We start from the raw sequence: 104,692 nt of genomic DNA on the forward strand, positions 1-104,692 counted from the left end.
TGTCCATGTAGCTGTCCAAGAATCTTTTAAATCATATTATAGTATCAGCCTCAACTACCTCCTCGGCCTCTTGTTCCATAGACCCACTACCCCTTGAGTGCCTTGGCCATTCTAACCCACATCAGTGATATTCTTTTATTCTGCAACATTGTTTCTTTCTCCTCTGTTCTCCCTCTATTTATCAGACAGATTAGCTGGCATTAACAAGCCTTTTACATCTTCTCCCATCTACCACTAGTGCCTATCAAGCCCTTTGTCACATTCTGAAAAGCCGCTGATTAGTTTTCTCATGGTAGGATGTAAACAAAATCAAGCAGAAGTTACTTCCATGTCTTTATTCTGGTTCAGGGTCAAAAGTTGTTTCTTTGCTGCTTACCTCCAAATGCGTAACAACATTTGTAGGAAGGAACTGTAGATGCTGGTTATACACCGAAGATAGACACAAAATGCTGGAGTAACTCAGCGGGACAGCCAGGCAGCATCTCTGGAGAGAAGGAATGGATGACGTTTCGGTCGTGATCCTTCTTCAGAAGAAACATCACCCATTCCTTCTCTCCAGAGATGTTGCTTGTCCCGCTGAGTTACTCCAGCATTTTGTGTCTATCTTCTGTGAAACTTTACTACCCTGGAGACACAAGAGAGTGCAGATGTTGGAATCTTGAGCAAAAGACAAAATACTGGAAGAACTCAGCATCTCTGAAGGGCAATGGGCAAACAGCATTGCAGGTTGGGTTCCTTCTCCGATGAAGCAGATGAGAGAGAGAGGAAAGGGTACGGAAAAAACTGGAAAGTGATAGGTGGATTCAGGTGAGGAGGGTTGATTAGCAGATGGGTGGAGATAATAACAAAAGCTAGAGGTGAAACAGAGACAAAAGGGTGCAGATGTAGAAGGGATCAAATAAGGAAGAGTGGGAGTTAAGTGCATAACTGGAAGGAATGTTGGTGGAAGGGAAGCGTGGAGATGGCGATGGTGAGGAGAGAAGTGGCAAAAGGAGGAATAAAAAGAAAAGGGGAATTTCAAGTAGCGAAGAGTAGCAGATGAAGAGAAGGAGGAAGGGAACGGAATGGGATACGGGAGCAGTGGGAGAAAGAGGGGGGAGGGTAGTGTGGGGGGGGGGGGGGTGAGGTGAGATAAAAATGGTGGAGTAGGCGAGAAGGGGATGGGGTTTTCCTGAATCAATACATTTAAGGTGGCCTACAATGCAGCGGTATGAAAATCGGATTCTCCAAATTCAGGCATTTTCTCTCTCCCCTTCTCATCAGAATAGATTTCTATTTCCATTGACCACCATGAGTGTACACTTTTCTCCTGCTGTGCCCATCTCCCTGTTTATTTCCACTTCTCGTTCCATTCATTCCTACTCTTCCCAACTACTGCTCGTCCCTTTTTTCTTTCTACATCCTATTTCCCCCTGCCCCCTGCCCCCATTCACCCTACCCACCTCCCCGTTTTGCTCCTCATTTGCCCCCCTTATATAGGTATGTTGCAAAACGTACCTGAAGCGTCGCTGAAAATCTGTCCCAGCCCGTGTGCGCGATTTTGGCGCCGTTTAGAGGGGGACGGGTTTAAAACGCGATTTTCCCTAGACTGTTCAAATCGAGGTTTTTCAGCCTAGTTAATTATTAACGAAAAATCGCTGGAAGATTCCCTCGCTTGAGCTATTATTAGTTTTAAGGGCGTTATTTAATTGTTATAGTAGGTTAAAAATTAACCTCTAAACCCGCGACCGCCGACAACGGGCCAGATTTCATACAGGGGAAAACGGAAGGTAGGCTGTTTATTTTTACGTTAAAAAGGGCTTCTTAAGATCCCTTTATACAAAGTTTAAGGTTGCGAGTAGCTAATTTTGGGCCCATTATATCCCGCAGTATTTTTCTGGGCATTTGAGGCACACATCTACCGCAATGTGAACGTTCTAAACCAGCGCGTTCACAGGAACCCACTAGAAAGCTGATTTAAATGGACTTTAATTTACAGCAATTGAACACTAAATTCCTTCCATTGGCCTATAAATTAATGTAAATGAGATTTAAAAATCATGTTTTATTGTGAATTATTTGTGAATATTATTTGGACACTTAGGCTATTTAAAAATGTTAATCATTTATTAAGAAATGGATAGATGTTTAGATCTAGTAATTGAAGTTTGGAATTAGATACAATTGGGTAACTAACTAATTATATGCTTTAATTTCAGGTCATCCAAGTAAGATTATTTTATATTTGTTTCAGAATGCTTCAATCTATGATAACTGAAAATTTCATTCAGTTCTCTTAATTTTTAAAAAAGTTATGGGCTTTTGACTGTCCACGATCACAGCTTTTTTGTTATGTCCATAGAAAATCAATAGGGAACAAGATGCTAATTTCCGAGTATGAAAATGGCCATAAATTTTTTAATAATTGAGATATGAAAGTGAATTAGGTGTCAAATTAAACTTATTTTTATGCTTTATTTGATGGGATAAATTGCAGACTTGATTTTTAAAATCTCAAAATTTTGTAACATTGCTACCTTATATCAATTCACCTCTTCACCCGTTTGCCTAAATTTTACCTCTAGCCTTTATCACTGTCTCCACACACACATCTGCCACTCATCTACATCCTCCTGTCACTTGTGTAGGAAGGAACTGCAGATGCTGGTTTAAAGAATGAAGTCCGCAGAAGGGTCTCGACCAGAAACCTCACCTATTCCTTTTCTCCTGAGATGCTGTCCGACCCACTGAGTTACTCCAGCTTTTTGTGTCTATCTTCCCACCTATCACTTGCCGGTTATTGTTGCATCCCTTCCCGTGGCCTCTCGTTCCCAGCTTTCTACCCTCTACTCCATCAGTCTACAGATGGGTCCCTAACCGAAACGGCATCTGTTTATTTCCCTCCACAGATGCTACCTGAGTTTCCCCTATATCTTTGCTCCATTTAGCTACCGTGTTTGTTATTTTGAACTTGCTGCATTTCAAGCATGGCCAGAATTATTTTTAATACATTGCTCCTTGTTTTGACATTTAATATGGAAACTAATTTTCAAAATTCAACTAAACATAATTGTAAATGCAATTCCATTGCGATCCCGGGATGTGGGGAAAAAATGTTTTATTTTCAGATGCTGGATTCGTTTATTTTTTTCAAATTGCCATTCTTTGTGGCAAAATCCGGATTGGCCGTAATTGTTAAGAAATTGCGATGTGGATTCTCGCCAGCCCCATCTTCCTCGTCCAGCTCCATATTCCGCACCTTCAGCTCCCACAAAATATGACCTATACTCGCAGGAATTCAGAGGAGTAACCGCGGCGGCAGCGAGGTGGGAAGCTAGGTTCAATACCGTTACTCATTTTAAGGTTCAGTCAAGTCTGCATGAAGTGGCCCGTGGAAGCACAGGAAGGGAAAGAGCGCGCAGAGGAAGCGAGAGACAGCGCGGGACGGTGTATTTCACGGCCGGGGTGCTTGTCTATTTCACTCGGAGACCTCTCCCGCAGCTTTGCGTAACTATGGAGTTAAATGGAAACAAATAAACATCTTGCTTCCTGGATCTGGCTGTGCAGTAAGCCTCTCTGAATTGTTCAATGTTGCTGTCGTGATTTAAAACTCTGTTATTGCACAGTACTATGTATTTGTCGAATCTTGGCACGCCAGCGGCACCTATTTTTGTATATGATACATAGGCAGTATTGTTGTATCGTGTCCAGGAGCTGGAGGTGCGTTCGGATCTTTGCTGGGATTTATATGGTCGCTTTGTTTGGGTGTTTTACAGTTTAAAAGAAACAACCTTACTTCACGCAATATTCACGGACAGATATTAGTTGTGGACTAAAACCTCGTACCTGTAAATAGATTAGTGGCAGAACATAAAGTCGCCTAATGCGGATTATGAGTTCTCGTCAAGAAAAAGGCTACATATCCCCGAGACATGCGGCAGAGGGCAATATCGGGATATTGGTTAAATGTAAGTGGTTCTCTTTCACATTGAGCTAACCCTTGATCATTCCAGAAATAAGATTTATATTTTGTTTGCGAAAGAGTATGCTTTAAAACCGGTTAAAGTTCAGGAATAAAATATGAATATATTTATATATTTTATATAGCTCCTTTCACTAACAATTTCAAACCACGTTACTACCAATAAGGTTTTCGTTTGAAGGCAAAAAGGTAGCAAGATACTAAGTATGTAGGAAGGAACTGTAGATGCTGGTTCATACCGAAGATAGACACAAAGTGCTGGAGTAACTCAGCGGATCAGGCAGCATCTCTGGAGAACATGGATTTGTGACGTTTCGGGTGGGACCCTTCTTCAGACATTAATATCCTTGTTATTAAGAATCTTGTGATAAAACATTAAATACCTCGCCATAACACAAGGTAGTTTACAATCCAACAATATGAACATCAAATTCTCCCACCCCACATCCCCTCTCCCCTCTTTCCACCTATACACATTCCCCTAACTTTTCATTTCACTCCACTTCTCTCCTTATTGTCTTCAACTTATCTCTAACTTTTATCTTCAGCCTTTCTCTGGCCTTTGTCCAACCATCTGCCAATCACAACATGGTCACCTGCATCCATTTGTCACTTGTCTGGATTTGTACCGCCCCCAAATCCATTCCAGCGTTCTCCTTCCAACCACAATCAGTCTGAAGAAGAGTCCCGACCTGAAGCATGTCCTCACCATGTCCTCCACTCTGTATCTTTGTTTCATAACACAAGGTAATCTGTTATAGAGATGTTTTTAATTTATTAATTTAGTGGGATTTATTGCCCTTGAGAAAGTGGTGGTGAATCACTGCCATCTGCCCTTGCAGTCCTTCTGATGAAGGTTTAGTTTAGTTTTATTTATTGTCATGTGCACCGAGGTACAGGGAAAAGTTTTTGTTGCATGCTATCTGGTCTGTGGACGGACAATACATGAATGCAATCAAGCCGTTTACAGTTTATAGATACATGATAAAGGAATAACGTTTAGTGGAAGGTAAAGCTAGCAAAGTCCGAACAAGGATAGTCTGAGGGTCACCAATGAGGTAGATAGTAGTTCAAGACTGCTCTTTGGTTGTGGTAGGATGATTCAGTTGCTTGATAACAGTTGGGAAGAAACTGCCCCTGAATCTGGAGGTGTGCATTTTCAAACTTTTATACCTTTTGCCTGATGAGAGAGGGAAGAGGAGGGAGTTGCCAAGTGCGACTGGTCATTGATTATGTAGCTGGCCTTGTTAAGGCAACGTGAGGTATAAATGGAGTCAATGGAAGGGAGGTTGGTTTGTGTGATGATCTGGGCTGCGTCCACAATTCACTGCAATTTCTTGCAGTCTTGGATGGAGCTGTTCCCAAACCATGCTGTGATGCATCCCGATAAAATGCTTTCTATGGTGCATCTGTTGAGTTGGTGAGAGTTGTTGGGGACATGCCAAACTTCCTTAGCCTTCTAAGGAAGTAGAAGCATTGCTGTGCTTTCTTGGTTTTTGCTTCAATATGTAGGTATGTTACAAAACTTATCTTCTAAAGCTGTTAACGCCGACAACGGGACGAATCTCACATAGGGGACAAGGCAAGGTACGCCGTTTATTTTTACATTAAAAAGTGCTTCTTAAGATGCCTTCTTAAGATGCCATTAATCAAAATTTTAAGTTGCGAGAAGGTGAATTGGGACCCATCCGAACCGGCAGTATTTTTCCTGCCGACATGGGGTTCCAAACTATCGCGTTCCACAAAATCCCACTCACAAGATGATTTAAATGGCCATTCATTTACAGCAATTAAACACTAAATTCCTTCCATTTGGCCTATAAATTCATGACAATGAGATAAAAATATCATGTTATATTGTGAATTCTAGTGAGAATGTTATTTGGACACTTAGGCTATTTAAAAATGTTAACCTTTTCGTAAGAAATTGATAGATGTTTAGATCTAATAATTGAATTTTGTAATTAGCTACAATTAGGTAACTAACTAATTATATGCTTTAATTTCAGGTCATCCAAGTAAGATTGTTTCATATTTGTTTCAGAATGCTTCAATCTATAAAAACTGAAAATTGCATTCAGTTCTCTTAATTTTTAAGAAAGTTATGGGTTTTTGACTGTCCTTGATCACAGCTTTTGAGTTAAGTCAATGGAAAAGCAATAGGGAACAAGATGCTCATTTCCGAGTATGTAAATGGTCATAACTCTTTTTATACTGAAGATATGAAAGTGAATTAGGTGTCAAATTAAACTTCTTTTTATGCTTTATCTGATGGTATAAATTGCAAACTTGATTTTTTAAATCTCAAAATTTTGTAACATTGCTACAATATGGGTGGTCCAGCAGACATTGTTGGTGATATTGACGCCTAAGAATTTAAGATTTCAACCTCTACTTTGGCACCGTCAATGCAAACTGGGGTATGTGTACTTCGCTACCTGAAGTCGATCATTATCTTCTTTGTCTTGCTGACATTGACAGAAAAGTTGTTGGCATGACACGAGTACACAAGGTTCTTGATCTCCTTCCTGTACTATGTTGCATCATAATTTAATATCTGGTCCATAATGGTGGTGTTGTTAAAATGCTGTTGAGGATTTAGACCTATTGATGAAGAAGAAATGGTGATGTATTTCCAATTCATGGTAGGAAGCCTTGATGATGTGCCCACAAGTGTAAATGTTCCCCAGTTGCAGACTTAGGAGGTATGAAGTCAAGATAAGAAACTTAAGTGTATTTTGTCGATGTTACATGCTGAAGTCATGATGGAGCAGTGGTGGAATGAATGAATGCTTAGCGTGGTGAACTTGGTACAAGTGGATTGTTTTGTCCGAGTTTATATTAAACTTTTTAAAATGTTGCAGGAGCAGCTTTCTTCCAGGCAAATGTGATATTGGTATAGACAATAGGTGCAGGAGTAGGCCATTTGGCCTTCAAGCCAATACATGCCATTCAATGTGACCATGGCTGATCATTCCCAATCAGTACCCCGTTCCTGCCTTCTCCCCATATCCCCTGACTCCTCTATCTTTAAGAGCCCTACCTAGCTCTCTCTTGAAAGTATCCAGAGAACCAGCCTCCACCTCCCTCTGAGGCAGAGAATTCCACAGACTCACAACTCTCTGTGTGAAAAAGTGTTTCCTCGTCTCTGTTCTAAATGGCTTACCCCTTATTCGTAAACTGTGGCTCCTGGTTCTGGACTCCCCCAACATTGGGAACATGTTTCCTGCCTCGAGCGTGTCCATATTTGCACGACGTTCCATATTTGTGTCAAGGCTTTGGGCTTGAAGTGGTGCATGACTCATGAAATTTACAAAATCTCTGGAATGCTCTTGTAGCTGTGGAATTTATATTGTTCAGTTTCCATTCAATTATGTAAATATTAGGTAGGAGACAAGTCAGTGGGTATGGAAACATATCTCTTGTTGGAGATAGACATACTGTTTTGTGGGTTTAATATTGACCATGGCTGGTGGTATAAACTTATCCACTCCTCTCTGAGTTGTGATTTTATCCTTTTAGATAGCATTCAATTCCATGTTTAACATCCCAACTCAGTAACAGCCTCGCTGGCAACGCAGCACATTTTCAGTAGTCATTGAATCATATAGGGTGAAAACCACTCCATCAGCCGAACTTATCCATGCCGCCGAACATGCCCCATCTGCACTAGTCCCACCTGGCTGCATTTTGTCCATATCTGCCTAAACTTATCCTGTCCATGTACCTATCCATGCACCTGTCAAAATGTTTTGATAATGTTGTTATAGTGCCTGCCTCAACTGCGTTCCCTGGCAGCTTGTTCCATATAACTGCCACCCCTTTGTGTGAAAAAAAAGGTTGCAGTTAAATCTTTCCCTCCTCACCTTAAACCTATGTCTTCTAATTCTTGATTCCCCAACACTGGGAAAACACCTCTGTGTATTTACACTATCTATTCCTTTCATGATCTTATCTGCCTCTATAAGACCACCCCTCAGCTACCAATGCTCCTAGCCTGCTCAACCTCTCCATATAGCTCAGGCCCTTGAATTTGGCAACACCCTTGTGAATCTTCACTGCACCATTTCCAGCTTAACATCATTTTCTATAACAGGGTGACCAGAACTGAACACAATACTCCAAATGTGGTCTCACCAATGTCTTCAAGTGTCTTCAATGTCCCAGTACCGGGAGGTAAAATCAGCAGTTTAGCTTATGAGCCCATTCCAACATTCGGGTCAAATTATGGGTGATCTGTGTCCTAAGACCATGTGCCTCAATATCACTGTTAAACAAAAGTCTGTCTGTCACCACATTAAAATTACTGATTAATATATAATCTGTACAATGATCAGGCGGCGCAGTGGTAGAGTTGCTGCCTTACAGCGCAGGTTCGATCTTGACCATGGGTGGTGTCCGCACAGAGTTTGTACGTTCTCCCGGTGACCACATGAGTTTTCACCGGGTGCTTCAGGTGCTTCAGTTTCCTTCCACATTCCAAAGACGTGCAGGTTTGTAGGTTAATTGGCTTCAGTAAAGATTGTAAATTGGCCCTAGTGTGTGATAGTGCTAGTGTACGAGAATTGCAGATAAGGGCCTGTTTCCGTGTCGTATCTCTAAAGTTAACTCTGGTCAATTACAGAAGAAAATTCCCGAGTTTTATCACCTTTGGGTGTGGTTACGTTCCTTAATAATTTCCTGAAAGATCTAACTCAAATTGTTAGACAACGTTCTCTTCCCATTCAGAAGAATTGTTTTTGTTTTCCTGAATCTACAAATTATCCTATTCTTGTCATCAAAACTTTAATCAAAGCTAACCAATAGCTTTCTAAATTCGTAGAAGGGTCTCGATCTGAAATGTCACCTATTCCTTTTCTCCAGAGATGCTGTCGGACCTGCTGCGTTACTCCAGCTTTTTGTGTCAGCCTTCTAAATTCCCTATTTCTCCTTTTGGAGTCTTAGTATCCTGTAAATTCCTTCCAAATCCAATATATTGTTCTGCACCAGAGTATCATCTCAGTAGTTTAATGTATTTTTGAGTTCTGATAAATGGTTCTGTCCCAAAACGCCAGTCTTTTTTCCTCCACTGATATTGTGTTCCTCCTGCAGTTCACTTTCTCTTACACCAGATTCCAGCATCTGACACTTCTTGTGCCTGCCTTTATTTTTAAATGAACTTGGTTTGGAACATATGAATATCTTTCTAAATTGCAAGTGAGACCACCAACACTGAAGAAAATAAAAAGAAAAGAGACTTAAAATACAGTAATTGAAAGAAAAAGATGAGGAAAATTATTTTAAAAAAACAGTATTTCCTTTTAAAGATGCCCAACGGTAATTTGTTGTCTGCAGTAATGAAATTGGCCATTCAACTTATTTGTTTTCTAAATTGAACGGGTTAATTTGTATTGTAATAACATCAGCACCATCATTAAATTATTTCACTGATAATTTACTGAGCGATTACATTGCAAATGCAGTCATCTCTTAAAACTTTCGACACTTGCAGTCTATGCGGAAAAGTTGGCCTACAAACTTGTGGTATTTTGCAATTCATTGTGCAACAAAGCTGGGAAATGCATACATTAATAGAAGCAAGCGTCACAAAACAATGATATTTGAGCTGGATTCTGGTTAACCTGGATCAATTCATTTTAAACCGTCAGAACTAGCAATTTCCATAACAGGGTCTGAGTTCATATTATTTGTCTCTAGTGTTTCCGTGAAGCCAACCAGGAAGGTTTCAGTTGAGTGAAATGGATCCTTGACTGAATGTTTTTCTGCTATCCTTCCTGACTTGTTCTATTGGCTTTAATTTCCCTGTAGTGGTTGAAAGAGTAATTTGGGGTCTGCAGCTGTAGGTGCAACATTTTTATTGAACACAAGCAAACATACAGAGGAAACTCAAAATGAAGTTGTATGTCCTTTGTTAATTATATTTTGTAGTTTAAAGGCTGGTTCTTGCTTGTATTAATGATTAATGATTACCCCAATATGTAACCTAACAACCCATACGGAAGAAAGAGATGATCTTTTTCTGCCCCATTCAAGACGAAATAAGAGACAAGAGGCAAGATACAAGTTAATTATTTTAAACATTTGAATGAAATAACCCTCAATCTGTTATCTCTTGAAATCCCGCCATCTCCCAAATGATCAGTGAGGACCTGAAAGCTACATTGCCTCTATGAGTATAAATGCCAGTTGGTCAGCAACATAACAGGATGCTATGAATTTTTTTTTAAATTTCCATATGACAGATTAATAATTAAAAATCCAATCAATACTTTTTGCATTGGTTTCAGTTTGTTCTAAATACACATTCACCACTTTTTTTCCAGATAAATTATCACGGAAACATTAATTGGGCAATCCTTAATAGTCAATTTTTAAGAAAGTTACTGACTAGGAAAGTTCTGGTTTTCTCAAAATAAAAAGCCAAAGATGCAAAAGATCAAAAATATAAACAATGTATATGAGGCATGTTGTCCGGAGATGCTGCCTGACCTGCTGAGTTAATCCAGTACTGTGGGTCTTTTTGTGTATTAAACACCATCTGCAGTTCTTTATTTCTAAATAATCGGATTAAAACAATTGGGCACTTTGAGGAAAGTTCCCACTTGAAAAGAAGTGACAAAGTAACCCTTTTTAATTAGATTGATATCTGACCTTTTAAAATAAAATCTAGTATGTGCAGGGTTCCTCATTGATAGATGCCAAATCAAATATTCCACATCAATATGCACTTGTGAATACATTCTGTGTATTGAAGCTGACACCAATAATGAAGTGAATATCCATAATAGTTTTCCTCCTCCTCTATAACGTTAGATATGTCCCGGAAAACTGTGATAATAGTATATACACATTTATTTCCAAGTTTTCCACTGTTCAACTGCTGATTTTATCTTGGGTGGTTAATGAAGAGAACTATCTGGAATTACCTATTGCCTGGATAGTTTAAACAATGTTAATGAAACTTAAGTTTATTTGTTTGAGCAAGTATGTTTGTTTCAAATGGGAATAATTTCCAAATAGCTTTCATAGATATGAAACACTTGGGTGTTCCACTCATGAACTTTAAAGATAATTATGAAAATTGAATTAAAGAGATGATTAAGCATCACCACCCTAAATTCTTGAATACAATATATCTGAAATAATGTTGAATGAGAGGCGGAGGTAACAACAGATGACTTTGTAGGAGACTATACTTTAAATAGTTTGAAGATAGACAAAATGCTGGAATAACTCAGCGGGACATGCAGAATCTGGAGAGAAGGAATATGTGATGTTTCGGGTCAAGACCCTTCTTCAGACTGAGAGTCAAGGAAGAGGGAAACTAGAGATATGGAAGGGCAAGCTGTGAAAGCGACAGATCAAAGCAACGCTGATCAAGGAAATGTAGATTGGTTCATTGTTAGCTGAGGGGAAGTTGACCACGAGGCACACAAACAGTAAAATGAATCAGGGGCACAGTGAAACTAGTCGGAGAACTAGGGAGGGGAAGGGACGGAGTGAGAGGGAAAGCAAGGGTTACTTGAAGTTAGAGAAATCAAATTTCATACCACTGGGTTGTAAGCTGCTCAAGCAAAACATTAGGTGCTGTTCCTCCACTTTGCGTTGGACAGTAAAGGAGGAGCAGGACAGAAACGGTCAGTATAGGAATGGGAGGGGGAGTTAAAATGTTTAGCAACTGGGCGATCACATAAGCCTTGGCGGAATGAGCGAAGGGGAGATGATCGCCAAGTCTGTGCTAGATTTTGCTGATATAGAGGAGTCTGATATAGAAGAGCGGACGGATACTGTAGACGTGGCTGGAGGAGGTGCAAGTGGGGGTGGTTTGGGTAGGAAGGGATGAGTTAACCAGAGATTTGTGGATGGAACAGTCTCTGCAGAAAGTGGAAAGTGGTAGAGATGGGAAGATGTGCTAGTGGTGGGATCCCGTTGGAGTTTGCGAAAATGTCAGAGGATTATGTGCTGTAGGCGATGGCTGATGGGGTGAAAGGTGATAGATTATTGTTTTGTGTAATGCTACTTCTTTTAACTTGCTCCCTATTTACCGTCACTGTTTATTCATTCTTGAAAAGCGTGCACCTGAAAATGGTCAGTCTTTGATTTTATTCAGTAAAAAGATGGGATCTTCATAGCTATCTGGATGGGAACTTCATAGCTACAGTGCATCACTGTAAGACTGCATATTACTCTCTCAAAGTTAGAAGCAATGAGAGACAGACAGGAATGTAAACAACAGAAGGATTTGCTGGAGTAACATGGATAGGTGATGTTTTGGAACGGTCCCGATCTGACAACATCACCCATCCATTTTCTTCAGAGATGCTGCCTGGCTCGCTGATTTACTCCAGTACTTTGTGTGAATTAAGAATAAGGGGTAAACCATTTAGAACGGAGACGAGGAAACGCTTTTTCTCACAGAGAGTTGTAAGTCTGTGGAATTCTCTGCCTCAGAGGGCGGTGGAGGCCGGTTCTCTGGATACTTTCAAGAGAAAGCTAGATAGGGCTCTTAAAGATAGTGGAGTCAGGGGAAATGAGGAGAAGACAGGAACGGGGTACTGATTGGGGATGATCAGCCATGATCACATTGAATGGCAGTATTGGCTCGAAGGGCCGAATGGCCTACCCCTGCACCTAGTGACCATTGTGTCTTTTTGTGGAAACTATCATCAGCATTACCTTGGTTCCAAATGTTTCCACAAACAGGTCCTGACATTAAAACATTCTGGTGCAAGTTCAAGTTTCAATGCCATTGTTTTTATTAAAAAGTCAATATAATTGTTAAAATCATTTTATTTTATGTAACCCCACCTATTGTCTATTGTCTATTGTCTATGGTGTCTTTTTCTGGAAACACCTGTACATTCTCATTTTTATAGTTGTTTTGATTGACACAGGTAAATTATTCAAACAGGTCTCAAACAGGTTTCAGATCCTTATTCTTCTTCAGAAATAGGACTAAACAACTTGGCTATTTCCACACATTTATTGGTGGTGGTTTTCTGAATCTTCCGTTTCTTTTCCTTTATATTTCTAATTTCCCTCTTCTATTAGTTTTGTTTAGAGATACAGCACGGAAACAGACCCTTCTGCCCAGTGAGTCCACGCCGGCCAGCATTACACTAGCAAATGACTCGCAAATGACGCCCAATTGGGACAGGCCCTTTACACTCAATGCCCCAACTGCTGGTGGCAAGTTTACCATATGCCTTCTTTACCACTCTATCTACTTGTGTTGCCACTTTCAGTGAGTTATTGACCTGGACCCATAGAACAAGTGACATAAAGTAGTATTGGGTGGCACAAGTTGCGGGGTTTGGATTTGGATCAGCCCCTTCTATATTCTCAACGTTAATTAGTGAAGGAAACTGGTGTGGTATCACATCTCTGCACAGAGATGCCACCCAGATAACTGCAGCTAACCTGCGCCAAGCAGTTGAGTCTAATCAGCAACCATTTCTTCAACTGCAACTGGGTTCTCTGGAATATGTGTCGCAATGTTTTAAATTTGTTCTTGGGACTGGCAAGGTTTTATTTCAGAAGCAATAAATAATAACTTCCTTGAACCAAGATCCATGCACCACCCAACGGTGACAGGAGATACAAAGAACTACAGGTGCCAGTTTACAACCAAAAAAAGACACAAAATGCTGGAGTAACTCGGCAGGTCCGGCAGCATCTCTGGAGTACATGGATAAGTAACGTTTCGTGTTGGGACCTTTCTTCAGACAGGTTGTTCACCTGTGAAAAAATGAGGGAGGACAGAGAGTGGTGAATCTCTGGAATTCTCTGCCACAGAATGTAGTTGAGGCCAAATAAGGGGGGGTATGTTAGCTTTCTAAGCAAAAGGATTTGAGTACAGGAGCAGGGAGGTTCTACTGCAGTTGTACAAGGTCTTGGTGAGACCACACCTGGAGTATTGCGTACAGTTTTGGTCTCCAAATCTGAGGAAGGACATTATTGCCATAGAGGGAGTGCAGAGAAGGTTCACCAGTCTGATTCCTGGGATGTCAGGACTGTCTTATGAAGAAAGACTGGATAGACTTGGTTTATACTCTCTAGAATTTAGGAGATTGAGAGGGGATCTTATAGAAACTTACAAAATTCTTAAGGGGTTGGACAGGCTAGATGCAGGAAGATTGCTCCCGATGTTGGGGAAGTCCAGGGCAAGGGGTCACAGCTTAAGGATAAGGGGGAAATCCTTTAAAACCGAGATGAGAAGAACTTTTTTCACACAGAGAGTGGTGAATCTCTGGAACTCCCTGCCACAGAGGGTAGTCGAGGCCAGTTCATTGGCTATATTTAAGAGGGAGTTAGATGTGGCCCTTGTGGCTAAGGGGATCAGAGGGTATGGAGAGAAGGCAGGTACGGGATACTGAGTTGGATGATCAGCCATGATCATATTGAATGGCGGTGCAGGCTCGAAGGGCCGAATGGCCTACTCCTGCACCTAATTTCTATGTTTCTATGTTTCTATTGACTGTTTCTATGGCAGCACGGTCAGCGTTAGCCATTTGAGATCTATCCAATGATAATGATACAATTAAATGGAAATCACAGATAATGTCTGGTTGCAAAACAGGAGTTGACATGATTTAAAAATGAAGAACCACAGCATACAAATTTTCGCGAACAATATAAGTAAACAGAACTAAAGTATGGAACTAAGTTTTTGGTATTTTGACTTTGGTTATACTTGGATGTTTGTTAAAATCTTTTTCACAAAGGCTTTTCCCTGTGCTTGTGGCATTTGCCAAAACTGCCAAATAGCCAATCCAAGGCCCAAGAATGTGCACTGAACCAATCACTGGGGTAACAAGTTAAATCCCACAATTCTCTTCCTATCTCGTTTATGCCATTCCACCTATGCTACATTTGCATTTAGTTTCCAGCTATTTCTACCTTGTGCTTGTGTGTTGGCAAACATTTAAACATTTTCTGTTTATCTTCCACAGCTTGTCTCTTCATAGTAGAATAATTTGCTAATCATGAAACTATCCATCCCGCTTGTGGGAGATCCTCTTTCTTTTTGGGGGAAAGCCCAAGTTCTCCAAACATTTAATAATCAAGTATGGTAGCTTTGCTGCCTTATCCTTTAACTCTCCATTTACTTAACACATTGCCCAAACTACCATAATCTTCAGAATTATCTTCCCATCCAAGGTTCAAAAGGTCTCTGGTTCTGCATCATCAGCCCTCTTTCTCCTCATTTTCACTGAATCCTGCCGACTGTACCAAAATGTAATGAAATATATGCAGGGTCCAAGGATTCGCATCAATGAACGGAGGAAGTGCATGGTGAAGAGTACAAATAACTATTTATTCAAGCAAAATACGTCAAACACAAACAAATATCAACTATCAATAAAGAAACAATACAAACTAACATCTCTCTCTCTCTCTCTCTCTCTCTCCCTCTCTCCCCTCTCTCTCCCTCTCCCCTCTCTCCCTCTCTCCCTCTCTCCCTATCTCCCTCTCTCCGCCTCTCCCTCTCTCCCCTCTCTACCCTCTCTCCCATCTCTCCCCTCTCTCCCCTCTCTCCCCTCTCTCCCCTCTCTCCCCTCGTTAATGAAACTTAAGTTTATTTGTTTGAGCAAGTATGTTTGTTTCAAATGGGAATAATTTCCAAATAGCTTTCATAGATATGAAACACTTGGGTGCTCCACTCATGAACTTTAAAGATAATTATGAAAATTGAATTAAAGAGATGATTAAGCATCACCACCCTAAATTCTTGAATACAATATATCTGAAATAATGTTGAATGAGAGGCGGAGGTAACAACAGATGACTTTGTAGGAGACTATACTTTAAATAGTTTGAAGATAGACAAAATGCTGGAATAACTCAGCGGGACATGCAGAATCTGGAGAGAAGGAATATGTGATGTTTCGGGTCAAGACCCTTCTTCAGACTGAGAGTCAAGGAAGAGGGAAACTAGAGATATGGAAGGGCAAGCTGTGAAAGCGACAGATCAAAGCAACGCTGATTAAGGAAATGTAGATTGGTTCATTGTTAGCTGAGGGGAAGTTGACCACGAGGCACACAAACAGTAAAATGAATCAGGGGCACAGTGAAACTAGTCGGAGAACTAGGGAGGGGAAGGGACGGAGTGAGAGGGAAAGCAAGGGTTACTTGAAGTTAGAGAAATCAAATTTCATACCACTGGGTTGTAAGCTGCTCAAGCAAAACATTAGGTGCTGTTCCTCCACTTTGCGTTGGACAGTAAAGGAGGAGCAGGACAGAAACGGTCAGTATAGGAATGGGAGGGGGAGTTAAAATGTTTAGCAACTGGGCGATCACATAAGCCTTGCCGGAATGAGCGAAGGGGAGCAAATTCATAGCAAAAGGATTTGAGTATAGGAGCAGGGAGGTTCTACTGCAGTTGTACAGGGTCTTGGTGAGACCACACCTGGAGTATTGCGTACAGTTTTGGTCTCCTAATCTGAGGAAAGACATTCTTGCCATAGAGGGAGTACAGAGAAGGTTCACCAGACTAATTACTGGGATGTCAGGACTTTCATATGAAGAAAGACTGGATAGACTCGGTTTGTACTCGCTAGAATTTAGAAGATTGAGGGGAAATCTTATAGAAACTTACAAAATTCTTAAGGGGTTGGACAGGCTAGATGCAGGAAGATTGTTTCCGATGTTGGGGAAGTCCAGAACAAGGGGTCACAGTTTAAGGATAAGGGGGAAATCTTTTAGGACCGAGATGAGGAAAACATTTTTCACACAGAGAGTGGTGAATCTCTGGAATTCTCTGCCACAGAAGGTAGTTGAGGCCAGTTCGTTGGCTATATTTAAGAGGGAGTTAGATGTGGCCCTTGTGGCTAAAGGGATCAGGGGGTATGGAGAGAAGGCAGGTACAGGATACTGAGTTGGATGATCAGCCATGATCATATTGAATGGCGGTGCAGGCTCGAAGGGCCGAATGGCCTACTCCTGCACCTAGTGACCATTGTGTCTTTTTGTGGAAACTATCATCAGCATTACCTTGGTTCCAAATGTTTCCACAAACAGGTCCTGACATTAAAGCATTCTGGTGCAAGTTCAAGTTTCAATGCCATTGTTTTTATTAAAAAACAATATAATTGTTTAAATCATTTTATTTTATATAACCCCACCTGCCCCACCTATATCAACGGGTCGATGGTTGAAAGGGTCAAGAACTTTAAATTCCTGGGCGTGCACATCTCTGAAAATCTTTCCTGGTCCGAGAACACTAACGCAATTATCAAAAAAGCTCATCAGCGCCTCTACTTCCTGAGAAGATTACGGAGAGTCGGATTGTCAAGGAAGACTCTCTCTAACTTCTACAGGTGCACAGTCGAGAGCATACTGACCGGTTGCATCGTGGCTTGGTTCGGCAATTTGAGCGCCCTGGAGAGGAAAAGACTACAAAAAGTAGTAAACACTGCCCAGTCCATCATCGGCTCTGACCTTCCTTCCATCGAGGGGATTTATCGCAGTCGCTGCCTCAAAAAGGCTGGCAGTATCATCAAAGACCCACACCATCCTGGCCACACACTCATCTCCCTGCTACCTTCAGGTAGAAGGTACAGGAGCCTGAAGACTGCAACAACCAGGTTCAGGAATAGCTACTTTCCCTCAGCCATCAGGCTATTAAACCTGGCTCGGATAAAACTCTGATTATTAGCAACCACTTTCTGTTATTTGCACTACCAGTTTATTTATTCATGTGTGTATATATTTATATCATGGTATATGGACACATTTATCTGTTTTGTAGTAAATGCCTACTATTTTCTGTGTGCTTAAACAAAGCAAGAATTTCATTGTCCTATACAGGGACACATGACAATAAACTCACTTGAACTTGAACTTGGTGTCTTTTTGTGGAAAAACCTGTACATTCTCATTTTTATAGTTGTTTTGATTGAGACAGGTAAATTATTCAAACAGGTTTCCCAACATGTTTCTTTGTGTTCTAGCTTGTTTTCTTCAATGTTTATTCTTTGAGTCATATTTCAGAGCCTTATTCTTCTTCAGAAATAGGACTAAACAACTTGGCTATTTCCACACATTTATTGGCGGTGGTTTTCTGAATCTTCCGTTTCTTTTCCTTTATATTTCTAATTTCCCTCTTCTATTAGTTTTGTTTAGAGATACAGCACGGAAACAGACCCTTCTGCCCAGTGAGTCCACGCCGGCCAGCATTACACTAGCAAATGACTCGCAAATGACGCCCAATTGGGACAGGCCCTTTACACTCAATGCCCCAACTGCTGGTGGCAAGTTTACCATATGCCTTCTTTACCACTCTATCTACTTGTGTTGCCACTTTCAGTGAGTTATTGACCTGGACCCATAGAACAAGTGACATAAAGTAGTATTGGGTGGCACAAGTTGCGGGGTTTGGATTTGGATCAGCCCCTTCTATATTCTCAACGTTAATTAGTGAAGGAAACTGGTGTGGTATCACATCTCTGCACAGAGATGCCACCCAGATAACTGCAGCTAACCTGCGCCAAGCAGTTGAGTCTAATCAGCAACCATTTCTTCAACTGCAACTGGGTTCTCTGGAATACGTGTCGCAATGTTTTAAATTTGTTCTTGGGACTGGCAAGGTTTTATTTCAGAAGCAATAAATAATAACTTCCTTGAACCAAGATCCATGCACCACCCAACGGTGACAGGAGATACAAAGAACTGCAGGTGCCAGTTTACAACCAAAAAAAGACACAAAATGCTGGAGTAACTCGGCAGGTCCGGCAGCATCTCTGGAGTACATGGATAAGTAACGTTTCGTGTTGGGACCTTTCTTCAGACAGGTTGTTCACCTGTGAAAAAATGAGGGAGGACAGAGAGTGGTGAATCTCTGGAATTCTCTGCCACAGAATGTAGTTGAGGCCAGTTCATTGGCTATATTTAAGAGGGAGTTAGATGTGGCCCTTGTGGCTAAAAGGATCAGGGGGTATGGAGAGAAGGCAGGTACAGGACACTGAGTTGGATGATCAGCCATGATCATATTGAATGGCGGTGCAGGCTCGAAGGGCCGAATGGCCTACTCCTGCACCTATTTTCTATGCTTCTATTATCCTATATACTGGGGACAATTTACAATCTTTACCGAAGCCAATTAACATACCACACCTGTACGTCTTTGGAGTGTGGGACCTGGGTAAAACCCACAGGGAGAACTTACAAACTCTGAACAGACAGCACCTGCAGTCAGTATCGAACCCGGGTCTCTGGCGCTGTAAGGCAGCAACACTACTGCTGAGACACTGTGCCGCCCCAAATAAGGGGAGCTTATTGACTGTTTTTATGGCAGCACGGTCAGCATTAGCCATTTGAGATCTATCCAATGATAATGATACAATTAAATGGAAATCACAGATAATGTCTGGTTGCAAAACAGGAGTTGACATGATTTAAAAATGAAGAACCACAGCATACAAATTTTCGCGAACAATATAAGTAAACAGAACTAAAGTATGGAACTAAGTTTTTGGTATTTTGACTTTGGTTATACTTGGATGTTTGTTAAAATCTTTTTCACAAAGGCTTTTCCCTGTGCTTGTGGCATTTGCCAAAACTGCCAAATAGCCAATCCAAAGCCCAAGAATGTGCACTGAACCAATCACTGGGGTAACAAGTTAAATCCCACAATTCTCTTCCTATCTCGTTTATGCCATTCCACCTATGCTACATTTGCATTTAGTTTCCAGCTATTTCTACCTTGTGCTTGTGTGTTGGCAAACATTTAAACATTTTCTGTTTATCTTCCACAGCTTGTCTCTTCATAGTAGAATAATTTGCTAATCATGAAACTATCCATCCCGCTTGTGGGAGATCCAAACATTTAATAATCAAGTATGGTAGCTTTGCTGCCTTATCCTTTAACTCTCCATTTACTTAACACATTGCCCAAACTACCATAATCTTCAGAATTAGCTTCCCATCCAAGGTTCAAAAGGTCTCTGGTTCTGCATCATCAGCCCTCTTTCTCCTCATTTTCACTGAATCCTGCCGACTGTACCAAAATGTAATGAAATATATGCAGGGTCCAAGGATTCGCATCAATGAACGGAGGAAGTGCATGGTGAAGAGTACAAATAACTATTTATTCAAGCAAAATACGTCAAACACAAACAAATATCAACTATCAATAAAGAAACAATACAAAATAACATCTCTCTCTCTCTCTCTCTCTCTCTCTCTCTCTCCCTCTCCCTCTCCCTCTCCCTCTCCCTCTCCCTCTCCCTCTCCCTCTCCCTCTCCCTCTCCCTCTCCCTCTCCCTCTCCCTCTCCCTCTCTCTCTCTCTCTCCCTCTCCCTCTCCCTCTCCCTCTCTCTCTCCCCCTCTCTCTCTCCCTCTCTCTCTCCCTCTCCCTCTCTCTCTCCCTCACTCCCTCACTCTCCCTCTCCCTCTCACTACTCCCTCTCCATCTCTCACTCCCTCTCTCTCTTCCCCTCTCTCTCCCCCTCTCTCTCCCCCTCTCTCCACCTCTCTTTCTCTCTGCCCCCTCTCTCTCTCCCTCTCTCGCTCTCTCTCGCTCTCTCTCTCTCTCTCCCTCTCTCTCTCTCTCTCTCTCTCTCCCTCCCCCATCCCTCTCTCTCTACCCCTCTCTCTCTCTCCCCCTCTCTCTCTCTCCCCTCTCTCCCTCTCCCCCTCTCTCTCTCTCCCTCTCTCTCCCCCCCTCTCTCTCTCTCCTCTCTCCTAGGCCCCTCTCTCTCTCCCCCTCTCTCTCCCCCTCTCTCTCTCTCCCCCTCTCTTTCCCTCTCCCCTCTCTCTCCTCCCCCCCTCTCTCTCCCACTCTCTCTCTCCCCGTTCCTCTCCTCCCCCCCCATACTGCTGCTCCTCCCCCTCTCTCTCTCCCCCTCTATCTCTCCCCCTCTCTCTCCCCCCCCCCTCTCCCCCTCCCGTCTCCCCCTCCCCTTCTCTCCCCCCCTTCTCCCCCTCTCTCCCCCCTCTCCCTCCTCCTCCTCCCCCTCCTCTCCGCCCTCTCCCCCCTCTCCTCTGCCCCCTCTCTCCCCCTCTCATCTCTCTCCCGTCCCCCCCCCTCTCGTCGTCTCTCTCTCCCCTCCCTCTCTCCCCCCTCTCTCTCTCCTCCCCCCTCCCTCTCCCCCCCCTCTCTCCCCTCCCTCTCCCCCCCCCTCCCCTCTCCCCCCCCTCCCTTCTCCCCCCCCCCCTCTCTCCCCGTCTCCCCCCCTCTCTCTCTCCCCTCTCATGGTAGAAGCGTATTCATATAATATTTTTTATCTCGAAGAACAACAAGTGATTATGTGTCATGCTAGCTATCCTCATTGGTTCCATAATGGTGTGGGTTATGTGTCCTATCTGACACCGAGCTAGTCTCGGATGTCTCTGGGAAAGCAAAGCTTATCTTAATGACCTCGCAGGTGTCCTCATGGTGTCCCTTTGAATTAGCCCAAGCATTCTTCTAATACATCTACTTGTTGTCCTAAACAGGGTTTGAAATGCAGTGCTGCTAATTTAAATTTCAACTCTATTTTCGCTCACATAGTCTGTATAAACCCTCACAAAAAGATCATCTAATAATGCAGCTTTCATGTAACTCTTTCCAACCTACCTATGCACGTGTTTTGTCCTGCTGCCAACTGCTTTGCAAAACTGTAAAACTACCTATCAACAGAATGCTCTAATCTGTATGAACACAATGGTATTAATCTGAAAGGATGAATGTTGATTGGGAAGAATTGGAACAAGTCAGGCAAGATTTTTTTTGAAGTATCTCATTCCACTAACTGTAAAAGTGTAATGGACCAAAATAGTGATGTTAATTTATGACGACTCATTTTTGAAGAATTGCTCCTTTCTTTCTGTTGAAGGTACAATGAAATCTGGGCATCAAACTGACTTAAACCAGTTATGTTGGTTTGTTAAAGGTTAGGGTGATACACCAGGTGCAAGTAAATTCCCTTCTTCACACGAAGCTCTCACAGTTAGCGTTATATATACAATAATGAAAAATACGGCAATAAATACAACTACAAAACAACAGCATGTTGCAAGATTGTAGTGCAAAATCTGAGCAGTGTGATGGAACATTAAAGTTGAATAACAGAACCAGGGCATGAGGTGGAATTAAGAGTACATGGCACTTGGGTAGCTTACAACCCCATGTTATGATCATTGAATTATCCAATTGTAGGTACAACCCCCTTTCCCCCTCTTCTTTCTTCACCCACCTTCCATTGTGCCCCACATGGACTCACTTATTTCATAATTTGCAACTGTTAAATCCCGCACCCCCCCCCCCCGTTAGAATCGGCCGCGTGATCTTCCATCGCCCCGCGGTCAAATTGCTGCGTCGAGGCGATCGAGGCTCCCGATGTTGAAGCCCCCGCCGGGCGATAGAAGATCCTGCGACCGGTTTTAAGCCGCGCGGGGCGATGAAAGGCCCCACGTACGGGCCGATTGAAGCCCCACATTTTGGGGCGGACGAAGCTGCTGTTGTTGGAGTTCGGAGTCGGTCACGAACCAGGTCAGCTCCCGATGTTACCGTCCACAGGGTCCACGACCGAAGTCTTGTGTGTGTGTGTGTGTGTGTGTGTGTGCACGCGCATGAGCGTGCGGATGCCTAGAGAGTATGTCCCCCCCACGTTTTGATAGCTATTTCCGCCCCTGCCAGGGTAGTAAAAATCGTTGATGATACTTGTACCCTTTCTTATGCATCCTTGTGGGCATGTGAAATCTTCTCAGACATGTAAGAAAATTAACATAGAAACATAGAAAATAGGTGCAGGAGTAGGCCATTCGGCCCTTCGAGGCTGCACCGCCAATCAATATGAACATGGCTGATCATCCAACTCAGTATCCTGTACCTGCCTTCTCCCCATACCCCCTGATCCCTTTAGCCACAAGGGCCGCATCTAACTCCCTCTTAAATATAGCCAATGAACTGGCCTCAACTACCTTCTGCGGCAGAGAATTCCAGAGATTCACCACTCTGTGTGAAAAAAGTTTTCCTCATCTCGGTCCTAAAAGATTTCCCCCTTATCCTTAAACTGTGACCCCTTGTTCTGGACTTCCCCAACATCGGGAACAATCTTCCTGCATCTAGCCTGTCCAACCCCTTAAGAATTTTGTAAGTTTCTATAAGATTACCTCTCAATCTTCTAAATTCTAGCGAGTACAAACCGAGTCTATCCAGTCTTTCTTCATATGAAAGTCCTGACATCCCAGGAATCAGTCTGGTGAACCTTCTCTGTACTCCCTCTATGGCAAGAATGTATTTCCTCAGATTAGGAGACCAAAACTGTATGCAATACTCCAGGTGTGGTCTCACCAAGACCCTGTACAACTGCAGTAGAACCTCCCTGCTCCTATACTCAAATCCTTTTGCTATGAATGCTAACATACCATTCGCCTTCTTCACTGCCTGCTGCACCTGCATGCCTACTTTTAATGACTGGTGTACCATGACACCCAGGTCTCGTTGCATCTCCCCCTTTCCTAATCGGCCACCATTCAGATAATAATCTACTTTCCTGTTTTTGCCACCAAAGTGGATAACCTCACATTTATCCACATTATACTGCATCTGCCATGCATTTGCCCACTCACCCAGCCTATCCAAGTCACCTTGCAGCCTCCTAGCATCCTCCTCACAGCTAACACTGCCCCCCAGCTTCGTGTCATCCGCAAACTTGGAGATGTTGCATTCAATTCCCTCGTCCAAATCATTAATATATATTGTAAATAGCTGGGGTCTCAGAACTGAGCCTTGCGGTACCCCACTAGTCACTGCCTGCCATTGTGAAAAGGACCCGTTTACTCCTACTCTTTGTTTCCTGTCTGCCAACCAGTTCTCTATCCACATCAATACTGAACCCCCAATACCGTGTGCTTTAAGTTTGTATACTAATCTCTTATGTGGGACCTTGTCGAAAGCCTTCTGAAAGTCCAGATATAACACATCCACTGGTTCTCCCTTATCCACTCTACTAGTTACATCCTCGGAAAATTCTATAAGATTCGTCAGACATGATTTACCCTTCATAAATCCATGCTGACTTTGTCCAATGATTTCACCACTTTCCAAATGTGCTGCTATCCCATCTTTAATAACTGATTCTAGCAGTTTCCCCACTACCGACCTTGAATGGAGTCGAGGGGGGAGGTGAAGGGACAGGTGTTGCATTTCTTGCGGTTCCAAGGTCCCAAGCAGTCGTTCCAGGTGCGACAAAGGTTCACCTGTATCTCCTCCAACCTCATCTACTGCATCCGCTGCTCTAGATGTCAGCTGATTTACATCGGTGAGACCAAGCGTAGGTTGGGCGACCGTTTCGCCGAACACCTCCGCTCAGTCCGCAATAACCTACCTGACCTCCCGGTGGCTCAGCACTTCAACTCCCCCTCCCATTCCCAATCCGACCTCTCTGTCCTGGGTCTCCTCCATTGCCAGAGTGAGCAACAGCTGAAATTGGAGGAACAGCACCTCATATTCCGTCTGGGGTCCTTGCGTCCTTATGGCATCAACATTGAATTCTCCCAATTTGGCTAGCCCGTGCTGTCTCCTCCCTTCCTTCACCCTCTAGCTGTCTCCTCCCACCCTCCCATCCGCCCGCCCTCGGGCTCCTCCTCCGCCTCCCCTTTTTCCTTCTTTCTTTCCCCACCCCCCATCAGTCTGAAGAAGGGTTTCGGCCCGAAACGTCGCCTATTTCCTTCGCTCCATAGATGCTGCTGTACCCGCTGAGTTTCCCCAGCAATTTTGTGTACCTTCGATATTCCAGCATCTGCAGTTCCCTTTTGAATGCTTGTTGTCCTAAACAGGGTTTGAAATGCAGTGCTGCTAATTTAAATTACAACTCTATTTTCGCTCACATAGTCTGTTTAAACCCTCACAAAAAGATCATCTAATAATGCAGCTTTCATGTAACCCTTTCCAACCTACCTATGCACGTATTTTGTCCTGCTGCCAACTGCTTTGCAAAACTGTAAAACTACCTATCAACAGAATGCTCTAATCTGTATGAACACAATGGTATGAATCTGAAAGGATGAATGTTGATTGGGAAGAATTGGAACAAGTCAGGAAAGATTTTTTTTGAAGTATCTCATTCCACTAACTGTAAAAGTGTTTTTCCACAAAAAGACACCAAGTTCAAGTTCAAGTGAGTTTATTGTCGTGTGTCCCTGTATAGGACAATGAAATTCTTGCTTTGCTTAAGCACAGAAAATAGTAGGCATTTACTACAAAACAGATAAATGTGTCCATATACCATGATATAAATATATACACACATGAATAAATAAACTGGTAGTGCAAATAACAGAAAGTGGTTGCTAATAATCAGAGTTTTATCCGAGCCAGGTTTAATAGCCTGATGGCTGAGGGGAAGTAGATATTCCTGAACCTGGTTGTTGCAGTCTTCAGGCTCCTGTACCTTCTACCTGAAGGTAGCAGGGAGATGAGTGTGTGGCCAGGATGGTGTGGGTCTTTGATGATACTGCCAGCCTTTTTGAGGCAGCGACTGCGATAAATCCCCTCGATGGAAGGAAGGTCAGAGCCGATGATGGACTGGGCAGTGTTTACTACTTTTTGTAGTCTTTTCCTCTCCAGGGCGCTCAAATTGCCGAACCAAGCCACGATGCAACCGGTCAGCATGCTCTCGACTGTGCACCTGTAGAAGTTAGAGAGAGTCTTCCTTGACAATCTGACTCTCCGTAATCTTCTCAGGAAGTAGAGGCGCTGATGAGCTTTTTTGATAATTGCGTTAGTGTTCTCGGGCCAGGAAAGATCTTCAGAGATGTGCATGCCCAGGAATTTGAAGTTCTTGACCCTTTCAACCATCGACCCGTTGATATAAATGGGGCTGTGGGTCCCCCTCCTACTCCTTCCAAAGTCCACAATCAGTTCCTTGGTTTTGCTGGTGTTGAGGGCCAGCTTATTGCGCTGGCACCATATGGACAGTTGCTCGATCTCTCTTCTGTACTCTGACTCAACCCCATCAGTGATACGCCCCACAATAGTGGTGTCGTCAGCGAACTTGATGATGGAGTTCACACTGTGGTTCGCTACGCAGTCATGGGTATAGAGTGAGTACAGCAGGGGGCTGAGCACGCAGCCTTGAGGTGCTCCCGTGCTGATTGTTATTGAGGCTGACACATTTCCACCAATACGAACAGACTGTGGTCTGTGGATGAGGAAGTCGAGGATCCAGTTGCAGAGGGATGCGCAGAGAACCAGTTCTGCCAGTTTGGTAACCAGTTTGGAGGGGATGATTGTGTTAAATGCCGAGCTGTAATCAATGAATAACATGTTGTTCAAAAGGGAACTGCAGATGCTGGAATATCGAAGGTACACACAATTGCTGGGGAAACTCAGCGGGTGCAGCAGCATCTATGGAGCGAAGGAAATAGGCGACGTTTCGGGCCGAAACCCTTCTTCAGACTGACATATGAGTTTTTGTTGTCCAAGTTGTCCAGCGTTCTTCACACGAAGCTCTCACAGTTAGCGTTATATATACAATAATACGGCAATAAATACAAGTGCAAAACAACAGCATGTTACAAGATTGTAGTGCAAAATCTGAGCAGTGTGATGGAACATTAAAGTTGAATAACAGAACCAGGGCATGAGGTGTAATTAAGAGTACATGGCACTTGGGTAGCTTACAACCCCATGTTATGATCATTGAATTATCCAATTGTAGGTACAACCCCCTTTCCCCCTCTTCTTTCTTCACCCACCTTCCATTGTGCCCCACATGGACTCACTTATTTCACAATTTGCAACTGTTAAATCCCGCCCCCCCCCCCCCCCTTAGAATCGGCCGCGGGATCTTCCATCGCCCCACGGTCAAATTGCTGCGTCGAGGCGATCGAGGCTCCCGATGTTGAAGCCCCCGCCGGGCGATAGAAGATCCTGCGACCGGTTTTAAGCCGCGCGGGGCGATGAAAGGCCCCGCGTACGGGCCGATTGAAGCCCCACATTTTGGGGCGGACGAAGCTGCTGTTGTTGGAGTTCGGAGTCGGTCACGAACCAGGTCAGCTCCCGATGTTACCGTCCACAGGGTCCACGGCCGAAGACTTGTGTGTGTGTGTGTGTGCGCATGAGCGTGCGGATGCCGAGAGATTATGTCCCCCCCCACGTTTTGATAGCTATTTCCGCCCCTGCCAGGGTAGTAAAAATCGTTGATGATACTTGTAACCTTTCTTATGCATCCTTGTGGGCATGTGAAATCTTCTCAGACATGTAAGAAAATTAACATAGAAATATAGAAACATAGAAAATAGGTGCAGGAGTAGGCCATTCGGCCCTTCGAGGCTGCACCGCCAATCAATATGAACATGGCTGATCATCCAACTCAGTATCCTGTACCTGCCTTCTCCCCATACCCCCTGATCCCTTTAGCCACAAGGGCCACATCTAACTCCCTCTTAAATATAGCCAATGAACTGGCCTCAACTACCTTCTGCGGCAGAGAATTCCAGAGATTCACCACTCTGTGAAAAAAGTTTTCCTCATCTCGGTCCTAAAAGATTTCCCCCTTATCCTTAAACTGTGACCCCTTGTTCTGGACTTCCCCAACATCGGGAACAATCTTCCTGCATCTAGCCTGTCCAACCCCTTAAGAATTTTGTAAGTTTCTATAAGATTACCTCTCAATCTTCTAAATTCTAGCGAGTACAAACCGAGTCTATCCAGTCTTTCTTCATATGAAAGTCCTGACATCCCAGGAATCAGTCTGGTGAACCTTCTCTGTACTCCCTCTATGGCAAGAATGTATTTCCTCAGATTAGGAGACCAAAACTGTATGCAATACTCCAGGTGTGGTCTCACCAAGACCCTGTACAACTGCAGTAGAACCTCCCTGCTCCTATACTCAAATCCTTTTGCTATGAATGCTAACATACCATTCGCCTTCTTCACTGCCTGCTGCACCTGCATGCCTACTTTTAATGACTGGTGTACCATGACACCCAGGTCTCGTTGCATCTCCCCCTTTCCTAATCGGCCACCATTCAGATAATAACTTACTTTCCTGTTTTTGCCACCAAAGTGGATAACCTCACATTTATCCACATTATACTGCATCTGCCATGCATTTGCCCACTCACCCAGCCTATCCAAGTCACCTTGCAGCCTCCTAGCATCCTCCTCACAGCTGTCTGCCAACCAGTTCTCTATCCACATCAATACTGAACCCCCAATACCGTGTGCTTTAAGTTTGTATACTAATCTCTTATGTGGGACCTTGTCGAAAGCCTTCTGAAAGTCCAGATATAACACATCCACTGGTTCTCCCTTATCCACTCTACTAGTTACATCCTCGGAAAATTCTATAAGATTCGTCAGACATGATTTACCCTTCATAAATCCATGCTGACTTTGTCCAATGATTTCACCACTTTCCAAATGTGCTGCTATCCCATCTTTAATAACTGATTCTAGCAGTTTCCCCACTACCGACGTTAGACTAACTGGTCTGTAATTCCCCGTTTTCTCTCTCCCTCCCTTTTTAAAAAGTGGTGTTACATTAGCTACCCTCCAATCCTCAGGAACTACTCCAGATTCTAAAGAGTTTTGAAAAATTATCACTAATGCATCCACTATTTCTGGGGCTACTTCCTTAAGTACTCTGGGATGCAGCCTATCTGGCCCTGGGGATTTATCGGCCTTTAATCCATTCAATTTACCTAACACCACTTCCCGGCTAACCTGGATTTCACTCAGTTCCTCCATCTCATTTGACCCCCGGTCCCCTGCTATTTCCGGCAGATTTTTTATGTCTTCCTTAGTGAAGACAGAACCAAAGTAGTTATTCAATTGGTCTGCCATGTCCTTGTTCCCCATGATCAATTCACCCGTTTCTGACTGCAAGGGACCTACATTTGTTTTAACTAATCTTTTTCTCTTCACATATCTATAAAAGCTTTTGCAGTCAGTTTTTATGTTCCCTGCCAGTTTTCTTTCATAATCTATTTTCCCTTTCCTAATTAAGCCCTTTGTCCTCCTCTGCTGGTCTCTGAATTACTCCCAGTCCTCTGGTAGGCTGCTTTTTCTGGCTAATTTGTGCGCTTCATCTTTTGTTTTGATACTATCCCTGATTTTCCTTGTTATCCACGGATGCCATGGTCCGTGGATAACAAGGAAAATCAGGGATAGTATCAAAACATAAGATGAAGCGCACAAATTAGCCAGAAAAAGCAGCCTACCAGAGGACTGGGAGTAATTCAGAGACCAGCAGAGGAGGACAAAGGGCTTAATTAGGAAAGGGAAAATAGATTATGAAAGAAAACTGGCAGGGAACATAAAAACTGACTGCAAAAGCTTTTATAGATATGTGAAGAGAAAAAGATTAGTTAAAACAAATGTAGGTCCCTTGCAGTCAGAAACGGGTGAATTGATCATGGGGAACAAGGACATGGCAGACCAATGATTTATTTTTTTGCCAAACTGGGATGCACAAATGTTGTAGTTCATCCATGCAGTCTTTAAATGCCTTCCATTGCATATCCACCGTCAACCTATTAAGAATCAATCGCCAGTCTATCTTGGCCAATTCACGTCTCATACCCTCAAAGTTACCTTTCTTTAAGTTCAGGACCCTTGTTTCCGAATTAACGATGTCACTCTCCATCCTAATGAAGAACTCAACCATATTATGGTCACTCTTGCCCAAGGGGCCACGCACAACAAGACTGCTAACTAACCTTTCCTCATTACTCAATACCCAGTCTAGAATAGCCTGCTCTCTCGTTGGTTCCTCTACATGTTGGTTTAGAAAACTATCCCGCATACATTCCAAGAAATCTTCTTCCTCAGCACCCTTGCCAATTTGATTCACCCAATCTATATGTAGATTGAAGTCACCCATTATAACTGTTTTACCTTTTTTGCACGCATTTCTAATTTCCTGTTTGATGCCATCCCCAACTCCACTACTACTGTTAGGTGGCCTGTACACAACTCCCACTAGCGTTTTCTGCCCCTTAGTGTTTCGCAGCTCTACCCATATCGATTCCACATCCTCAAAGCTAATGTCCTTCCTTTCTATTGCGTTAATCTGCTCTCTAACCAGCAACGCTACCCCACCTCCTTTCCCTTTCTGTCTATCCCTCCTGAATATTGAACATCCCTGGATGTTCAGCTCCCAGCCTTGGTCACCCTGGATCCCAACTATATCATAGTCATTAATAGCTATCTGCACATTCAACTCATCCACCTTATTACGAATGCTCCTTGCATTGAGACACAAAGCCTTCAGGCTTGTTTTTACAACACTCTTACCCCTTATACTATTATGCTGAAAAGTGGCCCTTTTTGATTTTTGCCCTGGATTTGCCGGCCTGCCACTTTTACTTTTCACCTTGCTACCTATTGCTTCTACCCTCATTTTACACCCCTCTGTCTCTACGCTCACACATTTAAGAAACCCTTTCCCTTTAACTCCATCCTCCACTATCCCATTTGACATCCCACCCCCCTTATTCAGTTTAAAACCACCCGTGTAGCAGTGGCAAACCTGCCTGCCAGAATGCTGGTCCCACACCTGTTAAGATGCAATCCGTCCCTTTTGTACAGTTCCCCCTTACCCCAAAACAGATCCCAGTGATCTAAGAATCTAAATCCCTGCCCCGTGCACCAGTTCCTCAGCCACACGTTCAGGTCCCGTATCTCCCTGTTCCTGCTCTCGCCAGCATGAGGAACTGGAAGCAAACCGGAGATAACAACCTTGGAGGTCCTGCTTTTCAGCATTTTTCCGAGCTCTCTAATGTCACGCTGCAGAATATTCATCCCCTTCTTTCCGACATCGTTTGTGCCGACATGCACTACCAGTGTAGTGTAGAAGATGTTCACCTTCGCCCTTGAGGATTTTCTGCACTCTGTCCGTGACATCCTGGATCCTGGCACCAGGAAGGCAGCACACCATCCTCGCATCCCGTCTGTTGCCGCGGAAACCCCTGTCCGTACCTCTCACAATGGAGTCTCCCACTACAATGGCGTTGCCTGCCTTAGGCCTTTTTGGTTTTGGCTCAACAGCCCTATTCGCATCGCAAGCCAGTCCGCCGCTCAGTGTAAACACATCTTCTGTCCCGACAGCTTCTAAGTGGGTGCACCTGTTCACAAGAGGTACAACACCCGGGGACGTTGGCATTCCATGCTTCCCTCCCTTTCTCACTGTCTCCCACCTTCTCTCTTCCAGTACCTTAGGTGTAACAATCGTACTATAGGACTTGTCGAGGAACGACTCAGTTTCTCGGACGAACCGGAGGTCATCCACTTGCTTCTCCAGTTCCCCAACACGGCCCTTCAGGAGCTCTACCTGGATGCACTTCTCGCATTTGTAGCAGCCAGAGGCACCAGCTGTGTCCTTGACCTCCCACATACTGCAAGCATCGCACTGAATCAGCTTGCCTGACATCTCCTTCTTTCGTCTCTACCTCTCAAGCGTATTGCGTGGTCTCCTCTCCTCAGCCTCCTCGCCGAAGACTCTCGAGCCAAAGACTCACACTTGTGCTTTCTGCTGAGCTGCTGCAAGCTGAACTTGTGCAAGCTGATGTGCTTTCTTAATCACCATGTGAAGGGACCAGGTTCGGTTGCTGGTGATGTGGATGCCTAGGAACCTGAAGCAGTCAACCATCTCCACAGCAACACCATTGATGAGGACAGGGTTTTGTTCACCCCTTTGCATCCTTGGGTCGATGACCAACTCCTTCGTCCTATTAATGTTAAGAGCTAGGATATTATCCTGACACCATGACACTGTGTTCTCTGTTCCTTCAAGTTCTTTTGTTTAATCAAACACTACTTTAACTTGCCAGCTCTTCTGCAGAATGAGATGAACTAGTCAATAAAATGACTTTGTGAGTGAAAATTCACATAATAGCAAATTCTTCATATGTTGTAAAACATACTTGGTTAATAAAGTATAATTATGATTATGACATGCACTGAGTTACAGCAACCCATATCATTCAAGTGAAATGCTACAAATAAAAATGCCTGAGCGTGTCCCTGGATTTACAGGCATGTCACCTGTCTCAAAAACGTAGCAATACATATTTAGCTGGTGTACAAAATAACTCCGAATATACAGAGGTAAATATGCTATTATATGTCATTGGCAAATGGTAGAAAATGAAAATGAAAGCCAGAAGACTATTTTGGACTCATTACACGCACACTGCCACCCCTCAAGAAATGAAACTGGCATCTATTATTGGTTCTTCTCTTACAAGCATGAGCACTGAGAGACCTTTGATGCTAAATGGAGCTGTTAATAGGTACAGTAACTGCAGTTTTGCAAATTTAAAGGGCTTGCTCATCACAGATCAGTCAGTTTGTGGCATTTGGGTGATTGATTCCGGAAAAGTGCATCCAATAGACAGTAGACAATAGGTGCAGGAGTAGGTCATTCGGCCCTTCAAGCCAGCACCACTATTCATTGTGATCATGGCTGATCATCCCCAATCAGTACTCCATTCCTGCCTTCTCCCCATATGCTCTGACTCCACTATCTTCAAGAGCCCTGTCTATCTCTTTTGAAAGTATCCAGAGAACCGGCCTCCACCGCCCTCTGAGGCAGAGAATTCCACACTCACAACTCTCTGAGTGAACAAGTGTTTCCTCATCTCTGTTCTAAATGGCTTACCCCTTATTCTTAAACTATGCCCCCCTGGTTCTGGATTCCCCCAACATCTGGACTCCTCCAACATTCTGGACTCCCCCAACTCTCCATTCATGCAGAGCTGGCGAGCCATCCAAAACTAACAAGTAACGAAAGTAAATTTTCCCTGACTCATCATAGGATTTAATGATCAATGAAAGGAAGTATTTTGGGTGTGTGTGAGACAAAAGACAGAAAAGACAAACGCAAAGATTGTTTAGATGTTGCAAGTATTGTGCCTGACAGAAAAATTATATGTGCGCGGTTGAGATGTCACTTTTACTAAGTGAAAATCAAGAGGACAGAAGATTTGTTGTTGTTTAGTTTAGTTTATCACATGTACCGAGGTCCAGTGAAAAGCTTTTGTTGAGTGCAAGCCAGTCAGCAGAAAGACAAACGATTAAAATCGAGCTATTTACAATGTATAGATACATGATACTGGAATAACATTCAGTGCAAGGTAAAGCCAGCAAAGTCTGATTAAGGATAGTCCGAGGGTCATCAATGAGGTATATAGCAGTTGCGCACTGCTCTCTGGTTGTGGTACGATGATTCAGTTACCTGATTACAGTTGGGAAGAAACTGTCCCTGAATCTGGAGGCGTGCATTTTCACAGTTCTATACCTTTTGCCTGAAGGAAGAGGGGAGAAGAGGGGAGAAGAGGGAGTGGCCAGGGTGCGACTCGTCCTTGATTATGTTGCCGAGGCAGCGAGAGGTATAAATGGAGCCAATAGATTGATTTTGAATTGAAATGAATTGAATTGAATACTTTATTGTGACATGTGACAAATCACAGTGAAATTCTTTGCTTGCATAACCAAGGTTTGCAAATCCTCGCCGCATAAAAGGCGCTTACAAAGTATCCCGCTCCCAATCCTCCTCCCCCCTCCCCCCTCCCCCAAGCCGGGTCCTCCTTTGTTCCCAGTGGCGCAATCTGGGCTGCATCCACAAATCACTGCAATTACTTGCAGTCTTGGATAGAGCTGTTCGTAAACCAAGCTGTGATGCATCCCGATAAAATGATTTTTATGGTGTATCTGTAAAAGTTGGTGAGAGTTGTAGGGGACATTCCAAACATCCTAAGCCTACTAAGGAAGTAGAGGCATTGGTGTGCTTTCATGGTCATTGTTTCGATACAGGGGGTCCAGGAGAAGTTGTTGGTGATATCGACTCCGAGGAATTTGAAGTTTGCAACCACGTTTACTTTGGCGCCGTAGAGATGGTTGAAGACTTCAAATTCCTAGGAGTCAATATCACTAACAACTTATCTTGGACTACCCATATTGAAAGAAATGATCAAGAAAGCACACCAACACCTTTTTTTCCTTAGAAGGTTGAGGATGTTTGGCATGTCCCCTGTGATTAATGAAACAAATGAAATGGGCTGTGGGAATAGTACTCGGTAACCAGTTGAACACAATGTACAATGAATACAAGATCAATTAACAAGTACAAAGTGGAAGGAACACTATTAGATGTACGTATGTCCAAAGAAAATATGCATTAAGCGTGATTCCAAAGTGAGAATGTAGCAAGCCATCAAACACAAGGCTGTGCAATCAAAGTCAGGAGAAGGTGTTTGAAGATGGCAAAGATAAAAAATGGAGAGCTAAAAGTGGATTTTATCAAGGTAGACCAGGAAAATATCACAACAAATATTTGAATTAGTGCAGTATAGCTAATGGGACAGATGGTTCAAAAGTGCTCTATTTGTCACATATGCAGCTGCACAGTGACATTCATTGTTCATATATTACACATGTGGGTGGCTCCATTTTTGGCACCATTATTCAAAGTCCGGTTGACTTGCATGCTCGATGTACTGGAGCAGTTCCCATGAACCAACGTCAACTCTTCTCTCCTCGCCCGGCCATCTGGAGGCATTAACCCGGTTCACCTTCCCAACGGTCCTTGCTCTTTGTGTATGACTTCTCCAGATCCCTCCCGGTCCTGCCGTCCGACGAGCCTTCGGGCAGGTTCCCGGTTCCGCAATCCGACAAGCCTTCCGGACTGGCGCTGTGGCAGCTCTGGAAGGCCTCCGCAGTGAGATAAAGACACACAGTGAGAAAATGAACTCAATGTCAGCTGTATAACTAGGGTCTGAAGAAGGGTTTCGGTCCGAAACGTTGCTTATTTCCTTCGCTCCATAGATGCTGTTGCACCCGCTGAGTTTCTCCAGCATTTTTGTGTACCTTCGATTTTCCAGCATCTGCAGTTCCTTCTTAAACACATCAGCTGTATAAATCTCAGATGCACAGGAAGATGTTTTCTTCAAAAGATGGAAACGATTAGGCAAGTACAGTCAAGTCCTAGATGTGAAATAACAGCCAGTTGCAATCTCACATGGGTGTGTTCCAATAATTGTTGAATAGTCACTAGCAAAGTGAAGAGAAATGGCAATTCAAATGGAGATTAGTCTGCCCTGGCACCTAGCTTGATATAATTCAAGAACTTAATTGGCAAGTGCAAATTAACCTAGATTCGGGAAGTCAATATAATTCTTTAGGGATTTCTCCAACACATAGAGTTTGATGACGAGAGTTATATTTAAATATACCCATGGTAGCGCAGTGGTCGAGTTGTTGCCTCACAGTGCCACAGATCCAGTTTTGATCCTGATTACGGGTGTTGTCTGTATGGACACTGTATGTTCTCTCTGTGACCGGGTGGGTTTTCTCTGAATGCTCCGGTTTCCACCCAATTTCCAAAGACGTGCAGGTTTATAGTTTAATTGGCTTCTGGAAATTGTCCCTAATGTGTAGGATAGAACCAACACACAGGATATGGTGGGTCAACACGGACTCGATGGTCCCACCGGCCTTTTTCCACCCTGTATCTCTAAATGAAACTAAAAAACACGTGTAATGCCATTTGGAATGAAGGCAGCAAAAGAGCAACAGATTTTGGAGAGTCGGAGTGGAGGCTATGCTTCAGTAGAAGAATCTTGCAGTGATGGATGTTGCAGGTGGGCTGCCAATAGCATCTGCACACATGAGAAGGAGCTACCTGCTGTGATATGTGATTTGGAGAAGCTTCACCAGTAAAGATATGGAGAACTACATATGTACATAGTGATCATAGACCATGCAAGGTCATTGTTTTAAAAAATCTCCATGAGGCTGCTGAAAATGCTTGAAGTTGCATCATTCTGAAGTGTCCTGACAAAAGCGCATGCAGCTGATGCACTTAGCCATATATGGATGTTTTAGAATTTGAGCTTGGGACAAAAACGTATCTACAGTAGGGCAGTACAATGGCGCAGCAGTAGAGTAGCTGTCTCACACCACCAGAGACTCGGGTTCGATCCTAACTACCGGTACTGTGGAATTTGCACATTCTCCTTGGATCATGTGGGCTTTCTTCAGGTGCTCCGATTTCCCCTCACATCCCAGGCATGCAGGTTTATAGGTTAATTGGCTTTGGTAAAATTGATCCTAGTGTGTCGGATAGTGTTACTGTGCAGGGTGATCACTGGTCGGCATGGACTCGACGGGCCGAAGGGCCTGTTTCCACGCTGTACCTTTAAACTAAACGGAACTTAATGAGACACATGCCATTCTCTTGGCTGTTGTTGCAGGAGTTTGGTAAAATGCAGCAGCCTCATACCATTGCTGGAAATGAATGATTTAGAAAAATGGTATATTAAAAACATATTTCCACATGAGAGAACTGGGCAGTCATAGTAACCTGGTTATTGGAGCAATAACAGCAATTGTTCCTAAACCACAATGCTGAAACGTGATAAAAGCAAGTTAATTCATCACATCTGCGTTCATTGAACAAGTCTCAGCTGGTCATGGATGAATGGTGAGATTGTAATTCCAGTTCCTAAACTTACCCCCATTAGTCTGGTTCGGTCAAACACCGAATACGAGCGCTGGAAATCCAACTCCCTTTTATTACACAATACCAATACAATACCTAATTCAATACCGCGGGTCCGATCTTGTCTCTACTTACTTGAGCCCAACAGCCTCGCGCAAATAGAACAAACCACAGAAGATTGACACACCCCAATGTGCTCTCCCCTCTTTTATGCCTTTACAGACCCTGCTTAAATGTAGACCGTTTTACCTGCCTCGGGAGTTTACTGTGGTTATCATCATGGCCATATACATCCCACCACAGGCTAATGCTAACCTAGCACTAGCACAGCTGCACTCGGCCATCAGTAAGCAGCAGGATGCTCACCCCGACGGTGCCTTCATTGTTGCAGGGGACTTTAACCAGGTCGACCTACGTGCCACACTCCGCAAATTCCATCAGCATGTGCAGTGCCCTACCAGGGGCTCAAACACGTTGGATAAAGTGTACACCAACATCAAGGACGCATACAGAGCTCTCCCCCGCCCATCCCTGGGACAATCCGATCACCTCTCACTGTTTCTACTGCCTGCATACAGACCCCTCATCCGCAAGACCAAACCTGCAATAAGGACGGTCAAAATATGGCCCGAGGACGCCACCCTACAACTCCAGGACTGCTTTGATCGCACCGACTGGGACCTGTTTGCACAACAGGCTACCAGTGGTACAGAGATAGACTTGGAGGAGTACACATCCACTGTGCTCTCCTACATCAACTGCTGTGTGGAGACTGTCACAGTGGACAAGAAAATAGAGATGTTCCCAAACCGGAAACCCTAGATGAACAAGGAGGTTCAGGATCTTCTAAGGGCACGCAACAACGCCTTTAAATCCAGGGACACTTCTGCTTACAGTGCGGCCAGGTCGAACCTGAACAGGCATAAAAAAGGCCAAAGTCATCCACAGGCAAAGGGTAGAAGACCACTTCAATACCGCGGACACCAGAAGCATGTGGCAGGGTGTCAGGGACATCACTGACTACAAGAGCAGCCCCGCCTGCCCCCACGGTGATATCACACTGGCCAACAAACTAAACACCTTCTTTGCCCGGTTCAAAACTGGCAACACCACCAGGTGTGGAATAACCCCGGCCATAGCGGAGGGACAGGCCTTAACACTGAGCACTCAGGAGGTACAGTGCGCTCTGCGTAGGATCAATCCACGCAAGGCTGCAGGCCCGGATGGAGTCCAGGGAAGAGTATTAAAGGACTGTGCTGGACAGCTGGCGGAGGTATTCACGAGAATCTTCAATCTATCTCTATCTCTGGCAATGGTCCCCAAGTGCCTGAAAACAGCCACCATAGTGCCGGTGCCGAAAAAGTCCAAAATCACCAACCTCAACGACTACTGGCCGGTTGCCCTGACTCCAATCCCTATGAAGTGCTTCGAAAGGCTGGTCCTCTCCCATATTAAATCCAGCATCCCTGCCTCACTGGACTCCCATCAATTTGCATACAGGGCAAATAGATCGACAGAGGATGCCATCTCTCTGGCCCTTCACACTGTCCTGACTCACCTGGACAGACAGGGCACGTATGTGAGGATGCTCTTCATTGACTATAGCTCTGCATTCAATACGGTCATCCCCACCAAGCTCACCACCAAACTCCACCAGCTAGGCCTCAGCTCGGATCCTGCGCTTCGATCCTGAACTTTCTCACGGAGCGACCGCAGGCAGTGAGACTGGGCCCGCACCTGTCCTCCACCATCACCCTGAGCACCGGCACACCACAGGGCTGTGTACTAAGCCCCATGCTCTACTCCCTCTTCACTAACAACTTGGCACTAAACACCTCCAAGACCAAGGAGCTGATTATTGAATTCAGGAGGTCCCATTCTGGAGAATGCGCCCCAATCTCCATTTACGGGGAAAGTCTGGAGAGAGTGTCCAGCTTTAAGTTTCTGAGCACTCACATTTCAGAAGACCTCACATGGTCCACAAACACCGCTGCGCTGGTCAAGAAGGCACAGCAACGACTGTTCTTCCTGAGGACATTAAAAAAGACTGGTCTGCCCCAACAGCTGCTGACAACATTCTACCGCTACACCACAGAGAGCATACTAACGTATGGCATCTCTGTGTGGTATCTCAGCTGCACGGAGGCGGAGAGGAGAGCTCTTCAGCGCGTCGTCAACAGAGCGCAGCGGATCATCGGGACAGAGCTACCAGCCTTGGAGGGCATCTACCACACGCGGTGCCTCAGGAAGGCCCTCAGCATCCATAAGGACTCATCACATCCCTGCCACGGTCTGTTTCAACTACTTCCCTCCGGCAGATGTTACAAGGCCTTCTACGCCCGAACCTCCAGACTCAGGAACAGTTTTATCCCAAGAGCTATAGCGGCTCTGAACTGGCCCTAATGAGTGCCCCCCCACCCACCCCCTTTGGACAGTCTCCCTCAGATGGTCACGTCAATCAATTCAGCTTGCTTATTTATGTATTGTATTTATTTACCTTTCTTGTACATCAGTGGAGCTGCACACTAAATCTCGTTGCACTGACGTGCAATGACAATAAAAGATATATTATTATTATTATTATTGGAGCGAAAATACATTGGGAGGAGGGAGGGGGGGGGGGACGATAAGGGTTGCGAAATACATTGAATGACAGTTCCTTAACACAATCATTAAATATCACATAACATAGTTTCAACATAGAAACATAGAAAATAGGTGCAAGAGTAGGCCATTCAGCCCTTCGAGCCTGCACCGCCATTCGATATGATCATGGCTGACCATCCAACTCAGTATCCTGTACTTGCCTTCTCTCCATACCCCCTGATCCCTTTAGCCACAAGGGCCACATCTAACACCCTCTTAAATATAGCAGAAATCCTCCATTATGTCAAGCACCCAAAAAATGCCTGATATTATCAAGATCATGGACCTTGGCTAAAATATGAGACGTGTAAGTTTCTAAACAAGAACCAAGTAAAGGAAAGACAGTTGGTTATTTTTTATTTGGCCACTCTAAATTGCCTCTAATGGGTAGTTGAGTTCTGGGATATGAGGGAGCTGATATGAATGCGGGGAGAAGAAAGAATGAGGTTAATAAAACAAATGGTGTAAATGGTTACTTAGTGTTCAAGGTTCACACAGTGTTTCTGTGCTATACAAATCTGAGAACAACTGCAAAAAATAGAGGAGCAAAACAAATCGTATACAAGTCTGATCCAGTGAGGAGAAAAACTAAGTAGCTATGAGGAACTCAGGGGAGGAAATGGGAGGAAATTGCTGAGGCGTTTCTCTGAAATTTCCACACAGCTGCAGATTCAAGGGTGGAGCCTGACGTCCGGAAAGTTGGAAATGTTGCATTCTTGCTGAACAAGGGTGCAGAGACTGACTGAATTACAGACCATTGACACAAAAAACTGGAGAAACTCAGCGGGTCAGACAGCATCTCTGGAGAAAAGGGAATAGGTGATGCTTTGGGTCGACCCAAAATGTCACCTATTCCTTTTCTCCAGAGATGCTGTCTGACCCGCTGAGTGACTCCAGCTTTTTGTGTCTATCTTCAGTTTAAATCAATGTCTGCAGTTCCTTCCAACACATTAATTACAGACCACTCAGTTTCATCTTGGCGAGGTGAAGAGGCAGTGATGAATTAAGTTGCAGGCAATAGACCCTGATGTATAGGCTGTGGGACGAGCATCACAAATGTGTCTAGAAATCAATTTCCGTGACCCACGTCTCGGAACTACATGAAATTTTGCACAGATTTAGATGAAATATAATTGAGAAGGAAGTCATAACTCATCACTGCCAATAGTTGCACATTAATTAATTAATCTAATTAGAAAATGAGATTGGAAAAATAAGTGCCTTCTAGTGTCCAATGCCCATATTACACCATGGGGAGCCTATTTCCGTGTTGCAGTCTATTTAAACCATATATATATGACTTGCGAATATGACTGTAATCATATATAATTAAGTAAAATTATATTATATAAAAATAATATAATGAATATAATTGTGAGTGTGTTTATTGAATGAGACTGCTGCAGATGTCGCTCCTGAACCAGCCTAATTAATGGGTGAGGGCAGTTCTTGTGGGTTGCTCCCTTTACTGAACCCCACTGACTGCCAGTGTGCAGAGTGGGGGTCACGGTCATTGTGGGACTGGGTCAGTGCCAGGCTGGGGGTCAGACCTGCAAGGCATCTTCCAGTCACTTTAATAGGAAAATGAATGAGACTGCCACAGCGGCCCCGGGTTTTAAGGACTCATGAACCTGCCTAATTGAAGGGTCAGGACAGATCCTGTGTGTTCCCCCGTTTACTGAACCCCACTGACTGCCATAGTGGGGAGAGTGGGAGGAACGGCCATAGTGGTACTGGGTCAGTGCCAGGCTGGGTGACAGACCTGTAAGAGTAAAAAGTCTTATTTCTGATGTAAATGTCACATCCTGACAAAGAATCGAATGCTCTGATGTTTACTCAATGAGTATTCATTTTAAGCTACAATGAGCCTATCTTTATGTTAGAGATCCCCCCATGGTGCCTTTGCAAATGAGGGCTATTACCTTTAACCTAAATGAACACCAAAAGTGTTGCATTGTTTGAGTATCTGTAGTTTGTGTGTGTCTATGTGTATACCTGTCAAACGTGTATCCGTAGACATGTGGATGTAAGTGTGTATGTATGTGTGGATGGATGTATGTGTGAATGGATGGATGTGTGTATGTATGTGTGGATGGATGTATGTGTGAATGGATGGATGTGTGTATGTATGTGTGGATGCGTGTGTGGATGTATGTGTGTGTGTGGATGGATGTATGTGTGGATGGATGTATGTGTGAATGGATGGATGTATGTGTGGATGTGTGTGTGGATGTATGTGTGTGGATGTGTGTCGATGTGTGGATGTATGTGTGCATGTATGTGTACGTGCGGATGGATGTGTGTGTGTGTGTGGATGTATGTGTGTGCAGATGGATGGGTGCATGCAGATGGATGTGTGGATGTATGTGTGCATACGGATGGATGTGTGTGTGGCTGTATGTATGTATGTGTGGATGGGTGGGTGGACTGACGCACTGTCATTCACCAGCACGTCATTATCATAAGTAGTTCACTCATTGTTTAAATAATTTGACCAAATAAAGAATGAAACGATTGACATTAAAATAAAACCTTATAAAATCATTTATTTACGCAATTTATTTGTTTACATTACATCTAATCTTCATCTGAATATCCTTCATCAGATTCCAAGTCTTTTGCAGTAATAGAGTTTCACCAGTCAACACACTCACATAAATCTGTACATAGCACACCATGATGTTGACATGAGCATCTTCCATTCCCTGTACTTAACTTCTCACAGCTTGTTTTCTTGCATGAACAGTATGTTAATTAACCATAATTTGCAGTTCTTTGTTTCACATACATACAATGATATTATCCATTTGGTTATAGCAGACAATCACCCATTTCAGCTGAAATTATGCCAAAGCCAATCAAGTATTTTCAGGTTTTTTTCTAAAAGGTTTGCATTGGCTAGATCCCAACATTAAATGATTTATTATAGGCAGATCGATGGAAAAAGGCCAGGGATGGTTTCACTTCTCCTTCCACCACAGTGAGGAATGTGGAAGTCACTTTTGTGGATGTTCACATTAAAATGTATTCAATGTTTCAGATCACGAACCCTTAGGTTTTGTTTTAATTTTTTGGATAGTTAACATGTTTGCTTCCCACTTTCATTTGGGTTAAGAATCTATAAGCTCATGCAGTACTGAACGTAGAAATAATTTTCACATAATAAATAGGCACCCAGTTCTACAATGATATCATCCAAATACTACTTTTAAGAGGATAACAATATTATTGAAAAGAAGCAAAACAATGCAGGTGCCAGGAATTTAAATTAAAAATGGAAAATGTTGGCAACTTTAAGATGGCAACATCGATGAAAAGGGAAACAGAATAGAAAGATTAAACGAAAACTTACCGTTTGAAGTTTGATCTTTATTTTATGAGAAGTTGAAGTGAGGGATTACGTGAAGAGCCCGCCAGCCCGCATGCGCGTCAATCTTCAGAGCAACTGTATAAAACCACAGACCAGTTGCAGAACTTAATCTATGGAAAGATTAACGACCCTAGACTTACCGGATGATCTTTATGAGAATCAGGGTTGGGAGTGGAGGGCACGTAATCCCTCACTTCTCATAAAATAAAGATCAATCTTCAAACGGTAAGTTTTCGTTTAATCTTTCTATTTTGTTTCGAAGTAAAGTGAGTGACTGCGTGAAGCCTTCAAAGCTATGTGGTTTCATGCAGTAACCCAATCTGTGTGTGAAACACTTAAACAGATACAACCATAAATGGTAGAAAGACATGGGTTATTAACACCATGATGCTAACTTGCATACATGGCCATTGCTCTTAATCGGACCATAGTCCCAATTGGCTTTGAGTTAGACAATAACTCATGCAACACTGTACAGAATTCTATCTGCAATCATCCAGGCATATTCAACCAAAATTGTATAACTTCTGAAAGTGCACTAGGTAAACCTCCTGCTTTGCAAGAAGATGGACAAATGGGAATATCCATTCTATTGGCTGCTAATGAGGCACCAACAATCTCTTGAAAAACTATTAATTAACAATGAAGAAAGTATCCTTCATCGCATAGGTACCAGCAAGCTCAGTGTACCTGTACACAATCTCTGATCTGGTGGGTATGCTGTCAACTCCAACTTGTACGCAACCATGCCCGTTTAGCTTTATGAGATCATTTCCATAACAAGCTACCCTCATGTCAGTTATGGCCCAGAGACCGAGCCAGAGATTGAGTAAAGGGCTGTCAATTGTACTATAACATAATCGCTTCTCTGAGCGCAAACTGAAAGAAACACAAAGCTCTGCTACTTCTGTTTAAAAGTAGCTCACATGTCTTCTCCACAAATTCCCATACAATCGTGCAAGAGTTAGCTGCACGAGAAATAGGCTGAACTAGCCATCACTCATGACTTTGAGTAAATAGGAGCTTCTTTCAGTCGCCTTTACCATGGATACTCTGAATGAGTAGGCACTATTAAATTTCATGTTGCCTCATCTTTAATATCGTAAGAGGCATCTACTGATAAACCCCTGAGTCTTATCAGCTACAAAATTTGCGTGCCGTCTATAAACTCCATGACACAATGCCCTTTTGATCTGAGTGGCGCAGCATTAGCTTTCGAATCTTTGTAAATAGCCTAGGCCTGAAGACAACCCCTAGGTAGAGCCTAACATCGCACCACTTGCTTTGTTATCAAAACACCAGATATATCTGTGCCCTTCATGTAGAGATATGGCAAAGTATCTTCAAGATCGATTGAGGCCCTCATCCTCTTAATCAGCTAAATTGCTGAAAAACAATTATCCATCTTAAGGTGGGTAAGGAGGCACATGATCAGACTAGCCAAATCCTAACCTGATTTGGCATGCTCCACTTTGCTACAATCTTGAGAAATATCAGAAATATACCCCTCTTGTTCTTGGGCAGACTACTCATCCTTTGTGAGACGTCTCTGTTTACACTTGGATAACCATAATTTCCTTTATTGACCTTACGGGGGAAACTTTTGGCTTCTCTTGCCGCGGAAGATGCATTTATCTATTTATTTATTTATTTATTTTGCTCATAACATATAATCAGATCTTGATGACTAGAGCTGAAACACAACATCCAGTTGATGTGGGAATACACGTTCCCTGTCAACTCTTGACTGTCAGAGTCACCACGAAACCTCAGCCTTCTTCCTCAGAATGGAAAATAGCATAATGCAATCCTGAACCAGGAGTTGCTCCGCAGCCCTCTGACTGAAACCACCTCAGTCGCCAGTGTGCGCAAGATTCTGTCTTCGACCAGCCACTCAATCCGGAATACTGGTATTGAGAGCCTACAGATTATTATATATATATATATTTTATTCACAACATGAACCTGCAGGTCAGATAAAAAAAATGCCACATACCAGACCGGCTTTCTGCTGGTAGCTACCTATCCCAGAGAGGATGGCAATGAAGTTTCCAGCGAACTGGCGACTCTACTAACTGAGCTGAAAGAATTAAACATGTGTTGAGGGAAACCTCAAACTACCTCACTCTACTGAGCAGCCTTATGACCTCAATCACAGATGTTGAGGCAGAGCTTCCCTGGTCAATATGATCCATATGACCAGCCAGTTCCAACTTAGAGATTACAGAGGTTGCCATGCAAGGCACCCTACCAATGTCTCTGCATCAACCTGATCTCTCCAGAGACAGTGAAAAGTACTAGACAGCCCATGCTGCCAGTGAATCCAAACCTGGGGCGACAGACTGCTCCATTTCGGAGTTTTACGGCGGTTAGTAAAGAGACCTTACCTGCCAGCGTCTCTGAGCCCAGGTCGACCTGCTGGTTGGAGCTTCAGTGAAGTTCCATTGCAGACCCTGTCTGACCACATCTTCAACCCCAAGTTTGCCAAACAGCCCGTTTCCAGAGCTCAAAGGCGATATTGCCGTGTAAGACACGCCTGCCAACATTCCCTAGCCCAATGGGACAGACTACTTCTTCGGCCTACAGCCTCTTTAGAGCCTTGCTAGAGCTTTACTGTGCAGGTCACGCTACCAGTTATTCCCAGCCTGGTTTGACACGCCACTCCTTCGAATCCTTCTGCTCCATTGGAGCCTTAGCGGAGCTCACTGAACAGGCCACGCCTGCCATAACTCCGAGCCTGCCTCGACAGGTTACTCCTGTGGCCTTCTGCCTTTATTGGAGCCTTTGCTGGAGTTGACTGTGCAGATCGCGCTGCCAGTTTCTCCCAGCCTGGATTAACAGGCTGTTCATTTGACCAGCTGCTCCTTCGGAGCCTCAGCGGGCTCACTGGACAGGTCACGCCTGCCAGACTGCAAGCTTGGTTCAACAAGCTGTTCTTGCGAGGCCAGCTAGTGACTCCCGACTGCTCCTTTCCAGGGCTTCAACGGCGCTTCCTGCTCCTTGAATACAGGGAGAAAACCCGCCGGAATACTGGAGCTTTACCCACATAGAATGGTACTCCACCCCCGCAGTCGCCTAACCCCTGCAAGTCTTCACTTGCTACATAAGTCCTCTCTGAAGAGATACTATGCAGGCTGCACATTACTGGCCCTATAAAAAAATGAGCCATTTTGGGAATTATCTCATGCCTTATAGCATTTTTCGAAGGCAACAGCCCCAACTGTGTATTACAGAGAAGTGTTAATACAGCTTTCTGCACTTCCGAGAGATGAGACCCATCTTCTGACTTGCAAAAGTCTGTAATGACTCCAGAGCGGAATTTGAACTTGCTGACATAATTCTTTGCCTACATATCATCACTGGGATATCTAAACTGATAGAATTGACGTATGGAACATCCAAAAAGTCTGGCAGTTTATGTGGAATGGCATATATCCCAGATACTTTTAGCCAGATCTTCCTCCAGTGAATCTTCTATCCCCAAAGGGATGGAAAATATGTGACAAGAGCCGGTAGCTCCCGCATATCATCGATAAATCATGGGATTCAGATATCCTGTTAATATTCCCATAATCGGAGTCACCTCTGTAAAATTCTCCAATACTCCCCTCATCAGAGTGGGAGGAATACTGCGACCCTGAGCCAGGTGTTGCCACAGGCATTTGGCTGGAGCCGCCTGTTAATGCCTTCGGTGCACGGAGCATATTTTATTTATATGATTAAAATGAAGCATATCCTCCATTAGTTCAGGGATTCAATTTCCTTATCGATATCCACATAGTTGGAGTCACCTATGTAAGAATCTCCAACACTCCTCTCTTCTGAGCGGAAAATATCATGATGCAAACCTGGAGCAGCGGCCCGTTCCTGAAATAAATTTTCCCCTTACCTGTCGGAGCAGTTTCGAATTGCTCCGATTCTCGCGCCATGCGTCGACGAATTTGACGCACATGTGGGCTGGCGGGCTCTTCATGTAGTCACTTACGTGACTTTGAAATAAAATTAATGTTTCAGGTCAATGGCCTGTACCAACATTGTGGAGTTCAATCTCATAACATACAGACCGAGGTGTAGGAAGTTCCAAAACTATGGCAGGCTTTTACTCACACCTTGAATTGGAACCTGTATGTTGACTGAGGTTAAGCAGCAGGTGATGTCAAAACTCTTTAGTGTGCATAAGATGATGTAAAACTGAGGCTCGATTGCTATTTATATTTTACCTAATTCGGATTTATTTGGTCCTTAAACTTTGTGGTAGGAGATGAACAGAATGTTACATGTTACTACAGCAATTACTGGAGGTCTTCAGAAAGCTGGTTTTAAGCTGTGAACAAGGTAGGTTTTTAATCTTTTAAGCTCCGCCTCTGAGTAGAAGGCTACTATATTTTTAGTTATTCAGCAATGGATTTTTTTTCTCAGAATTGGGAGGAGTAGAATTAATAATTCCTATGATGAAGAATTTTTACTGCCGATCCCAGCATTTTTGTAAAATGAATGTTTTGTGTTTTTTTTCAATTCACTTTTGGCAAGACTAGTTCTTCTGTAGATCATATCAAATACTGCTTTACTTTATATAATCAGTGCATAATTTGAAATAATAAACATAGCCAATATCTTTTATTTTTTATTTTATTTTTATTAGTACAGTAAATTACATTAATACACATCACATATATCTTATTACATTTTGTTGTATCACTTCGTTTTTCGAGCTTTAAAAAAGGTAGAAATAAAAGAAGTAAGGAAAGTGAGCAAGAATCGTGAAGGTGCAGGAAAGTGTTGGGAGAAGAAAGCCCCTTAGGGAAGAAATTAGAGAAGGAAGTAAAGAAAGGAAATAAGACCCTAGAAAGAAAAGAAAAAAAAAAAGTAAAAACAATCGCTCTATTGTAACACAAAACTCCGCAAAAAAGGATATACCAACCGTGTTTTAATTTTAATTTTTATTTTATATCCCCCTGTTACCAGATCCTGGTACCATTTATATTTTAAATTACTATTGCACCTTATGCTTGTAATAGTTCCGTAAATGCAGACCACGTCTTTTGGAAGTGGTCTGCTTTGCCTGCTAGGAGGAGTCTCATCTCTTCCAAGTGTAGTGTTTCGAACATGTTTGAAATCCGCATTTTTATTGTTGGTATTGGAGCATTTTTCCAAAATTTGAGTATAAGCTTTTTTCCCATTATTAGCCCGTAATTAAGTAAGTTCTTTTGAAACACATTTAATTCGGGGTTACCTTCCGATATTCCAAAAATGATCCATTCTGCTTTAGCGCATAGCGCACTCTTTTGTTTTCTGTATAAAAATTCAAAAATTCTGGAACTAAATATTTGAAATCTTCACAAAATTATTTAACATAGCCAATATCTTAAATAGAAAGTTTAAAGGCTGTATCAAAAAATGTAATTGTTAATTTTTGATTCAGAATGAATCTAGCCTAAAATTGTAGTTACAGGTTCACAGAAGTAGACTTCCTTTCATAGGTAGCTGGGTTAAATCTGTACATATTAAAAAAAAGAAAGTGGGACAAGAGATATAAAGCATGCTGCTAAATGTACAAAACAGGTCTTGCAGGTAATATATGGGTTATGGGTGAGGAGGGTTTTTTCCAATAATTAGATATTTGGATAAAGGTCGGAGATGAAAAGCAAGAAGGTGTGAGACAAAAGGATCGAAGAATTGTTCAAGTTCAAGTTCAAGTGAGTTTATTGTCATGTGTCCCTGTATAGGACAATGAAATTCTTGCTTTGCTTAAGCACACAGAAAAATAGTAAGGCATTTACTACAGTACAGATAAATGTGTCCATACACCATGATATAAATATATACACACATGAATAAATAAACTGGTAAAGTGCAAATAACAGAAAGTGGTTGTTAATAATCAGAGTTTTGTCCGAGCCAGGTTTAATAGCCTGATGGCTGAGGGGAAGTAGCTATTCCTGAACCTGGTTGTTGCAGTCTTCAGGCTCCTGTACCTTCTACCTGAAGGTAGCAGGGAGATGAGTGTGTGGCCAGGGTGGTGTGGGTCTTTGATGATACTGCCAGCCTTTTTGAGGCAGCGACTGCGATAAATCCCCTCGATGGAAGGAAGGTCAGAGCCGATGATGGACTGGGCAGTGTTTACTACTTTTTGTAGTCTTTTCCTCTCCAGGGCGCTCAAATTGCTGAACCAAGCCACGATGCAACCGGTCAGCATGCTCTCGACTGTGCACCTGTAGAAGTTAGAGAGAGTCTTCCTTGACAATCCGACTCTCCGTAATCTTCTCAGGAACTAGAGGCGCTGATGTGCTTTTTTGATAATTGCATTAGTGTTCTCGGACCAGGAAAGATCTTCAGAGATGTGCACGCCCAGGAATTTGAAGTTCTTGACCCTTTCAACCATCGACCCGTTGATATAAATGGGGCTGTGGGTCCCCCTCCTACTTCTTCCAAAGTCCACAATCAGTTCCTTGGTTTTGCTGGTGTTGAGGGCCAGGTTATTGCGCTGGCACCATATGGACAGTTGCTCGATCTCTCTTCTATATTCTGACTCATCCCCATCAGTGATACGCCCCACGATAGTGGTGTCGTCAGCGAACTTGATGATGGAGTTCGCACTGTGGTTCGCTACGCAGTCATGGGTATAGAGTGAGTACAGCAGGGGGCTGAGCACGCAGCCTTGAGGTGCTCCCGTGCTGATTGTTATCGAGGCTGACACATTTCCACCAATACGAACAGACTGGTCTGTGGACGAGAAAGTCGAGGATCCAGTTGCAGAGGGATGCGCAGAGACCCAGTTCTGCGAGTTTGGTAACCAGTTTTGAGGGCATGATTGTGTTAAATGCCGAGCTGTAATCAATGAATAACAGCCTGACATATGAGTTTTTGTTGTCCAAGTGGTCCAGTGCGGAGTGGAGGGCCAGCGAGATTGCATCCACCATTGATCTGTTGTGGCGGTACGTGAACTGCAGTGGGTCCAGGTTTTTGTCGATGTAGGAGTTGATTTGCTCCATAATCAACCTCTCAAAGCACTTAATCACCACCGGCGTTAGTGCCACTGGTCGATAGTCATTGAGGCACGTCACCTTACTCTTCTTGGGCACCGGTATAATTGATCTAGAGGAAGGAATGCATGTGGAGAGGAGGGGCGAAATATTTGCAAATCCATGTGGGGCCCAGGAGAGACAGGTTGGGGTTATGTGAGGAAAGAAGGGGGAGGGGAAAGACTTTATAGTTACCTAAAATTGGAGAATTCAATGTTCATACCGTTGCGTTGTAAGCTTACCTGTGAAGCATTGTTCCTCTAGTTTGTGTGTGGCCTCACTCTGGCAATGGAGGAGACACAGGACAAAAAGGCCAGTATGGGAAGAGGAGTTAAAATGGTTAGCAACCAGGATATTCAGCAGGTCTCACTTACTTTATCGTAAATGTTTGAAGAAGAGTCACCTATCAATGTTCTCCAGAGATGCTGCCTGACCCGCTGAGTTACTCCAGCATTTTGTGTATTTTTATGATAAGGTCCCACATAGGAGATTAGTGGGCAAAATTAGGGCACATGGTATTGGGGGTAGAGTGCTGGCATGGATAGAGAATTGGTTGGCAGACAGGAAACAGAGAGTAGGGATTAACGGGTCCCTTTCAGAATGGCAGACAGTGACTAGTAGGGTACGGCAAGGCTCGGTGCTGGGACCGCAGCTATTTACAATATACATCAATGATTTGGATGAAGGGATTCAAAGTAACATTAGCAAATTTGCAGGTGACACAAAGCTGGGTGGCAGTGTGATCAGTGAGGAAGATGCTATGAGAATGCAGGGCGACTTGGACAGGTTGGGTGAGTGGGCAGATGCATGGCAGATGAAGTTTAATGCGGATACATGTGAGGTTATCCACTTTGGTATCAAAATCAGGAAGGCAGATAACTATCTAAATGGTGTCAAGTTGTGCAATGGGATCTGGGGGTCCTTGTTCATCAGTCTATGAAAGTAAGCATGCAGGTACAGCACGCAGTGAAGAAAGCAAATGGCATGTTGGCCTTTATAACAAGAGGAGTCGAATATAGGAGCAAAGAGGTCCATCTGCAGTTGTACAGAGCCCTAGTGAGACCACACAATTAAATTCTTGCTTGCTGCAGCACAACAGAATATGTGACTATGTAAACATGGTACAAAACGGGGGAAGAGAAAAAAAGTTCAATAAATAACAAAGATAGTGCAGTAATAATAATGTCTTTTGCAGTTCAGAGCTCAGAGCTTATTCGTTGTTGTGTTTAATAGCCTGATGGCTGTAGGGAAGAAGCTGTTCCGAACCTGGACGTTACAGTTTTTAGGCTCCTGTACCTTCTTCCCGATGGCAATGGTGAAATGACTGTGTGGCCACGATGGTGTGGGTCTTTGATGATTTTGGCTGCCGTTTTGAGGCAGCGACTACGATAGATCCCTTTGACGGTGGGGAGGTCAAAGCCGATGATGGACTGGGCAGTGGTCACAACTTTTTCAAGTCTATTCCGCTCCAAGTTGCCGAACCAGACCACGATGCAACCAGTCAGAATGCTCTCTACCGTGCATCTGTAGAAGTTTAGGAGAATGCTTGTAACTCAGCAGCCCATTGTGATTTTTAATTTCACATTATTTTTAATTTATTGTTGCTGGAAGCTACATCTGTTGGGACAGTAAATTTTCTGAGACTTAAATTGCTCAGCTGTGTTAAGTCTCAAAGACAGAAAAAAATATTTTCTCTGCCCAATCTCATCCCACTGAGATAGCAATTTGCAAGCATTTTAGGCTAGAAATATCTATACACAACTAAAGGTCTGATCTTGTTATCTTCCGGTTTGCGCGGTCATTATATTTGCGCAAAAACGGTATGTGATAATCCTGTGCTGCGATTGCGCCAAGTTTCCGCTCGGTGGTCTAATGTTAAAATTAGCGAGGTTTAAAAAATCTTAAAAACCACGCGTGCACCCTGGTGCACGATTCACATAAGGTTAGTGAATGTGTTGGAATTATTTTAGAAATATTTACAAAGACTTATACCTGATTCAATGGAGTTTAGAAATAGAGAAAGATGACTTGATTGTAAGATATAAGACCCTGAGGGATTTTGCTTCGCTGGATATGGCGAAGAGTCCTAATGGGAGAACTCAGAGCTTGAGGATATCGTTTAAAAACGAGGCACTGCCTGTATAAATCATAGCTATCTAGGCTAAATTTCTAGTTGTGAAGGATTATGAAACTTTGAAACTCTTCCCCCAAGAGCTGTGGCAGAAAAGTCTTTGAATATTTCACAGGCAGAAGCGAATAGATACTTAATAAATAAAGGAACTGCATGTGACTGAGGGTAGTGAGGAATGGATTACAATTCATCAACCACAAAATTATTGAATAACAGATCAACCTGAGTTACCAAGAGACTGGATCCCAATCCTAATTCTTCTGTTTCCCTGATTGTATATATTTACATAGGGCTTTTCACAATCCAATTTGCTTAATAGCTAAGTAAACAACTTAGAATCGTAGTCCCTGTGATAATATAGCAACAATGGCCAATTTACTCAAAGAAAGCTTATACAAAGAGCATTTGCTTGTTCTGATAATGTTGTTTAGAAATTGTTGATTGAAGAATAAATATTGACTAGGATTGTGTGTAACTTCCCGGTTTAGTTTTAGAGATACAGCATGTAAACAGACCCTCCGCCTCACCGAGTCCACACCGGCCATTGATCACCCGTATACTAGTTCCATGTTATCCCATTTTCACATCCTACACACTAGAGGCAATTTACAGAAGCCTAATAACCTACAAACCTGCACATCTTTGGAATGTGGGAAGAAACCGGAGCACTCGGTGAAATCATACGTGGTCACAGGGAGGACATACTAACTCTGTAGGCAGGATCGAACCCGGGGCCTCCGGCACTGTGAGGCAGCAACTCTATCACTGCACCACCATGTTGTCCTTCCTCAATGTCCTTCCTCAAATTAGGGGACCAAAACTGCACACAATATTCCAGGTGTGCTCTCACTGTGGTCTCACTGGCTTTAAGTTCCTCAACTTAAGTGACTCAATGGAGAGTCACTGGTTTTAAGTTCCTGGGAATAAACATCTCCCAGGACCTCAAATGGCAAATGAACACCGTCACTCTCGTGAAGAAGTCACATCAGCGGCTGTATTTCCTGAGGTCTCTGCGGAGAGCAAACGTCTCACAGCCGCTGCTGTTGTCCTTCTACCGATGCGCCGTGGAGAGTATCCTCTCCTATGGAATCCTGGTGTGGTTTGCTAGCTGTACTGTGGCTGAGAGGAGGGCGTTGCAGGGAATTATAAAAACTGCGCAGAACATTACAAACGCCCAACTGCCCTCCTTGGATGACATATATAGGGCCCGATGCTTGCGCCGGGCCACAAATATCAAGCAGGACACATCCCACCCTGCCAACCACCTTTTTACTCTGCTACCCTCTGGGAGGCGATTCAGGACTCTGAAGGCTCGCACCAGTAGACTAAAAAATTGTTTCTACCCATGTGCGATAAAAGAGCTAAATTCCAACAGAGAATGCTGGGGAAGCAAAATGTAATTCCAAGAAATGCCGCCAAATTCTTTTAAATTCTTTTAAATTCTTTTAAAATACCTATTTATTTTTTACTAATAAGTGTACATATGTGTTAATGGTTGTCGTGTTTGTATTTTTTTTTAACCGGAGGAGATGTAATGGAATTTCGTTGCACAGTATTGTGCAATGATAATAAACGTATTCATTCATTCATTCATTCACTAGGGCCCTGTACAACTGCAGAAGGACCTCTTTGCTCCTATACTCGACTCCTCTTGTTATAAAGGCCAACATGCCATTCGCTTTATTCACTGCCTGCTGTACCTGCATGCTTACTTTCATAGACTGATGAACAAGGACCCCCAAGATCCCATTGTACTTCCCCTTTTCCCAACATGACGCCATTTAGATAGTAATCTGCCTTCCTGTTTTTGATACCAAAGTGGATAACCTCACATTTATCCACAATAAAATTCATCTGCCATGCATCTGCCCACTCCCCCAACCTGTCCAAGTCACCCTGCATTCTCATAGCATCCTCCTCACAGTTCACACTGCCACCCAGCTTTGTGTCATCTGCAAATTTGCTAATGTTACTTTGAATCCCTTTATCCAAATTATTGATGTATATTGTAAATAGCTGCGGTCCCAGCACCGATCCTTGCGGTACCCCACTAGTCACTGCCTGCCATTCTAAAAGGGACCCGTTAATCCCAACTCGTTGTTTCCTGCCAACCAATTTTCTATCCATGTCAGCACTCTACCCCCAATACCATGTGCCCTAATTTTGCCCACTAATCTCCTATGTGGGATCTTATCAAATGCGTTCTGAAAGTCTAGGTACACTACATCCACTGGCTCTCCCTTGTCCATTTTCATAGAAACATAGAAAATAGGTGCAGGAGTAGGCCATTCGGCCGTTCGAGCCTGCACCGCCATTCAATATTGTAATGTATATAATATAATTAGCATATGTTATGTCTTGTGTGAGGGGACGCATGCGCCAAGAGAGACTCAAGGTGGCGTCCTACAATAAAGAAGCTTGTGAGTTTACTCCTGTATCTGAGAGTTCTTTTGAGTCAGTTCCAAGTACCCAAAATACACTACAATTGGCGACGAGGATGGGATAGAGTTTGTGAACTCACCCACAGGACTGTTTTGCAACACGCAGGATTGTTTAACAGTTTAAACTGTAGATACTGAGTTGTGTCGATGTTGTTTGCGAGCTGGACAAGAGAGGCCTGCAGATCCCTCTATGCCGGGGACTGCATTTAAAACATCAGCTGTACAAGTCGGCGAGTTTTGTCAGGCTATCTCTATGTTGTGTCTACGTGGCAAGATGTCGTCCTTCGGATTGTTACTCATTTTAGACTGAGTTGTTTTCTTTTTGTCAAATTCCTCAAGCTGAATAGTCTTTGTATAAGTTTTAGGTGAATTGTTACACCAAAACACACAACAGCACGAAGAGGATAAAAGAACAGAAAAGGAAAGAAGAAGGACTGTCAGAAAAAAAATAAGGTTGTGTTTGGAAACAAAGTGGAACGGCACCAAGCCAAAAGATTTGGCGCCAAACGGTTTTGGATTGGCGCCAAAGAAAAGCAAGGTCGTAACAGGAAGCAAGGAAAACAAGTGGGGCAGTAAGTAAGTGTCACCGAAGAACGCAGCCGAAAGCTGGAAGCCTAACCAGCAGGACAGCGACGGTGTCAACTTACCTGGAGCATTTTCCAGGGCTGTGCAGCCAAGGCAAAGGGGCAGAAGAGGCCCAGCAGCTGCCACCGACTTCGGACGTTTTCCAGGGCTGTGTAGCCCACAGCCAGGCCCAGGAGCCGCCAACGACGTCGAGTGAGGGCCTAGTACCGGGTAGGTCACGGACAGGTCCAGTGAAGCCACCGACGAAACGGAGTCAGCCCGGCTGGCAGAAGAGTCAACCCAGTCGAGGGAGAAAGCCGGCTGCGTGAGAAGCGGACCAGCAGCGAGAAAAAAAAAGCCCAGTCACGCGTGAGAAGCGGACCGGCAGAGTAAAAGAAAACTGGCCACGAGAGAAGCGGACCGGTCGTGAAAGAAAGCCCGGTCGGGAGTAGAGTCAGCCCGACCGTGAGCAGAAAAGAGGGTCCGGCCGCACAAGAGAAGCGGACTGGCCGAGGGGGAAAGCCCGGACGTGAGAGGAAGTCCAGCCCCGAGCAAAGAGTGGGTCTGCACGAGAGAAGCAGGACAGCACTCAAGCACTTCAGCCCGGTCGGGAGTAGAGTCAGCCCGGTCGTGAGGGCTGTGGAGACAGCGGGCAGGCAAGTCAGCAGAGCAGCAGTAGTCGACTTGGCAGCGAGCCAGCGGCAGCAAAAGTAACGGTGAAGCCCGGAGGAGCCAGCAAAAGCAGCAAAAGTGGAGGTCTGGCGAGGCCAGCAGCAAAAGTACCGGTGGGGACAGCTCGAGAGGTCGAGAAAGCACCGGAGTCCATAGGCCGATGAGCTGGACCAGTGAAATCCTTCAAAGTAAATGCGGGACTGTTGAATGTAATGCATTGTTCACTATTCCTTCACAGTAAAAGCAGGACTGTTTGGAATAGATAGATAGATAGATAGATAGATGGATGGATGGATGGATGGATGGATGGATGGATGGATGGATGGATGGATGGATGGATGGATGGATGGATGGATGGATGGATAGAGAGATAGACGGACAGACGGACAGACGGACAGATAGATAGATAGATAGCCTGCCTTTATTGTCATTCAGACCGAAGTCTGAACGAAATTGGTCACTCTTATTAATAGTTAATCTGTGTGCATAGCAGGAATATGGTTAAAATGTTCTAAATGTCTATTAACATGAAATGTTGGTTAATAGTATAAATCTATTATTATAAGAATTAGTAATAGTCAGTGGGCTGGATCACTTCTTAGTGTGTAGAAGGATTAAGTCTAGTGCAGAATATGGTTATATGGTTATAGAATACACAGTGAGAGAAAAGAAGATAGTGCACCTGAATAGCAACAGGTAGCATGGCTTTTCAAATTGTAGGAAACGTAGAAAACGTGCCCCAGTTAGATTATGGGTGTAATTTTGAGAAATGGACCAAAGTCTTGGAGGCTTGTTTCATTTCCAATGATATTGCTGCAGAGGAGAAGAAGAGAGCATGGTTCATATTAGGCTTAGGAAGAGAGGGTTATCAGACCTTACGTATGTTACTGCTGCCAGCAAAACCCACAGATAAAATGTATGAGGAGTGTAAGGAGGCTTTAATGGCTCATTTCTCGCCAAAACCTCCAAGGGTGTCCAGAGGCAAGGAGCCTGAACTAAAGAGGGCAGAGAGTCTCTCAAAGGACCAAGGTCAAGTGCAAAAGGACAAAGGTCAAGTGCAAAAGGACAAAGGTCAAGTGCAAAAGGACAAAGGTCAAGTGCAAAAGGACAAAGGTCAAGTGCAAAGGGACACAAGTCAAGTGCAAAGGGACACAGGTCAAGTGCTAAGGGACAAAGGGCAAATGCAAAGTGGCAGAAGTCAAATGCAAAGAGAAATTGCCATCCAAAGGGCAACCCTAGCTATTCAAGCTGCATTCAATGGTATGAATGTATGGAGAGAAATCCGGAACAAACAGAAGGCAGCAACGGTAATACAAGCAGCATTTAGAAGGCACAGAGTATACCGTCAATACAAGGCAATGAGATTGGTATTAAGTCATTCATAAGAATGTGCATTACAATAAAGCATTTCTTGATGCAAAAGGCGGCTGTAGTCACTCTGCAAGCTGCATACCGTGGTTACCGATTAAGGGTACGGTACAGAGCTATGCGTCAAGCAGTCATTTCGATCCAGAGATGGTATAAAGCATGTAAAATAGGGCATTCCCAGTTTGTGCAATATCAGTCAATGAGGGATGCAACTATTACCATTCAAACTGCCTACAAGAGTATGGTGGTTAAGCAAAAGAGAGCTACTGTAAAAGTGCAGTCAGTACTCCGTATGAGTTGGTATAGGAAAGACCTAAGGAGACAAATAGACGCACAACAGAAAAGGCTGAAACGATACAAAAGGCTTAAACGATATAGGAAAGACTTCCTCAAACCGATTTATACAGCAGTTGTAGTGCAGTATCACTACCGTGCTTATGTAGTAAGAGAAATATACAGAGCGCAAATCAAAGCCACTGCTGTATTGCAAGGACAGTCTGGATCCTACTTCTTGATGAATAGCCAGAAAGGTGATTTAAGAAGACAAATAGACGAACAGCAGAAAAGGCTTAAACGTTGCAAAGAACGGTTAAATAAATGTGTGACGATGAGCAAAAAGCTGTTAACAGAAAAGTCTAAAGAAGAGAGGCTTGTCGGTCGAGACAAAAGTATGCAGGACCGATTGCGATTAGGACACTTCAGTATAGTCCAGCATGGAGCTTCCTTCACTGAGCAATGGACAAATGTTTATGCATTGCAGAATGTCATTAAACAACAAGAGCAGTTAAATACGTAGCGCCAAGAAATTGAGCGACAGAGAGCGACTGAAAAACGAAAACCTGCAGTCATGTGTCAGATCCCACCTACAAATAAGGAACAGAAACAGAGGAAATGTTAACTTTAGCAGAATTTCAAGAACAGGAAGAAATCTGCAAATTAGATTAGGATATTTAAAAAGGGAAGAGGCAGAGATACAGGTAGACCTAGAGTGATTAGAAAGATGAGTGGAATGAACCATTATAAGTGCTAAGTTTTAGTACGATTATTACAGTTATGAGGATGTAATGTAAGATGACTGTAATAAAATAATTGTGCAACAGTATGTTAATCAATTATATTTAACGTACTAGAAATGGTGTTATTCACCTCCAAGCTAAAGGGGGAGCAGTGTAATGTATATAATGTAAATGGTGTAACCTGCCTCCAAGTTAAAGGGGGAGCAGTGTAATGTATATAATGTAATTAGCATATGTTATGTCTGGTGCGAGGGGACACATGCGCTGGAGGAGACTCGTGGTGGCGACCTGGAATAAAGAAGCTTGTTAGTTTACTCCTGTATCTGAGAGGTCTTTTGAGTCAGTTCCAAGTACCCAAAATACGTTACAGATGGGAACAATCCTCAGCACCTAATGGACGGAGGGGGATTCTGAGTAAGATGGTCAAAAATCACAGCCGTACGTGGTAGCGTTTTTTTCTAAAATCAATATAAAGAGCAAACAGGAAGTGGTCAAGATTAGACTTTTAATTATATAAAGGCAAGGCAACTTTAATTTGGCAAGGCAACTTTAATTAGGCAAGGCAACTTTAATTAGACTTTAATCCAGCATTAGACGAATAATAAAAAGCAAAAATAAACTGGCAATGATGGAAATCTGAAATAAAAATAGATATTTAAGCTACTAAGAGGTAATGGAGTTTTTAAAGAGAGTGGGAAGGAGGTGTTGAGACCAAGAATAGATCAACCATGATCTTATTGAATGATGGTTTAGGTTTGTGGGGCTGATTGGTCTATCCTACTCCTATTTCATCTGTTCTTATGGAAGAAAAACTCTCTACAGATGCTGTTTGACCTCCTGATAATTTCCAACATTTTCTCCAGAGATGCTTCCCAACCCGCTGAGTTACAACGGCACTTTGTGTCCTTTTGTATATTAACCATAATTTGCAGTACTTTGTATCACCTATATACAATGATATCCATTTGGTTATAGCAGACAATCACCCATTTCAGCTGAAATTATGCCAAAGGCAATCAAGTGTTTTCAGTTTTTTTTCTAAAAGTTTTGCATTGGGTAGATCCCACCATTAAATGATTTATTATAGGCAGATTGATGGAAAAAGGCCAGGGATGGTTTCACTTCTCCTTCCATCACAGTGAGGAATGTGGAGGAGTCACTGTGGTGGATGTTCACATTAAAATGTATTCAATGTTTCAAGTCGCGAACCCTTAGGTTTTGTTTTAATTTTTTGGATAGTTATCGTTTGCTTCCCGCTTTCATTTGGGTTAAGAATCTATAAGCTCATGCAGTACTGAACCTAGAAATAATGTTCACATAATAAATACGCACCCAGTTCTACGATGATATCATCGAAATACAACTTTTAAGAGGATTAAGAAATGGGGAGGTCAAGGCCGGTGATGGACTGGGCAGTGGTCACAACTTTTTGTAGTCTTTTCCGCTCCTGGACGTTCAAGTTGCCGAACCAGGCCACGATGCAACCAGTCAGAATGCTCTCTACCGTGCACCTGTAGAAGTTTAGGAGACTGCTTGTAACTCAGCAGCCCTTTGTGATTTTTAATTTCACATTATTTTTAATTTATTGTTGCTGGAAGCTACAACTGTTGGGACAGTAATTTTTTTGAGACTTAAATTGCTCAGCTGTGTTAAGTCTCAAAGACAGAAAAAAGATATTTTCTCTGTCCAATCTCATCCCACTGAGATAGCAATTTGCAAGCATTGTAGGCTAGAAATATCTATACACAACCAAAGCTCTGATCTTGTTATCTTCCGGTTTGCGCGGTCATTCTATTTGCGTAAAAACGGTACTTGATAGGGCTACGATTTGTTGCCAGCTTACTCACTGTTCTCCTGTGCTGCGGTTGCGCCAAGTTTCGTTCCGATTGGTGGTCTAATGTACAAGTTTGTGAGGTTTAAAACATCTTTAAAACCCCGTGTGTACCATGGTGCACGATTCACATAAGTTTAGCCGAGTTAGCTCTGGTTTATACAGGCAGTGCCTCATTTTTAAACTATATCCCCAAGCTCTGAGTTCTCCCATTAGGATTCTTCGCCATATCTAGCCAAGCAAAATCCCTCAGGTTCTTATGTTTCAATCAAGTCATCTTTCTCCATTTCTAAACTCCATTGAATTAGGTATTAGTCTTTGTAAACCTTTTCTAAAATGATTCCAACACATTTACTAAACATATGTGAATCGTGTACCATGGTACACACGGGGTTTTAAAGATTTTTTAAACCTCACTAACTTGTACATTAGACCACCAATCGGAACGAAACTTGGCGCAATCGCAGCACAGGAGAATGTTGGCGGTGCGACTCACGTTGCAGCGGCCCCTACAGCCTGTCTGTCTTTTTTTAAATTTTTTGTCTTGTTAAATGTAGTTGTTCGTTTTTTTAAATACTGTTTTTAACTGTGTATATGTGGGGGGCGGGGGGGAAACTTTAAAAAATCTCTTCCCTGCACGGGAGACCCGACCTTTTCCCTGTCGGGTCTCCATTGTCGTTGGGGCCTAGCACCGTGGAGCGGCCTCCAACCGGAACGACCTGGGGGCTCCAGTCGCGGAGTCTGCGGACTACTCACCATAGTGGGGCTGGCCGGCCTCGGAGTGTGGAGAGCTGTGGTGGCTCGCTGCTGCGCCCAAACTCCGGAGCTCGGAGGCTCCAGCTGCAGACCTGTGGGCTGTGATATCGGGAGCTCGCGGGTCTGGGTGGGAGACCACTTTTCGGAGCTCCCGTAACGCAACTTCTCCCGCCCGTGTCGCGGGGTTGGAACGACCTGGAGCGGGGCTGTACATCGCCCGGCGTGGCTTTAATGGCCGCGGGACATTCCAACTCCTGCCGGGGGCTCCAACTTTGTGACTTTTGGGCCAGGAGGGGGGCCGTACATCGCCGTGGGACTTACCATCGCCCGCCTGGGGCTTCAACATCGGGAGAGAAATGGTGCAGGGGAGAGAAAATACTTTGCCTTCCATCACAGTGAGGAGATTCACTGTGATGGATGTTTGTGTAAATTGAATTGTATGTCTTGTAGGAATTGTTTTGTTTGTATGGCTGTGGAAACGGAGTTTCGTTTGAGCCTCACTGAGGTTCAAATGACATGGAATAAATATTGTTATGTATTGTATTAAATGTCTAGTTGTGAAGGATTATGAAACTTTGAAAATCTTCCCCCAAGGGCTGTGGCAGAAAAGTCTTTGAATATTTCACAGGCAAAGATACTGAAGTGAATAGATACTTAATAAATAAAAGAACTGCATGTTACCGAGGGTAGTGAGGAATGGATTACAATTCATCAACCATGAAATTATTGAATAACAGATCAACCTGAGTTACCAAGAGACCGGATCCAAATCCTATTTCTTCTGTTTCCCTGATTGTATATATTTACACAGGGCTTTTCACAATCCAATTTGCTTCATCTCTAAGTAAATCGTAGTCACTGTGATAATATAGCAACAATGGCCAATTTACACAAAGAAAGCTGATATAAACAGCATTTGCTTGTTCAGATAATGTTTGGAAATTGTTGATTGAAGAATAAATATTGACTAGGATTGTGTATAACTTCCCTGTTTAGTTTTAGAGATACAGCATGTAAACAGACCCTCCGCCTCACCGAGTCCACACCGGCCATTGATCACCCGTATACTAGTTCCATGTTATCCCATTTTCACATCCTACACACTAGAGGCAATTTACAGAAGCCTAATAACCTACAAACCTGCACGTCTTTGGAATGTGGGAAGAAACCGGAGCACTCGGAGAAATCATACGTGGTCACGTGGAGGACATACAAAATCTGTAGGCAGGATCGAACTTGGGGCTCCGGCACTGTGAGCCGCAGCTCTACCACTTCACCACCATGCGGCCGCATTGTTCTTCACATCAGCAGTAGGGACCTTCGGAGCATATGGGATCTCAATTTGTCTAATCCAAAGCCTATTCCTGTGACATTTAAGTACTCTTTCCCTACTTTTGTGCGGGACCTCCAAAAAATGGGATTTATGTATGAGTCAGAAAGTTTGAGTGACTAAGAGTTATGTCTGCCACAGAGAACTGAGACATGCAGAGAGTAGACTGGGCCAGGAAGGCTTGATTTGGGAAGTGCAAAGAAATTCCAAGGCCAACAATGGGGGGACATAGCTATTGATTTTATCTGGAAATAAAAGATGGCCTAATCTTGGAATCAAGAGGCAAAAATTAGCAATAAGCTGATTTGTATGTGACAATCGTATCTGAATACTAGATGATGGATTACTGCTATAGTCTCTGATAGAGAACAAAGTTTAATGGTTCTTTTAATTCATACACCTTTATTGTTGCAACCTATAGCTGTCAGTTGTACATTTAAGCAATTAAGGCATTCATGCACATTAAAAATAAATCAGTAATTATTAGAAAACGGGTTCAGTGTTTTCCTGGATTTCTGATGTGCGCCACTGAATGACCAGAACGATGTGGTCACAGGCTAAGCAGCAGTGCACAGATGCAAGTCTGTAAGTCATGAAGCATTGCGTAAATTAACAAGTAATTGAATTTCCTTCTGAAGGACAGTCAATCATGGCGGGATAATGCTACAATTTCATAGAGGTCCATGATTATCAACAATCCATGAGTTGTTACACAATGTGGTGGTCTATTGCAGTTGTGCTCACAATGTGACCTCTTCTATATTGACAAGAAAGAACGTGTGCCACAATGCTGAGAACTGTATTCTGCACTCTGTGTCTTCCCACCTTTGCTCTACCTATTGCACTTGAGCAGCAACTTGCTGCCCGGACGACTGTTGTTGAGAGTCTTTCCTGAGGCTGCCGCTGTACCTAGAATAGAGATGGATATGATTTAAATGGAGGAGATTGTAAAGAATGTGGAAAAACCCATTTACTCCTCTTGCAGGATTGTTTTTCTGTGAGAAGAAACATCTCAGTTGGTGGGTCTGCTGCCAAACCAGTCTCTCAGCTGTTGTTGGGTCAGGTGGCATCTGCCATGGAGATGCCATTCAGCAGTATTCAGACAATGTTCAAGCAGAATACAGGGCAATGCCACACAGAAGTAGATAGCTACTCTTCAGAAACTCCCCAGCAGCTTGGTGTCATAAAGCTGAATGATGCCATCTAAGAACAGATTGTCCAGCAGTGAACACTCATACATAAGACCCTCTGTGCAGAAACAAAAATGAGCCATTGATTATTCTATCTTTCTTGCCCGGGAGCAGATTGATGCCGCCCAGCTTTAGACACTTCAATATCACGAGCACTGGCTGTTTAGATTTAGCTGAGAGCCACAAGAGAAGTCTAAAATAAGACACCTGAAAGCTGGGATCTGCCAGCCACCTCTGAGCTGAGCGTGAAGACTCCAACATGGTTAGATGGCCCAGTTAAGAGCAAATCACATGAGTATTGTCTACCCAGTCCCTTTGAGGTGCATCTGCATAGAGACAATCAGCATTGCCAACTCACCTTAGGAAATCAGCATTTGCCTCTCTTTGCCATCTCTTGGTGGAGTAAACACCCACCATTGCCCCATAGCTCTCCCAGATTGGGGGCCTCATTTATCTGGTGTTGATCAATTATGGGTTACAGCTTCTGGTGGGCATCAATGGCAGAATTTTGCAAAGCTTCCTAATGATAAGGAAATACTTAGTTGAGCTTGGTTGTGGCTACAGTGGGCGTAATATTATCATGGCGCTAGATTGACCCTCAGCTCATTTGTCAGCAGCGTCCATCACTGCTTCCTGGCTTGGAAAATGTAACCCAATTTCTTATCTTTTCCAGACCATTTATATGAACAAATCCATTAATCTCACTTACAGCAGTCCACCATAAAGTCACCTTTTAGAGATGATAGACCAGTAAATTGACCAGTGCTTTTAACAGTTTAGTTTAATTCAGTTTTGTTTAGTTTAGAGATACAACGTGAAAACAGGATCAGCGGCCCACCGAGGACGGGCGGAGGAGTGATCCCCGTACACTAACACTATCTCACACACACTAGGGACAATTTACAATTATACAAAGTCAATTAACCTACAAACCTGTACGTCTTTGGAGTGTGGGAGGATATCGGAGATCCCGGAGAAAACCCACACAGGTCAAGGGGAGAACATACAAACTCTGTACAGACAAGCACCCGTAGTCAGGATTGAACCCGGGTCTCTGGCGCTGGAAGGCAGCTACTCTACCGCTGTGCCACCATGCCACCCATCTGACAGATCTGGCAGTGAACATTAGGGTCCTCTCTTTGACCAGAATCAGTTTGATGGCCCCTCTCTTTCCCCTTTTATACTTTGCATTAAGTACCTTATTCTGAGTGGTTGGTGTGTGCACCCCGCCCATTATTATTCTAGTTATTTCACCCAATCACTGAAGCAATTGCTAACATACAGGAGCCCCTTGTGTATTGTTTTACCTGTGTTTTCTTCGTGATTGATTAAAATACTGGTGATCAGAAGTTAGTAGTCTAGATTCCTATTCGGACCCATAAAACCGTCTTCAATATTCATAGGACCATCTGCCATACTGAAGCCTACTCAGTACTTGTAGAAACAAGGAACTGCTCATGCTGATTTACAAAAAAAAGACAAAGTGCTGGAGTAACTCAGCAGGTCAGGTACGATCCCTGGAAAGCATGGATAGTTTGCGTTTCCAGTTGGGAACCTTCTTCAGACATTATGGGGGGTGAAGGAGGGGGGGGGAAGAAGGCTGGCAGAGAGGAGGGGCAAGATAATGCGTGGTAATGGGTGGACAACCGACAAAGGACATTTATTGTCACATACACCATTTGGTGCAGTGAAATTTGAGTTACCATGCGGCACATGGTACGGGTGAGGGGGGGAGGTTGATAAGCGGATGGTTAGATAAAGGCTAGAGATGAAAATACAGGTGTGTGACAAGTGTGAAGCCAGAGGAAGGAAGTAGGGGGAGGGGGAAATAGGTGCGACTTCAGGTGGAGCACAGGGAGGGGAGGGGGAAGAAAGAGGGGCATAATCAAGTGGGAAGGGGCTGTTAGAGGTTTCCTAATATTGGAGAATTTAATGTTTGTACCATTAGGTTGGAAGCTACCCAAGCAGATTTTGAGATGCTGTTCCTCCAGGTTGTATATTTCTGTGCTGTATGACTCTGCCCAAGTAGACAGTCTGTGAACTACAATGCATTTGTAGCACTTAAAATATGACATTGCATGAGAAACATTTTATTTACTTTTTCAGTTTTCCTACAATTATCATTGTTTTCTCATGCAATAATACTTTGGGTGAAGTATATTAGTTTTTCAATCTCCACCACTTTGTCATCTGTACATTGGAAAATACTTTGGGCATATTGAATGGCGGTGCAGGCTCGAAGGGCCGAATGGCCTACTCCTGCACCTAATTTCTATGTTTCTATGTTTCTATATCCTGAGATTGTATTGCACTGTAAATGAATGCTCAAGAGTCAAGACTGTTTTAATTGTCATATGTCCCGGATGGGACAATTAAATTCTTGCTTGCTGCAGCACAACAGAATATGTGACTATGTAAACATGGTACATAACGGGGGAAGGGAAAAAAAGTTATAAATAAATAACAAATATAGTGCAGTAATAATAATGTCTTTTGCAGTTCAGAGCTCAGAGCTTATTTGTTGTTGTGTTTAATAGCCTGGTGGTTGTAGGGAAGAAGCTGTTCCTGAACCTGGATGTTACAGTTTTCAGGCTCCTGTACCTTCTTCCTTATGGCAATGGTGAAATGAGTGTATGGCCAGGATGGTGTGGGTCTGATGATTTTGGCTGCCTTTTTGAGGCAGCGACTACGATAGATCCCTTCGACGGTGGGGAGGTCAAATCCGGTGATGGACTGGGCAGTGGTCACAACATTTCCTAGTCTTTTCCGCTCCTGGACGTTCAAGTTGCCGAACCAGGCCACGATGCAACCAGTCAGAATGCTCTCTACCGTGCACCTGTAGAAGTTTAAAGGAATGCTTGTAACTCAGCAGCCCATTGTGATTTTTAATTTCACATTATTTTTCATTTATTGTTGTTGGAAGCTACATCTGGTGGGACAGTAAATTTTCTGAGACTTAAATTGCTCAGCTGTGTTAAGTCTCAAAGACAAAAAATATATATTTCCTCTGCCCAATCTCATCCCACTGAGATAGCAATTTGCAAGCATTGTAGGCTAGAAATATTGGTATCGAAATTAAGGGCACAAGGGAAGGTTAGAGAAACCAAATATCTGGGCTTGGATGGAAGGAAAATAGCACAATAACATAGAATTTAAAACCTGTTTCTAAATTCAGAATTGGATATGTGGGTTGGAGTATCACACCTGGACACCGTTATAACTTCTCAGCCTCTCCAACCCCCACCCAACATGCTCTCTCTTTTACAAAGAATAGTAATATATTGGATTGCAGTAAAACAAAGGCATCATGTAATCCATCAGGGAATTGAGTACTGATATAAGTGAGATGTTTTGTTTAGAGATACAGGTACATTGTGGAAACAGGCACTTCGGCCTACTGAGTCTAAGCCGACATTCGATCACATACATAGAATTGAATTCAATTCAACTTTATTGTCATTGCACAGATACAAGTTTGGGTACAACGAAATGCAGTTTAGCGTCAGTCCGTATAGTGCAATATAGAAATAAAAATACCGAATAAGCAAACAATGTGGACGGAGAGACTGGACAAATCTATCGGCGGGACTCCGAGTTCAGCAATGTGATAGTGTTGTTGTAGAAGCTGTTCCTCATCCTACTAGTACGAGACCTGAGGCTCCTGTACTGCCTCCCTGATGGGAGGAGGGCAAACAGCCCATGGTTAGGGTGGGAGGGGTCTTTGATGATCTTCCCGGCCCGTCTCAGACACCGTTTTCGGTGGAGGGCATCCATGGCAGGGAGCGGGGCACCGATGATGTACTGTGCGGTTTTCACCACCCGTTGTAGTGCCTTCCTGTCCGCTACGGTGCAACTGCTGTACCATACCGTGAAGCAGGTGGTCAGGATGCTTTCGATGGTACAGCGGTAAAAGTTGGTCAGGATCTGGGGGGACAGGTGAGCTTTCTTGAGCCTCCTCAGGAAGTAAAGGCGCTGCTGCGCCTTTTTGATCAGCTTGGAGGTGTTGAGGGACCAGGACAGATCCTCCGAGATGTGTACCCCGAGGAATTTGTAGTTGGAGACGCGCTCCACCTCAGTCCCGTTTATATGGATGGGGGTATGTCTGCCCCCTCTGTTCTTCCTGAAGTCAACAATAATTTCCTTCGTTGTTGGAGTTGAGGACGAGGTTATTGTTGGCACACCAGGTTGTCAGGTGCTGGACCTCCTCCTTGTAGGCTGACTCGTCGTTGTCACTGATCAGTCCTTCCACCATGGTGTCGTCGGCAAATTTAATGATGGCGTGGAGCCATTCTTAGGGGAGCAGTCATGGGTGAAGAGGGAGTAGAGGAGAGGGCTGAGCACACAGCCCTGTGTTCAGTGTTATAGTGGAGGAGGTGAGGTTGTTGACCCTAACAGACTGTGGTCTGTTGGTGAGGAAATCCAGTGTCCAATTGCAGAGGGAGGTGGAGATGCCAAGCCCGCTGAGTTTGGTGATCAAGCTAGCGGGGATGACAGTGTTGAAGGCAGAGCTGAAATCAATGAACAGCAACCTGATGTAGGTGTTATTGCTGTCCAGGTGGGTCAGGGCAGAGTGTAGGGCCGCCGATATGGCATCCTCTGTAGACCTGTTAGTCCGGTAGGCAAACTGATGGGGGTCCAGTGTGGGGGGGGAGGCTGGCTTTGAGGTGAGCCAAGATCAGCCGCTCAAAGCACTTTGCAATGACAGGGGTGAGTGCCACTGGGCGGAAGTCGTTGAGACTCCCTGTAGCTGATTGTTTGGGCACTGGCACGATGGTTGATGTCTTGAGGCAAGTGGGGACAACACCCTGGGCCAGTGACAGATTGAAAATGTCAGTGAAGACCAGGGATAGTTGTCCAGCACATGCCCTGAGAACCCGCCCGGGGATACATAGAAACATAGAAACATAATAATTAGGTGCAGGAGTAGGCCATTCGGCCCTTCGAGCCTGCACCGCCATTCAATATGATCATGGCTGATCATCCAACTCAGTATCCCGTACCTGCCTTCTCTCCATACCCACTGATCCCCTTAGCCACAAGGGCCACATCTAACTCCCCCTTAAATATAGCCAATGAACTGGCCTCAACTACCCTCTGTGGCAGAGAGTTCCAGAGATTCACCACTCTCTGTGTGAAAAAAGTTTTTCTCATCTCGGTTTTAAAGGATTTCCCCCTTATCCTTAAGCTGTGACCCCTTGTCCTGGACTTCCCCAACATCGGGAACAATCTTCCTGCATCTAGCCTGTCCAACCCCTTAAGAATTTTGTAAGCTTCTATAAGATCCCCTCTCAATCTCCTAAATTCTAGAGAGTATAAACCAAGTCTATCCAGTCTTTCTTCATAAGACAGTCCTGACATCCCAGGAATCAGTCTGGTGAACCTTCTCTGCACTCCCTCTATGGCAATAATGTCCTTCCTCAGATTTGGAGACCAAAACTGTGCGCAATACTCCAGGTGTGGTCTCACCAAGACCCTGTACAACTGCAGTAGAACCTCCCTGCTCCTATACTCAAATCCTTTTGCTATGAAAGCTAACATACCATTCGCTTTCTTCACTGCCTGCTGCACCTGCATGCCTACTTTCACTCATTTTTGTTGTTGTTTTTTTTGTTGTTTATTTTATTAGAAGTTAATACAATACAAAACAGTACAGTGGAACCTAATTTTAGGTGCCAACTATGTCATACCGTAATCCATTCTATGTACAACCTCTAGATTTATGTTTTGAGAAGGAAGTAAGCAAGACAAGAAAAAGAAAACAATAGAAAGGGGAAAAAGAGGAAAAATAGATGGTAGAGAATAGAAAAACATGAAGTGTGTATATAAAAAAAAGAAAAAGTGGAAAGTAGAAATAGGAGAGAAGGCCCCTTAGAAGAGACATTTTCAAATCTGTATTCGGAGATGTAGATCTATCCGCGGCATGAACTGAAATCAGCAATCTTTACGGTACCGCTGCATCACATGATTCCAAAAAGTCGATGAAAGGAGACCAACTCCTTAAGAATTGGTCATATTTATCTATTAGTCGGAGTCTCATTTCTTCAAGGCGTGCTATGTCCATCATATTCCTAATCCACATTTTAACAGTTGGTATGGTTGTATTTTTCCAAAATTTAAGTATCAATTTCTTTCCAATTATTAACCCATAATTTAAAAAAACGTTTTGGTCTTTATTTAAATTGATATCTTCTACTATTATTCCAAATATAATCCATTCCGTTTTAGGTTCTATTCTGGACTTGAAAAGCTTTGTAAATATATCAAATATATCGCTCCAAAATTTATTCAACTTTGTACATCCTACAAATGAATGTGTTATATTAGCGTTTTGAAACAAACATTTATCGCATCTGGGAGAGACGTTTGGATAAAATTTATTCAACCTCATTTTTGAATAATATAGTCTATGTAATAATTTGAATTGAATTAAATTATGTCTTGCATTAATAGAACAATTATGTGTGTTCATCAGATACTTTTCCCATCTATCCTTCGAGATCTTTATCATTAGCTCATGTTCCCAATCTTCTCTTAGTGCTTCTGTTGAGGGTAATTCTCTACTTAATATATTATTATAAAGTATGATATTAGTTTTTGTGAATCAGCCTTAATATTCATTGCTTCTTCTAAAGGGTCTAAAAATATAGTTTGAAATCAGTGGCACTAACGCCTGGGGTGATGAAGTGCTTTGAGAGGTTGATCATGGCGCAAATCAACTCCTACCTCGACAAAAACCTGGACCCACTGCAGTTCGCTTACCGCCACAACAGATCAACGGTGGATGCGATCTCGCTGGCCCTCCACTCCGCCCTGGACCACTTGGACAACAAAAACTCATATGTCAGGCTGTTATTCATTGATTACAGCTCAGCATTTAATTCAATCATCCCCTCCAAGCTGGTTAGCAAACTCGCAGAATTGGGTCTCTGCGCATCCCTCTTAAAATTGGATCCTCGACTTCCTCATTCACAGACCACAGTCTGTTCGTATTGGCGAAAATGTGTCAGACTCGATAACAATCAGCACGGGAGCACCTCAAGGCTGCATGCTCAGCCCCCTGCTGTACTCACTCTATACTCATGACTGCGTAGCCGGTCATAGTGTGAACTCCATCATCAAGTTCACTGACGACACCACTGTCGTGGGACGTATCACTGATGGGGATGAGTCCGAGTATAGAAGAGAGATTGAGCAACTGTCCATATGGTGCCAGCACAATAACCTGGCCCTCAACACCAGCAAAACCAAGGAACTAATTGTGGACTTTGGAAGGAGTAGGATGGGGACCCAGTCCCGTTGATATCAACGGGTCGATGGTTTAAAGGGTCAAGAGCTTCAAATTCCTGGGCGTGCACATCTCTGAAGATCTTTCCTGGTCTGAGGACACTGATGTAATTAATAAGAAAGCACATCAGCGCCTCTACTTCCTGAGAAGATTACGGAGAGTCGGTTTGCCAAGGAGGACTCTCTCTAACTTCTACAGATGCACAGTAGAGAGCATGCTGACCGGTTGCATCGTGGCTTGGTTCGGCAACTTGAGCGCCCTGGAGAGGAAAAGACTACAAAAAGTAGTAAACACTGCCCAGTCCATCATTGGCTCTGACCTTCCTTCCATCGAGGGGATCTCTCGCAGTCGCTGCCTCAAAAAGGCTGGCAGTATCATCAAGGACCCACACCATCCTGGCCACACACTCATCTCCCTGCTACCTTCAGGTCGAAGGTACAGGAGCCTGAAGACTGCAACGGCCAGGTTCAGGAATAGCTACTTCCCCACAGCCATCAGGCTATTAAACTTGGCTCGGACAAAACTCTGAACATTAATAGCCCATTATCTGTTATTTGCACTTTAACAGTTTATTTATTCATGTGTGTATATATTTATACAATGGTATATGGACACACTGATCTGTTCTGTAATCATGCCTACTATGTTCTGTTGTGCTGAAGCAAAGCAAGAATTTCTTGGTCCTATCAGGGACACATGACAATAAACTCTCTTGAATCTTGAACATTCTACAGACGTGCAGGGCGGCAAGGTGGTGCAGCGGTAGAGGTGCTGCCTTACAGCGCCAGAAACTCAGTTTCGATCCTGACTATCGGTACCGTTTTGTTTGTTAGATTGAGCTCTAGGGGCTAGTGGAATCAAGGGATATGGGGAGAAGGCAGGCACGGGTTATTGATTGGGGACGATCAGCCATGATCGCAATGAATGGCGGTGCTGGCTCGAAGGGCCGAATGGCCTCCTCCTGCACCTATTTTCTATGTTTCTATGTTACCGTCTGTTTGTATGTTCCCCCTGTGGCAGCGTGGGTTTTCTCCGGGTTCTCCGGTTTCCTCCCACGCTCCAAAGACGTACAGGTTTGTTGGTTAATTGGCTTCTGTTAATTGTAAAATTGTCCCTAGTGTGTAGGGTGGTGCTGATGTACACGGTTATTGCTGATGGACACAGACTCGGTGGGCTAAAGCGTCTGTTTCCACGCTGTATCTCTAAAGTCTAAAATAAAGTTTAAAGAGATTGACTAGGGTGTTATTGGTCATTGATTATGGATGGCTGCTTTCCCAAAGCAGAGTGAAGTGTAGATGGAGTTGATTGGGGAAAGAGGCTGGTTTGTGTGATTGGGCAGCGTTTACAACTCTGTAATTTCTTTCATTCTTAAGCAGAACTGTTCCCAAACCATGCTGAGATACAACCGATAGTATGCTTCCTATGGTGCATCTGCAGATGACAGAAAGAGTCTTCGGAGACGTCAAACTGCCTTAGTCTTCTGAGGAAGTAGAGACTTGTGGGGTTTTTTACCGGAGCTTTAATGTGGTTGTTTCAGTACAAATTATTGGTGACATTTACTCTTGGGAACCTAAGGATTTTGACTATTTCCACTTCAGCACCAATGATGCTGATTGGGACATGTACACCATCTCATTTCCTGAAGTCAATAACAAGCTCCTTTGTCTTGCTGACATTGAGGGAGAGGTTGACATAAAAAGCTGGAGTAGCTCAGTGGGTCAGGCAGCATCTCTGGAGAAAAGGAATATGTGACGTTTTAAGTAGAGATCCTTTTGCAGTGATATCTTGCCACCAGATAAGAAAGTTCTCTATGTTCTTCTTGTATTCAGTCTTGTCATTGTTCGAGATCCAGCCCATTAGAATGACTGCTGTTCCAAAAGTTTGGAGATGAGTTTGGTTGGGATTATAGTATTGAAAGCAGAGCTATAGCCAATAAATAGGAGTATGGTGTTATCTAGAAAGATGTTCCAAATGTGTGTAGGGCCAGAAAGATGGCATATATTATGGACCTGATGTGGCATAGGCAGGGCTGTCTGGGAGGCTGCATTAATGTGTGCCATGACCGGCCTCTCAAAGCACTTCATGATGTTAGAGGTCAGAGCCAATGGACAATGATCATTGAGGAACATGATCTTGCTTTCTTTGGCACTGGGATGATAGTGGTCGTCTTAACTGGAATTCTACATCGAAACCTATAATCTAGAAATGTGAATTGTTTTAAGAGTAGATTTTCGATTTCCTCTGTACCTTTTGTTTTATGAAGTTAATCTGAAATATTGTTGTTCATTATAATGCTGTTAATAATTGGATACATTGTTAAAAATTATTCTGTTGGAAGAGTAATCATTCCTTTGTAGGCGTTTTAGGCCATAAATGCATCCTTTCTATTAGTGAAATTAATCATTGTGAAAATGTGACTGAAGTGAGACTAACGTTGATAAATGATAATTAATTTTAAATTGAATGATAATTCCTAAGAAATGATTACATTGATACATATGCAGGAAGAAACTGCAGTTGCTGGTTTAAACCGAAAATGGACATAAAAAGATAGAGAAACTCAGCGGATCAGATAGCATCTCTGGAGAAAAGGAGTAGGTGATGTTTCAGGGTCTGAAGAAGGGTCTCGACCCGAAACGTCACCCATTCCTTTTCTCCAGAGATGCTGTCTAACCCGCTGAATTACTCAATTTTTTGTGTGTCTAACATTGATACATGATTCTGCTTACTGATGAAATATTATTTATGCTATGTAAGTCCCGCTTGAGTAAATGCAAGCAAAAGCTATTTTTGAATTGACCTTTTAAATAAAAGCTACTGGGTACAAACCTGCATTTCCTCTTGGATGCCAAATATAGGGTGAATTGACGTTGTGTAATTACGGTCTATTTTATGCCGGATGGCGTGCTGCTAAAGATATTGGTGCATTTACACTGAATAGCCACAGTGATCTGGTGCTAATAATGCCATCTTAGTGTTTAATGCTTTCATTTAACATTACATAATATAACAACCATTCAGCAACAAATAAGAACCACTGCAAGCAATATTATATATGAGCATATGAATTAGAAGCAGCAGTAGGTCCATTGTTTAATATGATCATGGATGATTTTGATCATAACCTCAACTCCGCATTCTGCCACCTCACCCATTAGTAACTATTTACCCTCTTGCTTATTAAGAATCCATCTGAATCTATTTCCACTGTCCAATGAGTCTGATGACACTTTGAGAGGAATAAAACATTTTTATATTAAATGCGGAACCTCGAATTTTTAAACAATTACCCTAATTCTAGGATCTGAAACACTTTTGACATGTCAAGACCCCTCTGAATCTTATATTTTAGTTATATTGAGTATAACTATCCTGAGTATAGAAGTTGGGATGTAATGTTAAAATTGTACAAGGCATTGGTGAGGCCAATTCTGGAGTATGGTGTACAATTTTGGTCGCCTAATTATAGGAAGGATGTCAACAAAATAGAGAGAGTACAGAGGAGATTTACTAGAATGTTGCCTGGGTTTCAGCAACTGAGTTACAGAGAAAGGTTGAACAAGTTAGGGCTTTATTCTTTGGAGCGCAGAAGGTTAAGGGGGGACTTGATAGAGGTTTTTAAAATGATGAGAGGGATAGACAGAGTTGACGTGGAAAAGCTTTTCCCACTGAGAGTAGGGAAGATTCAAACAAGGGGACATGACTTGAGAATTAAGGGACTGAAGTTTAGGGGTAACATGAGGGGGAACTTCTTTACTCAGAGAGTGGTAGCTGTGTGGAATGAGCTTCCAGTGAAGGTGGTGGAGGCAGGTTCGTTTTTATCATTTAAAAATAAATTGGATAGTTATATGGATGGGAAAGGAATGGAGGGTTATGGTCTGAGCGCAGGTATATGGGACTAGGGGAGATTATGTGTTCGGCACGGACTAGAGGGGTCGAGATGGCCTGTTTCCGTGCTGTAAATTGTTATATGGTTATATTTCTTATTCTTCTAAACACCATTGGATACAAGACTGGTTTGTCCAACAATTCTTATTATGACAATCTGTCTCTTCTATACGAAGAGTGTTTGTTTCGCTGAACACCTTTGCTCACCTACTTGATCTCCCTGTTGCTAAACACTTTAATTCTCCTTTCCATTCCCACACAGACCTTTCTGTCCAAGGTCTCCTCCATTGTCAAAGTGAGGTTAAACGCAAATTGGAGGAACGGCATCTCATATTTCACTTGGGCAGCTTACAGCCCAGTGGTATGAACATTGATTTCACTAACTTCAAGTAATCCCGGCATTCCCCCTCCCTCTATCCCCACCCAAGTCACACCAGTTTCTAATTTTCACCCAACAAACAGCCAAAGGGGCTATCCCACTTGGGCGACCTAATCCTCGAGTTAAGAAGAGTGTCTTCGACCTTCAAGCTCGAGGGCACTCGCCTGGAAACCCTCGAGCTGGATCGACCGTCCGCGTTGAAACCGCGAGCTGGATCGACTGACCGCGCGCACACACACACACACACACACACAGACACACAAACACGTCGCAAAGGCGGGGGGCAGGGAAAGCGGGGGAACGCTGTCTGAAATTCACACCCGCGATGAAGAGGAAGATAAAATGGCTGCACAGTAACAGTAAGTCCTTTAGAGAGCGCGGAGGGGGGGGGGGGGGGAGAGAAGGGCAGAGGAGGGGAGAAGGGGGAGAAGGAGTGGAGATACTTTTAAGAATAATAATAAAGTTTAGCGGGCATTTTACCTACCGGTAAGTTTTCCTTGGTCCTGAAAACTCCAATGAGCCAATCAAAATGCCCGGTCAGCGAAGGAGATTGCCTATGGCTACCCTCGACTGCCTGTAACTAAATAGCGACCCCACTCCACTGCACTACAAGTCAAAATGAACCACGCTGACCAAATCTTACTCGCGGAAAGATTTTCAACATGCTGAAAAATCTTCCGCGACCTAGCTGAGGCCACGAGTATTCGGGAATGTCCCTCGAGCTTGAAGGAGAGTTCCAGTGACCTCATAGGACTTCCTAGGACCACGTGTCGACCATGCTGTGAGTTTGAAGGTCGAAGCCACTCTTCTAAACTCGCAGATTAGGTCGCCCAAGTGGGACAGCCCCTTAACAATGGTCTGTTTCCTTTATCATCATTACTTTTTTGCAAATCTTTTATTCATTGTTCTTTATCTCTCTACATCAAGTTATATATCTCTTGTTTCCCTTTCCCATGACTTCAGTCTGAAGAAGGGCCGCTACCCGAAACGTCACCCATTCCTCCTCTCCAGATATGCTGCCTGTCCCCCTGAGTTACTCCAGTTTTTTGTGTCTATCTTCTATATGACCATTATATAAAGCTTCCCTCAACTCTTTCCAATATACTATCAGTCTTCTCTCAATAAGGACATCAATATTGTACATAGTGCTCCTGATGTTGTTTCAGCAAATGTTTATATAAGTGAAAAATATCCTCCATTCACACCCATTCACTTCCCTTGGCAATAAACTGTAACATTCTGTTTCCTTTCCTAATTACCTGCCTTTCACATAACTTATGTTGACTTTGCATGTTTACTTTGTTTTGTTTTCTGTGCCTTAGAATAAATGTTTTAATAATAATTGATTATATTTTTACCATGATAAATACTGCAGTAACTAGCTATTTGAAATGTAAACCTTGTTCAGAACTTGTTTGCAGGGTGTCATTTATGTTTATGTTTTCAATAGCTTATTATATTACTTTGTTTCCATTAATTTTTCATTATAATATTAGTAATCTTTTGGAGAACGATGCATTTAACATCCAAATAAGGGAAAATGCCTATCTTGTGTATTACAAAATGGCGCAGCTGGTAGAGCTGCTGCTCATAGCGCCTGGGACCCAGGTTTGATGCTGACCTCGGGTGATATCTGTGCGGAGTTTTTATGTGATAGAGCAGGTGCCTGGTCTTGATATCATTGGCACTTGGTTAGGGTAATATTAATTGTCTACCTGGCTATATGGAGAATGGCAGCCAGCCAATAATGTTTCCATAGATTATGGCCCCAGCTGGCAGGCTTAAGGGCTTGTCCCACGAGCATGCGACTGCATGTGGCAAGCGCGACCTAACGTGGTCGCTTGAGCTGTACGGCCTCGCGGGGCCGGTCCCACTTCGATCGCCGGAGCCGTTTGGAGTTGTGCGGAGCTGGTCCCAACATCGCGCGGTGTTCAAAAATTCCGCACGGCAACGGCCTGCCGGCCCGCAGCCGCATTGAGGCCGTACGCACCGCCTCGACGGGCATACGCAATGTCTTGACGCCGTATGCAGCGTCTTGACGCCGTACGTCTGCGCGAACTTCCCGCGAACTTCACTCAAACTTCAGGTCACTCACTCGACCTCCACGCGGGTCCCGCTTCAGGTTTGGTCGCCCTCGCCCCATGCAGTTGGTGGGACAAGCCCTGTACGGGGATCACTCGATCACCGCGTGACCCCCGCTTCCGGTTTGGTCGCGCTTGCTCGCATGCTCGTGGGACAGGCTCTTTACCGATTACTACAAGTGAAGGAGCCCATGCCAAGGTGCTTGGTTGCAGTTATCCAGCATCTTGAAAGCTCTTAAATTTGGCAAGCGCATATAGAACAATAAAGCACACAACAGGTCCTTCATGCAACAATGTCGAATGGGCTAGTGGAGGATGGAGTTAAAGGGAAAGGGTTTCTTAAATGTGTGAGCGTAGAGACAGAGGGGTGTAAAATGAGGGTAGAAGCAATAGGTAGCAAGGTGAAAAGTAAACGTGGCAGGCCGGAAAATCCAGGGCAAAAATCAAAAAGGGCCACTTTTCAACAAAATTGTATAAGGGGTAAGAGTGTTGTAAAAACAAGCCTGAAGGCTTTGTGTCTCAATGCAAGGAGCATTCGTAATAAGGTGGATGAGTTGAATGTGCAGATAGCTATTAATGACTATGATATAGTTGGGATCACGGAGACATGGCTCCAGGGTGACCAAGGCTGGGAGCTGAACATCCAGGGATATTCAATATTCAGGAGGGATAGAGAGAAAGGAAAAGGAGGTGGGGTAGCGTTGCTGATTAGAGAGGAGATTAACGCAATGGAAAGGAAGGACATTAGTTTGCAGGATGTGGAATCGGTATGGGTAGAGCTGCAAAACACTAAGGGGCAGAAAACGCTGGTGGGTGTTGTGTACAGGCCACCTAACAGTAGTAGTGAAGTTGGAGATGGTATCAAACAGGAAATTAGAAATGCGTGCGACAAAGGCAAAACCGTTATAATGGGTGACTTCAATCTACATATAGATTGGGTGAATCAAATTGGCAGGGGTGCTGAGGAAGAGGATTTTTTGGAATGTATGCGGGATAGTTATCTAAATCAACATGTAGAGGAACCAACGAGAGAGCAGGCTATTTTAGACTGGGTATTGAGTAATGAGGAAGGGTTAGTTAGCAGTCTTGTTGTACGTGCCCCCTTGGGCAAGAGTGACCATAATATGGTTGAGTTCTTCATTAGGATGGAGAGTGACATTGTTAATTCAGAAACAATGGTTCTGAACTTAAAGAAAGGTAACTTTGAGGGTATGAGACGTGAATTGGCCAAGATTGACTGGCAATTAATTCTAAAAGGGTTGACGGTGGATATGCAATGGAAGACATTTAAAGACTGCATGGATGAACTACAAAAATTGTTCATCCCAGTTTGGCAAAAGAATAAATCAGGGAAGGTAGTGCATCCGTGGATAACAAGGGAAATCAGGGATAGTATCAAAGCGAAGGATGATGCGTACAAATTAGCCAGAAAAAGCAGCATACCGGAGGACTGGGAGAAATTCAGAGACCAGCAGAGGAGGACAAAGGGCTTAATTAGGAAAGGAAAAATAGATTATGAAATAAAACTGGCAGGGAACATAAAAACTGACTGCAAAAGTTTTTATAGATATGTGAAAAGAAAGAGATTAGTTAAAACAAATGTAGGTCCCTTGCAGTCAGAAACGGGTGAGTTGATCATGGGGAACAAGGATATGGCGGACCAATTGAATAACTACTTTGGTTCCGTCTTCACTAAGGAAGACATAAATAATCTGCCGGAAATAGCAGGGGACTGCGGGTCAAAGGAGTTGGAGGAATTGAGTGAAATCCAGGTTAGCCGGGAAGTGGTGTTGGGTAAATTAAATGGATTAAAGGCCGATAAATCCCCAGGGCCAGATAGGCTGCATCCCAGAGTACTTAAGGAAGTAGCTCCAGAAATAGTGGATGCATTAGTAATAATCTTTCAAAACTCTTTAGATTCTGGAGTAGTTCCTGAGGATTGGTGGGTAGCAAACGTAACCCCACTTTTTAAGAAGGGAGGGAGAGAGAAAACGTGGAATTACAGACCAGTTAGTCTAACATCGGTAGTGGGGAAACTGCTAGAGTCAGTTATTAAAGATGGGATAGCAGCACATTTGGAAAGTGGTGAAATCATTGGACAAAGTCAGCATGGATTTACAAAAGGTAAATCATGTCTGACGAATCTTATAGAATTTTTCGAGGATGTAACTAGTAGCGTGGATAGGGGAGAACCAGTGGATGTGGTGTATCTGGACTTCCAGAAGGCTTTCGACAAGGTCCCACATAAGAGATTAGTTTACAAACTTAAAGCACACGGCATTGGGGGTTCAGTATTGATGTGGATAGAGAACTGGCTGGCAAACAGGAAGCAAAGAGTAGGAGTAAACGGGTCCTTTTCACAATGGCAGGCAGTGACTAGTGGGGTACCGCAGGCTCAGTGCTGGGACCCCAGCTATTTACAATATATATTAATGATCTGGATGAGGGAATTGAAGGCAATATCTCCAAGTTTGCGGATGACACTAAGCTGGGGGGCAGTGTTAGCTGTGAGGAGGATGCTAGGAGACTGCAAGGTGACTTGGATAGGCTGGGTGAGTGGGCAAATGTTTGGCAGATGCAGTATAATGTGGATAAATGTGAGGTTATCCATTTTGGTGGCAAAAACAGGAAAGCAGACTATTATCTAAATGGTGGCCGACTAGGAAAAGGGGAGATGCAGCGAGACCTGGGTGTCATGGTACACCAGTCATTGAAAGTGGGCATGCAGGTGCAGCAGGCAGTGAAGAAAGCGAATGGTATGTTAGCTTTCATAGCAAAAGGATTTGAGTATAGGAGCAGGGAGGTTCTACTGCAGTTGTACAGGGTCTTGGTGAGACCACACCTGGAGTATTGCGTACAGTTTTGGTCTCCAAATCTGAGGAAGGACATTATTGCCATAGAGGGAGTGCAGAGAAGGTTCACCAGACTGATTCCTGGGATGTCAGGACTGTCTTATGAAGAAAGACTGGATAGACTTGGTTTATACTCTCTAGAATTTAGGAGATTGAGAGGGGATCTTATAGAAACTTACAAAATTCTTAAGGGGTTGGACAGGCTAGATGCAGGAAGATTGCTCCCGATGTTGGGGAAGTCCAGGACAAGGGGTCACAGCTTAAGGATAAGGGGGAAATCCTTTAAAACCGAGATGAGAAGAACTTTTTTCACACAGAGAGTGATGAATCTCTGGAACTCCCTGCCACAGAGGGTAGTCGAGGCCAGTTCATTGGCTATATTTAAGAGGGAGTTAGATGTGGCCCTTGTGGCTAAGGGGATCAGAGGGTATGGAGAGAAGGCAGGTACGGGATACTGAGTTGGATGATCAGCCATGATCATATTGAATGGCGGTGCAGGCTCGAAGGGCCGAATGGCCTACTCCTGCACCTAATTTCTATGTTTCTATGTCTGTTTCTATCTGTGCCAACATGATGTCAAATTAAATTAATCTCCTCTGCCAACACATGATCTAAACCTCCACATCCTTCCTATCACAGGGTGATCAGAACTGCACACAGAAGAACCAACAGGATTGGTCTGCCCATGATTGGATGGAATTTCAGAGTTGTGGATGCAGCCAAATACATCATGCAAACTAGTCTCTCCTTCCCCCCCCCCCCCCCCCCCCCCCCTCTCCCCCCCCCCCCTAACTATCTTAAAGGGCCTGACCCACTTGGGCGACATTTGGGCGACTGCAGAGCGTCAGTGACTGAAGCCCGTAAAACCGTCAAGTTGCACGACATACACGCTGACGTATGCTGCCACGCGGGTGATGCCCGGTTAGGGTTGAGGCTGTAAAATATTCTTTCTTCAATGCATGAATTTTAAACATTAATAAATTAAAATGAATACAATAAAATCAATTGTGCAAATGAACTGAGTCGTTCCATTTTATTTCCAGATCCGATCACCGTCTCCAGATCCGATCACTGACTGAACCTCTCTCCCCTCTTCCCCCTCTCACCCCATCCCTCCTTCTCCACTCCCCCCTACCCTTCTCCACTGCTCTCTCCCCTCCCCTCCCTTCTTCCCTTCCCCCTTCTTCCTGCCTTCTCCCCGCTCCACTCATCTCCCCCTTATCCACTATCCCCTTCCCCTCACATCCCCTTCTTTCCTTCTCCCTCCCTTCTACCATTCTCCACCCCCCCCCCCTTTCCCCAATGCCCCCCATTTGTGGACCAGCGATCCCCCGCACATTATCCCCCGCACACTAGGGATAATTTAGACAAACCTGTGCGTCTTTGGAGTGGGGGAGGAAACCCAAACACTAACCCTAAGCCTAGCCTCATTGTAACTAAACTGTAGACCACGAGTGGTTAGTGGGATCTAGCTGTCGCAGGCTGGGTCCACAAATGGGGGGCGTCCCCCTCTCCTCCCTTCTCCTCGCTCCATTCTTCACTGATAGTGCCGCACAAAGGCCACATCATCTGTTTTAGTTACATTGACTATGGGATAAATACAGACTTTGGGAACAACACCCTCCACCTCACCCCCCCCCCCCCCCCCCCCCCCCCCCCCCCCGCACCATCGCCTTGCTTCAAAATGGGTGGTGGGTATTTAGACAGTGGCCAGAGCAGGTGGGTGGCACTGACAACATTGCATGTACCCAGTTGAAAAGCCGCTATCTCTGGGGGTTTGGAGAGACCATTGGAAGAGTGATCTGCCTCTGGGCCAACTCGTGGCCAAGTGTTTAGTTCCCATGAGGAGCAGGCAGAACAGTGGGAGTTCAGATCCAACTACTGGGGCCCCTGTGTCACATTTAGTTCAGAGATACAGTGCCCTTCGACCCACCGATTCCGCACCGACCAGCGACCCCCCGCACACTGTCCCACACACGCTAGGGACAATTTATACTTATACCAAGCCTATCAACTTAGAGTTAGGGTTATGGTTACGGTTAATGTTAGGGTCAGGGTTAAGGTTAGGGTCAGGGTTAGGGTTAGGGTCAGGGCTAGGGTTAGGGTTGGGATTTGGGTTTACTCCCGCACTCCAAAGGCGCACAGGTTTGTATAAATTGTCCCGAGCGTGTGTGGGATAGTGTGTGGGGGATCGCTGGTTGCAGGCTGGGTCTACCTGGGGGGGGCGTCGGGGAAAGTGGGGGTGGGGGTGGAGAATGGGAGAAGGGAGGGAGAGGGGGAGAAGGGGATGTGAGGGGAGGGGGTAGTGGATAAGGGGGAGAAGAGTGGAGCGGTGAGAAGGGAGGAAGAGGGGGGAAGGGAAGAGGGGAGGGGAGAAGGGTAGGGGGGAGGGGAGAAGGGTGGGGTTAGTGGAGAAGGAGGGATGGGGGTGGGAAGGGGGAAGAGGGCAGAGGAGAGTTCAGTCTACACTCACTGAATACATCCCTGTGAAAAATTATAGAGACAGTGATCGGATCTGGAAGCGGACCAATACATTTATAAATAAAACTGAATGACTCAGACATCTTTTCATTTGCACAATTGATTTTATTGTATTAATTTTAATGTATTAATGTTTAAAATCCATGCATTGAAGAAAGAATATTTTACACCCCATCTGTCGTCCCTAACCCCAACCCTAACTGGACGTCACTCACAGGACAGCATACGTCAGCGTGTGACAGGGCGCACGACAAGATGAGACACCCAAATGTCGCCCCAGGATTTTGAATATTCCAAAGTCTTGAGGCGACAATGAAGCACCGCGCGTTACCGTGCGTCACCACGCCTCACCATGCATCACGCCCGCATCACGACCCGACCACGACGCGACAACCTCTTTTTCGGCTGTCGCCTAAATGTCCCCCAAATTTCGCCCAAGTGGGACAGGCTCCATCTACATTTGAAACTATCTCAGGAAAACCAGCCAACATAATCAACGACCACTCACACCCCGGGTATTCCTTTTTCTCCCATCTCTTACAGGGCAGAAGAACAGCTTCTTCCTCACTGTTCGCTGATACTTGATCATTAGCTAAGAATGTATTCTCGATCACCCAATCTACTTTGTTGCAACCCATGCACTTTTTTACCTGCACTTTTTCTGTAGCTGTAACACTATATTCTGCCCTCTGTTTCTTTTCTCTTTTTGCACTGTTGTATTCATCTGATTGTACGGTGTGATTTAACTGGACTGCACAAAAAATTGAATTTCTCCTATTTTCTCAGTGCACGTGATGCTAATAAAAACTGGCTTAATTTTGAGCAGGGAATATCACCTCGTGATATTGTATTGTGATCTCAGTTATATTATGACATTTTTATTTATTCTATCCATGATACTTCCGTTTTGCAATTGCATATTTTTTTAATATACGACAGATGGCACAATGGGCTAAGTGTTCGGCTGGCAACCGGAAGGTAGCTGGTTCGAATCCTGCTTGGAGTGCATACTGTCGTTGTGTCCTTGGGCAAGACACTTCACCCTCCTATGCCTGTGTGTGTCCTTGGGCAAGACACTTCACCCACCTTTGCCTGTGTGTGTGAATGTAATTATGTGAAGCACTTTGGGGTCAATGCAAGTTGACTAAAAATGTGCTATATAAATAAAGAAATTTAATTTAATTTAATTTAATACAAAACTGTGGTTTGGATCGTGATGGTGAGAACAGGTTCAGTACGGAAGCACATTTTAATCCTATTCTTTTTATGCAAAGAGGCCTCAAATTTTGGAGGCAGCCTTGAGATTATGATAGGATGAAGTGTCAATTATTTCACAACTTTGCCTTTTTTTCCATTGCTGATCCAAATGCAAATAATAATTTAAGGAATGCAATTGGCTGCTACCGAACCTGCACTGAGATTGTTGACATCTATCCTTTTTCATTTGCTTTCTAATTTGGAATCACAAGATACATAGAACTCAAAGAGGTTTCATTTGGTTTCAAAAATAAATTTGATATGGCTGCATAGAAATAGGAACTGTGCTTGTTTACCTGGAAATGTGATCTATTATTTACAATGTGCAATGAATGGACCTCAGTTTAAATGTCACTCCCTATTAAACTTTTAGTGCTAGAAACTTTATTTTTTTAAACAGATCTACAACTGTGCCAAGTCATACAATGTATCTGCTCCAGGCTCTATAATGCCAGTATTTGTTTGGTAGACACTGCATTGTGTAGTCAGTCAGAAACCCATAATACACATGGGTTTAGTGTTTTATGGGTTTCTGACTGACTACAGTATGCAGTGTCTAGAAGATAAATACTGGCATCATAGAGAGTGGGCCAGATACATTGTACGATTTGGCACAAAGTTTTTAATCTGCTTACACAAAAAAAGGTGCGCCAGCGTCTCTAATTTCGTAGAAGTTTAAAGTGGTTCGGCATGTCACTGAATACTCCAACAGACGTTTACAGGTGTGCGGTTGAAAGTCTCCTGATTAGTTGATCATGGCCTGGTGCAGCAATTCTGATGCACAGGAAGACACGAGGATACAGAGAGTGGTGGACTGAGCCTGGTCCATCATGGGTACAGTCCAGGCAGTGCCTACCCTGACTAAATTTATAAAATGGTCATTATTAAATATAAATAGTAAAGGCACGGGAGAATTATGCCTACCTAAGAGATCGATTTCTTAGGTAGGCATAGTTCTCCCGTGCCTTTCATCCGCAGTACATGTAACACGCGAAAGTTTGTGCAGCTCACGTGCCGTCGATGCTGCTTCAAGCCTTCAATGACAAGGGGAGCTGAAGGCAGCTGAAATTCTGCCTTTGCACCGTGGACTGCGTGCATGTGCAGCGCAGCAGCCTACAGCGCATGCGCAGGTTTCTTGGCAGGTTTTCAAACATGGATTGTCATTATCTTAAGAGTATCTTAAGAAACAAAGGGAGAAGAATGGAGTTCGCGTACAAATAATGTGGTAAGTAAATTTGTTTGAGCTATATGTTTTTAAATACCGTATTTCCCGGCAATGAAGACGCTATTTTCACCCAGAAATAAGGCATGAAAATGTATCTGCGTCTTGGAGGCCGAAGGTTAGGTTGTTAGCCAAGAAAGATAGACTTGGCTATCCCTCAGTACAGCAACATCAAGAACAATATTGCTGTGCTGAGGGATAGCCAAGTCTATCCCTCATTGCTGGCAGCTGATGGGAAGCAGCAGCAAAGTGGGAGGCGGCTGTAAAAGGACAGCAGCGCCATTGGGGGGTGGGGGGGAGTTCCTTTCACAGCGTGTGGAGTCTGGCCAGGGGTAAAGTTGCGGGGAGGGCAGGAGCTTTGAGAAGGAAGAGGGGTCGGGGAACATGTCAGCAACTCACTCATCACCGCGCCGCATTGTGGCCGGGGAGGGAAGTAGCTCGGGTGGCTGCGAGGGGCCACCGGGACCTCGGCACCTTCTGCCAGCCCGCCCACCTCTGGCAGTGCTCACCGTCTGAACACCTCCCTCCTGCCGCTAGCCAGCCTCGCTCATGTCAGCCGCTTCCCGCAAATCCGTAAATTCCGACTGCCGCCGCTAGCAGGACATGGCCTCACTTGCTGCGCTGGGTGACAAGGCATGGCATTCACTGCCCGGTCCGTGTCTTTCAATGTAGACCGGACAGTGAGGGGACCAGCTCAAGAGTGGGTCAGTGGGCGATGGATAACAGGACAGCGGGCGGTGGAGTTTACTCCTGTGTCAGCGCGAGTAACCTCAATTGGTCCCTTGATCGTGCTGACCCGGGCCAGTTTCCTCACAAGCTGTGAAAGGAACTCTCCCCACAATTGGTCTCTTGAACTTGTATTGTCATTCAATAAGATCACAACTGATTCAACTTGTCCCGGTGTGCTCCCGATTTTCCCACCATCTTTCCACCTGCCATCATCCTCCACCCCCCACCCACTCAGCAATTCAGAATGGAGGAGATTTGGAACCCTTGGGCAAATTTAATTGTTACTTTCTTTATTTTAATTTTTTTGAGCGTGAGAAATTCTATGTCCACGCCAACCTTTTTTCAAAATTTAGCAACTCAAAATGGGGGTGCGCCTTCGACGCAGGTGCGTCTTCATTGCTGGGAAATATGATACTTTATTAAGAGATATGGCTTTTGAAGACAGATAAAAGTCGACTGACAGCTTACAGAGAGGAGAACAATCTGCGCATGCATGGTTTAAGATCTTTTAAAAGCCGACTGACTGCCTACCCTGAGTAATTACTCAGGGCACATGCCTGGTACGGTTCTCCCCACTATCAAAAGCAAAAGTGAAATAATGCTTCAAGAAGCCACAATATCATTGAAGATCACATCACTCGGGCCATGCCCTCTTCAAAGGAGTTATTCTTACCTGATGTAACATTAAAGCATAATTGACAAATTAAGAAATAAGAAAATAAGTTGGGTGGCAGATAGCTATGAAAGATCATAATTTTTGCATTTAGAATTTTGATTCACGTCAGCCTATTAATTCTATGAGTGAGGTTTCATTTCTAACTTGAATCCTGACCTGCAACGCATTCATGGCATCCTTGGCAGCTATGTTTCATTCTCCAGATAACATGTATTCATAAAATGAACCTTATAGCATAGGGACTTTCTGAAGGTGGTGTTAATATGTGTACTATAAATATGTGTACTATAAATATGTCCACTGTAAAATAAATACTACACACAATTGGTTAAACATTTGCAATTTCATTCATAAGTGATAAGATCAGAATTAGGCCATTCGGCCCTTCAAGTCTACTCCACCATTCAATCATGGCTGATCTATCTCTCCCTCCTAACCCCATTCTTCTGCCTTCTCCCTGTAACCCCTGACACCCGTACTAATCAAGAATCTATCAATCTCTGCCTTTAAAAATATCCACTGACTTGGCCTCCACAGCTTTCTGTGGCAAAGAATTCCACGGATTCACCACCCTCTGACTATAAGTGTTTGACTGCCTCAGTCAGAGTGTATTTAGTATTATAATGCTAAAGTGTCAAACATCTTTGACATGAGAAGTTGAGAGGGATTTGTTACTTTTTTTTTACAAATTTCAATTTTCTTTCTGTTTGTTGGAACAGGAGATCTTGTCTGGTTAAAAGAGATCCCCTGCTTTTTCTCATCACTACTTTAAAGGAAATTTGTGATACTGGACGTAAAAGGATTAATAAATATCATATCTAAACATGATAAGGAAATATTTCTAAACTATTTATAATGCTGCATATGCAGTGCCAACACAATCTGCCTCCTTAAATGCCAGTTTGGATCAGACTCTGTGTGATTGAATAGGGAGATTCGTTATCAGGTGCCTTAAAACCAATGCACACCCAACCTTGTATGACCCAAGGGAGACACAAAATACCACAGTAACTCAGCGGGTCAGGCAGCATCTCTGGCGAAAATGGAAAGGTGAAGTTTCAGGTCGGGACCCTTCTTCAGACTGACAAAGATGTTGCTTGACCCCCTGAGTTACTCCAACATTTTGTGTCTTTGGTATAAACCAGCATCTGCAGTTCCTTTTTCTTACAAGTTGTATTACCTCACTGGAACAGCAGCACCAGACACCCGAGAGCAGTGGGCAGCCAAGAAGAAAGGAAACAGTAAACAAAAAGGAGAAACATTGTCTATATCAACACAGTCATGAAAAATAAGGAAGCACACAAGAATTATGATCATATGAGCAGTAAAAAACTATTGCCATAACTATCTACAAGCAGTTGTGACGAGCATGACTTGCAGACCTTGGCATAGGGAGTAGTTTGGCCTTTAAGGCACCCTGTAGGGGTGGAGGAGCAATAGCCCATCCGGCAGGTCCTAAGCCCTCTCTGGTTGAACCAACATGGTGAAATGGTGTTTCATTATGGTACCTACAGGTGCAAAAGGAGGCAGACGATGGAACACCTTACGTAGACACAAAAAACTGGAGTAACTCCGTGGGTCAGACAGCATCTCTGGAGAAACGGATTAGGTGACGTTTCTTTTGGTCTGAAGAAGGGTCTCAACCCAAAACATCACCTATTTATTTTCTCCAGAGATGCTGTCTGACCCGCTGATGCTGTCTACTCCAGCCTCTTATGTCTATCTTCGCTTTAAACCAGCATATGCAGTTCCTTCCTACACATACGGAACACCTATGGTTTTCCCAGTGACCTAGAGTGTGTAGGAAGAAATTGCAGATGCTGGTTTATACTGAAGATAGACATAAAAGGAGACATACTCCTCATTCATAACACGAGTATAGGAGCAAAGAGGTCCTTCTGCAGTTGTACAGGGCCCTAGTGAGACCACACCTGGAGTATTGTGTGCAGTTTTGCTCCCCTAATTTGAGGAAGGACATTCTTGCTATTGAGGGAGTACAGCGTAGGTTTACAAGGTTAATTCCCGGAATGGCGGGCCTGTCATATGCTGAGAGAATGGAGCGGCTGGGCTTGTATACTCTGGAATTTAGGATGAGAGGGGATTTTATTGAAACATATAAGATTATTCAGGTTTGGACACGCTAGAGGCAGGAAACATGTTCCCGATGGTGGGGGGAGTTCAGAACCAGGCGCTACAGTTTAAAAATAAGGGGTAAGCCATTTAGAACGACGAGGAAACACTTTTTCACACAGAGAATTGTGAGTCTGTGGAATTCTCTGCCTCAGAGGGCGGTGGAGGCTGGTTCTCTGGATACTTTCAAGAGAGAGCTAGATGGGGCTCTTAAAGACAGCGGAGTCAGGGGATATGGGGAGAAGGCAGGAACGGGATACTGATTGGGGATGATCAGCCATGATCACATTGAATGGTGGTGCTGGCTCGAAGGCCGAATGGCCTACTTCTGCACCTATTGTCTATTGTCTAAAATGCTGGAGTAACTCAGTGGGTCAGGCAGCAACTCTGGAGAAAAGGAATAGGTGATGTTTCGGGTCAGAACCATCCTTCAGACCGAAGGAAAAAAAAATCTGCATCCACTGGAAATCTAAAACTGCGGCAGAAAGTTGGTGATATGCTCAACAGGACAGGCTGCATGCATGAGTTGAGAAACAGACAATATTTTGTCAGAGACCAGTCACTAGAACTGCTTTGTGATATGCTTGTTAATAAAAAGATCTGTGTCATTCGTGGATGGCTCTGTGAGGAAAAATACATAGTTGTTCTATGCTTAGACAACACCCAACTACACTGATGGGAACAGATTGGCTGAACCCGTAAGTTGGTCTGGTGCTACATCCTGTGCAAACTTCTTGCAAGATATGTCCATAGTAGTAACCAATTGTGTAAACTTTGTGCGTCATGGTGGCACAGCAGTAGAGTTGCTGCCTTACAGAACCAGAGACCAGGGTGCTGTGTGTACGGAGTTTGTACATTCTCCCGGTGACCGAGTGGATTTTCCCCGGGTGTTACAGTTTCCTCTGACATTCCAAAGACATAAAGGTTTGTAGGTTAATTGGTTTTAGTAAATATTGTAAATTGTCCCTAGTGTGTAAGATAGTATTAGTGTATGGAGTGATCGCTGGTCGGCGCAGAGTCGGTTTGCCAAAGTGGCTGCTTCCACGCTGTATCGCTAAATAACCTAAACTAGCATGAATTTTATACCACAGTCAGGACTAAACCTCAATAAAAGAAGGGCAAACATCGCAATAGTTATACTAAGAGATAGAATAGTGGCATTTAAGAGACTTTTGAAGAGACACATGAATATGCTGGGAATGGGAGGATATGGATTATATGCAGGTAGATAAAAGTTGGTCTTGGCATCCTATTCGGTGCAGATATTATAGGCCGATTAGCTTGTCCCCGGGCTGTACTGTTCTGTTCTTGGTTACACTGTCCATAAATCTGTGGTCAGATTCCCTATGTGTATTCGTGGCACTTCCATCAGCTCTCTGGTTCCGTCTGTTGCCTCGAGACTTGCACGTATGGGAGATGAGATTATGCGCAAATGGAAAATTAATCTTTCCATTGTGTGACTTTGATCAGGGACCATAGCTGTCTTTGATCAGGGACAAGCTGTCAAATCTCTGTAGATGGAAGAGGCATCACAGTAATACATTCAAATGCTTCTGATGTAATTAGCTGCATCAGTAACCTAAATGCAAAATTATTGTTGCTGTTTTGCATTTGCAGCTACCAAAAGATGTATGTAAATTGCGTCAGCCTTGCAACTCGTCAAGATCAGAAAACATTCAGAAGTCAGAAGCATCTGTCGACAGAGAAGCACAGTCAACCTCGCTCCCAGTAATGTAAGTTCTAATTGTTCATTTTGTCCTCCACAAATAACCCCCAACCTGCTGAGCAAAGCCGTCCGAAACCTTTGCAACGGCAATATTATACAGAATTTGAAACTGAGCTATGAGGAGATGTCAGGAGAAGTGACCAATATTTTTTTAACAGGAGCGGACTTTAGTAAGCATCTCAAATTTGGGCTGGAAAGAGGGATGGATGGTAAAGACGCTGATAGATTTAGTCCAGTATTTTCAGTCCAGTATTTCCAGTATTTTCCATTTTTGTTCCAGCATCTGCAATTTTTGATGTCAACCTCTCAGCCACATTGTCAGCTGCTGTGTATCTAAGCTCTAACGTTGCCGTCCTAAACGTTCTAGTTTTTCCACTTCTGGCTAAATTGTGGAACTTTCTAACACCTATCTCTGGAATACATTTTTTATTCATTTAGCCCTGATCAAGACATGGAGGGGACCGGGGGACACAATTTTTTGCCGGCGATGCATGCGCGCACACACACACACGCGCTCGAGGCTTCGGAGGCTCAATCCAGCGCTAAATGCAGCTCAACTCTGCCTGTCTCACCGGGTTAACTACAGCCCTGACTGGACTGACTGGACACCAGCGCTGCTTCTCCTCGCTGTCCATATTTCCCGCAAGTCCAGGAAGGGTTATAAGCTCACCTGGCGGGACAGGCAGAGTTCGCTGGGTTTAGCGCTGTTTCTCTGCGCTGGCCCATCTGATTCCCGACCAAAGATGCTATAGCGGAGGATCTTTGCTGCCGACCTCTCTGGCCACCCGTGGGGGGGGGGGGGGGGGGGGGAGGGGGGGGGGGAGGGGCAGTCGGGAGGAAATAGGACAGCACCGGAGACCCGGCCGGGATCGATCCTGGCTGCGGATGAAGGGCAGGTCTGTGCCACGTCTCCCTCCTCCAATCACTGCGCTCTATCCTCAGTCCCACCCCCCCCCCACTCCTCCCTCCTCCAATCATTGCGCTGAATCATGTCCCGCCCCCATTGCCTACTGACCGACGTCTCTCTCGTCCAATCGGCGCCCTCGATCATCAGTCCCACCCCCACTATCTCGCGGAAAGCGGAGATTTCACCGGGTTTTAAAATCCGGATTACAAATAATGGGGGGGGATGTCCCCCACCTCTCAAAACATGGAGGGGACGTGTGCCCTCTGCCCCCCCCCCCCCCCCCCCCCCGGGTTTTCCGCCCCTGGCCCTGATAGTTCTCTCCATAACTCAGATTCAAATTTTGATTAATGTTGCTGTTGTAAAATGCATTCTATTGTTATGATTTGGTTAAAGATACAAATATGCAAATAAATAATGTAAACGAGTGTTGGTTAATTCAAATATTTAAGCTAGCTAGGCAAGGAACAGATATATAGTATAGATAAAGAGTATGAAGAAGGGTCTCGACCCAAAACGTTACCCATTCTTTCTCTCCAGAGGTGCTGCCTGTCCCACTGAGTTACTCCAGCTTTTTGTGTCTATCTTCGGTTTAAACCAGCATCTGCAGTTCCTTCCGACACATGAATAAATAAATGCATGACGCAGGAGCTGGTGCAGGGAGGAGGGATTCGGGTAAATGGATCATTGGGCTCCCTTCCAGATGAGGTGGACCTTTACGAAAGGGATGGTTTGTATCTAAACTACTGGGGCACCAATATCCTGGCAGGGAGATTTGCTCATGCCATTTGGGAGGGTTTAAATCTTTGAACACTGCAATGCCTAGGAACCAAAGGGGACATGTCTTGATGACTCTATTCGATGGTTTGGCAGGGGTAGTGGCAGGTGGGCAGATATTGCCTGATATAAATGTCAGTGTGAGTAAGGGGCAGGCAGGGGCAAGTTAGGGAATGAGAAAGGTCTGATAGACCAAACTGCATTTTTTATATAGCAAGAAGCCTGACGAGCAAGTCATATAACCTTGAGGCATAGACTGGATCATGGTTCTGGAAGATGATAAGTCTTATTGTAGGATGAAATTCTGCAGTAGTCGCTGAATTGAACACAAATGTGCGGCTTAAATTTTAGCTGTGATGTGCTGGAACAGGTTTTGCTTTTATGAACTTAACATGTCATTCGCTTTCTTCACTGCCTGCTGTACCTGCATGCTTACTTTCATTGATTGATGAACAAGGACCCCCAGATTCCGTTGTACTTCCCCCAACTTGACACCATTTAGATAATAATCTGCCTTCCTGTTTTTGCCACCAAGGTGGATAACCTCACATTTATCCACATTAAACTGCATCTTCCATGCACCTGCCCACTCACCCAACCTGTCCAAGTCGCCCTGCATTCCCATAGCATGCTCCTCACAGTTCACACTGCCATCCAGCTTTTTGTCATTGCAAATTTGCTCATGTTACTTTGAATCCCTTCATCTAAATCATTGATGTATATTGTAAATAGCTGCGGTCCCAGCACCGAGCCTTGCGGTACCCCACTAGTCAGGCTAACTGGTCTATAATTCCCTGTTTTCTCTCTCCCACCTTTCTTAAAAAGTGGGATAACATTAGCTACCCTCCAATCCACAGGAGTTGATCCTGAATCTATAGAACATTGGAAAATTATCACCAATGCGTCCACGATTTTTAGGGCCACTTCCTTAAGTACCCTGGGACGGAATGGTACCATTTGGCGCCGCCGTTTCGGCACCGCTGTTTCAGCGCCGCCGTTTCGTTTTGGAGGCGCCGATCTTTTCAAGCTGTTATATACTTATCACCTAGTTCTTCTTAATTGGTTGTTTAGACAACAGTAATTAGTTAATTTATCTTAATATTGGATGAACTAGGTGATAAGTATATAACAGCTTTCCAAAATTTAGATGAATTAAGATGAACTATGGGCGGCGCCAAAACGGAGGCGCCGAAACAGCGGCGCCGGAACGGCAGCGCCGAAAAGTACCCGACCCCCCTGGGATGCAGACCATCAGGCCCTGGCGATTTATCAGCCTTCAGTCCCATCAGTCTACCCAACACATTTCCTGTCTAATGTGGATTTCCTTCAGCTCCTCTGTCACCCCAGATCCTCTGGCCACTAGTACATCAGGAAAATTGTTTGTGTCCTCCTTAGTGAAGATGGATCCAAAGTACCTGTTCAACTCATCTGCCATTTCCTTGTTCCCCATAATAAATTCACCTTTTTAAATGGGGTGGAAGATTGCAACCTTCATGCGCTGCCTTGTTTCGACAAATGCAATCAACCCTGCATGCACAATCAAATATGATCAAATAGAATAAGTTGTCCTACAACTTTAGGCTGTGCACGCCATACGCAAAAAGAAGAAGACCTTTTTCAATAATGGAAAAGGTAGGATTAGTCACGTTTTAAAGTCCTAAATTAGGGCAAGGCAAATTCTGAAAGTGTAAGACAGTAACTTACAGATGTTCACTGAGAGATGCTCTTTGTGGGTGAGATAACGGCTTGTGCGAAGTATGATTGGCGGAGTTCTAAGACACAGCTCTGGAAAGGCATTTCCCTCTTAGAGTACAGGGCAAGGCTGGAAAGAGTAGGGCTATGGTTGACAAGGGATATTGAGGTTCTAGTCAACAAATAGGAGGAACATGTCATACACAGGCAGATGGGATCAGGCATATCCCATGATGAATATAAGAAACGTGGGAGCACCATTAGGAAGGAAATCAGGAGGGGAAAAAAGACATGAAATAGCTCTTGCGGACAAGACAAAGAAAAACCCTGAGGGATTTTACAGGTATATTAAAAACAAAGGATCACATGGAAGAGAATAGTTCCCCTAATGATCAACATGATTGTTTATCTGTGGTACACAGGAAATGGGCCAGACGTTAAACGAATACTTCTCATCTGGATTTACTGAGTCATGAAAGCAAAGAAATTCCAGGAAATGAATATGGACTATATTGAATTTCCAAGAAAGGAGTGCTGCCAGTCTTAAAGAATATTAAGGTGGATAACTAAATACCTAGGGCCTGGCAAAGCACATCCAATGGCATTATGGGAAGTTAGGCAAGATTACTTTGGCCTTGGCAGGGATATTTGCATTATGTTAAGCAATGAGAGGGTTACCAGGAGACTGAAGGGTGGTTAATGTACTTATATTTAAATAGAACTGGCAGCACAAGCCAAGTGAACCTGACCTTAAGGAGAGACTGGCTAGTCTGGGACTTATCACTGGAATGTGGGAGGCTGATGGATGACCTTGTATAAGTATACAAAATCTTGACTGGCATAGAAAAAGTGAATGGTCAGTATTTTTCCCAGAGTAGAGGAGTCCAGTAACAGAGGGTATTGGTCTATGGTGAGAGTGGAAAGATGTAAAAGCAACCTGGGGAGAAATGTCTTTCACACCGAGGATGCTGTGTGTATGGAATGAGTTGCCGGAGGAAGCTGTGGAGGCAGGTAAAATGACGATGTTTAGGGCATTTTGACAAGTATATGGAAAAGAAAGGTTTAAAGTGATACAGGATGAACGCAGGCAAATCGGTCTCACTCGTCTTTAAAACATGATTGGTATGGATGAGTTGGGCTAATGGATGTTTCCATTGCTGTATGATACTGGGACTAAGAACAATGTTTGGGTAACAGAAGTTGTACCACAGAGCACAAACATGGAGAAATATTTAAACATTTATCCCTAGCTTTGTTGCAAAAAAAAGGTGATATGTGCTTTTAAATATTATGAGAGTTGATAAAGGATCATTAGAATCAAACGACTTCTATTAACTGAGAAATGTAGAGTGATGGGGCATGGAGATGTGATTAAATATAAGTGCCAGAACAGGGACCAGAAGAAGCTATTTTTACCTAGAACATCATGAAGATCAAAATCCTATTGAACCAGAGACATTGTCTGAATTTAGGGATTAGACAGATATATTTAGTTTAGTTTAGAGATACAGCGCATAAACAGGCCCTTTGGCCCACCATGTCCGCACCGACCAACGACACTAACACTATCCCATATACACGAGGGACAATTTTACAATTTTACCAAGCCAATTTACCTACAAACCTGGATGCCTTTGAGTGTGGGAGGAAACCAGAGCTCCCTGAGGAAACCCACGCAGGTCACGGGGAGAACATACAAACCCTGTACAGACAGCATCTTTAGTCAGGATCAAACCCGGATCTCTGGCTCAGTAGGGCAGCAACTCTACTGCTGTGCAATCATGCCACATGGCACAGCATATTATTGAAAGGAAAAGGAATTAAGGTTGTGGGCTTATTCTAGCATTATTACAGTTTGGGATACTGGTGAGGTGTGTAAACAGCTTCTGTTATTGTTTCACATTAGTTAAATAAGATTAGTCACCATTTTCTAATCCGCTACATACAGAGTTGTTCCAGTGGTCTAATTCTGACTCATTTACTTTTGCTTTTATGTTTGAAACAGAAAACAATTATAATTAAACCTAATTTTCTATTTTCAGTTAGATGTATTATAATCAGTGGCGGACTGGCCAGGGTGTCAGCTTGCCCGATGGCAAGTAGGTCCCTGATGAAGTGGGCCCCCTATATCAAGTGGGCCCCTGATGAAGTGGGCCCCCTTTGTCTCCTGGCAACCAATATTTTTAAACCCAGTCCTCCACTGATTATAATAGAGCTATGTATTTTCAAGTTTACAACTGTACTTCACTAATGGTTTGGTGTAAATGTATACAACAATCACGTATTTAGTATTTCACTTTCATTATTTAATGTCTATCATTATAAGGACAAGATTGAAGCACTATTGCTAATCATCAGGTTGTGCTGTTTATAATTCTCTCAGTGTTTTATTGATTTTAAATGTAAAATTGAAGTGCTATTTTCATACCATTCATTTTGAGTATTTCTAATGTTTATTTAATGAACAGGCAATGTAATTTGTGTAACTTATTTTGTTGCAGTTATCCCACGATTGCAGGAGAATCATCTTTTCTGAGATTAAAGAGGGTGCTCCGCCGTGAAACCCCAATTTGGCTGTGGAAAGGAAACTGTAGATGAGTACATTCAATATTTTAACTGGATCAAATATGTTGTGCACAAAGCTCTTTCATCTCCAGTACCGTTATCTCAGGTGCAGGCAGTCTAAGTGGATTTTGACAGGAGTCATCTCTTTGGGTGCGTTATTCTTTCTCATAAGCCACGAGAAAGATTATGTAAACTTGGAACTCACTGAAGAGGATCCCAGATACTACGTAAACTGTACGAACATTATCAATGGAAATGAAGTGGCAATAAATTACGCTAAACTTCAGACAATGTCAAAAGCATATAAACATCGTTATGTGCTGAGTGAGAAAGATTACATAAACTTGACCAAAAACTGTGATAACTACATTAAGTTACAAAAATATATCACATTTCCACTGAGTAAACAAGAGGAAGATTTTCCAATTGCATATTCAATTATAATCCATCATAGAATTGAGATGTTTGAAAGACTTTTAAGGTCCATATACACACCTCAGAATTTTTACTGTATTCATGTGGACCAAAAATCATCCAAGATCTTTCAAGAAGCAGTTAAGAGCATTGCTGCATGCTTTGATAATGTATTTCTTGCTAGCCATCTTGAGTCTGTAATCTATGCATCCTGGAGCAGGGTTCAGGCCGATTTAAATTGTATGAAGGATCTCCAACAAAATAATTCAAAATGGAAATACCTCATTAATCTCTGTGGCATGGATTTCCCCATAAAAACCAATCTAGAAATGGTGGAAATGCTCAAAACCTTAAAAGGATCAAACAGTCTGGAAACAGAAATGACCGCACCCCATAAAGCAATGAGGTGGAAAGTGAAACATACTGTAGTGAACGGAGCGATAAAAAATGCAGCGATTGATAAAAAACCTCCTCCAATTGACACACCAATGTTTTCAGGAAGTGCCTATTTTGTTGTTAATAGAGATTTTGTAGAATATTTATGGAGAAGCTCTAAAGTACAGAAGTTTATTGAATGGGAAAAGGACACTTACAGTCCCGATGAGCACATGTGGGCAACCCTTCAAAGAATGCCTGATGTCCCTGGATCAACCCCTGTCAGTAAGAAATTTGACATCTCTGACATGAATGCTATCGCAAGACTGGTAAAATGGAGCTACCTAGAAGGTGATATTTCCAAAGGAGCACCTTATCCACCCTGCACTGGTGAACACATCCGTTCAGTGTGTGTGTACGGAGCAGGAGATCTGAAGTGGATGCTACAGCAGCATCACCTGTTTGCCAATAAGTTTGACTCAATGGTTGATAATGTTGCAATTCAATGCTTAGAGTGGCATCTCAGGCATAAAGCAATTTCTGATATTTTAAACTTTGCATAGATATCTTCCTAAAGATTTGAGAGAATGAGAGGACACCATCATGTTTTGCACCCTTAATTTAGCGAAGAACATCAAACGGGTCGTATTAATTTTGAATCAAAAAGTCCCTGTCTTGACATGGAAGGTTGGGCAAGTTATCGGGTTGGGCCTTGACGGTGGTCCTGACTCCTGAGTCTTCACGCCTTGTAATTGCCCTAATAGACTTTTGACAACTTGTACGACCAAAGAGTTTTTTAAAAATACTGTTAAATATCAATGATGATTAGAGATATTTTTTTAAATGTTGATGTTAATACCTATTAATATTAATAAGGTGGTGGTCTTGTATGGTCCATATGGGTGGGTATAGGTACCTTTTGATGTTGGATTTGTCAAGATAAAGTAAGCAAGTTACTATTCTGTTAAGCATGGGAGGAAGGGACATGGTTCCTCTTGAGGAAGGCAAAGGTACGTTCTCCTTCTGCTCCTCATGACCCATAGGTAGTTTTTGGTTATCCATATCTTCTTTCATCAGCCAGGTGGCCTGTGGCCCAGAACACAGAAATGGATTGGCAACCCAGTAAAGGATGGACTTGTTTGATGTTAAATTCAAGGCAACAAGCTTGAATCAGTCAATCCATCTTCTGGGATTAGATGATCAACTGTCCCACCTTCATTATGTTTGGAAGAGGGAAGGTTGGGTTGAATCTTTTTAAATCATACTCAGCCCACCTGACTTTGAGTTTTAATTTATCTCCAGGATTCCCTAAAATGTACACACTTACTTCATTCCTAATTACATCAAATTTTCCAGGCTGGTACTGGGAAATATTTTATAACTACACTGGACTCGCAGCTAAATCATAGATTACAAGGTAGGATTTTTAAAAACGACATCTCTCTCACTTCCTTCTCAAACTGACATCAAGTTATGACATCAGGTTGTGTTATTCATTTATTCATTAATGCTAATCACAGATTCTTGCTGCAGCTTATTTTAAAATAACATACTTTTGTTTACAAAGCAGGGGATGAATATACTGTAAATTTACATTGAGTCAACTCGCAACTCACATGCGATGACCTCCACGGCCACATCAGTCTTTGTAGCCCCATGTATCTTGTTGAGCGTCGGAGCTCACTGACATAGGAGACCCACCGGAGTGACTAAACCAAGGCACTTTAAATCATAGACCATGATTGGTAAATGGATTTAGTAATGATAGGATGGCCATGACAAGGTGCGCTCAAGGGGCTGTTTCTGTACTGTATGACAGATGTAGGGGCTACCCTAGATTGCCTTGATGACCTGTGACAGTTTGTGCTGCCAAAATCCTTTTCAATGCTGTGTAGAAAGGAACTGCAGGTGCTGGTTTATACCGAAGATAGACACAAAGTGCAGAAGTGACTCAGCGGTTCAAGCAGCATCTCTGGAGGAAAAGGATGGGTGACATTTCAGACTGAAGAAGGGTTCCAACCCGAAACGTCACCCGTCCTTTTTCTCCAGAGATTCTGCCTGACCCATTGAGTTATTCTAGCACTTTGTGTATCTTCCTTTTCAATGCTGCAAAATATCTCATGATCAGAGACATTTAAAATAGATAAATGTTAATTATTTCAATGTTTGAAAAGGAAGATAATTAAAAATGATAAGTGAAATTATTTAAAGATGAATATTAATTAAAATTAAAAAAGGAACCAGGATGAAACAGTGCAGATGAATCTGAAAGAATCCAGATATCAGTCCTGATGCAAGGTCTCAACCTCAAACGTTGACTTACAACTTTTCCATCCGCAATGGTAATTGGCTTGCTGTGTTCTTCAAGTGTTTGTTTTTGTTTAAGGTACAGTAACCATTTGCTTCTTTTTCATCATGATCAGTTACCTGATTTAAACATATGGAAGTTGTGGTCAGTGGGAAGCTAAGCAACCAAATATAGGGTACGTCTCGTTCCTCAATTTCCCATATCTGTGGTCCACTCTCAATCACATTGCAGAGTTCAGCAACAGCGGCAAAGGTCAGATCCATCAGCATCTGACCTTTAGTACATTCCTGACTATAATATACTGGGAGATAAGTCAGGGTGGCACCAGCCAGGGATGAGGAGATCATCAGCAGTTCCGTCTCATCCTCTGGAAAGTGACAAGTATGTTTTGGATCAATAATATATGAACTGAAATGTTTTCAATTACATCCACTATTCATGACACTTATAAAGTTTAGTCTGGTTCAACCCAAATATAAAATTTGCAATGTATTGGACTCCTACAAAGTAAGCAGTTCACGGTGAAAATTGTACTAAATCATATCTGGGCTTAAGATGATTTAAGGGGCTGTCCCACTGCGGCGACCTAATTGACGAGTTTAGAAGAGTATAGCAGAGTTTGAAAAAATGTCATGTTGAAGACCTCCTTCGACTATGTAGACCTTCTTCGACCTCCTTTGACTATGTTGAAGACCAGCTACGACTATCTACAAGTAGCTACGACTACTTCGGGAAAATTGGACACCGAATAGTGGAGAGTGAAGACAATCTCCTTCGACCTCCCTTCGACTATGATGAAGACTATCTACGACTACCTTCCACTACCTTCGATTACTTTTGACTACCCTCGATTACCTACGACTAACATGTCGACCTACTACTACCTACTATGACCAAACCTATGAGTTAAAGTATTGATTTTTTCCATGTATACCACTCAGTTCTCAACAAGATGAAAATCAGCTCAGTGCCTTTATGTCTGAAGTTTTGAGATTCGATACATGTATTGTTAATTTGTGATAATTTTATCGAACAATTTATTTGAATGTATTACAAAGATCATCATTGTAAAACATTGCTACAGGAAATTAAATGATCTCTAAATTACATATCAACATGGCTTGTTATTCAGGCAGTCATTAATAATAATTTTACATCATTGAACTCTACAAGAAAAATAAAATCTGTCTTTGTCTGATTATTATTTTAATGTAAATGTTCTTGAAATGTATTTGACTTTGTAAATTTTATCTGGATAAATTATCTGAAATATTTTACAATAACTTTGTCAGATTACTGTATAAAGGATGAGATAATTTATTGTATGCAACCAATTTTTTTAAATTTCATGTGTGTTTCAATCCGAGATACTGACTAAATAATATCTATAAATACGTCCAAAGGGGTAAATAAATGCTGAATATTCATGATTTGGGGAAAATGGCTCCTGACTCCTTCATAACTGCTGTTAAACTGCTGTTAATAACATTTTTGATTGCTGCAAAGATTTTATGTGGGTGTTTCTGTAAATAAAGGTACCAACGTGTGACATGAATGGCCAAATTTGAAATTGATCAAATTATAATAAAATACCACAGCATTAAAAATTGGCCTACCTGTGATCCTTTTGAGTTAATTTGTGATCAAAATCGAGCAACATTTCACAAAAATTTAATACAGGTGCACAACCTTTTATCCGAAAGCCTTGGGACCAGACACTTTTCGTAATTCGGAATTTGTCGGCCTTCGGAATAGAAATTTTTTTGCGTAGATTTTAATGGCTGGCTCAGTGGTAGAGTGCTCGGCACATATCCGCAAGGTCGCGAGTTTGCGCCTTGATCCCGGCAGTTCCTCGGTCGCGAGTTTGAGTCTTCAATGTCGTTTTTTCTTGCAGAATAAATGTCTGTATGAAATGCAGTGTGTTGAATGAATTCCTGAATTTGTAAATGTGACCGCAGCATTGAATCACCTCTCGCACTCATTTCACCCTAGCGGGGCTACATGCCCTTAGGCGACATGCCCTTAGGCGACATTTTCACACTCTTATATCCGTGTGCAGCAGAGGCGACGTGCGTTTGGCGCCAAACGTGAGCTTTGGTGAGCTTTGGAGTGCAGACGACATCCTGGAAAAAATGTCCGGTTTCTTCCAGGTAGGCGATATACCCTCCCAGGCAATATACCCTCCACTTCTCTTTTATGAAGGGGATTTAGTTCCCCTTTCTTCCAGGACCGACCGGAGGTTCCGCTGTCACCTCTGCAGGCCACCCTCGGTGAACGTCCTGTCTCCCTGTCCCTGGGATAGTAGGGGGCGATCAAAGAGCACAATACCCCCCTCCCCCTCCAACTACAGAGGAATCCGCTCCCTGATGGGCCGCTACGGCGACAAGTGGCAGTTCGCCCACAGCCCGAGCTGCGCCACCCCCCAAGAACAAGACGTACCTGGAGCGGGGCTGGGCTGGAGTTGCTAATCTGGGATCTCCATGCTTGCAGTGGGCCTGGGGGTCGGTGTCCCGATGAGGGGGCACAGCTCGGGCTGTGGGCGAACTGCCACTTGTCGCCTTAGCGGCCCATCGGGGAACGGCTTCTGGTGGTCCTGACGTCTCCGGCCAGATTGCAGTTTTCCTCTGGAGTTGGAACAGGGCTGTGCTGCTGCTGGCTGTGGGTCTCTGGGATCTCCTTGCTTGCAGTGGGCCTGGGGGTCGGTGTCCCGTTGGTCCTGACGTCTTTGGTGACTGCCAATGACCTGCTGGCATTGCCGACGTGAAGACAGTGCAAAGCCCCCGCGCCGGTGCAATGGGCGGGGAGCTGGAGAGGGGAGGGAAGGGGTCACACACATGGCCGGGAAGCAGAGGGGTGTAGGTGGGGTGAAATTGAAGGGAGCGACAATCTGCTGCTGCCTGCCCGCTGAGTTAAAACGTTCCCACGCAAGACTCACGATACACTGTGTATCGTGAGTCTACCGTGGGAACTTTTTAACTCAGCGGGCAGGCAGCAGCATATTGTCAATTATTAACCCTCCCGCGCAATATACCCTCACCTTCTCTTTTATGAATGGGGATTTAGTTCCCCTTTCTTCGAGGACCGACCGGAGGTTCCGCTGTCACCTCTGCGGGCCGCCCTCGGACCTTTCTTCAAGGACCGAAAAAATGTCCGTTATTCGGAGGTTTTCGTTATTTGGATTTTCGGATAAAAGGTTGTGCACCTGTACTTTCAAAATTTGAAAACAAAACAAGAGGACATTTTTTTTTTAATGTACATAAATGAGAAAGAATATAGTAACCTTTCATCAAATTCGATGTTAAGTTACTCGAAATTTGCCTGGAACTAAAAGCATCTGTGTAGACAGGAGCATACTTTCAACGAGATATGGCGAAAATCTGGATCTTTCGATTCCCTTCGCTCCAATGCACACACTTTGCAACAACATAGCAACAAGCAATGAAAGTTTAACGGAATTCAAACATTTCTACAGTAAACAAGAAGCAACATTTACGAGAAAAGAATGAAAAAGTGCAAAATGATTTTTACTAACCAATGATTCCAAGCAGAAAAAAGTGAACATAATGTTAGTCAGAGCTCAGCGCGCGCACAACATGACAACTGGGACATTGTCTCTTATTCTTATTTCTAAGCTCCCTTACAAACTGTCGGCACATAACCCACCACAAGGCCCATAGTTCAGGGCAGTCATTACAGCTGCGTTTTTTTGAATTATTTATAAATTGCGACGAGTGCAAAAAAATACGTTATAACATTGACAACGTCAAAAAACTGGAGGGAAAATGAGACATCGATAAAATAGGTGAGCAAACTAGATTTTTATTTCATGATTTTAAGTTCTATTAATTATTACGTATTTCAATGGAAAGCTTCAACACAAAATATAAACAAAAAATAAAAAACGATAAAAAAATAAAAAAAGATAGGGTTTATCATTACCTAACTTTATGTATTACTACTGGGCAGTGCATATTAAGAACATAATGTACTGGCTGGATAGTTCCACTCAGCAGTTGGAGTGGATAAGAATGGAGAAAGAGGAGTGCTATCCGCACGATATAGGAACGATCCTGCTCTCACCGATAAAATTGAATAGTATAATATACAAGAAGAACCCAATTATTCACAATATAATAAGAATTTGGAAACAAATAAAAGTATCCTTGAAATTAAATAATTTATCAGTACTAACCCCACTATTGAACAACCCCGCATTCAAACCTTCTCTCATCGACAACACATATCAACAATGGGATAGACTGGGGATTAGGAAAGTAGGGGATATGTATGAATTGGGTAAACTGTTATCATTTCAACAATTAAAATTAAAATTTAAATTGAAGGATAATCAATATTTTAAATATATACAGGTATGTGACTTTATGAAGAAATATATACATAGATTTCAAACTATATTTTTAGACCCTTTAGAAGAAGCAATGAATATTAAGGCTGATTCACAAAAATTAATTTCATACTTTTATAATAATATATTAGATAGAGAATCACCCTCAACAGAAGCACTAAGGGAAGATTGGGAACATGAGCTAATGATAAAGATCTCGAAGGATAGATGGGAAAAGTATTTGATGAATACACATAACTGTTCTATTAATACGACATAATTTAATTCAATTCAAATTATTACATAGACTATATTATTCAAAAACGAGGTTGAATAAATTTTATCCAAACGTCTCTCCCAGATGCGATAAATGTTTGTTTCAAAACGCTAATTTAACACATTCATTTGTAGGATGTACAAAGTTGAATAGATTTTGGAGTGATATATTTGATATATTTACAAAGCTCTTCAAGTCAAGAATAGAACCCAAAATGGAATGGATTATATTTGGAATAATAGGAGAAGATACCAATTTAAATAAAGACCAAAATGTTTTTTTTAATTATGGGTTAATAATTGGAAAGAAATTGATACTTAAATTTTGGAAAAATACAACCATACCAACTGTTAAAATGTGGATTAGGAATATGATGGACATAGCACGCCTTGAAGAAATGAGACTCCGACTAATAGATAAATATGACCAATTCTTAAGGAGTTGGTCTCCTTTCATCGACTTTTTGGAATCATGTGATGCAGCGGTACCATAAGGATTGCTGATTTCAGTTCATGACGTGGATAGATCTACATCTCCGAATATAGATTTGAAAAATTCTCTTTTAAGGGGCCTTTTCTTCTATTTCTACTTTCCACCTTTTCTTTTTTATTTTATTTTTTTATTTTTATTTTTTATATCCACACTTCACATTTTTCTACTCTCTACCATCTATTTTTCCACTCTTTCCCCTTTCTATTGTTTTCTTTTTCTTGTCTTGCCTACTCATAACATAAAACTAGAGGTTGTACATAGAATGGATTACGGTATGACATAGTTGGCACCTAAAATTAGGTGCCACTGTATTGTTTTGTATTGTATTAACTTCTAATAAAATAAAAAATAAAAAAATAAAATAAAAAATAAATAAATAAAAAAGCAGGTTACTCTGCTTTTAATTCACACATTTCTCACGTGACCAAAAGGACACTGCTACTCGCGTTGTGCTGCACAAACTTGGGCCATCTAATCGGGTGATAAATGATAAAAATCATAAGCATAATCAGAATTTGGTTTCTATAGAGTTATTTAAATTAATGTCATCTTTCTGGTATAAATTAGCCTAAGGATTTGATGAAATCCTGCTTGAAAAATGTCACAAAACAAGGCAAGAAAACACAGAGACATATCTGATTTTTGTTTTGTAAAAACAGATTTAATTATTTTTGCTTCATCTCATTATTTTGGCCATAGACTGTATGCTACTTACAGGATATGAAACAGTGGGAATTTTACATTAAAAACAGGAAAATAACCTGGAAGTTTGGAGAGCTTCAGTTTCCCTACTGAGTGCTGTGTTTACGGAAACGCACATGTGCTGATGCAAAAGTCTGAATTTAATTGAGAAAGGACAAGATTGATTACTTTTAAAACAAATTGAAACCAGTGTAAATTGAATTATGAGAATGTTAAGAAAATCATACACGCAGCATTATCAGATAAATGTTTCTATGAGTGTCTCGTTAAAGTGTGTTTGACATTTTTATAGCTTGTTTTCGTATAAAAATTAAAATGTTTCAAATCTGTATAACCATTGGAAACTTGGCAGTGGAAAACTTTATAAAACATAAATTCCATGAATGCAAATTCCATACACGTCAC

General features: G+C 43.3%; 1 protein-coding gene across 3 annotated transcripts; it reads left to right on the forward strand.

Moving 5' to 3' along the window:
* Positions 1-3,207: 3,207 nt before the first annotated feature.
* gcnt1 (glucosaminyl (N-acetyl) transferase 1) lies at positions 3,208-97,000 on the forward strand. Of its 3 annotated transcripts, XM_033017582.1 has the most exons (4): positions 3,208-3,545; positions 3,756-3,947; positions 89,328-89,443; positions 95,311-97,000. In XM_033017582.1, exon 4 carries the CDS (start codon positions 95,404-95,406, stop codon positions 96,724-96,726), a length of 1,323 nt encoding a protein of 440 aa, XP_032873473.1. In that variant the 5' UTR covers positions 3,208-3,545; positions 3,756-3,947; positions 89,328-89,443; positions 95,311-95,403; the 3' UTR covers positions 96,727-97,000. The 3 variants fall into 3 exon arrangements, with proteins under 3 accessions (XP_032873473.1, XP_032873474.1, XP_032873472.1); XM_033017583.1 differs by lacking the exon at positions 3,756-3,947; XM_033017581.1 differs by lacking the exons at positions 3,208-3,545; positions 3,756-3,947 and adding an exon at positions 4,599-4,708.
* The last annotated feature ends 7,692 nt before the right edge of the window (positions 97,001-104,692 follow it).

The sequence above is a fragment of the Amblyraja radiata genome, chromosome 3 (assembly GCF_010909765.2).
Source record: "Amblyraja radiata isolate CabotCenter1 chromosome 3, sAmbRad1.1.pri, whole genome shotgun sequence".
Classification (NCBI taxonomy): domain Eukaryota; kingdom Metazoa; phylum Chordata; class Chondrichthyes; order Rajiformes; family Rajidae; genus Amblyraja; species Amblyraja radiata.

What these genes read in the sequence shown, in the direction of transcription:
- gcnt1 (XM_033017582.1), top strand. Translation starts at nt 95,404, where the DNA reads ATGAGTACATTCAATATTTTAACTGGATCAAATATGTTGTGCACAAAG.